Genomic DNA, 144,179 nt, shown 5'->3' on the forward strand with positions numbered 1-144,179 from the left:
CTTTTGCTTTTCAGGGCCACAGCTGTGGCATGTGGAAGTTCCCAGGCTTGGAGTCAAATCAACACCACAGCTCACAGCAACACTGGATCCTTACCCCACTGAATGAGGCCAGGTATTGAACTCCCATCCTTATGGATACTAGTTGGGTTCATTATCACTGAGCCACAAATATTTAGCTTTAATAAATAAATAATTAAAAAAAAAAAAACCTACTACTTGGTTTTTCTCTAATCATACTTCCACTCCTTGACCTTCTTAGTTTTGTGTCCAATTAGGTTGATCGTGATGTAATTTAAAATTTTTGGACACTCTACACTTTACTCTTGATTTGTCTCTGGTACTTAAGTCCCTCTTATTTGTGATGATAGATGCATGGAGGTGAAAAACTTATATGCTGAGAACTATAAAACATTAATCAAGGAAATTAAAGAGAATTCAAAGACATGGAAAGATTGTCCATGCTCCTGGATTGGAAGAATTAATATTATTAAAATGCCCGTAGTACCCAAAGAAATCTACAGATTGAATGTGACCCCAATCAAATTACTCATGACATTTTTCACAGAACTAGGACAAATAATCCAAAAATATGCATGGAACCATAAAAGATCCAGAATTACCAAAGCAATCCTGAGGAAAAAGAACAAAACTAGAGGCTTAACCCTCTCAGACTTCAGATAATACTACAAATCTATGGTAATCAAAACGGTGTGATATTAGCACAAAAATAGACATATGGATCAGTGGAACAGAATAGAGAGCCCAGAAAAAAACTCACACACCTACAGTCAGTTAATCTTCAAAAAAGGAGGCAATATACAATGGAGAAAAAAGTCTCTTTAGCAAGTGGTATTGGAAAAGCTGGACAGCCACATATAAATTGATGAAGTTAGAATACTCCCTTACTCCCTATATAAAAATAAACTCAAAATGGCTTAAAGACTTAAATATAAGACATGCCACCATAAAACTCCTGGAAGAGAACATAGGCAAAACATTCTCTGACATAAATTGTCAGAATATTTTCTTAGGTCAGTCTCCCAAGGCAATATAAATAAAATATGGGACCTAATCAAACTTACAATATTTTGCACAGCAAAGAAAACTGTAAACAAAAAACAATGCACAGACTAGGAGACAATATTTCCAAATGATGCAACTGACAAGAGCTTAATCTCCAAATATAAAGACAGCTCATACAACTCAATAACCAAACAAAAACAACAAAAACAAAAACATCAAAAAACCCAAACAAGCAAACAAACAAACAAAAAACCATCCATCAAAAAATGAGAAGACCTAAACAGATATTTCTTTTTTTTTTTTTGTCTTTTCTAGGGCCACTCTTACGGCACATGGAAATTCCCAGGCTAGGGGTCTAATTGGAGCTGTAGCCTCTGGCCTACACCAGAGCCACAGCAACGCCAGATCCGAGCCGCGTCTGCAACCTACACCACAGCTCACAGCAACGCAGGATCGCCGGCCCACTGAGCAAGGTCAGGGATCAAACCTGCAACCTCATAGTTCCTAGATGGATTCGTTAGCCACTGCACCACGCCAGGAACTCCTTTTTTTTTTTTTTTGGCTAAACAGATATTTCTCCAAAGAAGACATACAGATAGCAAATGGATACATGAAAAGATGCTCAACATCACTAATTATTAGACAAATGCAAATTAAAATTACAATGAGTTATACTTCACACTGGTCCGAATGGCCATAATTAAAAAGTCTACAAACAATAAATGCTGGAGAGGGTATGGAGAAAAGAGAACCCTCTTACATTATTGGTGGGAATGTAAATTGGTGCTATGGTTACTATGGAAAACAGTATAGAGATTCCTTAAAAAACTAAAAATAGAGTTGCCATATTATCCAGCAATCCCACTCCTGGGCATACATCTAGACAAAGCTCTAATTCAAAAAGATGCATGAACCTGTATGTTCATAGCAGCACTATTTACAATAGCCAAGACATGGAAGCAACCTAAATGTTCATTAACAGATGAGTGAATAGAGAAGATACGGTATATCTATTCACTGGAATACTACTCAATCATAAAAGAATGAAATAAGGCCATTTGCAGCAACATGGATAGACCTAGAAATTATTAAGTGAAGTAAGTCAGAAAGAGAAAAACAAATACCATTTAATATCACTTATATGTGGAATCTAATGTATGACACAAATGAATTTATCTATGAAACAGAAACAAACCCACAGACATAGAGAACAAACTTATGGTTACCAAAGGGGAAAAAGGGTGCAGGAGGGATAAACTAGGAGTTTTGGATTAGTAGATAAAAACTACCATATATAAAACTGTTAAACAACAAGGTCCTCCTGTATAGCACAGGGAACTATGTTCAATATTCTATAATAAACCACAAAGGAAAAGATATGAAAAAGGATATATATATATATATATATATATATATATATATATCTTCATATATATAACTGAATCACTTTGCTTTACACCAGAAACTAACATAGGATTATTCATCAAATATACTTCAATTAAAAAGAAAAAGAGGAGCTCCCATTGTGGCACAGGGGAAACAAATCCAACCAGTAACCACAAGGTTGTGGGTTTGATACCTGGTCTTGCTCAGTGGGTTAAAGATTCAGCATTGCCGTGAGCTCTGGTGTAGGTCACAGATGCTGTTCGGATCCTGCATTGCTCTGGCTGTGGCTGGCAGCTGTACCTCAGATTTGGCCCCTACTTTGGGAACCTCCATATGCTGGGAGTACAGCTTTAAAAAGGAAAAAAAAAAAAGAAAAAAAGAAAAGAGTTTTTGTTTTTTGTTGGGGTGGAAGTATTGTCACTTCTTATTTCACACTTATTCTGTTCCTAGCAAGATTTTCTTTGCTGACATCTCACACAAAGTATACCTACTTTAGTGATTTGATTTGGTCATATGGTAAACACTGCAGAGAACCTAAAGAATCACCATCAGGGAAGGCAGAGAAAAGCATTTCAAGGAAGCACTGAAAATGATTCAAATACTGTGGTCTGTCTCAATTTCTGGGGGACAAAAAAAAAATGGTGGGAAAACTACTTGGTACCTAGCTATGAAGAATGGAGTATCTCTTAAAGAGCAAATATTTTGACCATTTTAAGAGGAAGCTATAGGAGTTCCATGGTGGCTCAGTGGGTTAAGGATCCCCAGTGTGGTCACTGCAGCAGCTTGGGTCACTGCTGTGGTAAGGGTTTGATCCCTGGCCCAGGAACTTCCACATGTTGTTGGCATGGCCAAAAAAAAAAAAAAAAGGAAGCTATAAAATATGTTTTTGAAATCATGCCAGCAAAAAGTATAACCTTTTATTTATAGCAGGCATTAATCAGAATTGGACCTTATGAGCCTGGTCCCAGACTACAGTCACTTGGTTTAGGTTGTTGCTGACTCCTCCAGGAGAACACATCCATTTTTAGCAGGAATCAGGAGCAAAGAGAACCACTGGGGCAGCAGTCTATCACAGTGATTCCCAAAGGGAATTAACCCATGAAACTCCTTAAAAGAATGTGATCTGCTGTCTCTCATGCCACCAAGGGACACTTATAGATGGGACCAGTGATGCCATCTGGATCCATAAACAATATGGACACGACTTATATTAGTCATGATGGTGCTAGTGGGAGAAAGCACAGACAGATCTGCCCAAGGAACCCCTGAGCACACAGGCTCATTGCATCCTCTTTGATCCCCAGCACAGTCATTCCTATGTGATCTCTATTATTGTCTCAACTAAATTCGTTTCTTCCCTTTCTCTTGTGTTAATAAGAATGAAAACCTGGCCATCTCTTTTTCTTCATCATAACTATTTTTCCAAGTGTCTTGTCAACCCAGCCATATTAGCCTGATTCTACTTATTTAATAAAGCTTTTTTCTACCAACAAAATCTAACTATGCATGACTACATAGTTATACACTTTTACATATGAAACTTCTTAATTTCCCAATCATATTAATTTGTTAAGTAGAAATTATTTCTATTTTAATAAAATAAATTTTCCTAATCTCGACTACTATCCTATAAATATATATGACACATATATATATATATAAACATGTATGTCAGCAATATACACATGAGAGTTTTAATATAAATAGGAAAATAATAATGCCCATGAGTGCTATTTATTTACTTTCCCAATGCTACTGAATTTCTGAGTTTCATCAATTGTTATTAACAAATGTATGATTTGATTTCCCAAATATATTTGAATTTCATAATTTATCATTTTATACAAGAGAAATACTAGTGTTTTTTGCCTACTTTTCTTATGAATATTTCACTTATCTTAGAAACTATTAATATGGAGTGACTACAAATAGCCTGTTTAAATAATTCATACATTTTCTGTATGGTTATTCTTTTGCTGTGGGCTTTGACCTGTGAGAGTTTAAAGTGCTGTAAAAGCACTGTAAAAATACACTCAGGCTGGAAGTTTTTAAATAAAAATTTTCTTCGGAAGGAATAATTATTCAGAAGCTTTGTAGATTAGTCATTTCTTAAGAAGCAACATCGTTTGGTATGTGTCTTAGCCAACTGTCCAAAGTCAGCAAAATTCTATGGCATGTTATGTTTGATGGCCCCAGGCAGAAAGCCATAGCATTCTCACTATTAATATCTCTTGACCTTTAGACTTACAAATAGAAGCATCCCTGTAGCCATTTTTTTTTCTGTATATTCCTGAAAAATCTAGGCTCTAGAGCTTGAGGGAAGAAATATTTTAATTTAATAAGTTTTAGGCATAAACTTGGGCTTTTATGTAATGAATGGACTGTGTATCCATTTCATGAAATTTTCTTAAGCACCAATTATGTGCAAGTTGCCATGCTTAGTGTTAGGGAAACAAAGGTATATCAGATGTGCCCTCAAGGAGCCTATGGTCTAACTGGAGAGAATGAACTTAACAAAATGTTATAAAGTAGGTTCAAAAGTAGTAATTACCACAAGGGAAATATACACAAGATGAATTGGGGGTTTATAGATTCAGAGGTTATTGAATTTTGTGGGCTGACAGCAGAGGGGAGGATATTTATGATTAATCTGAGAAGATGGCATTTGAACTTGCCCTTGATGGATAGAATTTAAACGTGTGGAAAGGAGACTTAGATATTATAGAGTGAGGACATTATAGATTGAGGGAACAGAATGATTAAGAGCATGGAGTTCAGAAAATTTTAAAAAGTCTCAACTAATTAATTTGGCCAGAGAACAGTATATATGAATGAAAAAGCATTGAAAATAAAATTGGAAAATTAGTTTGAGAACAAATCTATAGGGCTTTTAATGCCAAATGATGGGGTATAGGCTCAATTTTACAAATACTGGGGCCTACTGAAGGAGAATGCCACATTCAACATGTGCTTAATGGGTGTGTTGGACTCAAATGGAAAAGGGAATGCCTGGAAGTGAGAATACCAACTTGTTGATATATTCTACAACAATCCAGAGGATATACAGATTGCTAAAAAACACATGAGAAGATGCTCAACATCACTAATTATTAGAGAAACGCAAATCAAAAGTACCATGAGGTACCACCTTACACCAGTAAGAATGACCATCGTTAAAAAAATCTGCAAATAATAAATGCTGGAAAGGGTGCAGAGAAAAGGGAACCCTCTTACACTGTTGGTGGGAATGTAAATTGGTTCAACCACTATGGAAATCAGTATGGAAGTTCCTTAAAAAACTAAAAATATAACTACCATATGATTCAATAATCCCCCTCCTGGGCATCTATCCACAGAAAACCATAATTTGAAAAGATACATGCACTCCAATGTTCATTGCAGCACTATTTACAATAATCAAGACATGGAAGCAACCTAAATGTCCCCATCAACAGAGAAATGGATAAAGAAGATGTGGTACATTACACAATAGACTATTACTCAGCCATAAGAAAGAATGAAATAATGCCATTTGCAGCAACATGGATGGACCTAGAAATTATCATACTAAGTGAAGTTGGTCAGACAATGAAAGACAAATATCATATGATATCACTTATACGTGAAATCTAAAAGAAGGATACAGGAGTTCCTGTTGTGGCGCAGTGGTTAACGAATCCGACTAGGAACCATGAGGTTGCGGGTTCGGTCCCTGCCCTTGCTCAGTGGGTTAACGATCCGGCGTTGCCGTGAGCTGTGGTGTAGGTTGCAGACGTGGCTCGGATCCCGCGTTGCTGTGGCTCTGGCGTAGGCCAGTGGCTACAGCTCCGATTGGACCCCTAGCCTGGGAAACTCCATATGCTGCGGGAACGGCCCAAAGAAATAGCAAAAAGACAAAAAAATAAAAAAATAAAAATAAATTAAAAAAAATAAAAGAAGGATACAAATGAACTTATTTGCAGAACAAAAACAGACTCAAAATATTTTGAAAAACTTCTCGTTAACAAAGGGACAGGTGGGGTAGGGAGGGATGGACTGAGGGTTTGAAATTGGCATATGCACAGTGAGGTAATGGAATGATCAGCTAAGAGGGACCTGCTGTATAGCACAGAGAACTCTACCCAATATTCTGTGATAATCTGTGGGAAAAGAATCTGAAAGAGAATGGATGTGTGGACATGTATAACTGAATCGCTTTGTTGTACAGCAGAAATTATCACAACCTTGTAAACCAACTGTATTTCGATAAAGCTTTAAGAAAAACCAATCCAATAAAAAACAGCCTAGATTCTCTGGAAAAATAGCCTGAAGCAAGGATTCAAGCGTTGATATATTATTTGGGGAGTATAAACCCAGACCAGTGAGGCTAAAGAAAACGGAAAGAAGGGAAGGATCTGAAGCAATGCAAAGTGATACCTGACAGAACAGTCCTCTGTTTTGTAAGCAGTCATTAAGAGGTACAGCCAGTCACTCAGCAGCTCTGACCTTTGACATGTGAGACCTCTTGAAATGGGGTACAAAGAGAAACCATGCCTCTAGTACTCTCCATGAAGGACAAAAGAGAGGGAATTTATTTATCCAGCCACCTCCCATTGCCTGGTTCTCTTTGGTCAAAATCTGCCCCTTTGAGAACCCTCCTACTCTGTTAGTGGGAATGTTAGTTGGTACAGCCACTATGGAAAACACTATGGAGGTTGCTCAGAAAATCAAGGATAGAATTACCATATGATGCAGTGATCTCACTCCTGGGGATATGTCCAGAAAAAAACTGTAATTCAAAAAAGACGCATGCACCCCTATGTTCACTGCAGCACTATTCACAATAGCCAAGACATGGAAACAATCTAAATGTCTGCCAACAGATGAGTAGATAAAGATGTGGTATATATATATATACACACACATACATACATATATATATATATATATATACACATACATACATATATATATACATATACATATATATATACACATATACATATACATATATATATATATATATATACACATACAGTGGAATACTACTCAGATAGAAAACAATGAAATAATGCCATTTGCAGCAACATGGATGCACTATAAATTATCATACTAAGTGTAGTCAGAAAGATGAAGACAAATTCCATATGATATTGCTTATATGTGGAATCTAAGATAGGACACAAATGAACCTATCTATCAAACAGAAACAGACTTACAGACATGGAACATACTTCTGATTGCTGAGAGGGTTGGGGGAGGGATGGTGTGGGAGGCTGGGGTTAGCAATTATAAGCTATAAATTACAATGGATAAACAACAAGGTCATACCATATAGCACAGAGAACTATATTCGATGCCCTATGACAACTATGATGGAAAGGAATATTTTTTTTTTAAGAGTGTGTCTATACGTATAACTGAATCACCTGCTATACAACAGAATTATCACAACATTGTAAATCAACTATATTTCAATTTTTAAAAAGATTAAGAAAGAAAAAACTTTGCCCCACTGGGAATTAACTTTTTCACATATCCAAGTAACATCAAATGACCTTCGTAAATACTAAGGATGCTAGACTCTACAACTTGATGTACGGTGTTTCATCCAAGTCTGGAAGTCTGCGTGTGTGTGTGAATGTCTGTAGTAGACAGGTGAGGAGTCAAAAGGGTTTCCAAGGCAGGTGACTGGTCAGCCTCAGCCAGTGAAACTGTGTTGGATCGGGGAGCAAGAGGCAGGTGGTAGTTGAGTAGTTGAAGGTCTTAGAACACTGGCCATGGTACTAAGAAGGTACATAGGCTTTATGTTGGAAATAACAATTCAAGAGAAAAGAAGAAGCATTTATAGCACAGTTAGGGAATAATTATTTTAGGGGGCAATTATACTCCTTGGGTTAAACGCTTTACTCTGCAACATTATTTAGAAAATCACCTCCCTCTTAACTGTGAAGGCTTGAGAACTAATAACCATTGACCTAAAAGATATTTCTATATATTATCTGAGTTAGTAGGAGTATTACATTTCTTTCATTCCAATTCTATGACTTGTCATAAAGTTTTGGCATGTTCAGCCCTTGGGAGGGGGAATCAGAACCATGCAATACTTGATAAAGTAACATTTATCATCTGAGGATGGGACTATAAACACCAGTCTGGATATAATGGAGCATATTTAGCCTTCTTGTTTGGAACTGTGAAGAAAATAAGGTCATAAGGAATCCTCTGCCCTTAAGAAAAAATTCTCAACTGCAAATCACTTTTGGGTACCACCACTAAAAAATGCAATAGTTTACCCTCAAGACTTAAAAAAAAAAAAAAAAAAAAAAAAAAAAAAGGAGACCTTCTTCCCACTTTTTCTTTTTTTTTTTTACTTACCCTACCTAAAGCTGATGCTAGCCAAATTTATCTCCCTCCCGCCAATCTAAAACAGGCTCGGTGCACTGAAAAAGGAATTAGAATTGCAGTCAAACACTCAGGCCTCAAGTTGTTCCTGCCTCTGTGAAAAAAAATAGCCAGTAACAACTTACTTTGAAACTCAGTCTCCTCAACTGTAAAATGAAGATAATGATACTTACCCTTAGCAATCTCAGGGACTGCTCTAAGAACTAAACGAGATATAGCTCTGAACTGCTAAAGTGCTTTTCAAAGTGAAGTTACTATGCTTTCTATAGAGTCAAAGGCAGTTCTCGCTAACTGGGCAAAGTCAAAGCACAGACAGAACCTGACAACCAAAATAGACTCAAGGGCTGCAAAAAGAAGAAAATGCTTTAAATCTCTGCTTCACTTACAGGATGAAAAATGCCCAAACCACACTGTGCCATATAGGGTTAAACTGATCCTATAGGTATCAGGTATTTTTTAATACATTTCTAAGAGACTTAGCCAATCCCTCATCTACCAAAAATCATGCTGCCACTATCTATAGGTTTCTTCAGTGCTTTGAAGATTTATCTAGCAGCATTTTACTTGCTTTGTCTTTGATTTCAAATTCCTGCTTAACCACTTACTATATGCATAATTTGGAGCATTTTTTAACTCATCTGAGCCTCAGTTTCCTCATCTACAAATTGTGAATAAGAAGACCTAATTTGTAGGATTGTCATAAAGTTTAGAAATAATACTTCTAGTACATCTACCACAGTGCCTGACAGCTGGTATTTGATAAATAGCTATTGTAATTCTTTATTATTATTATTTTTAGTATGGTATAGTAGGAAAAAAAAAAAACCTGCTTTGAAACCAGACAATTCTGCTTTTAAACCAGCTTTGTCACTTATAAAGAACATAATCCTGAGCAATTTAAAACTTTTTGAAGCTGAGTTTTTAAATAGTGATACATGCTTTCAGAGTGTAATTGTAAGAATTTCAGAAATGTTATAGCGGGTTGAGTGATGACCCCTAAAAGATATATTCATGTCCTAATCCCTAAAACCTGTGAATTTGACCTTATTTAGAAAAAATAAACCTTATTTAGAAAAAATACACCAAAGGTGTATTTAAACTAAGAATCTGAGTCTTCCTGGATTACCTATGATAAGGACCCACCCAGATAATCCAATGATGTGTCCTGATAAGAGACAGAAGAGAAGACACAGACAGAGAGAAAGCAATAGGACCACAAAAACAGAGATTAGAGTGTGTGGTCACAAGCCAAGATTCAGAAGAAACAAAGAAGGATTCAACCCTCGAGGTTTTAAACTCCTTTTGAGGGAGGACGACCCTGCAGACACCTTGATTTTGACCTTCTAGCCTCCAGAACTGCGTGAGAATAAATTTGTTTTAAGCCACCAAGTTTGTGGTAATTTTTTTCTAATAGCCCTAGGACATTAATACAGTATCTAATGTTGAGTGTCTGGTATGATGCTGGCACATACCAAGTGGTCACAGCAAATGGTAGTTTTGTAGTGGTTCCTTACCTGTCCTTACCAGCTCCTCAATAACTAAATACCTGTATAAATCCCTAAGTGGCCACGTGAGAGTGTCAGGGAGCAGGGGGCATGGTTAGCCTCAATCCATGCAAGACAGAAGGCTGACCTGAGTTTTGTTTACACCAGACTCTACCATAGGCAATTGACATCACGCTTCTCCCACTTCATAATAGCACAGATCCATCTCATTATGAACTGGAGAGTTTGCTCTCCTAAAACTCTTACTGCTCCAGAGGTTTAGAATTTAAAAATAACAACAAATCTCTTTCAAAAGAATGAACAATACACTTAAAGGTTCTTCTTGTAACAATAGTCTCCCTCATCCTGAAATGCTATAAAAATTCAGAGAGCAACTTCACCCAGTTGTGGAAGATAAAAGAATACCAACTACAACAGGCCGTCAGACCATAGCAGGGGAGCAGCCTGTTGTCTCTGGTTTGAAAATGGCCCGGAATGCTAAAAGGCAGAAATGGCTCTAAAGCGGCAGGTGTGGGCATATATGACAGACTCCTGCAGCCTGTGTTTCTGAGCTCAGCTTGTGGAATCAAGCAGGACTATTGACATACTACCCCCAGGGGCTGCTGTCTTAGGTGTGACTTTTTTAGAGCCAAGTATCTGTCTCTGGTGGGATCCAAAATTTGCACACCATGGATGAGATGGAGCAAATGTGGAACATTTTTCATAAGTTTCTCAAACAGATTTTTAACTTCCTCATGAATTATCATCGTGTAGGGCAATGATAACAGCAAACATTACTGGTTGCACTGTGTGCCAGGTCCTCTTGCAAGGACTTGAGATACATTAACCATTTAATCCTCACACATCATAGGAGGTAGTGCTATTAGGATTCCCAGTTAGCAGATGAGCAACCAGTGTAAGAGATTTAAGTTATTTGCCTAAGGCCACATAATACACAAATCTGGCTCCAGAGTTCATGTTCTTATTCACCATGCTAAACTGTGAGAAATAAAATTAAACTTGCCCTTAAAATGATCTTCTCTATTCATCTCAGATTTAAACAGCCTCTTCCAGTTACAGTCTTTCTCTTCTGGGTAGATGCTCAGTCATGACTACGTGAAAGGGGCCCCCCGTGGCCCTGTTGGTGCCTGGACATCTGGTTGACATGACTGCTGAGAGTATAGATGGGATGTCCTGTAGTCTGTTCTGTGTTGGTTTCTTCACTTGTTGGTCTCTGGTACTAACAGTGTCTAGCAGTTTGGCTCTCTCATGCCATAAGAGAGTGGTCATAAGTGGGGCCAGCAGGGATCCTCTTCTGCACCACTGAGGATGGTATGGAGGTGTGTCTGCTCCCCACCTCAAGCAACTCCCTCAGCTTTGGCAGTGAGTCCCTTTAACTAGCTGAGCATGCTCTTAGTCTCCTCTTGGTCCACCAGAAACATAGGAAGTCTTGTCACATCAGCTGCAATGAAAAGGGAAGGACTACCTTTGTCCTTTCTTGACTCTCACCAAGCCATGTCCAAATCACCACCAGATGCAGATGCTGCTCCAAAAGAGCTTAAGGTTTTCCCAGTTTGCACTCAGAGAGGCTGAAATGTAAACATTACAACTCAAGTGTGCAAAAAATGTAGCTCTCATTTTCTACTATGGATCTCAACTTGCTATGGGCCCCATTCCCACTCAGTATCAAGAACAGAGAGAGAGAATTTTTAAAAACTTAAACTTCAGTCTCTTCTGCTTTTAGAAAAATCCCCATCGTACTTACTCTCTTAAGTCAAAGTTAAATCCCCTATTAGTGCTGATTCTTACAAATCCCTCAAAAGGACTCTTCTCTCCCTCTTACTTCCCAAGATGGCCTCTATCGAGTGATAGAAGTTGTGAGTAGGAAGCCTCGCCTTCTAGCTAGCTGGTTTTTGTTGGTCTGGTCTAGTCTCTGAGTGCCCTCTGCTGGTGTCCACCATGGTGTGGCTAATCCTGGTTGGTCTTAAGTGGGTTGTGCTGGAACCCACTGCTGTACTCTGAGGTTTCTGCCTCTTAGCCTCCAGGTAGGAGTCTCCACCCCTTGTGACCTCCTTTTCTTCTTTTTTTTTTTTAATTACTCAATGAATTTATTACATTTATAGTTGTACAATGATAATCACAATCCAATTTTATAGGATTTCCATCCCACAACTCCAGCCCATCTCCCCACCCCCCAAACTGTCTCCTTTGGAAACCATACGTTTTTCAAAGTCTGTGAGTCAGTATCTGTTCTGCAAAGAAGTTCATTCTGTCCTTTTTTCAGATTCCACATGTCAGTGATAGCATTTGATGTTGGTGTCTCATTGTCTGACTGACTTCACTCAGCATGATAATTTCTAGGTCCATCTATGTTGCTAAAAATGCCATTATTTCATTCCTTTGAATGGCTGAGTAATATTCTATTGTGTATATGTACCACTTCTTCTTTATCCACTCCTCTGTCGATGGACATTTAGGTTGTTTCCATGTCTTGGCTATTGCAAATAGTGCTGCAATGGACATCGGAGTACATGTGTCTTTGCAAGTCATGGTTTTCTCTGGATAGATGCCCAGGAGTGACCTTCTTTTCTTGTTCCTAGGTCTCTTCAGAATCATTGTTTTACCACAACAGTGTTATCCAAACTCTTTTATCATGTACCCTTTTCAGGTTCACAAGGAACAACTGATTTGGAGGAGGAAGTAATTTGGGGCAGTGGCTGAATCCTCAATGAGACAGGCTCTTCCAATAAATATAATGGAAGAAGGCTTTGGTTTTTCCTAGAGTGATATTATTATATATGGAATATATATCATATATATGTACGTATGTATGTGTGTGTGTGTGTGTGTGTGTGTGTGTGTGTGTGTGTATCCCCAAGGAGGGAGGTCATAAGAACCTCCAATTTATAGCTATTAGGTCAGAAGCACAGGTAGCAACCCGGACATGGGACTGGCATCTGCAGTAGAGGGTGGTCTTGTGGGACTTAGCCCTTTGCCTGTGTAACCTGACTCTATCTCCAGGTAGATCATGTCAGAATTTAGTTATATTTTCAGATACCCTGCTAGTGTCTGATAATTGCTTGCTGGTGTGGCAAACCTCCATATATATGTTAGAATTTGGATTGGGAACCCTTTTCACCTGGAGAAGCTGTAGAAGCATTTCTGCTACCCAGACCCTAAAGTCACAGGTGCCTCTAAGAACAATTCTATGGTGTAACTGGGCAATTCTTCTGGATGTGTTGTACTTGGCTGATTTGCTCTTAGTCATGTAGCCTCCAAGCCTGGCTCTGTTTAGAGATTTCTGTTAAACTATCTACTACTCTTGTAATTTATCCTTTTCTGCTTAGGCCGACTCCACTAGAGTCTGTTTTTTGCAGCTGAGAACCCTGAACAATGCAGTAACCCTCTTTCTATTACCCCTTTCCCGTCCACCGTATAAACAAAAGTATAATCCTCTTTATAGAATTCACATTAATTACTGTAAGAAATACTATAAAACCAGAGGGCTCTCTGTCTTAGTCAAGGCTGTATGGGTTTTAAATAAAAGACATTAACTTGAGCTATCTTTGTCTAAAAGGAAAAATCATTAGAAGGATACTAAGAGCTATGTAATGCTCTGGGAAGTGGAAAACTCTCAAGAGACAAGGAAAAGTGTCTCTTTTTTTCCTGTCTCTTTTATGCTTCTCCATGTACAGTTCCTGAGTTTCTATTACTTAAGTTTCAGCCACAGGTACAGACTATTTCTTGGTGCCAATTTCAAATTTTTGAAAGAAAGATGAAGCTGAGAAGGGGTCAAGTTGTCCACTCCAATCCATTCAATTAAGGCCAAAGGACTGCACAGCATTAAAAACATGGCTGTGGAGTAGTAGAGGGGAGTATTAAAAAATTAGGATAAGATAATAGACACTCCAGACTATTACATTCTCAGAAATCTGTGGTTAGAAAACTTGCCAGAGCTCAAAATTCTAGGGCTCAATGCTTAAGTGGTAGTCAGGGGTCTATAATATAGCTCAATGTATTTTGAAGCTGTCAAAGCCTTGCTAAGCTTCCATACCTTTGGGAAAATTCTTGATGGGAATTTTGCTAAACCATTAGAAACCAGCAACTTTGCTCTTAATGACTGTGGTGGTCATTATCCTAACTTCCCATGATCTTTCCCCATTCACACCCACTTCTCCAATGCTGTTACTGTAAAGTCCCTGTGGTATGTAGCTTGTTTGAGCAAAGTCCAAGCTCAAGGTAAAAACAGCATAGGACAGACTGGTGATTTTCCTTTTCTAGAAATTACGTTAAAGATACCGAATATGCCATGGTGGCTATACTATAAATTTTTACACTTTGTAAGAGAGTACCAAAAACCTCAAGTCAAACATATAACGAGTTTGGGGAGTTCCCTTCGTGACTCAGCAGTTAATGAACCCGACGAGGATCCATGAGGACTTGGGTTTGATCCCTGGCCTCGCTCAGTGGGTTAAGGATCTGGCCTTGCCAGGAGCTGTGGTGTAGGTTGCAGATGCGTCTTGGATCCCTCATTGCTGGGGCAGTGGTGTAGGCTGGTGGCTACAGCACCGATTCGTCCCCTAGCATGGGAACCTCCATATGCCATGGATTCGGCCCTAAAAGAGCAAAAAACAAACAAACAAACAAAAACCCATATAACCAGTTTTGCCAACCAAAGTATTCACCAGACAACTAAATTAATGGTAGAGCTCAGGTCCTCAGGTGGGCTGGGATTAACTGGTATTTAGAATTCCAAATGAGACAAGAATTATGGTCTGAAAACACTAGGGCTCAACCATGCACTAAGTACCACAGAACAAGATGGAACATTTCCTATTGTCTCAGAATTTTAGCTAAAGCCGCAAAGCTGGAGACAGTGAGTACTAAGTACCCACACAAAATCTTTTTTTTTTTTGGTCTTTTTGCCATTTCTTGGGCCGCTCCTGCAGCATATGGAGGTTTCCGGGCTAGGGGTCAAATCGGAGCTGTAGCCACCGGCCTACGCCAGAACCACAACAATGCGGGATCTGAGCCGCGTATGCAACCTACACCACAGCTCACGGCAACGCCGGATCCTTAACCCACTGAGCAAGGGCAGGGACCGAACCCGCAACCTCATGGTTCCTAGTCGGATTCGTTAACCACTGCACCACGACTGGAACTCCATCACACAAAATCTTAAAAGAAGATTACTAAAACACAAAAATATCAGTCCAGAAATTCTACCTTGTCCAGACTAATAAAACCAATTTTTTGTTTGTTTGTTTATTGCTTTTTAGGGCCGCACCTGTACCAGATAGAAGTTCCCAGGCTAGGGGTCAAATCGGAGCTGCAGCTGCCAGGCTATGCCACAACCACAGCAACACAGGATCCGAGCCACATCTGCGACCTACACCACGGTTCATGGCAATGCCGGATCCCTAACCCACTGAACAAGGCCAGATATTGAACCAGCATCCTTATGGATACTAGCCAGGTTTGTAATCTACTGAGCCACAACAGGAACTCCCCAAAAATTTAAAATTAGATTCTTAGAAGGGACCAGGAAGGAACAGACACGTTCACAGGGACAGGCAAGTCTGCAATGAGGGCAAATGGTCATGTGTCTCCCTCCCTAGTTATCTGTAAAATTTCTCAAACTCAAAGGTCCAACTTCTGCTTTCCCTGTATAGCATAGTTGATTCAGTGGGAGACCCTACGATAACTAGATCTGGCATAAAACAAAATCCAAATTACATGGCTAGACTCAAATCAAAGCAGGGAAAACACCTAGGGTGGAAACAACAAAGCCAAACTAAAATAACAAACTGTTGATTTGAAACCAAAGTAGCAAGTTTGGTGCACATATGTGAGACACAGAATTTATCTGAAGGCAGGTGATGACAGTGGTTCAGGAGCTGACTGTGGATTGGAGAGTAGGTTCAATTTCAGGATTAAACAGAGTGCAAGGAGACCCCAGCTGTGAGTATACTGCTAAGTGTCACAGTAGGTCAGCCACAGAATAAAGGGCTTTGGAAGAATACCAAGGGTACAGAGATGAGATCATAACACTGACAGGTAAGAGACATTTCTACCAGGTCCCTAATCCCTCTTCTCTGACTCTCTTCAGAGAAAGAAGAGAGAACTAGAGGCAAGAAGTAAGGAGAGAGGAAAAAGAAAACAAGTGAAAGAAAAGACCACACTTTCCTTCCCTCCAGGGGATCCGGAAGCTGTGGGTGAGGCCTGATAAGAGAACAGGGAGACTTAGCTTGAGTAGACCTTAATATGGTGCCTGAAAATGGCTGGAAAGCTGTGTGTGGCGAAGGAAGATCCTAGGGCATGTTTTCAAGCAATGACGGGAAAAGAAAAAACTCCACTGAGTTTCAGCCATTCAATAAACACAAGTTACCCTCACCTGGACAGCAGGCAGCCTGACCCTGCTTCATAGTTGTCTCAAATAACTGTATAAACGTGGGTTAGATTCCATGAAGAAGCCCTGAAAATTAGCCTGGGACAAGAAAATGAGGAAATTTGGCTGCCAAACAAATTAAAAACAAATTTCATTGTTCATGTTTACATAGACTTATAGATACCAGAGTCCAAATCATACCCACAGGAAACATTCTTTAAAAGATGTCTGATATAACCCAGTTAGTGCAAAAGGCACTTCACCAGGATCTTCATCATAAAGAAGGGAGCTCTGCTATATTGGAAGATTTCTAATATTATTGAGAAAATAATGCAAATTTGAACTTCAATCATTTGGGTGCACTGGAAGAAAGGACCAAAGGTAAGTGAGGGTTTCATTGGGACAATGAAATATGAAAGCCAATCACAGAATCAGGAGAGTGGATCATTTACTTTGTTACTTTTGTGTAATCACAATATCAAACAATTCCAGCACAAATTTAAAGGAAGGATAAAAATTAATATGAATGAAAACCATCACAAATCAACAGGCTTCAGAATGCTGCATAGTAAAATGTCATAAACACTGCATTTTCTTTTCTTGGTCCAATAGGATGCTGAACCTGGAAGATAAAGTCATTTTAATGAAATCTGCCATTTTCTGAACTACTGATTGTAGACAAAATTCCTCTTATAAGTATTTATCATTGTGAAAATAAATGCTTATTTTGGAGTTATTATTCTGGAAGAATTATGTGTTCACATGTAGATTATCACAAACTTTAACTTTTGAAGGCTTTAAATAAATAAAAACGAATTGTATTTTCTTAGCCATTTCAGAAGTTAAACAGTGAAAGCTGGCTAAAGGAAAGGGGTCATCTTTACCCTGGACCTTTCATTAGAGGCAGACAAACTTTTGGTAAATTCTGCACCTCTGATGAAGGATTGAGGGCAACAACAATTTCATCAGCCTTCCATGGATACCTTATACTCACAGAACACCCAGCAGGGTTCAAAAAATTTCACCAAAGGTGCAGCAGTTACAACCTTAAATCAACTGAGGAGGCCTGGCTCCTAGTCTATTACTTAGTGGTTTGGCGCCTCTAGAAGCCAGTCAATCTCTCTGAGCTTCAATCTCCTCATTTATAAAATAAGGACATTTCAAAACCCATGTCGATGTCTTTTCCAAGGCTGAGATTCAGGGGTCTTGACCTCAACTAACTGATAAAGTGCAGCCACCCTGGCGAATAAGCAAAGAGGTTGGTGAAGCTGGGCAAGCTAAAAAATCATTTATGAATTCAGAGCATGATTAAAACTGATGTGTGCATAGTTCAGACAAAGCAACAAGAAAACCACTTTTTTGAATACTCTTTGTGATATGTATGCAATTTACTTCCTAAAAAAAAGACAGCATTTTCATGGTTGGTGTGAATCCAAACCTGACATAGATGTATGCACTGCATCTGGCTATTTTAAAGTGCTAAGAAGTTTAGTGACAAGTACTCTTCCGTTTCTTTACAAAAAAAAATTATTAGACTTTAGGGGTGAGGAAAAAATGTAGGGGGGAAGTTTGAGTAATCCTTTCAAGGGCTTCTTGTTATTTTGGCACATGGATAGTTCTCAAGAGGAAAGAAGAGATTTTTTCAACTGTGTAATCTTCCAGGAACAGGAAATTCACAGAAAAACATTTCCCTTTGTTTTGAGGTAGTCACAGCACCACAAAACCCAAGGGCCCATACTGAGAAAGTCATCTATAGATCTTTGTATGTTAGCCAGCATTCCTTGCCATATTGTTTATTTAAAACACACATATCCCTAAATTCACATACAGGCAGGAAATTTAAAAGCAAATATCTTTTCACATACCTATCATATGCATACTAAAAGTAAGCTTATATAATAAGATTAGTTAAAAATATGCAGTATAAAAATTCTGATCTTGTTCAAATTACCCTAATAATATATATAGTACATTATTGTCAACCGGGGTCCTATGGCACTTTGTTATGTCAAATACAGCTTCGTAAATGTATTAATAAATTTTAAACAATGTGCAAAATTTTTATTTTGGATCCATCCAAGTATGAAGGCTATTATTATGATGTCCATCAGATGGACCATAGAGTGGGATGGGCAGAAGTAACATAATGTAAAACAAATGGACTTGCCAGGAGTGGGACATAAGGCAGTAGTAACAGCAAACCAAAACAAACAAAAAAATTTACTGGAACAAGGAAGAACTCTGCCTTTAGAGGCCTGAAAAGAATAATTTAGATCAATACACTATTCAACAGAAGAAAGTGATAAAATGCAACCAGTAAGAGATGTTATATCATAGAAATTATTGTTTTATAATGACTATAGACTTGCTAATTGTCCATTTTTTAAAGTGTACTGAAAAAAGTCCTAATACTTGCAAGTATGTTGTAAACACAAAAAGGGTAAGAATCATTGTTGTAAGAAAGCATCTGGTGTCTGGTCCTGACTTTTCTGAATCATCTAAACATCAGTACCTCTCACCTTCCTATATGTCTCATGGGGCTACTGGGCTAATCTAGGTTCCTTCTGATCTTGTGGAGGCCAGAAAATAAGGCCCTGAAAGGGAGGATTTCCCAATATCTATCATCCAAGGAAAAAAGGCCCCTGAATGGAAAAAGAGATCCTGAGATAGGTGGGAAAGGAATAATCCTCTCTCTTTGGGACTTGGCCTGAGGCCACCTCCAGGTGATAGAGATTAAAGATTTCCTCCAAAGGAGGCAGAAACAAGCCAGAAAGAGGAATCTTGAAAACCAGATCATCTGTTTTTTTTTTGTTTTGTTTGTTTTGTTTTGGTTTGTTTTTTGTCTTTTTGCCATTTCTTGGGCCGCTCCCGCGGCATATGGAGGTTCCCAGGCTAGGGGTCTAATCCGAGCTGTAGCCGCCGGCCTAAGCCAGAGCCACAGCAATGCCGGATCCGAGCCGTGTCTGTGATACACCACAGCTCACGGCAACGCCGGATCCTTAACCCACTGAGCAAGGGCGGGGACCGAACCCCCAACCTCATGGTTCCTAGTCGGATTTGTTAACCACTGCGCCACGACAGGAACTCCAGATCATCTGTTTTTATGTAACTCTTAGTATTTATTTCCCTTCTGTTATATCCAGTTTTTGGTATCTAAAAATTTTGTTTAAAAGTGGCAGCTTGGACACAGCCACACTATGTGCTTTGGAGAATTAAGGAGACATTTGGGTCCACCCTTGGGCCTGTGTGCATCATTGGAGGAGTGTCCCACAGAAATTAATGTGATGACAACAGCATAAAAGTAAGAAATACCCAAGGGGATAGGGAGTCCTGGGAACAGATGTTTGCCTTAATACCTGGCTATTCCTCCCAAGGTGCAGATCCTGCCTTCACTTCTAAGGTTTGATGGATCATGCTTCAGTTTACCAAAGGGTCTTGCAGGTTCCTTTATGTACATGTAAAAGAGGATGGGAAAAGGTTGGCTGGTAAGTTTGGCAATATAGGAAAGTCAGGTTCAAACATAAAATGTTATCACAATAATTACTGATAAAACTTCAGCATGAGATACCTTCAGAGGTTAAACTGCTGAAAGAACATCAACCCATCATATTGTACTTTGACAATTATTTTTAGATTCTGACTTTAGTGCACACATCTGGAAGTGACAATTATCAATATTTTAGCTTTTAAATAAGGAGGGTGTTGAATAGACATAAAACCAAGGATTTCCTAATTCAAGGGTTTTAAATTTCTCAACTTCAATTATTTTATTGTCTACAGTGCTGCTTGAGAAAAAAAGCTGGCTGTAATTCTTAAAACCAAAGAGGAGTTCAAGTCTGGTAGGATTTTTGTTTATAGGAACAGAAAGGAAGCCGAAGTGAAATACAGAAATGAAATGAAAATCCAGATTAAAAACACACTTTCCTAAAAAACAAGAGAGGTGACCTCAAAGCCACAACACTTTTCTATCAACGTCATGGTACTGAAGCCCTTAGACATACAAGCTAGGCCAGAACTCGAAATTCAGAAAACCATAGGCTCACACATCGATCTATAAATTCTTCTGTCCTTAACAAGCATAAAACAACAATCTTCCCAATAGCAGATAACAGTAAATATCACAGTATTTTAGTCCTAGTCATCCTTGTTGATGACTGTAACATTATATGACTCCATGTAGGGAATACATTGATAATAAAAATTTACAAAATGAATTTTTGTACATTAGCTTTGAAGTTATGAATGATATTTATTCTAAAGTAAGAGATGGAACAGTTATCTCCTCTCCCCTATCCTAAAATACCCCCACGACACAAAAAGTTACAGGTTTGGAGTTCCTGTCATGGCTCAGCAGAAACGAATCTCACTAGCATTCATGAGGATGAAGGTTTGATTCCTGGCCTCGCTCAGTGGGTTAAGAATTCGGTGTTGCCATGAGCTCACAGATGCAGTTCAGACCTGGTGTTGCTGTGGCTGTAGTGTAGGTCAGTGGCCACAGATCCGATTTGACCCCTAGCCTGAGAACATCCATATGCCACAGGTGCAGCCCTAAAAAGACCAAAAAAAAAAAAAAAAAGTTACAGGTTAAAAGACCAAAAACTTATTTAAAATCAAAAAGAAAGAGCATATATATATGATTAGGGATATTTTCACTATAGAATATTTTATCCAATTATAAATATTTGCAATTTTGATGTTGTATCTCAATTTTGAGTATACTGCTTCTTTAGTATCCCTTAGTCCAAGAAACACTTCTAAGATTTAGTAAGATTTTTTTCGGAAAAATGCCTAAATGACATTGTACTAGGATCTTATTTCTATTTCTGTTACTATTTCTATCATTGACTTTGATTTTAAAGATCTTATTTCCATTTGTTATTTGTTGACTTGTTAATGATGGCCACTCTAACTGGTGTGAGGTGTACCTCATTGTAGTTTTGATTTGCATTTCTCTAATAATTAGTGACGTTGAGCATTTTTTTCATGTGCCTGCTGGCCATATGGATGTCTTCTTTGTTGAAATATCTATTTAGGTTGTCTGCCCATTTTTCAGTTGGGTTTTTTTTGTTGTTGTTGTTGAATTGTATGACTCGTTTGTATATTTTGGAGAGTAAACCTTTGTCAGTTGAAAATATCACTGAAAAAGATACATGCACCTGTATGTTCATCGCAGCACTATTCACAATAGCCACAACATGGAAACAACCTAAATGCCCATTGATGGATGAATGGATTAGGAAGATGTGGTACATATATACAATGGAATACTACTCAGCCATAAAAACATACAAAATAATGCCATCTGCAGCAACATGAAGTAGAGACTCTCATACTGAATGAAGTAAGTCAGGAAGAGAAAGACAGATACACATGATATCATTTATATGTGGAGTTTAAAATACAGCACAAATGATCTACCTACAAAACAGAAAAGATCATGGACATGTAGGACAGACATGTTTGCCAGGGGGAGGGGGAGGAAGTGGGATGGATTGGGAGTCTGGGGTTGGTAGATAAAAATTCTTGCATCTGGAGTGGATGGGCAATTAGATCTTGCTGTATAGCACAGGGAACTATAAATCTAATCCCTTGTGATGGAACATGATGGAGGATGTGAGCCATTTATATGTATAACCGGGTCACTTTGCTGTACAGTGGAAATTGACAAAACATTGTAAATCAATCATAATAAAATTAAAAAAAAAAATAAACTAGGGAGTTCCCATTGTGGCACAGCAGAAATGAATCTGACTAGGAACCATGAGGTTGCGGGTTCAATCCCTGGCCTAGCTCACTGGGTTCAGGATCTGGTGTTGTCGTGAGGTGTGTAGGTCACAGACACGGCTCAGATCTGGTGTTGCTGTGGCTCTGGCGTAGGCCAGTGGCTACAGCTCCGATTAGACCCCTAGCCTGGGAACCTCCATATGCTGCGGGTGGAGCCCTGAGAGGACAAAAGACAAAAAAATAATATTAATAAAAAATAAAAAATAAACTATAGACATGTTTAAAAGAAGATCTTATATCCACCCTTCTGTTTAAAGGATTGCTATAAAATTTACAGTTCTCTAAGAGTGTTCCTGATAATAAAATGAAGGAAATAAAAAAGCTTTAATTTTCTTTAAAAAAAAAGAAAGAGCATAATGTATAAATTCCATCTACCAATACTCACAATGAGTCCAAAAAAATGCTCTTTCATTAACACAATGCCCCTTTATGTCAAATATATGACATTATCACTTGTAAAGATTATTTTCCTTGTTAATAGTAATGACCCAACTACATACTTTTTAGGGGCCCCTGATGAGCCACAATACACATTTTAAAGGTGGTTACTAGGACCACAAAACAGATCACTTTAGCCAGGGGGAGTAGAAATTGGATCAGTGGGCGAGGCTCCACTAGCATGAAGCTCTATCAGCTGAGCCCAGCTGGGGTGCCCACTTGCGTTAACTGACATGGTGAGCAGGAGGGAGCAAGCCAGCCATATCCTGTGCCTGTCACCTCCCTCTTTCAGGCTGCATCAGAGCACTTGGCATCATTCTTACCTTACCTGGTATTCAAACATTACTTGTTAGCAGATGATATTATTTTTCTTTCTTTCCTGAAGTGTAAATGGCATACCCATTGATGGGGTGGGTGAATGGGCTAGTAAATAGAAATTTAAAGACTAAAAGTCATTTGTTGTTACAGCTGGAAGGAATTGAGTCCAACATCAATATTCTGCAGATGAGAAAACTGCATTGTGGAGAGGTTAAGTCCCTTGCCCAAGGTCATAGAGTTATTAAGTGTTGGAGCTGAGACTAGAATTACATCTTCCGTCCTTGAACTGGTCTCCACAGTGAAGGCTCTGGACTTCACACTGGTATATGGAGGAAAAGATTTGCAAGGGTAGGAAGAAAGAAGCTTTGATATCCCCAATAACTCAAAACTTTTAAAAAGTGAATTTTGTTGGCATGACTGGGAACACTGCCCTGACAAATCTCTTTTGTCTGACCTCCTCCACACAAACCCAAACTGGGGCCAAGGAAGCTCAGCACTCTGGCTGCCTAGAGGGTCTACGTAGGCACAGGAAAGCTTCTCTGAAGCTCAAGCTACTGGCAACTGCACATTCAACCTAGGGCCATGAGGCTCCAGTGTCCCTTCACAGTTGTGAGGGCTCCCTCTTCATGCTGGGTAGTGGCTTTCAGGCAGTTATTTACCAACTGGTAGAGCTATCAATATTTAACAATTTTTAATACCCAAACAACTATATAAGCACACATAGAAGTCCTGAAATCAGCCCTGCATATGCCCATGTCATATGAAATGCTCTTGATGAGATACATAGCTTAGAAGTTTCCCAAGAAGGAAACAATATAATACACTGCTACATGGAATGTCACCCAAAGTGTGGAATGTGTGCAAAGCACTTGAGACCAGGGTAAATCATGGTGAACTGGCCCCAAATCCACTCCAAACTCTCACATATAGGACACTTGCCACCACTCCCCAGTCCCTTACACACACAAAAAGCAAACATCACAAGCAAGGAAGGCACAAAAGGACATGAGCCCAGGGGTGTAAGTGTAGATGAGTGGCTTACATATAAGTCTCCTTGTCATCTTCCCCTCAGCTACCTCCCTCACCCCCCAAATGGGTCTGGGCCCTGGGAATGGCTGTGTCTATCAGATCATCTTTTCTTCTAGTCAGGACTAAGCAATGAAGTCAAAGGACATTGTCCGTAAAATGGACTTTGGCCCAGATTTGCTAGCAGAGCTCTTTGGACTCACTCAATTACTGAACCTTCTTTCATTCAGCTTTTGTGTTTCCTGGACGGAGCCCAAGAGGCAGACATTATCATAGTGGGGTTAAACAAGGCCTATCTGGTCTGAGTGACAGACAGTGACACCTAGCTCCAGAAAAGTACCTGTTTTCAGGGTGGCATGAAAGGTGGCATGATGGGCATCAGACAAGAATCTTGCAAGCCATCTTTTACAAGGAGGCCAGCAAGATCGCAGAAGGCAATACCCAGTATGCTCAGAGACAAGCTGTTTCCTAATCAAGTTTTCTTATACTTAGTACTATGGAAACATTTTCAAAGGTATTATTCTCGGCAGGTTTCCAGTAATTCAACATTTCCAGACTTATCCAAATGGCTTCTGAAATATTTGCTGTTTGTTGAGAGCAGCTTTCAGGATGAGGTAATTAAAAGAAACCTATCAATTTGAGATTTTTTTTTCCATGAGTAAATAATGTTGACATACTGTTCAAATAAACCCACAATTTACTGCAATCTGTTTTTAGACAAACCCTCCACTTTAACCTCCAAATGGGAAAAACGAAGAGACTTTCCTCTTCTCATTTAATCAAGAACATATGTTCAAAGATAATACCGGAGGCTTATTCTGGGAAGCGTTCTGCTCTTCCTCTGACAGCGATGCAGTGAGCTCACAAGGCAGCCTCGACACATAATGAAAGCTAACGCCATCATAAATCTCCTGCCCTGCGGAGGTCACTTCAGAAAAATCGCCTGCTGCTCAAATAAGCACCGGCTACACTGAGGCGCACTGGAGGGAGAGAAATGCCAACTGTGATAAACACCAGCAGGTATGCACCAAACTGAGGCAACCCAGGCAACTGGGAGAGCAAGAAGCCAAAAACGAAGCAGGTGTAGGGGGTGTGTGGGGTGTGTGTGTGGGTGTGGGTGTGTGTTTGTGTTTACAAACGACCTCACCAGCCCCGTGTGTTCTTCCTGAGCAAGAACCAGCAAGTTCACCAGAGAGTAGCCACTTTCCCCCTTGAGAGTAGAGCTTGGGAGGCACCAATTTTCATTAAACCTAAAAGTACACACAGTGGCAGGGGGCCAAAACAGCCCTCAAAAGTGAGGCTTTTAAAAACATCTGTTAGGGGTTTTGAGATCCTAAGGGTGGGGGGGAGGGAGAGAGAGAGGGAGGGAAGGGGGGATGTAGGGAGGGGGAGAAAGGGGGAGAGAGAGAGGAAGAGAGGGGGAGAGAGAGAGAGAAAGGGATTGGATTCAGAGTCCAGCACTTTTCATTTCCAGACCGTGAGTCATAAAAGAGAGTGCGTATGTGTAAATCTGGATGGCCGGAATATGCTGACCGGAGTCGGGGTTTACTAACACCTGAAGTACATTTCATGCGAATTAGGTTTAAATATCAATCTGATCACGAAGCTTGAAAGGCTTTTCTCCCATCCCAGGATGCCAGAAGTCCCCTGGAACCTGGAATGGAGTTTCCTGACAGCAAAGGTTTACTGTAGCATAAAAGAAATTATAGAGATTTCCCTTCTAGGCATAAAGATGTGATCACTAAAGGCACCTGTGGGCCCAAGGAGGTTACTCACCAATATCCCTTTAAACACCAAATTATGGAGTATTAGGCCACAAATGTGAAACCTTGACAAATTCCCAAATAAAAGCCATAAAACCAATCACTTTTTAAACCTGCATGAGTGACACCAGAAAAATTAGAGCTGTGTGGCAGGTCACTTTGAAATAAAGCTGCCATAAAGAAGCTTATGATGCTGTCATGGAAAAGGCAATTAGAAGGTTACTTTCTCTCAGTTCTAAGATTGGTTCTTGTTCTTCCTCCAGCCCCCTGCCTGCCACCTCCCTGCTGCAAAATGGATCAGTCTATAATAAGTAGTAGTTATATATCATAAGGAAGCAATTCCTTTTAGTTGTTCCACTATAAAAAAGCATCCAGATTTAGAACTTGACAGGAACCAGTATCGCCTGCCCCCGAGAGCCAGCAGAAAGTCTGTGTGTGTCATTCAGCCAGCATGGAGTCTCAGTGTTTTAAAAGCTTTAATTTGAAAGGGAAAAAAAACCTGGGCGTTAAGCAATTTGGCTGTGGATATTTAATGCATCAGCCATGCTACAGAATTGGAGCCCCTTATTTGAAATGAGAAATTGAAAACTTACACACTCTGCAGGCAAAGTGTAAGTAAATGTAGGATGGTAAGCTGAATTCAGCGGAGAACCTGCAGAAACACCATTAGAAGGACTAATGACATGTTCAGAAATGGCCTTAAATAAATGCTATAGTGTCATTTGCAGGTGTGTAAAACAGGCTTGGCTTTTAATTAGCTGGAGTCATGCCTCCCAGTGTTTAGGTAAAGGCACCTAGGAGGCAATAACCCAGAGAAGTTGAGACTTTGCCCCAAGGCACATAACTCCTCAATGATAGTACCAAGATTGGAACTGAGTCTCCTGATCCCTAACTTCCACTGTATCCACACTTGCAGTAGACAGACTACTGCACCCCGAAGATGTCTACAGCCAAATCCCCAGAACATGGAACCCTACATATGGCAAAAGAGACTTTGCAGATATGATTAAGTTACGGACTTTGAAATTGGGAGATAACCCTGTTTATCCAAGTGGCCCAGTGTAATCACACTGGTCCTTATAAATGAAAGGAGGAGCAAGAGAGTAAGGGCCAGAGTTAGAGCCAGAGAGATTGGAAGTTATGCTGCTGGCTTTGGGGATGGAAGAAGAGACCACAAGCTAAGGCATGCAGGTTCCAGCCTCTAAAAGCTGGAAAAGGCAAGGAAATGGTTCTTCCCTAGAGCCTCAAGAAAGAATACAATTCTGCTGACACCTTGAATTTAGCCCAGTGAGAGCCTTTCAGACTTCTGATCTCCAGAATTATAGGTAGATAAATATGTGTTGTTTTAAGCCACTAAGTCTGTGGCAAGTTACCACAAATTATTATTATTACAGCAGCAACAGGAAACCCAAACAATGCTCTGGATGGGCAATGCATTTGCCCTTCACTTTGATCTACCTGAAGTAACACCGTTACCTCAGGGGCACTCAGAGCCCTTATAAAGACCAAAAGGACCCTCCCTCCCTTTCTTTAGTTTTTAGCACCTTCTACTCTCCTTTCAGATATTCTCTTCCTCTCTGCCCCTTTCTGGCTCCTCTTTCCCATGTAAACTATTGCTAAAGGGAAAGCTTTTTTATAATTGTCAACTGACCCATATTGAGAAATTAGTTGGCAGGAACTTAAAATATTACAGTTCACCAACTATTTCCAATATACTAGAACACTCTCTTTGGGTATGTTTCACCCTCTTATCCCTACTGCCCCTATAAAGCCTATAAGACTCAAAAAAAAAATCACTTAAGGGTGGAATTTTGAGTTTCTGGTTTAGATGAGCCTTTCCCAGAGTATCTCAGATCACACTGTAGACATGGGCTTTGGACTGAAGAAAAAGATGTTGATTTAACTCCCTGACTCACCACTTATTAGTGATTTGACCTTGAGAAAAGTATTAGGTCTCATTTTCTTTATCTCTAAAACGGAGACCATAATAGTGATCTTCCTCCATAGTGAGAAATCAGTGAGATTTTGCTTTTAAAGTGCTTAGCACAGAGTAACCCATGCAAGCACTCCATCGGTAATGGTAGTAATGAGAGTAATGAAGGTACTTGGTACAGAGATACCTGTGACTCCCAAATTTGACAGTATAAATCCCATCTAAATCCTGTGGGACCCAAGTTTCAGATTCTGATATTGTAAAGAGACACCTACCCAATGTGTAACAACAGCAGGTATTTATACTTTGCCAGCTGTGTACTTTGTTTTTGGGTACTGGGGATTATCAGAGGCAAATAAATCACAAAAGATAGTATACAACCCTGTCCAAAAGAATCTCAGGGTTTAGTAGAGAGCAGATATAAAACATAATTACTGGCATTTATCCCTCTGTACTGAGGACTTACATACAACAAAGGGTGGTAAGAGGACCCAGGAGAACAAAATGTTTCCAAGGGAATCAAGAACAAGGTCACAGATATGACTTTTGAATGGGGTCCTGAAGGATGAGTAGAAGTTTGCTTTGTAGAAACTAGGAGGAACATACCAGAGAGAGAAAAACGTGCATGAAAAATGAAGTCCAAGACTACCAACAGGGAACAATTCCTAAGCATAACTATAACACTGAAACCACTGGAACAAATTAAACTCAGTTCAACCAATTAAATCTGTGGCCACGTGCTCTGAGTCATCAACAACCTGACTTTCTCTGAATCTGCTACAAAGTGATTTCAGGGTCACACGAAACAATTCATTCTTTCTTGACTGAAAATGATGCCTTGAGAATTCACTGATGGCCACAGTGCAATCAATATTAATCAGGGTATATGCACTGGCCCTGAGATAACAAAGCATGAATCCCAATGTACGAATTCAATTCATACTTAATCAATACTACCTTCTATGAGTAGAGAATTTTTTTTCACATTCCAAAGCATTTTAGTAAGATGCTGAGAAAAATCAATAACTTATTAAATACCAGTTGCCTCATTAAAACAAACTATTAATCACTTTTGTTGCTATCATATTGGGGCCACAGATCTGACATTATATATTTTGTAGTGAGGTGTATGCTCAAAGCTTTACTACATTCACTGGAGGAAGCTATGCACAGAACGACTACGCATTGCAGCCAAGATGGGACAACTATAGGAAATGGACTCCCAATGCTTTATTGACAAAAAAAAAAAAAAAAAATCTCAGAGAGGGGAAAAAAAGGGAACACTATTGACTTCAAATGAAACTGGTGAAAATTAATTGCTAGGAGTGGGAGTCAGAAAGACTACTAACAATAACAATTTATTGAAATATTTTCTGCATCTGAAACACTTTGACTATCATCCTCATAATACTGAGAAATAAAGTTATATTCACTTCCAGTTTTAAGATGGCCCCTTTTTAGCCACCTGAGAATATACATGAATATACATATGTATTCTGTGAAATGGAAGTGAGATCCATTCAACCATGGTGTTAAGTACATTCCTCAGCAAACAAGGACTTCTGGTCCTATTTCATCAAATTGTTAAGGAGCTAATTTCTCTAGGTATGGTAACTTTTTAATCTTGTTGAGCATAAATTTAAAGTTGCCTCCTCCATTTTCATTCTGTTATCATTTTCTTAGGAATATAGAGAAAAATTTGAACTACATGCTTATGAATTTATGAATAAGTTACCCCTGTTACTAATGGAAATGTCCACTTACTTAAAAAGTAAAGTCATCTTTATGTGAGTTAAACTTGAGAAACACTGAGTTAAACAAAATTGTCTCACAAAATTACATTAAGATACAGGTAACTTCCAGTAATTTTTTGAGTAGCATTTCTTAAGAAATTATGATCATTAAACCCAAATAACAGAGAATAACAATTTTATTTAGAGGTGGTTAGTTTTCATGTATTTTTTCAAAGAGCATTCATGTGATAGTTTTCCTTACATGCTGCATAGTGTAGTAGAAAGACACAGATACTACACTTAATAGTCCTGAATTTGAATCCTGTCTAACCACTCTCAAACTGTCTTCAGACACTTCACATCACTAAGTCAGTATTCTCAGAGATTAAATGAGGCAAAGTGATGTTTTACCTACCTACCTCACTGAATTATTGTTATGATCAAATAAAATCATGTGAGTAAGAGAATCTTCTGATATCTGAGACTCCAATTAGTCTTACTTTGGCATTGCAATAAAAGGAATACAACAAAAAGAAATCCAGCAACTGAGAATTAAGTTTTTCTGATATTTACTTGTATCTCTTCAAGGGCACTAAAAAAGAACTAATTTATTACTCACAGCACCATTTTGTATAGTCCCCTTATTACACTGCTCAAATTCTCTCATACTCCATGGTTGTTTTGAGCTTCTTGATCCATAAATGCCTCACTCTCAACTCTGCCCCCAGTGTCTCTCCAACAGCCAGGAATCAAGGCTGGTCTATGTCCGTCTCATCCCTAACCCCTGAGAACCACCCCTCCTCCTCAAGCTCTTCATCACATTCATCACTTTAGCCTCTTTGCCTTCCTGCCACCCAGTTTCTCCACTGCAAAGCCTGGCGGGTGGGGAAGGATTCAGCAGGCAGGAACCTTCTACACAACACTCTTGTCCCTAGTGAGAGACATGGGATGAAGAGAGGAGACGGAGAATTTTGAAAATGTTCATACAGTAGTGGATTTTTATCCTTTTTAACACATTAATATTTTCACTCTAGCTAGTGTTTATGACACATATGAATTAGTCTGTTGTCTTTTACATTTTAGCTGAAGTAATAAAGTCTTAATATTTTCTTTTTTTTTTTTTTTGTCTTTTTGCCATTTCTTGGGCCGCTCCTGCGGCATATGGAGGTTCCCAGACTAGGGGTCTAATCGGAGCTGTGGCCACCAGCCTACGCCAGAGCCACAGCAACGTGGGATCCGAGCCGCGTCTGCAACCTACACCACAGCTCACGGCAACGCCAGATCCTTTAACCCACTGAGCAAGGGCAGGGACCTAACCCGCAACCTCATGGTTCTTAGTCGGATTCGTTAACCACTGCCCCACGATGGGAACTCCCTTAATATTTTCAAAATAAGAAAACAAATCATAAGGATGTGGCCCAGTAATTGATCCTGGGTCCCAGAATTGGTCAAGATGTAGGTAGAAAAAAAAAAAAAAAAGAATGTAAGTAGAGAGTGGGCTTCATTTTTTTCTGCACTACAGAGGAATGATTCTCAAAGTATGTTCCAAGGCCTCCTTGGAGATGCCTCTGAAAAAGAAATTCAAGGCCAGATCACAAGGCAATGCTGCATATTATCTCCCTTTAGGGAGGTCCACAATGCATATTAATGACTGAGAGTGAAGAAATCCATTCACAAAAAGCTGAAATTAGAAATTTAGATGTGAAAAGCAAAATTTTAGAATATTTAGGACAACATATTTATAACTTCTGGGTAGAGAAATAGTTCTTAAATTAGACCCCAAATGCACAACTATAACAAATGAAATATCCATCTACAAAACGTGAAACTTCTCTTCATGAAAGGACACCAGTAGGAAAGTGAAAACTTGAATCACAAATTGGGAAAAGAAATTTACAAATGTGTAACTTAAGCATTCCAATGAAGAATGCAAAAAGAACTATAAATCAAGGAGGAAAACATAGCATAATTAGAAACTGAGCAAGAACATGGACAGCATTTACAGATGAAAATGACATGACTAATAAATACATGAAAATATAATTAAACTCACAAATAATAAAAGAAATGAGACTAGTAACCACAATGAGATAAGCAAAAAAAATTTAAGTCTGACATTACCAAGTGTTGATGAGGATATGGAGCAATGAACTCTTAAAGCTCATCAAAGTGAAAGGGAAACCTTCTTACATTGTTGGTGGGAATGTAAATTGGTACAAAAACTATAGAAAACAGGACAGAGTTACCTCAGAAAACTAAATATAGAACTACCATATGATCTAACAGTCCTACTCCTAGGCATATATCCAGACAAAGCATTCATTGAAAAAGATATATGCACCCCTACACTCATTGCAGCACTTTTCACAATAACCAAGACATGGAAACAACCTAAATGTCCATTGACAGATGAATGGATTAAGAAGATGTGGTATATATACACAATGGAATACTACTCAGCCATAAAAAAGAACAAAATAATGTAATTTACAGCAACATCAATGGAACTAGAGGCTCTCATACTAAGTGAAGTTAAGTCAGAAGGAGAAAGACAAATACCATATGATATCACATCTGGAATCTAATGTATGGCACATATGAACCTACTGACAGAAAATAAACAAACTCATGGATATGGAGAACAGACTTGTGGTTGCCAAGAGGGAGGAGGAGGGAGTGGGAGGGACTGGGACTTTGGGGTTAGTAGGTGCAAACTTTTGCATTTGGAATGGACAATCAATGAGATTCTATGGTATAGCCCAAGGAACTATATCTAGTTATTTATGATGGAACATGATGGAGGATAATGTGAAAAAAAAGAATATTTTATATATATATATATTTTATATATATATAAAAAACTGGATTAATTTGCTGTAAATAAATAAAACAAAAAAACCTCGAAAATTTCAACCATCCCTTTGGAACATCACTTGGTTTATCCTACAAAGATGAAGATGTGCCAATGCTCACATCCAGTAATTCCACTCTTAGTTCTGTACCCAAGAGAAATTTTTGCACATATGCCCCAGGAACCATGTTCAAGAAAGTTCCTAACTCCATTGTTCGTACTAGCAAAACACTGTAAGCAATATGATATCTATTTAAAAAAAAAAACACTGTAAGCAATATCTGTAAGCATAGTAGTTTTGATTTGAATTTCTCTATGATATCTCTGAAAATAAATTGTGGCATTTTCATGAAATGGATCATAACAATGAAAATGGACTACAGTTGTGCATATCAAGACATATAAAGACCGGGAACGTAGAGGTGAATGAAAAGCCAATCTTAGAAGAATATCTACAGAATGCTATTGATATAAAGATAATATAAAAGCAAATAAAAATTTAAAATAATATATATTATATATACACATACACACACACCATTATAAAAAGCAAAACTCGGAGTTCCCATCGTGGCGCAGTGGTTAACGAATCCGACTAGGAACCATGAGGTTGCAGGTTCGATCCCTGGCCTTGCTCAGTGTGTTAAGGATCCAGCATTGCCGTGAGCTGTGGTGTGGGTTGCAGACGCAGCTCGGATCCTGCGTTGCTGTGGCTCTGGCGAAGGCCGGTGGCTGCAGCTCTGATTAGACCCCTAGCCTGGGAACCTCCAATTGACGCAGGAGCAGCTCAAGAAAAGACAAGAAAAGCAAAAAACCAAAAAAACAAAACAAAACAAACAAACAAAAAAACCCACAAAATTCAGAAAACTGCTTACCTGGGGGAAGAGGGGGGCACATCAGAAAGGGGCACCCATAGTAGTTTTGATTTGAATTTCTCTAATAATCAGTGATGTTGAGCATTTTTTCATGTTCCTAATTGGCCATCTGTATATCTTTGGAGAAATATCTATTCAGGTCTTTTGCCCATTTTTCAATTGGGTTGTTGGCTTTTTTGCTGTTGAATTGTACAAGTTGTTTGTATATTTTAGAGATTAAGCCCTTGTCAGTTACCTCATTTGAAACTATTTTCTCCCATTCTGAGGGTTGTCTTTTTTTTTTTTTTTTTTTTAATGGTTTCCTTTGCTGTGCAAAATCTTGTCAATTTGATTAGGTCCCACTGGTTTATTTTTGCTTTTATTTCTGTTGTCTTGGGAGACTGACTTAAGAAAATATGTGTAAGGTTGATGTCAGAATATTTTGCCTATGTTCTCTTCTAGGAGTTTGAGGGTGTCTTATCTTACATTTAAGTCCTCAAGTCATTTTGAGTTTATTTTTGTGCATGGTGTGAGGGTATGTTCCAGTTTCAATGACTTACATACATCTGTCCAGTTTTCCCAGCACCACTTGCTGAAAACACTTTTTCACATTTTATATTCTTGCCTCCTTTGTCGAAGATTAATTGACCATAGGCATCTGGGTTTTTTTTTCTGGGTTCTCTATTTTGTTCCATTGATCTGTATGTCTATTTTGGTACCAGTACCACACTGTCTTGATTACTGTGGTACCACCTCACCCCTGTCAGAACGGCCATCATTAATATGAGAAAATCTTTGTAGATGAATCAACTGACATGGGATTAATCTCCAAAATTTATAAACACCTTCTGCAGCTCAATACCAAAACAAACAAACAAACAAACAAACAACCCCATCAAAAAATGGGCAGAAGATCTAAACAGACAATTCTCCAAAGAAGACAAATGGATGGTCAAAAAATACATGAAAAGATGTTTAACATCACTCATTATTAGAGAAATGCAAATCAAAACCACTATGAGGTATCAGCTTACACCAGCCAGAATGGCCATTATCAAAAAGTCTACAAACAATAAGTGCTGGAGAGGGTGTGGAGAAAAAGGAACCCTATTACACTGTTAGTGGGATTGTAAATTGGTACAACTACTGTGGAAAACAGTATGGAGATTCCTCAGAAAACTAAAAATAGAACTACCATTTGATCCAGAAATCCCACTCCTGGGCATCTATCCAGAGAAAACCATGACTCACAAAGACACATGTACTCTGATGTTCATTGCAGCACTATTTGCAATAGCCAAGACATGGAAACCACCTAAATGTTCATCAACAGAGGAGTGGATCAGGAAGATGTGGTACATATACACAATGGAATATTACTCAGCCATTATAAGGAAAGAAATACTGGCATTTTTAGCAACATGGATGGACCTAGAAATTATCATGCTAAGTGAAGTCAGTTCAGACAGTGAGACACCAACATCGAATGCTTTCACTGACATGTGGAATCTGAAAAAAGGACAGAATGGACTTCTTTGTAGAACAGATACTGACTCACAGACTTTGAAAAACGTATGGTTTCCAAAGGTGACAGTATAGGGGGTGGGGTGATACGCTGGGGTTGTGGGATGGAAATCCTATAAAATTGGATTGTGATTATCATTGTACAACTATAAATGTAATAAATTCATTGAGTAATAAAAAAATTTTTAAAAAAGTCAACAAATAACAAATGCTGGAGACAGTGTGGAGAAAGGAGAACCCCCACACACACTATTGGTGGGAATGTAAATTGGGTACAACCACTATGGAAAACAGGGTGGAGGTACCTTAGAAAACTAAATATAGAACTACCATATGACCCAGCAATCCCACTCTTGGGCATATATCTGGACAAAATTTTCATTGAAAGAGACACATGTACCCATATGTTCACTGCAGCACTATTCACAACAGCCAAGACATGGAAACAACCTAAATGTCCAATGATGGATGAATGGATTAAGAAGATTTGATATATATACACAATGGAATACTACTCAGCCATAAAAATGAACAAAATAATGCAATTTGCAGCAACATGGACAGAACTAGAGACTCTCATACTCTCTTACTAAGTAAGTCAGAAAGAGAAAGACAAATACTATATGATATTACTTATATATGGAATCTAATATATGGCACAAATGAACATTTCCACAGAAAAGAAACTCATGGAGTTGAAGAACGGGCTTGTGGTTGCTGAGAGGGAGTGGGATGGACTAGATGTCTGGGGTTAATAGATGCAACCTATTGCATTTGGAATAGATAAGCAATGAGATGCTGGTGTATAGCACAGGGAACTATATCAGTCACTTGTGATGGAATATAATGGAGGATAATGTGAGAAAAAGAATATATATACATATATATATGTATATATATATGATTGGGTCACTTTGCTGTACAGTAGCAATTGACAGAACACTGTAAATCAACTATAATGGAAAAAATAGGAGTTCCCATCATGGCTCAGCGGAGATGAATCTGACTAGGGACCATGGGGTTGAGGGTTCGATCCCTGGCCTCGCTTGGTGGGTTAAAGTTAAGGATCTGGCATTGCCGTGAGCTGTGGTGTGGGTCACAGACGTGGCTTGGATCTGGCATTGCTGTGGCTCTGGCGTAGGCTGGCAGCTACAGTTCCAATTTGACCCCTAGCCTGGGAACCTCCATATGCCGCGGGTGTGGCCCTAAAAAGCAAAAAAAAAAAAAAAAAGAAAAAAGAAAAAGAAAAAAGAAAAGAAAAGAAAAATCATAAAATAAAAAAAGGGGGGCACCCAGGTGAACTGGTGGGATTGGTAATGTATTTATTAAGATGGATTTTTATTGTTCTCTATACCTGATATTTGTTTTTATATAGATATTTTCATTATGCATAAATGTTATATGAATATATTCTAAACCTTAATTTAACTTAATTCAGTATCTCACAAACATTGCCCATATAATCCTTTCATCTCTTCATACATACTAACACCCTATTGAGTTCGGTTTGGAAAACACTGCTCCAGGTCTTATAACCTCTCTTTTTTGGCAAAGAGACTTCCTCCAGCTAAGTCTCATGTCCACAGATGCAGAACTTTCTCTGGGTTGAAGAATCCCAGGATATTTTTGCAAATGTCTTTATAAGCCAACATGAACTGTGTATATGAGTCTCATCTTGGGTTTAGAAAGTGCTAGTCACAGAAGTAGTAGGTGGTCTGTCGATCTGTACAAAAGTAACTGACATTCAACTCCCCCAGGTCCTTGGAGTCCATTTTCCCTTACCATCCTATCCAAATAAACACAGCAGGAGAAATGACACTCCAAGTCGAGATGCAGACTCTCATAAGAATGAAAATTACTCTGGAGGGCTCCGTCTTCTGAGGTTTACCACACAAGTACCTAGTTAGGGGTGCCATTTTCAGAGGCGATTCGTCTGTGCAGCTAATGCCTAATAATGTCCAGTTATAAATAACTCCTGCTGGGCTTTTGAAGTTCACACCTTGGTGAACTCATTGAGAGATACTTTACAGCTGGTTACATTGCTGAGAACCCAATGTATTTCTCCCCCATGCCTCTGCTGATAAAGGGCTTTTGAATTGGTGTGATTGTAGCAATATTAACTTTCCCATCCATGACCGTTGGACTTTAGTCCCTCATTAGCTTCAATGTAGTAAGGTCAGGCTACGAGGGGATTGTGTGGTGTTAAACTAAGTTGATATTGATTGTTGCCAACAGTGGAGCAGCCTACTATACTTTAAACCCCTGGTTCTGAGGGAATATTTCATTTTTGCTGACTTTGTCTTCCATTGTGAAGATTGATTTCAGCATATGATCCATCACCTGAAGAGATTCATTCTGCTTCTTCTAAACTCATATCTTGCAACCAGACTTTATATATTCCACAGATCCCCCAGTTCTAAGCAGCCCTGCTCACTGTGATCGGGACCACAGAGCTCCCTACTATTTGCTTCAGCACTTGCTTTTTCATCACTCATACCTCTCCCTTTCAGATGCTGCCTTACTCTCTCCTTAGATGTTGAGTTGAACTCATCTCCAAAGATGTTGAGTTCTCACTGATTTTTCTCCATGTGCTTCATTTAGAAACCTCCTCACTTACACATAGTTTCTAGCTGAAAAGCAAGGCATCTATCATCTTATGAGGTGAAAATGGCACAAGGCAGCACGTGCTAAAACAAAACCAACATGGTAATGGCAAATTTGTTTTCACAAAGTGTTAAATTGACTGAAGTAGCCTCACCATACTGACTTTACCCACGAGATGGCATGTGATAGGTAGGCAGCCAATATTTCCCTGAATCCAAGGGCAGGAGGTCAGCTGGACAGCAAGATGATACTGGAATTAGGACCTGGAAAATCATCTAGACTCTCTCTCTGTGTCTCATGTCAGAGTTTATCTTTGCATACCTACTCAGTCTCCTCTCCTTCTTTGCTCACCAGGCTTCTCTGATCCCCAGAGATTTCATGACTGCTCAGTTCTCTTAAGGATACAGAGTGCAATCCAATCATATTACCCCAAGTCCCAATTCCAAATTGCAAAGGTTTTGATTTTGATTGGCCCACCTTGGGTCAGTTGTCCAATCCAATGTGGCTGGAAATCAGAGGCATGTTCAACCAAATGGTCCTGAGGACCATTTTCTCTGAATTGTGGAACACAGTTAAGAGGGTTTTGAGCTGAGCAGACACTCAAAATGTGTCCCCTGTATGCACCTAAGTCTAAGACCATAATAATACCTTAAAAAATATTTTAAGATTCATTCTTTCATTTCTTTATCAGATAGTTAATGAACCTCTAATTTGTCAGACACTGTGTGAGGCTCTGAGGACTTAGACAAATGAGGTCTAACCCCCAGTGGAAGAGATAAAGGAACAACTAGTTTTCAAATAAAATAATAATAGATTGGAATAATTGCTACATAAAAATTGAAAGGGTGATGTGATAGAGTATTTGAGAGGTGCATATGGAGGTGTACTTACTTGAGGCCTCTTTGAAGAGATGATGTTAATTACCCAAGGAAGGAGATAATCCCAGCAGAGGGAACTCAAGTGCAAAGTTGGCCTTGAGATGGGAAAGGACTTAAGGGATCAAAGGGAGTTTAGAAAGGTGGACAAGACCCGGATCACATGGGGCCTTGGGTGCCCTTTTAAGGGATTGGGATTTTATTCTAAATGCAGTAGGATAAAGTCAGTGAAGATTAAGGAGGAGAGAGAAAGACATAATCGGATTTATGTTTCTAAAAGCTGACTTTAGGGTGGGATTTTAGGAAATTGGGAGTGAAAGCAGGGTGGGCAGTTAGGAAGCTGTTATACTGGTTCAGGAGAGATGAACCTTTGGACCAAGAAAGGTGGTGGTTATTGGAATGGACAGAAGAGGCCAGATTCTAGATGTATTTTAAAGTTGGACAACCAGAACTAGCTACTGAGGAAGATTTGAGGAGACGGGGCGGGGGGAGGGGGACGGGGAGGAAGTGCAGATGCGTCCTAGCTTAGGTTTGACTGGCTGGGAGAATGGTGGGCTATCTTTTGGAATGGGGCAGCTTGCAGTGACTGAGCAGGTTTCATCACAGAAGATGACAAGCAAGAACTCTGACTCCAGACACAGAGGTCCCTGGATCCTGATCCAGTGAGAAACTCATCAGTTCTCTTTGCAGGCCAGGTCCTGTCCTTTAGGAATACCATTATAATCCTACCTCAGCTGTGCTCACCTTCCTATCTCAGTCACCTCATCCACCTCCCCTCTTAAAACACACCTAAATCCAAAGCCATTCCTCCTCCCTGAGGGGCTTAGAGAAAGAAAGGTTTGGAGTTCAAACAGTATTAGGAGGCACTATATTAATCCAAATATCATTTCTCCCCTTTCTGCTTTATATATTAGGACACATTGTTCTAAATGCCTAATTTAGGAGCAGGTAATTCTTTTTTTTTTTTCTTTTTCAACCACACCTGTGGCATATGGAAGTTTCCAGGCCAAGGACTGACTCTAGCAACACTGGATCTTTAGCCCACTGCTCTGGGCCGGGATCAAATCTGCACCTCGGCAGCGACCTGAGCTGCCACAGAGATGCCAGATCCTTAATGCACTGTGTCACTGCAGGAACTCCAGAAGATACTTCATTTTCTGAAACAAAACTAAATGTGTAAAGCTCTCAGTGTCTAAATTATGTCAGGTGGGTAATATACATTAAGTATCATTATTCCTTTTTTTAATTTTAATTTTATTGGAGTATGGTTGACTTACAGTATTGTATTATTTTCAGGTGTACAGCAAAGTCAATATATAAATATATCCATTCTTTTTTCCATATAGGTTATTACAAACTATTGAGTAGATTTTCCTGTGCTATACAGAACGTTCTTGTTAATCATCTATTTCATTCAGTAGTGTGTAGAAAGACAAATTTCATATGATATCACTTATATATGGAATCTAATGAAAGTGATACAAACTCACAGATTTCAAAACCAATCTTAAAATTGTTGTGGGGAGGGAAGAATTGGGAGGGTAGGATTTCATTATTCTTAACATTTCTTTTAATTTTTTTCAAAGTAAATGTATCACCAGACATCAATTTGCTGCTTATATACCAAGAGCTTAGAAATAAGTTTTGTTTGTCTTGAGCTATACTGGCAAGGAATGTTTTGTAGCAATATAATTATTTAGGCAAAAAATTTTACTACTAGGAAGATAGATATTTGACTACAGTTTCTCAAACTGAAATTAAGATGGATTAAGACAGAGGATCTTATTCTGATTTGTGAAGTTATTGGAATGAAAATTCTTACCCAGATATAAAGTTAAATTGCATTTAGTTATACATTTAATTAATTCTTTATTGAGGAGAATAAAGTTCTATGAAATGACATCTATTCCATAAATTCAGGACACAATGTCATTGTCCAATGTAGATCAATATAATGGGAGTTTACTTGGATTTACTGCCAAAGAGTAATTTCTTTAGCATATAGATGTAATTTAGAGGTTGAAGGCAACAAAAGAATGCGTCACTGAGGAACATTCTGGTATCTCTTCACCTGTAAATTTCCAAGTATGGGAAAGACAGATGTGTCCACTAAATAAAGCTTAATAATAACTCTTCTGAGAGTTTAGAACTTGTGCTATCTAATACAATTCCCTCTATTTCCATAACCCCCTGCATTGCATTCTCACTTGGGTGTCATATCATCAAAGAGATCATAAACTCTCAGGGTTAAGAGGTACCTTAAAGGTCAATGATCTTTATTAATAGCAATTGCTGCTATTCCCATCATCCCACATTCAGCTGCCCCATCAGGAAAAAGTAGCAATCCTGCTCCAGTGATGGGCATAGCTGCACCATATTTACAGAACCAAAGCAATCAGAGTTTCATGACAGGTCTTCTACAAATAGGTTTCTCCAGAGTCCACACACTAGTAGCAGGGGAATGAAGGCCACAGAGGTGACGGTTTCCCATTTGTAGGAAGTCTCCATGAGCCACAGATATCAAACAAATCCTAATGCGCCAAAGAAGTTTGGTGTGGTAGGCAAATAATAATGCCTAAAGATGTCCACATTCTAATGCCTGATACCTGTGAATACATTATGTGACACCATAAGGGAGAAATAAGGTTAATCAATAAGCTAAACTTGAAGTAGGAAGATTGTCTTATCCTGTATAATCCAGGTAGGCCCAATGTAATCACAAGGTCTTTATAAGTTGAAGTAGGAAGAAAGAGAGTGAAGACTGGAGTCAGAGAGGGATTGGAAGAAGCTACCCTGCTGGCTTTGAAGATGTAGGAAGAGGCCACAGCTAAGGAATGTAGGAGGTCCTTAGAAGCTGAAAAAAGACAAACAGATTCTCCCCAGAACTTTCAGAATGGAACACAGCCCTTCCAGCATGTTTACCCCAGTAAGATCCATTTTGGACTTCTGACCACCAGAACTTTAAGAAGATAAATTTGTATTGCTTTAAGCCACTAGGTTTGCGGTATTCATTAAATCAGCAATAGAAAACTAATACACAAGTGGATAATCATTAGAGGGTAATAAAAGACCCTATTTCCTCCCCAATGCCTCTTGGAAATTTCACAGGGAGCAAACACCCCAGGTGCAGAGTTGCCTCCTTTTTGGCCCCCGAAGGTATGCCTGATTCTCTTCAACTACTGAAGTCTTTACCACAGTGGAATGATGTGAAAAACTTCAGGCTAATCAGATACTCATGTGTAAAATATTTTGGAGGAGAGACTGAAAGTGAGGCGAAATTAAAGAGCATGATATAATGGGCCACAGAGGTGACAGAGCACAGGAACCAAGCAGCAGAGATTAAAAAGAAATCATGATTACTAGGATTACCCCCCACCACCACACTAGCCTTCCTCTGTTCCCAGATCTCACTGAGCTCATCCAGGACTTGGGCCCATCTGCCTGGGAAGTTCATTCCCCTACTACTAGTGTGTGGACTTTCAGACCTTACCCTAAATGGAACGTCCTGGATAGCTTTTCTACAGTAGCCACCCAACCAGTATTACATCACTTGCTTTAATTCTCTTCTTAGCACTTAACAATAATTTTCTGATTTATATACTTATATACATTTATTATCTGTTTTGACAAACAGGATGTAAGCTCCATGAGAGAAAAGACCTTGTCTGTTTTCTTCACACATATCCTCTGGGCCTACATCAGTACCTGGCACTAAGGAGGTGCTCAGGAAGTATATGCAGCATGAACAAATGACAGAGGGAAGGTCTGAGTTACATATAACATTAGTTGGATATAGGTGAAAATGAAAGGATGAGTCAAATACGGCTCCAAAGTTTTTTTTGTTTTTTGTTTGTTTTTTTTTGTCTTTTTGCCATTTCTTGGGCCGTTCCCGCGGCATATGGAGTTTCCCAGGCTAGGGGTCTAATCAGAGCTGTAGCTGCCAGCCTACACCAGAGCCACAGCAACGCGGGATCTGAGCCGCGTCTGCAACCCACACCACAGCTCACGGCAACGCTGGATCCTTAACCCACTGAGCAAGGCCAGGGATCGAACCCGCAACCTCATGGTTCCTAGTCGGATTCATTAACCACTGCGCCATGACGGGAACTCCAGGCTCCAAAGTTTTTAGTTTTAAGTGACTGGGAAATAGTGATGCCACAGACATACATAGAAGAACAGAGGAAAAGGAAGTTGGGGCATAGAACCAAAAATGAGTGTGGTTTTTTTAACGTGTTGGGGATGAATAAGAGCAGGAAGTCCCGTAGGCATGTGAACTCAGCAAGCCCAAAGTTCCACTTGGTGTTTCATTATCTTTCTAAACTGGTTTCCATCCTCTCCTTTGTCTACCTCATTTGGTGACACCACCATTCAGGCAGTTGTCCAAACTGGAAAGCTCAGAATTCATTCTGAACTCCTTTCTTTCACGCATTCCACATCCAATCAGGCCAGTTTTCAAAATGCCACACTTAAACATGGACCACATTTTTTCTTTTACAAAAAGACAAATAACCTACCTCTTCTGCCCTTCTCTTTGATGGTGTCAGGGCCCTATTTCCCAGTTGTTTTTGATGAGAAAAAAACGAAAGCAAAAAACCCAAAACCCCACATATTCAGTCCCTTCAAAGTAAAGTAACGTTTTGACAATGAGTGAGAAAATAACTACTTTTCAAAAGAAACACCTATTGAAGAGAAATTTGAAAATAGATGGAAATCTTTCCATCAATTTGTGGTTTTATTGCCAATAATAATATAAAGGCATAATTGTATAAATATTTGTATTTTAAAAGCCTCAGGATACAGAATTTACTAACCTATTTTTTAAAATTTTAAACAGAGGTTTAAAAATTGAAATTATTTGTTAACGCTATGAAAAATATGAACCCCTGTCGATCAGCTTACAAGAACAACAGATTAATATCAGGGATAAAGGAAACTTACTGACCTGAATTTCAATGAAAAGACTGCATAATTACTAGGTAGAACCAGAATTGAGCCTCACAACTTAGGAATCGTACTTCCATTGAGAGTGACATCGCTTTATGAGGCCTTTTCCACTATATTAGTCGTTATAACCAGAAACTGAAATAAGCTTAGAACAACACCTATAAATCGAAGTATCACAAGAATAAACCAAGACTTAAAAAAAAATAATTAGATATATTTAATCATGAGGTTTTTTTATAAGTAAATAAAATAAAAATTACTCTAAATGTTTTAATCTTACTTTTACCTTATCCATTTACAATTTCCATTTTGAAGGATGTTTTTGAACAGGCACAATATGTTAGTATAGCAATTAAACATATGTATTTTAAATGAAAAATAACTATGTTGGGAGTGTGTGGCTGAGATTTCCTTGTCCAAAGGATGCCCAAACATTGCTCTGCAAAGCCGGAGGAATCACCATAATATGCATGTGAGCCCAAAGCATGGAAACCCTTCCATGGCTTTGCATTCTCCATGACCACTATCCTCTCATGACCACCAGGATGGGTAATACATGCACATGGAGGTCTACTGTCCTTTGAGTGTACCCATATTTGATAAAACCCAAAAATCTTGGTAACGAAATGCAGAGGCCATTTGTTAATGCCACACCACTAGCCTGCTGCTTGGATAAGGTGAGCAGAGGGTTATTCTCAAGCCCTGGCTCCTAGCCCTAGCTCAATCCCTTTCTTTCTCTGTCTCAAGAAAGCATATGGCATACCAGTGGGGGAGAATCACCATGTTATAGGGATAACCTTGAATTTGCTCTAATTTAAGTTTTTTAAGCAGTAAAGCTATCACAAACCTAACACTTTATTATTAGTAACACATTATTTGGTTACACCTGGTGAGTCAAAAGTCCTCTAACTTACAAATCAAATCTCAGCTCCTAAGCAGTGTTCTTGACTCCACCTTGCTCTCAGGTCTCATTTCCTACCAACTTCAGTCTCACACATTACACTCTGCTGCCTGCACATACCATCTATTTCTCACCTTGTTCATACAGTTCTCTTTGCCCAAAATGTTCTCCACTCTGTATCCCCATCTAGCAAACTTCTATTTTTCCACTAAGACTAGACTCAAACCAGGAGTTGTCTGGTGGTCCAGTGGTTAGGACTGGGAACTTTCACTTCTGCAGCCCAAAATCAATCCTTGATCTGGGAACTGAGATCCCACAGCAAACTGCTGCACTCCAAGGCCAAAAAGAAAAGAGACTAGGTCAAACCACCTCTTCCTACCTACCTCAGGCTACCTTGCCAGCCAGGCTACCATCATACTCTTCTCTTTATGTTCCCACCATACTTTTGCATAGCTTTGTCACTGCACCAAAATTATCTGTTTGTGGGTTGGTCATCTCCACCAGACTGTGGGCTTTATTTTAGGCTGAAGATGGAATCTTACTGGTAAGCACAATGCCTGGCATGCAGCAGACATTCCATAGAGGTTTGCTGAATGAGTGAGTGAGTCAGTCATTCAGTGAGTGAATCAGAGAGCAGCAGTAAACCATTAGATATTCAGGACTGACAGAATCAAAAGTTAATCTAATGAGAAAACATCTACATTTAATTACTGACCTTTCATGACCTAAGAATATGACTTCAGTGAGAAATTGCCAAAGAATGAGAAATTCCAAGGGAAGTAGCATTGGGGGAGGGGAGGGTCAGTGAAAAGACATAGAAGAGATGGAGGAAGAGAGGGCCACAGATAGGGTCCCTCAGCTACTCTCCCAAACAAGGCTACTTTTCTCCCTTCACAGGTATTACCACAGAGCAAAGACTCCTGAGGTAGATTATGGTTGGAGGGGGTTGGAAGGCCCAGGACTGTCTGACATTAACTCTTCAGTTGCTGTATTATCCAGAGGTTTAGAGGAGCCAGGAAGTGTGGGGAGTTGAGAGGGGCTCTCAGGGAACCATGGATTTTCCAACACATACAAAGCTGTTTCAATTTTTACTAACAACTAGTATAGATAGCCACATTAGTGACTATCAGCTTAATATCAGCCTGCTTATAGGTAAATTGTCTATACCCTTGTGCCTCCAGGGAGAATAATAGCCCCTTTAAAAGCTGAGGATTTTTTTATTAGCTAAGAACCACTTTTAACATTTGGGAACACTATCTCTCTCAGGACGTGATGGGTAGAACAAGCTCTAAATAAGCACTGAGTGATATTATTTTTCCCACTCTTTTTGTCATCCTTAAAATCTTGCCTATAATTGTGTCTGGTAGCTCTGTTCTTTCCCTTAGTGATGAAATGAAAGCTGATTCAGGCTTTACCATGTGGGAGACTTTTAGTCACAACAAGCAATAGCTTTATAGTTATTTGCATTCTAAGCTTCCTCCTTCGTGTAATTGGAAGAGATTTTGATTCAGTCCTTAACCTAGTTTTTACAGAGCCTCCACCAAATGTCTCAGACACAGACATACTTTATCGCTCTTGGCTAAATAAATGAAATGGGTTTTCATCAGACTGATCAGTCCTCCTCCCAGAGAGAGTTTCTATGATTCCAGCACGTGATGGGTTTTTTTTCCTTCCAACCTAATGGATTTATGTCTCATTTGATTGTCCTTTCCACATCAAATATAAGCTGCAGTTCTTTCCAACACGAAGCTCACCTCATGTTTTGGTTTTCCAGGATTGATTCATTTTCAGAAGGTGAAAGGTGTGGGGCTCTGAAATGACCAAAAATAACTGCAGTATACAAAACAGCTGATTAAATTTTGAAGGGCTGATGAATGCTTTAAAAATTTCTGCACTGGGACTTCCCACTGTGGCTCAGCGGTAATGAACTCACTAGCATCCATGAGGATATGGATTCAATCCCGGGCCTTGCACAGTAGGTTAAAGATCCAGCATTGCTGTGAGCTATGGTGTAGGTTGCAGAGGCGGCTTTGATCCTGAGTTGCTGACGCTGTGATGTAGGCCTCAGCTACAACTCAGATTCAACCCCTAGCCTGGGGATTTCCATACACTGCACCTGCTGCCCTTAAAAAAAAAACCCAACAAACTCTGCAATAAATGTAATTACCAGTGTAGAAGAATGAAAATTCTTTCTCTTCCCTTTCTGGTTCTTTGGTCTAATAATCAAGTTAACATATGACAGATTAACAGGAGAAAAACACATTATTATTTACATACAGGGTCTCTATAAGAATATGAAAACTACAGGCAGTTAGACAATTGAGGCTCATGTGCCATTCTTAGCTAAAAAGAAAAGAGCAGGCATCTGGAATTTCAAAGGGGAAAAAGAAAATTCACAGGAAGATGGGAAGAGCAAATGTTTGGCAACAAATGTTTGCACCCTATGCCATTCAAAAACAATGAAACACAGGGAGGAATGTGATCTACAGGCTCAGCCATGCTCTCCCCGGGGGAACCACACTAGCCCATATGCTTTGTAGTCATCTGTGGTGATAGTTCTCTAGTTCTCTTCCTAGACCAAGTCCTTTACCTAAATTCTTTTAGGCAGTGAAGGGAAAGGTAAAAGCTTTTTTTTTTTCTTTTTTAATCTGCTGGGTCTGGATTGCCTTCTGCTCAAAACATACCACACTATATGGCACATCTGAGAGAGACTTGTTCTAAACCTCTTCACCAGTGTTTCTCAGAGCACACTTAGAGGCCACCTGCATCCCAACCACCCACTTGCCTGTTAAGATGCAAAGTCCCAAGACTCATCAAAGGATCAATCTTCTCATGGTAAGGGCCTGAAAATCTGTCCTTAAGTGTTTTTTAAATAAAAAGTGTAATATACATACAGAAAAGTACACATACCATAAATGGACACCTTGCTAAAGTTTCACAACTAAACCCATCTGAAAGACCAGCACTCAGATCAAGAATCAGAATATCACCCATACCCCAGGGGCCTCCTTCTGTTTTCCTGCCCCAGGATTAACCATTATCTTAACTTCAAAGGCCATAGATTAGTTTCATCTGAGGTTTTGATTTTGGTGGAGTTTTTTTTGTTTTTTGGGTTTTTTTTTTTTTTTTTGGAAGTGTATCATACAGTATGCATTTTGTGCCTGACTTCTTTTATCAATTATATTTGTGAGAATCATCCATTTTGTGGCATGCAGTTATAGATGGTTTATTCTCTTTGGCTGAATGGTATTCCATTACGTGATTGCACCAAAATTTATTTACTTGTTCATTTCAAATTTAAATGATAATGAAATACCTCTATATAACCACTAGAATGGCTAAAGTTAAAACAGAAAATACAAAGTGTCAGTCAGGATGTGGAACAACAGAAAATCTTACAATTTGAAAAAGGGGCTATAAGTTGATACAGCCACTTGAAACACTTTTTGATAGTTTTCTACTAACACTATGACTATGTGACTAGCTGATGATGCAGAAATTCCACTCCCAGCTATACGCCCTACAGAAATACATACATATGTTCACCACAATGACACAACCTAAAATGCTCATAGCAGTTCATAACAGTCAAGAACATGGTACAACCTAAAAGTCCATCAACAATTGCGCCAATCTGCATTTTTAGCAAATTCACCAGCTAATTCTTGTGCACACAAAATTTGCATGCAATATTCTGAAGATTTGAGACTAAGCTTAGGAATTTCAGTAACTATCAAAATCCATAAGGTTGACATGTTGGAATTTGTCAAAGAAAAAAGATATTTTCTCATCATTAAAAGGGCTTTAATCAGGAGTTTACACTTAAGCATCATATACATTTCCTCATTACTTTGAAAGCTGAGTGCTATGGAAAAGTGTTTCACAAAATGTGTTAAAATTTTGTGTTCTCACAGCCATGGACTTAGGGCAGCTGCTGCTATTCCTCAATCACACTATCACTTTCACAAGAGTGAATGAATATTTCACATACTGCTGTTTTCCCATGAAGTTCCTTTTATTAAATAAAAACTTGGGTTTGTAAGCTCAAGAAATAACTGGGGAAAAAACTCATTTTGTAGAAATTTGACAAGAAGTAATTGAGCAGACCCCTGCTAACTCAAGTGCGAGAATTTACTGTATGGTGGTGACAGCCAACAGATATTAGGACTATACTTAAGATGAGTGATTTTAAATAACATACAGATAACTCATTATCACTCCTAAGGAGGTAGAAAAACACCCACAAGCAAACCACCTTAAGGATGAACAAAGAAACAGTCATTCTTAGGTCTCAGGGTTTCTACAGACTAAAAATGATCCAAACAAGTCCAAATGCAAATGCAAACTACTTGGAATCAAAATATCCAGAAGTGAAAAAGACCCTAAAGAACACCTACAAAGAGGAAAGGAGACTCTTATGTGGATGTAATAAAGTAACCAAAATTATACATGGCTGTAATTTTTAAATAATGCCCTATAACCAAATTCTTAGGCACTCAGTAAACTGAATTTAGACTATGGGAGACATCTCAGCAGTTACTTAAAAAGACAACAAACTTAAGGAAAATTTAGAATCTCCAGCTATAGGCCATGAACGTGTCCTTCTTCTAAAACTAGTACCATTACATATATTGTTCCTTTTATTATATTTATAATGGACTATTCCAAGGTAACTGACCAAATTACAAGGGGAAAGAGCTTACGAATACCCATCGATATCTTATATCTAAGGTTCAGAAGGGCACAGGGGTACTTAGGACAACTCTGCACTTGAGGGGAAGTGTATATCAGCTCTAGCAGGTGAAATGAAAGTGTGTTGTTCCTGGGCCTTGGAAAACAAATGCCTCTATATGCAAGTGACTGTGATGTGAAAAATATGGAGGAAGAACTTACTGTTGCAGCAGGAAGTTCAAAGGCTGAAGAGAGAGGGGGAAAAAAATCACCCTCCTTTTATCATGAATCTGCTCAGTCTCAAGGGACAGGGCAAATACTTAAAATATCAAGAGGCTTGGTCACTTACAAGAAGCAGCTCATCTGGGAATACACATCTAATCCGCCCTAAATTCCAGAACATTACTTCACTCAGTCTTTAAGATCAAGTTTAACTTGCCAGGCAGTGGAGTTACAAGGAGTGGGAGGGAGTGGGATGGGGAAAGTGATAATAGTTAGCCTGTGCATGAGAAAAGGAAGGGCTGGCAAGTCTGGGCTTTGGAATGTCCTGTCTTTGTGACCTCTGGGGACTCTACCACCTTGTCATTCTTGCTCCCTAGAATGATGGCCTCAAAGTGTACTGTCAAGTGAAGGACTCTTTGTTTCTGTATTTTTTGTAGAGAAAAGAAGTTGACACTTTAGGGCAATGAATTGATTTTAAATATGGTGATTTCTTTTCTTTTCTTTTTATTTTTTTTTTATTTTAGAAGCTAAACTGGCAGTTAGTTGTTTTTTAAGACAAAAGCTTTACCCTCAAATTTTAGTTTACTTGAACTGCACAGGAGTTTTCTAATTAAAAATGGTTTCTAACAGTGTTACTAGCAAACTCAGGTTTAAAATACAGCTTGGCCCACAGACAGCAAAGACAAACCAAGGACAACAGCTTTGGTCCATGGAGGCTCTCTTTCTCTGAGGGGTTAAGTAGATGCTGGCACATTTGGGTTGTTCTGTGTGCCTGAGCTCTAATTAAGTTCACCTGTACTTCTTAAACAGGGCCGGTGCAGCCGCCAGCAGGGTGAGGTCATACATTGGTGCCAAGCAGACCTGTTGTCCTACTGCTTGCACCCCATCCTTAAGGCCATCCTGGTATTACCCTGGCCCAGGCTAACTTACCTTCTCCTTTATGGGTCAACCAAGCAATCCAGTTGGGCAACCCCTTACATTTCTGACAAAAAGGGGAAACGTGTACCCTGTCTGGACTAATTCCCACTGAAGCTACCCTGGTACAGAGCTGATTCTCTCTACCACATTTGTGTGGTATAGGAGAGTAGAAAAAGGTGCACACAGGCAAGATACATAGATATAAGCTCCATGAAAGCAGGTGTTTGTGTGTGCTTTATTCAGGTCTACCTCCCTAGGGCCTAGAACTATGCCTAGCATATAACAGGAGCTAGATAAATGTTTTGTAGGTGTAATGCTGATGCAGAGAATATGAGAGCATGAATCAGAAGGAACCAGATATATATACAATGGAATACTGCTAAGCCATAAAAAAGGAATGAAATAATGCCATTTACAGCAACATGGATAGACCTAGAGATTACCATATTAAGTGAAATAAGTCAAACAGAGAAAGACAAATATCATATGATACAAAGGAACTTACAAAACAGAAACAGACTCAAAGATTTCAAAACCAACCTTATGGTTACCAAAGGGGAGATGCGTGGGGGAGAAGGGATAAATTAGGGGGTTGGGATGGATATATACATACTTGTTATCTATATAAAATAGATAGGTAACAAGGATCTACTGTATAGCACAGGGAAATATACTCAATACTGGGTAATAACTTATATGGGAAAAGAATCTGAAAAGGAATGGATATATGTATATGTATAATTGATTTACTTTGCTGCACTAAAGCAACTTTGTAAATCAGATATACTCCAATAAAATTGAAGAAAGAAGAAAAAAGGAGGAGGAGGAGGAACCAGTGCTCAGCAACTTGGCCTGGGCTCTTAAGATCTAAAAGTAAGAGGAAGGTATCTGCACCTGGTTGAATTCAACATCAGCTGAACACTTAAAAAACAAACAAACAAAAAAAACTAGGTCATCAAGATAAACCCTCCCTTATTAGTGTTTTTTCATTAACTTGGCAAATATTTACTGAGCATCAACATTGTACTAAGCACTGTCTAGGTGTCAGGCATACCAAAATGAACACACAAAATCCATGTTCTCACTAAGTTTACATTCTAGTAGGGCAAACAGACAATAAACACACATATATCTTGGAGAGTTTTAAGTGCTAAGAATAAAATACAATAATCACTAAAGTGGGACAGAGTGATGGGGGAAGAGCAGTACTATTGCTTCTGCCAGGAGAATTCAAGAAGGCCTCTCTGAGGACTACATATTTGATCTGAGACCTGCACATTGAGAAGAAAGCAGCCAGGGGGCCTTCTGGGGGAAGAATATTCCAGCTTGGAAGAGCAAAGGCCCAGGGACATGTGTGCATTGGAAAGGTCAAGAGACAGAATGTGTAGGCAGAGACGGAGGTTGAGAGGGGCAACGGGAGGAGGAAGGTTGGGGTATGGGCCCTTGTAGCCCTTGGTGAGGAGCTTACATTCTATTTCAAAGTCAAAAGAAATCATAAAATAAATTTAAATGTGAGAATAGATTGATCTTAACTCATTAAAAAGATCTCTCTAGTTGCTGGATACAGAATGGTTATGGGAAGAAGAAGAGAGACTATTTAAGAGGTTTTTGCAGTGGCTTGGTTTGACTGTAGCAGTGGAGGTGTTGAGAGTAGTCTGGATACAGCATGCACCTGCAGGCCTGATGATGGATGACAGGTGAGGTATAAAATAAAGGATGACTAAGCCAATTGAGTAGATGGTGGTACTATTAACTGATATGGGGAGGTTGAGAGAGGGGCAAGTGAATGGGATGGATGTAGAATCAAGAATATCTTTTAGCCTGTTGAGTTTGAAGTTGACAGACATCCAAGGGTCTCATGATATCAAGCAACAGTTGGATATACAAATTAAAGGTATGAGAAACATTAGGGTTGGAGATAGTGACTCAGAATCATCAACATATTCATGGTATATAAAGTTCTGGGCCTGGATGAGACTTCCTTGGCAGAGTAGCTTCCTATCAGTAGTGTTTTCTGCAGCCACGACCAGCTCTGGGATTAATGGAGAGCTCCCCAAGCATCCTACTAGCTAATAACCAGATTTATTTCAGGCCTGTTTGTTTCCTTCATTAATGCAATGTGAAAAAATTAGGGGAAATTATAGGAACAAAATACCTGATCATGAAGCTTCAAGAGTGGTGAAAGTTCGTTTTTAAACTAGATAATCTAGAGGGAAACACAGCAAAATATAAAAGCAAAACACGATCATTCTTCTAAAATTTGGTTTAAAGACTGTTTTCCTAGCTAAGCTAATGCCATGTGAAATACTGAGGGTAGAGGTAGGAAAGAGCCTCCAAACATTCCTTTTTAATGATATCACTGATTCTAACCAAAGAATGAAGGGATCTTAACAGCAGGACTTAGCAGATAAGGAAAAGGGCAAACAATTAACATTCAAGTAACAAACACAAAATCTTTTGGTTTTTTACACTTTTAAAATATGCTGTTCTGAAACCCATGACGCTTCATTCCAAATATGTTTGATTTTCATTTTAAGTTGTACAGTCTCATGTTTACTGCAATAAGCTTCAAATGCACATCTGTAATTATAAGAAAACTAAAGCTTAAAGTTCTATAACAAATAGATCCAGTTTTCTACTTTGCCACTGGGAACATAGGGAGACTGCACATTATATTTTATAACTAACCCTCCCCCCCCAGAGTCCTTACACAAAACCTAAGCCATATACATGACTCTATTTTGAAACAGTGGAATCTTGAGAGTACAGTCAATTGTCACAAAACAAGTCAAGAATTTCCCATGATGCCAAGGATTCTAGTCAGTTTGTGGTACATAGGGCACAATTTTCCCCTCTTATTCAGTTCAAATGTATTTTTTTGTAAGGGAAGGAAGAAAAAAAGAAAGAAGAAAGGAAGGAAGGCAGGAAGGGAGGGAGGAAGGAAATAATTTACCCCTAAAGATCAAAGACAAAAGTTTAGCTTTTCCCTGGAATAGTTCAATCTTGATCTAAGGGCAAAGGAAGCATGGTTCCTCTCACTTTATACCAGAAAATAACATTTCCTGATCTATCGCTCTAAAATCAACACAACATGAAACTGAAGTTAAAATCCTAAGTTTCACCTTGAGAATCAGTCTGAATACTACAAATGTTCTTCCTCATGCCTCCCTTTTATCGAAAATAAAAGGGGTGGATTTCCCGTTGTGGCTCAGCAGTTAACGAACCTGACTAGGATCCATGAGGATGTGGGTTCAATTCCTGGCCTTGCTCAGTGGGTTAAAGTTCTAGCATTGCCCTGAGCTGTGGTGTAGGTTGCAGACACAGCTCGGATCCCATATTGCTGTGGCTGTGGTGTAGGCCAGCAGCTGTAGCTCCAATTTGACCCCTAGCCTGGGAACCTCCAAATGCCGTGGGTAGGGCCCTAAAAAGACAAAAGACAAAAAAAAAAAAGCAATAGAAAGAGAGGGAGGGAGGGAGATCCTTATAATCTTAGATAGATAGATAGATAGATAGATAGATAGATAGACAGACAGACAGATAGCTCTTTCATGTTTCTACACCTTTGCACACCCTTTACTCTCTCTTATCATACTTATTTGTTTCACATGCCTATGTCCCCCATTTATATACTTCACATTCTTACCCTGGTCTAGCATCACACCTAAAGGAAGAGGTCATAAGTAGAATATTTTAAAAATCCCTCCCAATTTAGGTTCTTTGTTAGGTTGACTGTATTGATGTTCCCATACCTCATTTGTGCCATGTACCTTGACAGTGCCCTCGTGTTTGGAATTGAGTGATCTGCCCCACTCTTGACTCTAGGTCCAGACAGAGGACTTGTTTTGGCCAATGGGGCGTTAGCAAACATAATTCAAGCAGAGGCTTTGAAAGTGCTTGCATATTTCCACTTATATTCACATGCCTTTGCAATTTCTGTGAGACTATGTTCAGACCAACCTGCTGGCTAGTCACATAGCAAAGCCAAGTTGCCACAGTTGCCACACAACCAAGCCTATCCTAGAGCCCCACCAATCCTCAGACGAGTGAATGAATCCAACCTAAAACAGCAGAGCTGCTGAGCCAACTCACAGCTGATTGCAGATTCATGAACAAGTGGAACCAAGCCAAATTCAGAGCAGAGTCATGAGCTAAATCAGGGGTCAGCCAACTATGGCCCATGGGCCCAATCTGACCCACCACTTGTTTTTCTATCTATGAAAAAAAAAAATCATAGGCCACTTAATGTGATGGTTTAAAAAAAATAACATTTCATAACACATGAAGTAATATTTCATGACATTAAAATTATATGATTTATTTATCAGTTCCATAAATAAAGTTTTATTGGAACACAGGCACACTCATTTGTTTCTATCTATGGCTGCTAGTGCACTACAAGGGCAGAATACTTGGCATGATAGAGACTGCATGGCCTGAGAAGCCTAAAATATTTATTGCCTGGTCCCTTAAGGAGAAGAATTGCTAACCCCTGAGTAAATGAATGCTTACTGCTGTATGTCCCTGGGGCTCAATGGTATTTTGTTACAAAGCATCACTGAAGCAAAAGTTCACTGACACATCTTCTCATCTGAAAGCTAATTCCTTTCTCTACTGCCCCAGTAGAGAGTACTGGTGAAGCAGCAGGGGCTCAGGGTCAGAACAAAACCAGTCCCTCCTCCTCACTACCTCAGGCATATAGACTTAATGACCAAGGCTCCAAGGATGAATGGCAGTACATCAAAGATGTCACATTCTTCAGTGGTTCCCAGTTCAGAGAGCAGATCACAACAACCTCTCTGCCACAGTGACCAGTGAGGACTCAAAAGGCCCTTTATCCTGCTGACAATGCCACAAAACCGATGAGCCAGGGATTCTACCCACTGCCTGATCCATACCCAGAAATCAACCTACACAGGAGCAGAGGTAGAGAAGGACTATGGAAGATGAAAGGAAACTGTGTGTTTACCTAGATCATTATATTGGATTAAGTTTGCCAAAGTGGGCTAAAATTTAATTCCCACCATGGGGTCCAGCGGTGGGAACTTGGGAAGAACTTTATTTTAATAATGATGAATTAAGAAGTTACATGTTCTTTTCCTCTCTCAATAAAATAGGAATTTTGCAAGCCTGATAAGAATTTTTGTGGAATAAATAAATAGATGAATGAACGAATGAATGGTAAACTCCCTGCCATATTGCTGAAGTACTCTTGACACAACCTCCTGGCATTTCTATCCAGTCAAGGTATTAGTCCAGAAATATTCCATTCTTCTTCTCCCAACTTTCAGAAGCAAGCAGCAACTTCTAAGTCCAGGTTCCCTCATTCAGAAATGCCTAAACACCCTCCCCTTCCTTCGTCTGGTCCCTTGGTTCAGGAATCTAATAGGTGGTCTCAATGACTTAGATAAATTTACATGAAACAGACAAGCATCTTCTAGGTTAAAGGAAAGTGGAATCTTTTCAGAACGTGGCCTTAAACCTGTACTGAATATCTTCTGAGATTGTAACAAGGCAATGTTTTCCCCAAAAGGAGAAAAAGTCAGATTCCCACATCTGGAGTTTGACCTTTGTGCATGTTGTCATTTCACCCACCACAGGAAACCTTTCTAGGCTGGGCCAAAATGTGGAACTTCTCAACAGTGAGGCTGGTAGCAATCCCACCCAGCTGTGTGGAATGGGAAGTGACAGGGCAATTAATATTCTGTTAAAACTTCAGGGGGCTACACAAAGCTGGCCAGATTTCAGGGCTGACTCATCATGTTAAAACCAAACATGGTATTGTCTGTTCACTTGTGCTGACTCACTTGTCAGCCCTAAGAAATATGTACTGGGCAGAGCCAAAAGATCTCCGATCTGCCTTTCTAGGGTGTTACCCTTCAACACCAGCCATGTCAATTCACTCTGTAAGAAGCTTCTATAATGAGCCGAGGATGGTTTTCAAATGTGTGAAGGACTGTTTTGTGAAAAGAGACAACCAGCCTCTTTCCTGCATTGTTTTATATGAAAACAGCATGAATAGCAACACAACTGACATTTGATAAGAACCATAGCATTTCCAAGCTGGAAGGAAGGCTTAGAGCTCAAGCTAAAAGTACTTTCCTAAGAGGGTGGAGGGTATAGAGCATAGCGGATAAGAGCTTTGAGTCAGGCATCCTGAATTCATGTCCCATCTCTACCACTCATAATGGAATTATAAGTAGGAGGCTAATGTAGCTATTAAGTAACTTTAAGCAAACTTCTCAGACTCCCTGAGCTTCGATTTCCTTATCTGTAAAATGAGGAATAATTGTAGTACCCATCTCCTTGGGCTATTGTGAGGATTAAAGAAGATAAAGTATAAAAAGAGTACAGTGCTTGGCACAAAGTGCTCAATAAATAGCAGCTATTACTAAAGCTGATGGGGCAATCCATGGAAGAATCTTTCCTGGAAACAGGATACATCCCTCATGTGTTTGGCATTAGATGGGTAAAGGCTAGAAGAATATGGTTGCAAGTTGGGTACTGATGGTGGTGGGGAGGGCAAAGGAGGAAAAGTTGCCCAGAGGAAGAATGGGTCCTCAGTGTCATCAGAGGCTGTGCCTTGGGACCCCAGGTAGAGAAGAACCCACCTTTCTGTCCAAGTCTTAGGTCTGATGAAGATAGTCATTCATTTTCCAAAAGAGACCTCTCTAAGTCTTTGAAGGCTCTGCTCAGATTTCTCTTTAAGGGAATTAAATGCACACACAAGGCAGCACAGACTGGTTTTTTTGTTTTTGTTTTTGTTTTTGTTTTTTTCCCCAAAAAGCCTGGCCAGTAATGACATATAGAAACTGATACATGATACTATTAAGTGCACTCTTTTTAAACCACTAATTCTTATTCCACAGAAAGTGGTCTTTATGTCAAAGTCCTTAAGAGGTCCAACAGCTTGTATAACCAGCAAACCTCATGGCTGGTTAGCAGCTTTCAGGACTTGGATTCCCAGTGATAAACAAAAGAATTCCAAAGGCCACAATACATAAACTCTCCATAGAAACATATGGAACTACTTAAGTAGGTTGGCTAAGAGCTGTTGTTTTGAAAACAAGTATCCTTAGCCAGAATCTCCACTGAGTGCTATTTATTGAATGGTTAGAGAAGGACAAGGCCCCATGGGTCCTGTAGGGCAGCTCTTCAGTAGATCTCTCTCTAGGCCCACTAATACCCAGGAAAGAATATAAGAAGTCTGTATGTTTGTATCCATTCTACCAAAAGTATTGAGGACACTCACTGAGGGAGCTTGCAGTCCTTAAATATCCTACTACAAATCAGTGATTGAAAGATTGTATACCTCCAATTGTCTCATTTCTTACTCTCAGAACTTTTTTGATTATTCCCCCTACTGTCAAGATTCAATGGGCCACCCCATCCTCTGTACCTTGACAACAGTCCATGCAAATTTATACCACAACTAATTCCAAGCCAGTCTCCTGCTAGTGAACTCTAAATTCCTTGAGAATGGCAACTTTTATCTGCTTCTCTTCCAAATCTCCAGGATTTGGTTTAATAGGTGCTTGATAATTCTCTTCTTGCTGTATCGATAAAATCTAACTAAGATGATAAATTATTGAACAAATAATTGGTCCTGGCCAACTTGACTTTTTTAGTCAGTGGTAGAGCCATGCATGACTAAAACTCAAAATTCTGATACACGCTATGACAAGTTACTTCACAAAGACATACAGGAAACCCATCATGTAATAGCTCTCCGATGGCAGATTATGTGGCCACCAAGATGCAGATACAGGATGGCTTTTGGGTTTTTTGGTCATCATACTTCAAAACACAGGCATAGCCAATCTTTGTCCTGGTCCCAGATCAACACAGGTTGCCATTCTCTTTTCAAAACAAATAACAAGAGGTTTTTTTCCTCATTATTAAAGTATTACTCAAGACTTTCTGTTTTAGCAAAATGCGGACTAAGATAAATCTCACTATAAAAACCTAGAAATGCTGGATAAAATAAAATTTTTAAATGCTTTAAATTCATATCTAAGTTCTCAAGAGAGAGAAATCCTCAGGTACCAGAAACAAAGAGGTAAGAGAAAACGGAACAAAGTTTCAAAGTGTCTGCTCATGATGTAGCTGCATTATAGTGATGGAGAGTTTATTGTTGATCTATTACCTAAGTGCTTGGAATTTCATGCTTATATGGAGACATAGGTGGGCATCAGGCTGTATGATCAGAGACAGAACTGGGAACACTGCATAAAAGTTAGAACCTTCAAAGGACCATAACTATGTGAAAGGGCAGTCCAAGTAAAAATCTATCCATTAGTATAGGGAGATATCAGGGAAATTCAAAATGTAAATGGATGCATTAAACAGAAATTTGATATAGCAAGAGAATTCACAAACTGAAAAACAAATTTGAGGAATTAATCCAGAAGGCACAAAGACATAAAGTCTGGAAAATAGAAAAGATTAAAAGACACAGAAGATAGGATGAGGAGATCTAGTATATATTTAATTCAAAAAATGGAGAACAGAGAAAATAAGACACTTTAAAAATGTTTAAGATAATGGCTAAATTAAATGACTAAAAGACTTGAATCCTAAAGTTCAATAGTAAGTTTTGAGAAGAATAAATTTAACTAAACCCAAAGCTAGCCACAACATAATAAAACTTCAGCAAATCAAAGAAGAGCTCTCAAGTGCTATGCAAAAATAATCATGAATTTAGAATTCAATGCCCAGCTAAACTCATTCAAAAGTAAAGATAATGGCTGTCATTAATAAGTCTACATATAACAAATGCTGGAGAGGGTGTAGAGAAAAGGAAACCCTCTTTCACTGTTGGCAGGAAATGTAAATTGATACAACCACTATGGAAAACAGCATGGAGGTAACTCAGAAAACTAAATATAGAACTACCATATGATCCAGCAATCCCACTCCTGGGCATATATCCAGACAAAACTTTCATTAAAAAAGATACATGCACTAAAATAAATAAAATATTACTAACTAGATTTCAATAATGTATCTAAATATATATGAATGTATATTGATATTTTATTAGTTTTAACTCCTCATGATTACATATTAAATAAGAAAAATATACATACATTTCAATACATATGGAAAAATGTTTTCTACAACTCAATATTATTTTAATAATTAAACTGATAACTGACTTTCTTAATCTGATAAAAAAGTACTTACCATAAATATACAGTAAATATTATACATAATGATGAAATTCAGGAATACTTTTGTTTAAATTTGAAACAAAAGAAGGATACCCATTAAAAACACTTCTAGTTAATTTTGTTCTAGAGGATATAAACAGAACAGTAAGACAAGAAATAAAAGGAGTAAAGGATTCAGAAGGAAGAAACAGAACTGTAATTATTTGTAGATGATGTAAGGGAGTTCACTAAAGCTAATGGATTAAAATATCAACAAGTATATATAAATAGCATTCTTATACATCAGTGACAAATAACTAAAAAATGTAGTTTTAAAAGAGATTCCATTTATAATAGCAACAACAAAAAGAAAAACAAATGAAGACCTAGGACTAAATATAACAATAAATGTGCAAGATTTTATGAAGAAAAAATTATAAAAATGTATTGACAGACTAAAAGAAAAACTAAAAAAATGGAGATACATATTTATTTATTCACAGATTGGAAAATTCAAAATCATAAAAAATCTCAGCCTCATATAAAGTTATAAGTTGAATTCAATCCCAATCAACAGGGTTTTAAATAGAACCAATAAGTTAATTCTAATGCATATGGAAGAATAAATGTAAAGAATACACAAGAAACATTTCTAAAAGACATCTTCGAGTAGACTTAAATAAATGGAAAGATATCCTCTATTCTTGGATATGACAACTCTACATTGTGCACGTATCAGTTCCTCCTAAGGTAATTTATATATTTAGGTCCATCTTAATGAAAATGTCTAAGAAATGTCTTCATAAAGTTAGACAAGTTGATATTAAAGTTCACATAAAAAAACATGAAATGAGGAGTTCCCATTCTCAGTGGTGATGAACCCAACTAGTATCCATAAGGACGCAGGTTTGATCCCTGGTCCCACTCAGTGGGTTAAGGATCCAGCGTCACCATGAGCTGTGGCATAGGTTGAAGACATCGCTTAGATTCTCATTGCTGTGGCTGTGGTGTAGGCCAGTAGCTGCAGCTCTGATTCGACCCCTAGTCTGGGAATTTCCATATGCTGTGGGTGTAGCCCTAAAAAAAAAAAAAATAGTCATGAAAACACCAAAAAGAAAACCTATGGAGAGGAGAAGAGAGAAGTCTTGCCACATTAAACATGTTACAAAGGTAGATTATATAATAAATGGAGCTTAAACAACTGGACATTCACTGGTAAAAAGATAAAACAGATCTACAAATCTGTAACTTACACCATACACACAAAAAAATCTAAATGGACCAGAAATCTAAATGGAAAAAAGTGAAACCATTCAAGTTTTCAAACTATGATTCAAAATCCAGAAGTAATGAAAGAAAAGTTAAGAAATTTGACTACATAAAAAACATTTTAAATTGCATGACAAACTAACTCCGTAAATAAAATCAAGAGGCAACTGACAAACTGGGAGAAAATATTTGCAACATATACAACCAAATGCTAATAATTCTCATACATGACAAGCTCTTAAAAATTGAGGCACAAAAGACAAAAACCCCAGAAAAAAAGACATACAAAGACAAGTCATAAAAAAATAGATGTAAAAATCTTCAAATTTACTCATAGAGAAATAATATTAAGATAATACTGTGATGCCATGTTGTATCTCTTAGGTTAGAAAATTTTTTTTAAAGTATGAGGACATAATCCATTGCCAAACTATGGGGAAAAGGCACTTTTAGGCAATGAAGGTGGTAATGCAAACTGTATAGCTTTCTGGAGGATCATTTGACAATACCTAACAAAGCCATATAGGCACTTACCTTTTAACTCAGTAAACTCACTTCTAGAAATCAACTCTGTGGACACATTTCCAACATCACTCAGAAAAAATTTTTGCCCAAGGTTAGTCACTGTGTCATTGTTTGTAATTGCACAAAGTAGGAAACACAGAAAGAGAAATTAAGGAAACAATCCTACTTACCATCACATAAAAAAGAATAAAATATCTAGGAATAAACCTTCCTAAGGAAGCAAATGACCTATACTCTGGTGTAAGAAACTGAAGAATACACAAACAGATGGAAAGATATACCATGTTCTTGGATTAGAAGAATTAATATTGTTAAAATGAACATACTATCCAAGGTAATCTACAGAGTCAATGTAATCCCTATCAAATTACTGATAGGCATTTTTCACAAAACAAGAACAAATTTTTTTCTAATTTTATAGAAACACAAAAGACCCTAAATAGCCAAAAATATTCTTGAGAAAGAAGAATAGGAATCAGGCTCCCTGACCTCAGACTATACTACAAAGCTACAGCCCTCAAAACAGTATGATATTGGCACAAAAACAGAATATAGACCAATGAAACAGGAAAAAAAGGCCAGAAATAAACCCATGTACATATGGTCAATTAATCTAGAACAAAGGGGGCAAGAATATACAATGTAGAAAAGACAGTCTCTTCAATAAGTGGTGCTGGGAAAATTAGCTACTTGTAAAAGAATGAAATTAGAACATTTAAAATGCATTAAAGACCTAAATGTAAGATCTATAGTATAATATAAAACCATAGTTACTATAAGACTCCTAAAGAAAAACATAGGCAGAACACTTCTTGACATAAATCGCAGGAATATTTTTTTGAATCCCTCTCCTAGAGTAATAGAAACAAAAGAAAAAATAAATGGGACCTTATTAAACTTAAAAACTTTTGCACAGCAAAGAAAACCATAAACACAAAGAAAAGACAATCTATAGAAAGAGAGAAAATATTTGCAAATGATGCAAATGATAAGGGCTTTATTTCCAAAATATATAAAAAGCTCGTATAACTTAATAACAACAACAACAACAAAAATACAACGCAATGAAAAAATGGGCAGAAGATCTAAACAGACATTTTGCCAAAGAAGACACAGGTAGCCAAGAGGCACTTGAAAAGAAGCTCAACATCACTAATTAGTAGAGAAATGCAAATCAAAACTATAATGATATACCACTTCACACTGGTGAGAATGGGCATCATCAAAAAGTCTACAAATACTAAATGCAAAGTTCCCATTGTGGCCCAGCAGGTTAAGAACCTGACACAGAGTCCATGAGGATATAGGTTTGATCCCTGGCCCTGGTCAGTGGGTTAAGGGTCTGGAATCACTGCAAGTTGTAGCACAGGTCACAGATACAGCTCGGATCTAGTGCTGCTGTGGCTGTGGCATAGGCTTGCAGCTACAGCTCCAATTCAGGAACTTCCATTTGCCACAGGTATGGCAATGAAAAGGATAAAAATTTCTGGAGAGAATGTGGAGAAAAGGGAATCCTCCTACCTTCTTGATGGAAATGTAAAATGGTGAAGCCACCATGGAAAACAGTATGTAGGTTCCTTAAAAAACTAAAAATAGAGTTACCACATGATCCAGCAATCCTACACCTAGGCATATATCCAAAAAAGATGAAAATTCTCATTTGAAAAGATATATGCATCCCAATATTCATAGCAGCACTATTTACAATAGCAAAGACATGGAAGCAACCTAAATGTCTATCAACGGATGAAGGGATAAAGAAGATGTGGTGTATATATATACAATGGACTACGACTGATCCATAAAAAAGAATAAAAGCTAGAAGAAATGGATAATTCTTAGAAAAGTACAATCCTCCAAGACTAAGCCAAGAAGAAACAGAAAAGATGAACAGGCCAATCACAAGTACTGAAATTGAAACTATGATTTAAAAACTTCTAACAAACCAAAGTCCAGGACCAGATGGCTTCACAGACAAATTCTATCAAAAATTTAGAGAAGAGGAGTTCCTGTTGTGGCACAGCAGAAATGAATCCAACTAGGAACCATGAAGTTCCAGGTTCAATACCTGGCCTCACTCAATTTGTTAAGGATCCAGTGTTGCTGTGAGCTGTGGTGTGGGCTGCAGACATGGCTCAGGTCTGGTGCTGCTGTGACTGTGGTGTAGGTCAACGGCTACAGCTCCAATTCAACCCCTAGCCTGGGAAACTCCATAGGCTGCAGATGCAGCTCTGAAAAGACAAATAAATAAATAAATAAATTCAGAGAAAAGTTAATACCTATCCTTATGAAACTTTTCCAAAAAATAGCAGACAAAGGAACACTCCCAAACTCATTTGAGTGAGGCCTCCTTCACCCTAATACCAAAAACAGACTAAGATACCACAAAAAAAGAAAATTACAGGCCAATATCAATGATGAACATAGATGCAAAAATCCTCAACAAAATATTAGCAAACCAAATCCAACAAAGGATCGTACACCATGATCAAGTGGAATTTATCCCAGGGATGCAAGGATTTTTCGATATCTGCAAATCAATCAGTGTGATACACCACATTAAAAGACTGAAGAAGAAAAACCATATGAAGAGGAGTTCCCATCGTGGCACAGTGGAAACAAGTCTGACTAGGAACCAGGAGGTTGCAGGTTCGATCCCTGGCCTCGCTCAGTGGGTTAAGGATCCGGCATTGCGATGAGCTGTGGTGTAGGTTGCAGACACAGCTCAGATCTGGCGTTGCTGTGGCTGTGGTGTAGGTTGGTGGCTGTGGTGTAGGCTGGCAGTTGTAGCTCCAATTAGACTCCTAGCCTGGGAAACTCCACATGCTGTGGGTGCAGCCCTAAAAAGACAAAAGACCAAAAAACAAAAACAAAAACAAAAAACAAACATATGATCCTCTCAAATAGATGCAGAAAAAGCTCTTGACAAAATCCAGTACCAATTTCTGATAAAAAACCCTCCAGAAAGTGAGCATAGAGGGAAGCTATCTCAACATAATAAAGGCCATATATGACAAACCCAGAGCTAACATCATTAGCAATGGTGAAAAGCTGAAAGAATTCCTGCTAAGATCAGGAACAAGACAAGGATGTGTGCTCTCACCAAAACTATTCAACATAGTTTTGGAAGTCCTAGCCACAGCATCAGAAGAAAAAAAAAGGAAATAAAAGGAATCCAAATTGGAAAGGAAGAAGTAAAACTATCACTGTTTGCAGAAGACATGATACTATGCCTAGAAAATCCCAAAGACACCACCAGAAAACTGTTAGTGCTCATCAATGAATTTGGCAAAGTCACAGGATACAAAATTAATACGTAGAAATCAATGGCATTTCTATATACTAACAATGAAAGATCAGAAAGAGAAATTAGGGAAACCATCTTAATTACAATTGCATCAAAAAGAATAAAATACCTAGGAATAAACCTACCTAAAGAGACAAACACTTGTACCCTGAAAATTATAAAATGCTGATGAAAGAAATCAAAGATGATACAACCAGAAGGAAAGATATACTGTGCTCTTGGAATGAAGGATCAATATTGTCAAAATGACTACACTACCCAAGGCAATCTACAGATTCAATGCACTCCCTATCAAATTACCAATGGTATTTTTCACAGAACTAGAACAAAATATTTTCAAGTTTGTTTGGAAGCACAGAAGATCCAGAATAGCCAAAGCCAACCTAAGAAAGAAAAATGAGATGGAGGAATCAGGCTTCCTGACTTCAGACTATATTACAAAGCTACAGTCATAAAAAGAGTATGGTACTGGCACAAAAACAGAAATATAGATCAGTGGAACAGGATAGAAAGCCCAGAATTAAAACCACACACCTACTGTCAACTAATCTAGGATGACGTAGGTAAGAGTATACAATGTAGAAAAGACAGTCCCTTCAATAAGTGGTGCTGGGAAAACTGAACAGCTACATGTAAAATAATGAAATTAGAACACCTCCTAACACTGTACACAAAATAAACTCAAAATTGATTAAAGACCTAAATGTAAGACTGTTTTCTTAGGGGAAAACATAGGCCAAAAACTCTCTGACATAAACCATAGCAACATCTTATCAGATCCACCTCCTAGAGTAATAAAAATACAAACTAAAATGAACAAATGGGACCTAATTTAACTTAAAAGTTTTTGCACAGCAAAGGAAACCCTAAACAAAACAAAAAGACAATCCACAGGATGGGAGAAAATAATTGCAAATGAAGCAACTGAAAAGGATTAATCTCCAAAATATGCAAACACCTTCTGTAGCTCAATCAAACCAATTGAAAAATGGGCAGACAATCTAAATAGACATTTCTCCAAAGAAGACATACAGATGGCCAAAAATTCATGAAAAGATGCTCAACATCACTAATTATTAGAGAAATACAAATCAAAACTACTATGAGGTAACACCTTATACCAGTCAGAAAGGCCATCATCAAAAAGTCTACAAATAATAAATGCTGGAGAGGGTGAGGAGAAAAGGGGACTCTCTTACACTGTTTGTGGGTGTGCAAATCCATGAGACCACTATGGAAAACAGTATGGAAGTTCCTCAAAAAAAAATTCTAGAAATATAACTACCATACAACCCAGCAATCCCAATCCTGGGCATCCATTCAGAGAAAAACCATAATTTGAAAAGATGCATGCACCCCAATGTTCACTGAAGCACTAATTACAATAGCCAAGACAGGGAAGCAACCTAAATGTCCATCAATAGAGGAATAGATGAAGAATATGGCATAGCAGAAATGAATCTGACTAGTATTCATGAGGATGTGGATTCAACCCCTGGCCTCACCCAGTGGGTTAAGGATCTGGCATTGCCATGAGCTGTGGTATAGGTCACAGACACAGCTTGGATACAACATTGCTGTGGCTGTGGTATAGACCAGCAGCTGTAGCTCCACTTCAGGCCATAGCATGGGAACCTTCATATGCTGCAGACGTGCCCCTCCCAAAAAAAGATGTGGTACATATATACAATGGAATACTACTCAGCCATAAAAAAGAATGAAATACTGCCATTTGCAGCAACATGGTTGGATGTAGAAACTACTATACTAAATGAAGTTAGACAGTGAAAGACAAATATCATATGGTATTACGCATATGTGGAATCTTTTTTAAAAAGGATACAAATGAACTTATTTTCAGATAGAAACAGACTCATAGACTTTGAAAAACTTTTGTTTACCAAAGGGGACAGGTGGAGGGGGTGGGAGGGGTAGACTAGGGGTTTGGGACTGGCGTATGCACACTGAGGTATATGGAATGATTGATAAAAGGGGACCTGCTGTATAGCACAAAGAACCCTACCCAGTATTCTGTGATAATCTATACAGGAAAAGAATCAGAGAGAATGGATATGTATATATGTATGACTGGGTCAATTTGTTGTACAGCGGGAATTATCACAGCCTTGTAAATTACCTATACTTAAATAAAACTTTAAAAATTCATTTTAAAAAAAGAACAGACATGAGTAATGGTGAATCAGAAGATAAAAACAAGCTGCAGTATTTCCTAGTGCCTATACCATAAAATGTGAATCACCTGAGATCCAATTATTGAGAATATGCTGGAAGTAGGGGTATTTTGGAATAAAAAGGAACAAAGCCTAAAAGGTAACAGTAAAATATTAAGGTTATATGTCAATTATATCTTAATAAGGTTGGGAAAAATTACGGAATGCAGAAACAAAGCAAAAACAAATACCTTTTTTAATGGATATAATAAACAAAGCTGTCATATTTACTCTCTGTTCTTACTCTTCCTACCACTTATGCTAAATGGACATAACCAAGAGGAGGACATCTAAGGCAAAGGCAGCCAATGCATGGGCTTGTCTGTAATCAGCGACCTTGGATATGAGTAAAATAGATGAGTTTGGCCAATCGGATTCCTCCCTTAGGAATCTGAACCAAAAGATTCTAGGAAAGTTTTCAGTTAGCAGTAGGGACAATATCAGGAGATGCCATGATGTAGGGAAGTCTGGACTCCCTAATATGGGCCACGTTCAAGCTTCAGTTATAAGGCAATAAAAAAAAAAGGTAGAGGCAACATTCAAAAGGAATGTTTTGATTGTACGGCCCACAGAGGAGGAAGATGGAGGCAAGAGTGGCCTTGATTCATGACAACTTTCCTTTAGATCCAACTATAATTTGATTTTTGTCTTTGGATTTCTCTGAAGTCTCTCTGAAACCTAAGGTTTCTTATAACTGAAAGAGCCCTAAGCAAAACAATACTCCCTAAGGTTAGTATACTTCTGGCCAATTTTCTAGACCTAATTTATTTGCAAGAACTGGTACTCTAAATAAAGGCCTTTGGTTAATCAAGAAAACAATTTGCTGTAAAGGAAATTGGTTCCACTGCTATTTATGAATCTTGGGTAATTCACTTATCTCCCAAGCCTTACTTTTCTCATCTATAAACAAACAAATATACTCTGTTTTTGCAGAATAACAATAATATGTATACAGCACCTGGCCCCTGGCACTCAAAACTTGGTAGTTGCCATCTTCTTCAAAATAAAATCTAAGACTTGTTCAAAGCTTTTCCACTCTCTTTATTTAATGTGATTCACTCTATAGCCCTGAAGAGATAAGCAGGGCAAGGGTTACTGTGCCCATTTTACAGATGGCTTTATGAAGATCCATACTCCCCAAAACCAGAGAGCTGGCAAGTGAAAAAACATAGATTTGAATATAAGGCTTATGACTGACAGAAAATTTGTATTTTTCACCAGATAGTCTCTCCTTTCAACAAAGTCCAGAGAGTACATTCATGGATTAGGGAAAAAACTGCAAACAAGACATTGAAAAATTATGGAGAGAAGGGTCCTGATTAACCCTCAGTTCAAGAGAAAAATTGTTCCATTAAAATTCACTTTTCCTGGGCATTCCTGACTTGAGATTTTATAGTTCTTTGAAATATCACAAAATAAATAAAATGTACACATATATGACTTCATGAGATAATGAAACAGTGGTACTTTTTAGGGTAGAGAAATAGAAATTCACCACATTAAACAATCCCAGAAGAATGACATTAGAGACCAAGACCAGTGCAAGTAAATGCAGAAGAGGAGGGAGAAGGGGAGGGAAGAAATTATTTCTGGCACACCTAATTATTACAGAAACTCACCTCCTAATCCCCAGAGTAATTCACACTTTCATAGATCAGTATGACAAATTACTTTTTTAGATTTTAGTAAAATAATCCTGAAAGTTTCTGATTTAGATTGTAACAAACTTTATATTCGTTACAATGGCAAGTCTAAATAAAAGTTAGTTGCTAAATCTAAGTTTTTGAAGTTTCCCTTTTATGTAAAATAAGAAAGGTTTTCACTATTGTATATATTTACCTTTTAATGATTTGAATAGCTAAAATATTAAGGCCATAGACATGTCCTAGTATAGACCATCCCAGAGGGGCAAAATTTCCACTTCATGAGGCTTCTGTTTGGTACCTGGAACATTGTTAATACACAATACAAACTAAGCATTGCTCCCTATTCATTCTTTCTGGCAGTCTTGACAGCAAGAGCCAGGTCAGATGAGATAAAGCACATAGGACTCTCATCTAACTGCTCTAGGGCCTCAGGTTGATGACACAACCTCTAGCTAGAGCTAAATTTCTAAGATCTATAAACTCTCTCTCTGAGCTACTTCTTCAAATTAAAACTAATGAGAATATCAGATGGCTGAATTGCCTCATGAGTCCAATCAATGTTCATTAAGCTCTGAATATCTTGTATGACCCCGAAGCCTAGAGTGAGTATAGTCTTGGTGTTAGGAGCTTGAGCTTTGGCATTCATGAGCTGTGTAGCCCTAGAAAAGTAATCTAGGAGTTCCCGATGTGGCACAGCAGAAACAAACCCAACTAGTATCAGTGAGGATGTGGGTTCAATTCCTGGCCTCATTCAGTGGGTTAAGGATTCAGCACTGCTGTGAGCTGTGATGTATAGGTCACAGACACGGCTTGGATCTGGCATTGCTGTAGCTGTGGTGTAGGCTGCCAGCTATAGCTCCAGTTTGACCCCTAGTCTGGGAACTTCCATATGCTGAGGGTTTGGCCTTAGAAAGCAAAAATAAAAAAAAAAAGTAACCCAATCTCTCTGTACTTTAATTTACCTAACTATAAAATGGAATAATACTCACCTCATAGTATAGTTGGGAGGATTAAATGAGTTAATGGGTTCAATAAACATTAAATGAACACTTAACGCCTACAACACTAAGTTCTCAATAATTGTTAGCTGCTCTTACTATCATCTTCCAACCATCCAACATTCCCTAATATGGGCAAACAAAGTCTGTGGAAACACCTGCAACCTGGGAAAAAAGATAAAGGTCAAATGTGCTTAAAGATCAAGGACAGGAAAGTACGGCACAATACATTTCTTGCTGCAGCTGAGCTGAGGTGAGCCTCACACTCTTCCATGGTTGGCCTGCATCAGCAGCCTCTGCTGGCAGAATGACTGGCAGAGTGTGGGTGGACCAGGAGAAATTCATCTCTACCACTGATCAAAGAGCCTGGCCCTGCATTCTCTGCTGTCCTGCATCAGAGCACAATGGACATGATACACTGCTAACAGGTTTTAAGAGTTGAGAGGTTGGGAGAAAGAACTTAGGGCATAATGGAAGAGCTGGCATTCAGGGTATCTCTGTAAAGTGTTCTTAAGCCACTTTTTGAGGGCAGGTAGGAATAAAGCTTGGGGAGAAGTGAGCAGAGCCTTCCAGATGGAAGGATAGATGTGTGTGCTCCTGGGCATGAAGTTTGCAAAAGCCAACATGGAAGAAGACCTCTAGTGTGCCAGGAAGAGAAAGCATAAAATAAAGTGTAGCCACAGGTACAGCCAATAATAATCAGGGAAGATTTTTGCCTATATTGCCAATTTCCAGAAAAATATTCTCTGTAACTGGGTGTGCTTTATTGTCAAGTTAACTACCTTTTAGGATTATATTTAGACTTTTTCTTTTCTTAGAAAACCTCAAATGACTGCGACTTCCACAGAATCTTTAAGCAGGTCACAATAACCAGGAAGTCCTTTTTCCTTTCAAATAGACCCCCGAAACTCTAGATTTCAGAAAACTACATGCCTCATTCTCCTGGGAGGACAGAATGGCATATTCGACCTGCCCCACTCCCATCTCCCTCCACTTTACTTAAGGGCTCTCAGCTCACTGTTCAGTAAAAGGAAGGCGCATTTTCTTAGAATGAAACCAATTCTCCAGTAAAAGAAAGCTGAGTGAGGATTTCTAAATGTTAGAGACTTCTCATAGACATCAGGGCATTTTATATCACTTGAGAGAGATAATCAAGGGGATTGCAGGGATATTACTATAGAAAAAAACAATGACATTTAAGACTACAAACCCCACTAGCTTCCTTATATAGCAACCAACAAGTGATGCTCAACACCTCAATACCTGCCGTCATGGCCCAGTAGTTAGATATGAACCTCAACTTTCAATCACAGAACTCTTTCATCCATGCTGCTCATATAGAAAAGAGAAAAATAATGGAAAATTCTCTAGGGAGAATTTCTTTCTTTCTTTCTTTCTTTTTTTTTTTTTTTGTCTTTTTGTTTTTTAGGGCCGCACCCATGGCATATGGAGTTTCCCAGGCCAGGGGTCAAATCGGAGCTGTAGCTGCTGGCCACAGCCACAGCCGTGCCAGATCCTTAACCCACTGAGCAAGGCCAGGGATTGAACCTGAAACCTCATGTTACTAGTTGGGTTTGTTAACCACTGAGCCATGATGAGAACTCCTCTTTTTCTTCTTTAAAGTTCATCATGGAGTTCAGGGAGAACCAGGAAATAATATTCTAATTAGGAAGCAGTTATCATCACTGGGACAGGCACTTCTAACCATCTCTTTTCACAAGCTATCAACACATGCTTTACATATTGTGAAATCATGGTTTCCCAGAATCTTCATCTGATTCTTGACCCCTTTTCCAATCAAGGGAAATGTTGCCAGACATTTTCACTGAATGTCACTTTCATCAAAAAGACCCTGATTAAGAATTTTAGAATCTTGAACTGGAAAACTTTCCAGGATAGTGATTGTACTCCAGGGTTTCAAAGGTGTAAAACTGAGGGTGAGAGAAAGAATCACAGTGGATAATCTGTAAGATAGCTCCTATTAGTTACCCATTCTCCTGAAATTCTGGCTTTACTGCTTCCCCATGAACTTACTGCTGAGACCCTATTAGCATTCCAGCAAGGGTCAAGGGATTTAGGACAGTATAATACAGAGAAAAGAAGATGATTCCAAGTCTCCAAGCCCAAGAGAAAAAGAGAATGGGGTAGATGATATAGGCAAAAGGTTCATTTTTGGAGGGAAGAGGATGGAGTTGGGCTGAGAGGCAGTTAGAAATATGAGACTAGAGTTCCCGTGGTGGTGCAGTGGTTAACGAATCCGACTAGGAACCATGAGGTTGCGGGTTCGGTCCCTGCCCTTGCTCAGTGGGTTAACGATCCGGCGTTGCCGTGAGCTGTGGTGTAGGTTGCAGACGCGGCTCGGATCCCGCGTTGCTGTGGCTCCGGCGTAGGCCAACGGCTACAGCTCCGATTGGACCCCTAGCCTGGGAACCTCCATATGCCGCGGGAGCGGCCCAAGAAATAGCAAAAAGACAAAAAAAAAAACAAAAGAAAAAAATATGAGACTGGAAAGAAGACGTGAAATCTAGTTTCAAAGATAGAGTTACAGCAAAGGCCACGAGATAAACTCCCCTAGGACAAAAATAAGTAGCAACAATACAAGTTAGCATGTGCATCCATGAACAAAAATACACATACTTATGGGTTCAAGGCCTGACTTTTCGGTGTAATCAGGAGTAGGAGGGGCAGAAAAAGAAAAAAGAAAACGATATAATGAAGATAGCCTTAAGAGGCAGGAGGAAAAACTCCAAGATGTCCCAAAAAAAAAGAGAATATTTCACTCTGGGACAAACACAGAGAGAGGGAGAAGGAGAGAGAGGGAAGGAAGGGAGGGAGGGAACGAACTGGTGTTACAGTATTAATATCATACAAAAGAAAATTCATCCTTCGAGGTAAGAGATTGCTATATAAAGATCAAATTCAACTTACAAGTAAGATACAGCAGTTCTTAAGTTGTACTGCAATTAATAACACAGCCTCAAAATAAATAAAGCAATAATTGAGAGAACTTCAAGGAAAATAAACACTTTAACATCATGGTGAGAGCTTTTTACACCCTTTATTTAGTAAATGATTATCTAAAAGATCAGTAATTATAAATATTAAATATAAATAAATATATAAATATATATAATATTATATATAATATGTTAAATATAAATATTATAAAAATATCTCTAATGATTGTTAACTATCAACTTCTAAATTCTTTAATAATGGTCTTTAATATTCTTACCTCACTTATCTTCCTCCTATGAAACTCTCCAACATGAAATGTGAACTCTGGTCAAGCTAGTTCACTAAACATACCTTCATAGTTTCACTCCTATTCTATCTTTAGACTATGTCCCCTAGCTGAGATGTTCATTCCTCTTCCTAGATTTTTTTTTTCCTGCAATTTTGAGGGAGGCTGAAGCAAGGCTGGTAGAAACAGTTTCTAGATCACAAGGATGGAGGAGGCAAAAAGGTAGGTGGGCCCCAAACATAACACCATTCCTTAAGTTCCACTGAAAAGTTGTATTTATTTCTAAATCTTCCTTCTGGTTAGAGGCCAATCATCCCCAGCAGGGTCCAAAGACTCAGCTTGGAACAGACTTGGGAGTGATAATCTTTATGAAGTATGGAAAACAAGAAGGATCAGAGGTCAACTGTGTCTCCCTTTCAGGAGGAAGCTGGTGGTCCATCAAACCACCTGAAGCTGGGTAGATGAAACAGAGGAGGACTAGAGTGTCTGGGATGTCAAGCTAAAATGTAACAAACAAGGGGGAAGCCAGAAAATAACCTGGGGGTACCAGTGACTGAATGAGGAACAGGAGATTAATGAGAAGCCAAGATAGAAGTTGAGTCTGATGTGGACTGAGTAGAATCAGTTACATCATGAAGTTTTAGGACTGGACTCTTGATCCCATCAAACAGCCATGGAATGACTCAATATTTTGGAATAGACACATGATACTCTGCCTCTTCTGACAGGTAAGCCTTTATCATGATTTAAGTACACTTTGAACCCAAGGCATAAGGAAAGAGGAGTATTGTTTCCCTTTCTCCCTCCTATAGTTGTAATGCACCTGAAGTAGTCAGTATTTATAAAGCAACAAGTCATGATAAAGATAATGCTGTCTGCAACTTCCCCTAAGGGCAAGAAAAGCAGAAGAGTCAATCACCTTCCTGTACCAGCTTGTGGTACTAGTCCTATTATCACTGTCAACAGTTTATGAAAAAATATAAATAATTCAAAGCCAGTGTCAGATGATAGCTTTAATAAACTAATAATTTTACAGCATGAAAGCCATGTTGTTTGCTCATATTACTAGCTGTCTCAAATGAAAACAACAACAATAATACACCCAGATGTAAGATATATCATTAAATAGAAATTATGAAACCCACATAATGTCAAAAAACACCCTTTTCCAAATAATCATAAAGCCCTGAAAATCAAGGAGCCCCAGGGTATCTCCACCTGGGGATACTGCCTAAGAAGAAGATATTTAATAAATCATGCTGCTTTCTCTATGCTAATCATAGAGAGTCCTGCCTTCTCATAGCCTCAGAAGAGACCATGAAGACAAATTCATTCAGGCATAGGTTGAAACTGCTATCAGCATAGGCAACTGAAAGAAGGCTATTGAAAGGGGTTTTAACTCCTTGATATGGGTCTTAGCAATGATTCTGTGGATTTGACACCAAAGGAAAGGCAACAAAAGCAAAAATAAACAAGTGGGGCTAGAGTAAATAAAAAGCTTTGGCACACCAAAAGAAATCAACACAACAAAAAGACTGAAAGGGAGAAAATATGTGAAAATCACTTATCTAATAAGGGGTTAACATAAAAAATATATAAAGAACTCATACAACCCAACAGCAAAAAAAAAAAAAAAAAAAAAAAATTTTAAATGAGCAGAAGATCTGAATAAACATTTTTCCATAAGACATAAAAACGGCAAACATGTACACAAAAAGTGCTCAACATCACTAATCATCAGGGCAATGCAAATCAAAACTACAATGAGGTAGCACTTCAGACCTGTCAGAAATAACAAGTGTTGGCAACATGTGGAGAAAGACAAGAAATAACAAGTGTTGGCAACATGTGGAGAAATGGAACCCTTGTGCACTGCTGGTGGGAATGTAAATGGGTTCAGCTGCTATGGAAAACAGTATAGAGCGTTTTCTAAAAATTAAAAACAGAACTACCATATGATCTAATAATCCTACTTCTGGGTATATAGCTGAAGAAAACAAAACAAAAAACTAATTCAAAAAGATAACATGCACCTCTATGCTTATTGCACCATTATTCACAATAGCCAAGACATGGAAACAATCTGTGTCCATCAATGGATAAATGCATAAAGAAAATGTCATATATATACAATGGAATGTTATTCAGCCATGAGAAAGAAGAAAAACTGACATTTGTGACAAGGTGGATGAACTTTAAGAGCATTATACTAGGTGAAATAAGTCAGACAGAGAAAGACAAATATTGCCCTGTATCATTTATGTACGATACCTTAAGGAAAAAAAGCCAAACTCATAGAAATGGAGAGTATAAAAATGGTTGCCAGAAAAGTGGTTAGAGTGTGGAATTGTTTGAAATAGGGAGAAATTGGTAAAAGGGTATAAACTTTCAGCTATAAGATGCATAAGGTCTGAGGATCTAATGTAAAACATGGTGATTATAGTTGATAATATACTGTATTATATAACTGCTCAGAAAGTTGAATGTAAATGTTCTTACAAAAAAAAAAAAGGTTAAATATGTGAGGTGCTGGATGTGCTAATTAACTCAATGTGAGAGTTTCTTCACAACGTATATGTGAAGAGCACAATGTACACTTTTTTTTTTTTTTTTTGGCTGCTCCCTTGGCATATGGAAGTTTCCAAGCCAGGGATCAAATCTGAGCCACAGCTGCAACCCATGCCACAGTTGCAGCAATGCCAGATCCTAAACCTACTATTCCGGCCTAGGGATTGAACCCATGCTGCCACAGAGACAAGGCTAGAGTGTTAACCCACTGAACTATAGCAGGAACTTCCAACATGATGTACAATTTAAATATCTTATAATTTTATTTAAAAATTGTATAACAATCGAGAAAGAAAAAGACACGAAGTTTAAGCTCTCTAGAGAACATTCTAACGCTGTCTCTACTTTTTTTGGATTACTACGAAAGCTCAATTGAAAAAAAACAAAAACAGCAACATCAAGTAGTAGTGATACCAGCAACACTGGGAATAACAGCAGCTGCTAAAGGAGGGGTTTTCCCACACTGGGACTGATGAAGAGGGGGATGGTTCACATGCCATTGAGGAAACAGAGGATAAGGCCCAACAGTGAGGACAACGATTTTCACTTGGGTTCCATCTGAGAATAAGACTTAGCACCAAACTCCACATTATAATGGACTTTCTGTTCTGTCAGGGTTCCCAAGCTACTCAAAGAAATGATTCTACGGCAACACTTGAAGGGCTCCCAAGGTCTAAGACGGAGGTCCAGGTTGTTTCTTGGTTTAATGCAAGCGTTCCACTTTCTTTACGCCAGGCTCTATGTTGTTTTGTAATTTACACAATGAAATGCTGTCTGCTCAAAGGGGAAGATCATTAGAGGGTTTGCAGGAGCCCCTCAAATGCTCCATTCATTTTTAATGGGGCACTTGACATCCTGCAAAGTTCACACATATGAGGAAGAGAGTGCACAGCATGAATTGGAAAAAAATCCACTGACTATTCCTCCAGGAGGATACTGATAACATGAGGTGACTAGTACACGACATGTTTTATAGGACAGCTTTGTAAATGGTCATGCCCTTCAGCACAAAAGAAAATTAAAACATAATCATAATCCCAGTACCAGTGTTACCACTGGGTAGCATTCTTTGTGATTAAATATATATCACATTGTTTCCAGGCCTGTTAGGGTAAAAACTGTTGAATTCAAAATGGCAATTTATGGACTTCTCGTGTGGCTCACAACATAACTACTTGGGCGTGGCTTCTACAGTGGCTGTGGCTTGACCCCAAAGTGGCAATTTACTTTGAGTTTTGAAAATAAAAGATGTTCCAAAAAACTGTTTTTTAATTAACACCTTATTTTCAGTTACAAGTCTTTACAATAAACATTGAGGAAGTGTCCAAGATGTTGAGTATTGTTCAAGATAAATAGGACACTTGGTAAATATTTTGAAATCTATTTTTTACAGTTTCAATTTACTGTCAAAAAATCTAAGATACAAAAAGTCAGGTTTACAGGAAAGATAAATTGGAGAAGAGAATGTTATTTACATTTTCTTCACGATTCACCACAAGATTCCTTTATAGTATACCCCTGTGATAAAATGACAACTCTCAAGTCGGTTCCTGCTACTATGTGCTTTGGGTAATTTTCTTCTGTCAACATCTGAGGGGTCAAAGAGAAGGGTTTTATTTCTCTTTCAAAGAGTAAATCATTCCCAGCCTCCTCTCTCTGCCAGGCTACACATTTGAGATCACATCCAAAAGTCTGATGCCAGTAGGCCACCAATCTTTGCACCCTATTTAAGGAAGGGTGTCCATTGTTATTTCTCCACAACTTTAATTCTCCCTTTCTCAGCTTTATCTAAAAACCATTCACCAGCATTTCGGAGGCCCTATGGCAAGACTTTCATGGTCCTGGCCTCTCACTCTCTTCCCAATGGAGTCTATACCTCATGGAAAGAAAATGGGTACTTGAGTCTGAATTCCAATTCTGACTCCAACATTTAGTAACTAAATGACTACAATATTCTGCAGCTTCAGTTTTCCCATCGATAATGGGAGCAGTAATGCCCAATTCATTGGAGAGTAGGAAGATTAATTAAATGTTGATAAAGCATCTAGGCCTGGGCCTGTCATATGACAGATGCTTAATGAAATAGCTTTCATAATGACAGCTATTATCCTGGGTGTTTCCTTTTTTCTTTCTTTTGTGTGTTTGTTTGTTTGTTTGTTTTTCTTTTTTCCTTTTGCTTTTAATGTTCTTCCCATAGGTTCTCAGTTGATCCAGAGTTCCTCCCCCTTAACCTGAATTTTTCCCCTGTAAACACCTTATCTCTTACTTTTCCTCCTTACCAGCAAGCTCAGTAGATCAGCGTTCCCAGGCAACTTTCAGGATCAAGTCTATGGTTCTTCAGAAGCAAGGTTTGCAGGTTTAAAAAGAAGTTCTATGCAATATTCTATGCAATATTTGTCCCTATACTGAGCTTAGAAAGAAAGGAGACAGGAATAAAGGTACCTAAAATGTATGGAGTGTCTATTTGTGCAAGGCACTGTGCTAAGTATTTCACAACCATTATGTTATTTAATCTTCATAACTACCCTCATAAAATGAGTATTGTTAACCTCACTTTGTGGTTAAAAAAAAAGAAAAACAACTGAGATTCCAAGAGGTCAAGTGACTTCCCAAAGGCATAAAGCTAGTAAGTAGCAGAGCCAATATAAATCTAAGACTGCCTCACTGTTAATGGTACAGAAAGCTTTATAAAAGTATAAAACATAATAAAATGTGTTCTTCTGGTTGGCTTAAATACTTTACCTGGTACTTGAATCACTGGAGGTGAAAGACCCACATGTAAATGAGAATAAGATAACCCTGACACCTTCAGCACCTGGGTGGTTGCAACTGCTCTCAAGTTGCAGGAAGTCTTAGGGACTAGTCTGATGCATTTTTCATTTCAAGGTTTCCAGAAAGCCCCTAATCATCTAGTGGAAAGTTTTTTGATTCAGCTCTCACAGTCATACAGAAAGTATAATGCTGATTATAAGTTAATCCTCTCTTCCTGGAACTGTGTATAGACAAAGGTATGGAAAGATTTTGGCCTCTTCCATTCTGAGATGTACCAGAAATGGGCCAGCCAGGTAAGGCTTAGGACTATAGCCTTTAGGAACTATAATGACTGGAAGCTAAAATTCCACTGAAAATATAACCTAAGAGTATCAAGAATTACATTTATCAAGCTTCTTTTCAGGGAATATACTGAATGTTGTTGAAAGCAATGCCTTAAAAAGCTGCTTGAGGTGAGAGAGAGAGAGAGGTATGACAAAGTCATGGCTGGTAAGCACGCAATTGTGTTCCAACAAGGTGAAACTGGGGTGACTACTAGACTCCTGTTTTGCAGAGTGGGGTTTACATATTTGGATCCAGAGCCAGAATGTCCAGGAGAAGTTGAAGCCTATCACCCAGCATTCACTCATAAATTTAATACAGGTATATTGAGAGATCCCTCTGTACTGTGCTCTTCTTGTGGTGCTAGGGATAAACCAGTGAGCAAAAGGACAAATAAAAAGACCTCAGCTTTTCTGCTAATAAATAGTAAGAAGTACTTAAAGGCATCTTATGCCAGCATATAGCCAACTAAGCTAACACAGAACCCCTTCATCTTATAGACTAAAAATGACCAACATAATATAACAAATAATATTTTTAACGTAGTTGAAGTTAAAAGAAAGGATACCCCAGGTATCAGAAATAATAATAAAAAAAAGAAACATAAAAATTGAAGTAGTAAGAGTGGCCCAGGGAAGGGACTGAACTAAAAACTAGAGACCTTAGTCTACTAAATGCTAGGATATTAGCTGTAATGGGTGTCAGGAAATATGACCTTGGGTTCATATGAGAGAGGAAGCTATAACTGAAATCCTTAATTAAAGCTGGTACCCAGAAAGTTAAATGCCCAGAGTGAAAGGGACTAAAAGTATCTATCAGCTCCAGGGAAGTAACAAAGACACAAGGGAGGGTGGGTGCCTCTTCCCAGAGAATTTGGGTGAAAAACAAGAAACACACGTCTGTGCCATGTCCACTTTAGGAGTTCACATTTACATCGTAAGGTGTTAGAAATGAACATAACAACTGGTCCCAGATTGGTACATGACAGAAGCAAATCTAAACCATTCTCTAGGGCACATAAACTTGATAGAAGAAAAAAAAATTCCAACTGAAGACATGCTCACAAAGCATATGTATAAATAATCTGCCTTGAGAGAGAGTGAGCAGACACAAAAATCATGAAGGATAAGCATCCCTAAATAATTGAGATAGTAAAATAATCTGGAGTAGGCTATTTTAAAAGAACATCTAAAAAGATTAAAAAGAAAACTGAACTGAAACTACAAGAAAATAACTGGATATTTTGGGAAAAATTAAGAATATCTGTTGATGTGCTAAATTACTAACCCACTGTGAATGCCATGGTATTCACCAAAATTTTAAGCTACTCTGAGTGGCCTGATTCTTAACCCTGCTTCCATTTTACGATTCTATCATTCTTTATCACATTCAGAGAACAAGTATTCACTAATACAAGGAGCAAAATTAGGAGAATTATTTTATTAGTGTTTCAAGAACTTCTCAATTGAGTCTATCCATCTTTCCTTTGAATAATGGGGGATACTAAGGAACAAAAACATCAACTGAGTTTACCTATTGTATTAGTTGGGATAAAGGTTAAGTTTCTATAACAAAGAGCTCCTAAATACAGGAGTTTAAAGAAGGCAGACATTTATTTCTCTCCCGTATAACTGGCAGGGCAGCTCTGTAGTCACCAGGTCATTTAAGGACTTGAGTTCCTTCTATGTTATTTCTCCATCATAGAGAAAGAGATTTTGTCACCCCAAAACATGCCTCTCTGGTATATTGATTATTTTTAAGTTGGTTATTTTTAAAAAAACAGCAGATATGACAGAAGCTCTGAAAATTGAGTAGAAGTTAATCTTTCATGAAAAACATTTACATTTATAAGGGAAATCTCCATTTTTAAGGGTGTCTCCCTTTCCGTACCAGGAAGAGAAGGATAACTCTAACTCATAAGAAACTCTTATTAATGGAGAAGGCAACAATTATTATTATTATCATTATTTTGTCTTTTTATGGCTGCACTCATGGCATATGGAGGTTTCCAGGCTAGGGATTGAATCGGAGCTATAACCTCTGGCCTACACCACAACGGGAACTCCAAGAAGGCACTGATTTAAATCTTCTTAACAACCTTACCCTTGTTTACTGTGCTTTTCCTGGTGACCTCCCATCACTGATTCCCCACTCCCAAAATCTTCTTTTATCTTTAGCTGAAGATAGTATCTAAGGTGATGACTTCAGCCACTTCAGAGTTACCCAGTATTCCTGGGCATCTTCCATGTATGTAACTGAGCAGGACTCTATGGGACCTTCCCAGGGCAGACCCTTCCCCATATCCTCTGCTTTAGCCCCTCTGAAGTACCTAGGTAATAGTATCCGATGCACATTTCTCAAGTTGTTTCACAGGTGTGAAAACCCCCCAGTGGAACATGTTCACTACTTGATGACTGTGAGTACATAGCACCCAGGCCTCCTGGAACCTAAGGACTGATAATGTAACCCCTGTGACACAGATCATTACCTCACCATCAGCCAATCAGAGAATTGTGCATGAGCTTATCACACACCATGTGAACCCCTTTCCCTCACCTGGCTTTTAAAACAGTTTTACTAAAACCCTTTGAGGAGTTTGGGGGTTTAGAGCACTAGCCACACATTCTCCTTGTTTTGGTACTTTTACAATAAATGCTGTGCTTTCCTTCACCACAACCCAGTGTCAATAGATTGGTTTTATTGCGCACAGGAGAACAGACCCAAGTTCGGTTCAGTAACATGTATATGGGAGGTATACATGTTATTAAATTTTGTTTGCCTATCCCTTATTAATCTGTCATATCAATTTAATTATTAGACTAGAACCTAGAATTAAAGAACCTAGAAGGGAAAATGTTTCCACCTCTATAGTGCATTTTACTTAATCTTCATGGTCAAAGTGGAGTTGTGGAAGAGTCTTATTTCATTGCAGGGGCAAAGGGCCAGACCAAATGGGAGCATTTGGCCTACTATTTTAAGGCCAAGTTCTGGAAATGGCACACATCGCTTTCACTCTCATCACCTGGCCTGCCTTCAGTTTTCCTGGGTATCTACCATGTAAAAGTGAGGTATACATGTTATTAAACTTCTGTTTAGTTTTCTCTTGTTAATCTGCCTTTTATTATAGGGAAGTCTCAGTCGAGAACAATGAAGGGTAAATGGAAAAGTTACCACTCACCATTCTTTCTCTCTACCTTTCCTCACAACAGACTCCCATCTATTTCTATTGGATGTACCAACAAATACCTATTCATCTCCCGTCTTGCCTCATTTCTAGCTCAGTTTCTCAACATAGATTTCTTACAAGGATGATTGCACAAATCTTCCTTTCTTTCTCCCCTCCAAACTATCCTCTATAATGCTTCCTGAGTGATCTTTTCTAAAACACATATCTATCTATCTATCTATCTATCTATCTATCTATCTATCTATCTAGTGTCTACTTTGTGGCATGCACTGTCCTAGGTGTTTGGGATTCAACAGCAAACAAAACAGATACAGATAATCTCATGATGTTTACACTTTCATAGAGCGAGACAAAGCAAAAATAATATACAAAATAATGAGCACATTATAAAGTACGTTAGATGGTGATAAATACCAAGCAAAAAGGAAAAAGTAGAGCAGAGTAAGAGGAACTAAGACTGTTAAAGGTGGGTGTGGGATGGTTGGCCTGGACTCAACCTGATTGAGAAGGATGTTCATTAAATGAGAAGGCAACATTTAAACCAATACTGAAGAAGGTGAGGGAGTTAGCTGTGGAGATCTAAGCAAAGACCATTTCAAGAAGAGGGATAGCTGAATTATAAAGACCTATGGTGGGAGGCCTCCTGGCATGTTCAAGGAACAGAAAGGAGGCCAGTGAGGCTGGAGAAAAATTAGTGAGTGTAGACAGAGATGAGATCAGAAAGGACTATAAGGACTTTGGTGTTCACTCTGAATCATAGGAGAAGCCACTGGAGAGCTTTGAACAGAAGAGTGTCATGATCTGACTTAAGTTTGTCAAAGGACCACTCTGATTGTTGTATTGAGAGTAGACTATTGGGGGAGGGGTTTGGGGAAGGAAAAGTGGAAGCAGGAAGACCAATTAGAAAGCTACTGCAGTATGGAAGGTGAGAGATGATAGAGGAGTAATAATGGTAAAAGGCTATGGATATATTTTGAAAGCAGAGCCAACAGGATATGATGTAAGATATGAAAGCAAGAGAGCAGTTAAGGATGAGATCATGGTATTTGAGGCTAAGTAAATGGAAAGAGACATGCCATTAACTGAGATAAGGAAAACTGAGGGAGGGGTTGTATGACATTTGTGGGGGGTAGATTATGAATCTGGTTTTAGGAAAATTAACTTGAGATGTCTATTTGACATCTAAATGAGGAAACCAAGAAACCAACTGGATATGTAAGCCTGGAGTTCAGACAAGAGGTCTGGCCTGGAGATACAATAATAAAGCTAGCAGGTATATATGTGTATACACTGTTATAAGCATTTCACATATGCTAACTCATTTAATCCTCACAATAATCCCAAGAGGTAGTAGGAAATATTATCATCACTTATGTTACAGATTGGGCAAATGAGGTACATAGAGATTAAGAAACTGAGGTCACAAAGGTAGTCTGTGGAAAAGCCATGATTTTAATCTAGGCATGTAAGTATCACAATCTATGCTTTGAGCCACAGTGATACAGTGCAGGTAATAAATTTGAGAATCTTCAGCATATGACAGAAATTTAAAGTGATGAATCTAGATGAGATTACCAAGAGAATATGATAGCAAAAAGATGGTCTGAGACTGGTTAAAAATAAAACAGGGTAGGATGGAGGGAAGTACGTAGGAGCATCGATGAAATGAAATTGGACTGGACTGGAGTTGATAAATTATATGAAGCTAGTACATGGGGGTTCACTATACTCTGCTATTTTGTATATGACTAAAATTTTTAATAAAATTTAAAATAAAAATTTATTTTTTACTTAAAGTAAAAAGCGAAAACAATGACAGAGAGATGAGGCAGAATTATCAAAGGAGACCAGAAAACACTACAATGAGGCAGGAAGAAAACTAGGAATGTGGTATCTGGAAAATCAAATGTTCCAATCGTCTACTGTTACATAACAAAACACCCCAAAACTTCATGGCTTAACCAAACAACAATCATTTAATTCACCCAGAAATCTGCAATCTGAGCAGGGCTCAGTGGGGACCTGTCATCTTCACTCCAGCAGGGTCAGATGCCAGCTGGGGTGACTCTTCTGGGCCTAAGGACCCATCTCTGAAATGGCTCACTCACACTGCTGGCAAGTTGCTGTGTCAGCTGGGAGCTCAGCCAGCACAGTCCTATCTTTATCTAGGGTCAATCCCCAGATTTACTAAAGATAAGTAGTGCAAAGGAGAATTACTTCTTCAAGCATGTGCTGTACACTCAACTGACAAATGACCCTTCAGAGGTCACTGAAAAAGATTCCACTGATGCTGGAATTGTTTTCTTTATAACAATTACAGGAAATGAGGAGAACACATTTGTTATCTAGGTCTTTGTAAATGCCAGGAGAGCCCTTGGACTTTACAGTTAAGAGACAAATGAATTTTGCATATACCCTTTGGTCACAGCTCCTTGGAACTTCTCCTTGGTAAAATACTTTAAATATCTGCAAGAAGGAAGGGAAAGAGTGAAAAGATGTAGACAAATCCTGTGTCTCTGACAAATAATAGGCAACCAGCAAAAACTAGTTTTTCCCTAATCATCTTATTCATGATTCAAAATAGTTCTGCTCATGGGTTTTTAGAAGGTATTTTACCATGAATGGGCCAGGTGGTTGTTCCTCATCAGCATTGTAAGGTACTAACTCTATTAAAGCCCATCACGGTTCACTAGCAAGTTTTTAATACCAAGACTGATGTCCAAAACACTTTGACACTTCAAAAAAAAGGATGGAATGCCACTTCAAAAAAGAGGATGCAATGCCAGTGCTGTGTCCCCTCCCCCCACCCCAAGTACACCTGGGAAGTATAGAAGGGTAGGGGATGACTGATCCTAAGACAAATGGGTCACCCCATATGCCTCTGAACATATACTACTGGGACAGCTGGGCTGTTGCAAAAGAACCAAGGAGGAAACAATTTTTAAAATGTATGGGGAGAACTGAAAGACAAGTTTTGCTTTTACTTCCTCATTCCTGCTAACTTGAAAATACAAAGGGTATCTGAAACTATCAGATGTGACTTAGCACATGCTGTGATCATGATGCTATATTTCTGCAAGTTATGTCTTTGCCTGGGTTTATTATCTGAGAACAGATTTAAACAAGCCAGTTTTTCTCTGTGGTGAAGTCTCTAATGGCATTGTTCTCAACAATAGGGACCCGTCATTGACCCATGTCATTGGCCAAGAGTTGAAGTATTTCTCAAACATTCAAAGAATGGAAATAAGTCTTGGGAGCAGGTATTAACCCTCTCACCTTCTGTCTTCCACTGGTGTAACTTAGTCAATCACAGTAAGTTAATGAGGCATTTAGAGAGCAAACTCTACTTCATTATCAACATAAAAACACCTCTCCCCATCACTTATTAGTGCCCACCATCCTCTCTTTCGTTTCCATCTCCTGACTTTTCTCTACCTCTCAGATTTCCTTTATCTTTTTTTTTTTTTTTGTCTTTTTGCCATTTCTTGGGCCGCTCCCGTGGCATATGGAGGTTCCCAGGCTAGCGGTCGAATCCGAGCTGTAGCCACCGGTCTACGCCAGAGCCACAGCAACGTGGGATCCGAGCTGCATCTGCGACCTACACCACAGCTCACGGCAACGCCAAATTCTTAACCCACTGAGCAAGGCCAGGGATCAAACCTGAAACCTCATGGTTCCTAGTCAGATTCGTTAACCACTGAGCCATGACGGGAACTCCTTCCTTTACCTTCTTTACTCTAATTCTATATCCATCCCCAATGTGTAGGGTTTTTCCCCACACCATGCAATTTTGTGACACCAGCTCGGTGTCCTATAATTCATTCTGACACCATCTACCTGGATATAGCATCAGATCCCGTAGGTTAAGGACTCAGTCCTACAGGACTGCTCCCCCCAAATTTCAGATGCTAATGGCAAGACCAAGTTGTCACCTGTGCTTCTTACTCACCAGCTATAGATCAGAGGTTCCAATGACCCCCTCCTTGGGTGCAAAAGAATACAATTAATTCTCTAGAAATGCTCACACAACTCAGAGAAACATTTTACTTACTAGATTACCAGTTTATTATAAAGGATATGACTCAGGAATGGCAGTCAAAGAGATCCATAGGACAAGATACAGGGAAAGGGCTTTCTGCCTCTCTGAGAGCACCACTCTCCCTGAACTTCCAGGTGTTCATGAACTTGAAGCTCTCCAAACCCAGTCCTTTTTGGGGTTTCATGGAGGTTTCATCACAGAGGTATGATTGACCAAATCATTGGTCATTGGCAATTGAACTCAATCTGCAGCCCCTCTCCCCTCCTTGGAGGCTGGGAGGTCAGGAGTGGGACTGAAAGCTCCAACATTCTAATCACATGATTTGTTCTCCCAGCAAGCATCCCCCCTCCTTAGGTTACCCAGGAACTTTCCAAAAGTCACTCATTAACATAACAAGACATCCTTATTGCTCTCATCACTTAGGAAATTCCAAGGGTTTTAGGAGCTCTGTGCCAAAAACAGGACAAAGACCAAATACATATTTCTTATAAATCACAATATCACACTTAACACTTCTCAGACTCCAGCTTCTTACACCTTCTCATCATCACTTCTGTCTTCATTCTGCATTCTCTTAGAGGCCTCATCTTCTAAGACCTCCTGGTCTTAGATGACTCTGCTGTTGCCTTACCACTGTTGTGAGAGTAGCGGCAGTGGTAATAGCTGTGGTAGGTGGAAAAAGAGCACCAATGGCAGTGGCAGTAGTACGAGCAGTCAGTAATGGCACAGCAGTATAGTTAACTTCAATTATTATGGTAGCCTCCTAAAATTTTTCCCGAGCCTTGATCTTGCCCTTTTTACACCCTTCACATTACTACTAATGTAATTCTTCCAAAATAGAAATTCAATCATATCATGCCTTTTCAGTCTTCTAGTGGTCCCAGTGACCTTGAAGATAAAGTTTAAATATTAGTATGGTATAAAAAGCCTGTCATCACCCAGCCCTGTCTATTTCAGCCCCTACATGTGTCCTTTGCCACAGCCATCCCAAACAACTTTCATTCTGCCACATTGGCAGGTAATTTCTCACCTCTATTCCTGGAATTCCCTTCCCCTTATCTTCTGCTGGACCACCAAACCAACTGATTCCCATTATCCTTCCAAAAACAGCTGCAATGAAGTTTTCTCTCCAGGAAAATAATCCCAAGTCTCTAGGCTACATCAAACAGCACATTAAAATAATAATAATTATTATTTTGCTCTTTGTTAATTTCTTTGGATCCCTCTTTCCTGTGTGCCCAATTGTTAATTGCAAGCATGTTAGGGATACTCAAGAAAAGGTTGAATGAATAAATCAATGAATGAGTGAATTATAGCTCAATTATAGATTAATAATACACTGCCTTTTTTTTTTGGCTATGCCTGTGGCACATGGAAGTTCCCGGGCTAGGGATCGAACCTGTGCCACAGTGGCAATCCCAGCCATTGTAGTGGCAATGCTGGATCCTTAACCCACAGGGGAACTCCTACACCAGTTTTCCCCCTTGTGCCACAGGGGAATTCCTACACCGGTTTTCTTTTTTCCAGTTCCAATTTGCTTCACCTACTCAGGTTGCTCATAGTCTAGCAGGGGAGACAGAAATGTAAGTAGATCATCCTATTATAATAATTTTAGAGGATTCATGGACTCTCTTAGGCTCATCCAGGAATCCCACATTAATAACAAATAATGACGAAATGGACACACCAGATAAATGAAATCACACATTATTTGGTGACATATAGTGTCAGAGCCTTGTCAGAGAATTTGCTTTATAATGTAAAGGTTTGCTTTATAAAATAAAGAGCAGAGCCACACCTGCCCTCTAGGCTGACAGTAATCCACCAGGCAGCACCACCACTCAACCAGTTTTGAATCTACCTACTTGAAGGCACAGTGAAATACCTGATAAAATGCTTTGTCATAATCCTTTTCTTTTCTCAGCTCTACTAACCTCATAAATGTTATTTTTAAAAATTACATGCTAGCTTTTCATTCCTCTGGACTTTATCCATATACAGCCTTGAGAGTCTTTTCCTGGGTTCTTTGTGCTCTAGCTGTTTTCCATGGAAAATTTCCACTCTGGTTCTCTGATCTTGCCTTACTCAAATGGTTTCTTTTCTACTTTCTCCAACTCTGTTTTCGGCAATCTAATTCACAGGGTGTGATTGCTCTTTTCAGTACCTGCCCTAAGCTCTGTTCCCTGCTTTCCCTAATCACAAGCCTTTTATGCCACATCAAGCTTTCTTTTCTCACCACTCCTTCCTCTACCCTACATCAGGATGGCATTTTCCACCTTCCTCTTTATCAGCTTTCTGTCTAGTCTTGCCCAGGCAGCAATCGCGAGTTCACCCTGAAATGTCATCTCCAAAGTCCACACATATGTTGCATTTATGTCCTTTGTCTATATAGTGGTCCCTTGGTATCCACCAGGGTCAGTTTTCACAGATACCAAAATCCTGGATGCTCAAGTCCCTCATATAAAAGAGCACAGTATTTGCATATACCTATGCACATACTCCCATATATTTTAAATCATCTCTAGGTTACTTATAATATCTAATACAAAGTTAATACTGTATAAATAGTTATAAATACAATGTAAAAGCTATGTAAATAGTTGCTGATATATAGAAAATTAAAGTTTTGCTTTTCGGAAGTTTCTGGTTTTGTTTTTTTTTTCTCAAATATGTTCAATTCATGGCTAGTGAATCCATGGATGCGGAACTTGTAGATATGGAGGGCCGCCTATAGTCAGAGAAAGTATTACACAGCATCATACAACTTTGGGATCTGCGTTCCTACATTCCATTTTTTTTTTTTTTTTTTTGAAATTGGTATGACCCCTGTGTGAGGTAATTGGCTCAACTATTTAGAGCTGTCATTTCAAGCTTTTGGGAGCTATAGAACCCCTTATCCAAATAAAATCTTAGTACTAGCAAGTAGCATTTAAAATACTGACTTGGGGGAATATTTAAAACATTCCCACATGGCGCAGCAGGTTAAGGATCCCGCATTGCTCCAGTTGTGGCACAGTTTAGAACCACAGCATCAGTTCCATCCCAGACCTGGGAAATTCCTCATGCTGCAGGTATGGCCAAAAAAAAAAAAAATTGTTTTAGGAAAAAACCAACCAACCAACTACTGACTTGCTCTGGCTGACATGGATGGGAATTCCCAAGCCCTCTTTGCCTCTCATTCCCATCACCTGTAGGGATTATGCAGAGCCTCAAAATTGGAAAACCACTGGGTTAGAGCATATTCTAATGAAGCTCAAGTAGAAAACTCCACACCATTGTTCCAGTTTTTGCCACAGGCCCTGAAGTATCCTGGAAAGCAGCATAACAATGGTCAAACGGGCCAACTCTGGAGAAAGACTGCCATGGTTGAGAGCCACAGACCCCCCTCTCATTAGCTGAGGCTCATTGGGAAATTTACTTAACCTCTCTGGACCTGAACTTTCTAATCTCAGGACAGAGATCATAATGGTTCCTGCCCATCTGCTTGTTAAAAAGGATTAAATGAATGCATAGGTGGAGAGAGCTCAGAAGAGTGTCTGGCTGACCTAGAAAAGTGGTAAATAAATATTTGGAATTGATATGATCCAAAACCATACCCTATCTGTAAAGAAGACCTGGGTGCAAAATGTAAGTGGCTCAGCTCAGCACAGCCCTATTATCATAGAACACAGCCTGTGTCAGCAGTCAGCACGGTCCTCCTCCTATATAAGATACCACAAACTGTTCCTTTGTAAACTATATCTTTCAGTGCATAAAATGGTAACTCAGGGCCTTAAAAGGGGACACTGGCATCATCCAATGGGGTGACTAGCTCTGCAAAGGTGTTTATTTCCCAAGGTTAAGTAGAGATTTAGGACAGGTGAAAGACTATGCACAGTGCACAGCTTTTTAACAGAAAGGGACTAGGCTATTTGATTAGACTTATAAATCTAAGGTTAATTAGGAGTTGAGCATTGCAGCTCTAGGAAATAGGGTACTTGACATGTTTGTATATTTCTGAATCTGTCCCCTGTTTATAACTACAAACATATGCCATTAATTTATGATTTTCCTTCTACAGGCTTCACTAGGGTAACACAAATAGAGATTAGTCATTAAACCTAGGAGGAATTTGAGAAGAGGACATAAAATTTAAAGAAGGTTATACATTGAGAGGAAAAAGATGATGTAAGAAGTAAAGGCAACAGAAAATTAGCTGCTAAATCTTTGGGATAATGCACTTTTACAAGTTGTTTTTAATAAGCCTCACTATATTGTACTTCTTAGTCTGTGGTCCTCCAAGCTAAGCTAAGTGATTCCCAAGAGAAGGGGAGAGGCTTTTCTAAGTAGTGTAAACAGGTCTCTCAAATGAGTAAAAAAAAAAAAAAAAAAAAAAAAAGCAAAATCTTATCTTCTCTGAGTTTGTATTTCTTTATTAGTTTTTGTCCATCAAACCTGCAGGGAATGTACAGTGTATAGATATCAACTCTATTTCCTGAGAGCCTGCTTTCCCAACTAAAACCTGGAATGAGAAGATGTGACCTAAGGTTCTTCAGGCTCAGCCTGAGTCAGACCCCTTCTTGGCCAGTGCAGGAAATGTGGAAATGGCTTTGTCAGCATCTTCATGTGTGTCCCTGACTACAGTAGAAAGAACTGATGATGATATAGTCTACATTCCCCATCCCCAATTCCAAAATCCAAAATGCCCTGCAACCAAAAGTTTATTTCCATAAATTTGGTACAAAAATGCATTTGGTGGCAAAATCTGACTTTTTTTTTTTTTTTTTTGCTTTTTAGGGCCACACCTGCAACACATGGAAATTCCCAAATGCTAGGGGTCGAATGGGAGCTACAGCTGCTGGCCTACACCACGGCTCACAGCAATGCCAGATCCTTAATCCACTGAGCGAGGCAAGGGATCGAACACACATCCTCATGGATCCTAGTCAGGTTCATTACTGCTAAGCCACAATGGGAACTCCCCTGACCTTCTTGACATATAGCTGAGTATACTCATTCCTTTTTTCACTTAGGTGATAACCTGTACATTTGTTGGTGGAAATGTGATTGTATTTGTTTTGGGATGCTGACCCAGACACCACTGCAAATATTATACAATATATGGGAATGTACCATTTTACCTTTCTAATATCTAGAAAATTAAATTTCTGAATATATCTAGCCCACTGTGTTTAGATAAAGGATGGTGGGCTTGTCCTCAGTGTTCTGAGGTGGGAAGAGGTCTGAAAAGAAAGGACACATTCTGGCTCTGCAGAAAGAAACCTGAACTGCAAATCTAGAAATGCTTCAGATAGATGGGAACTCAAAGCGATCTATGGGTATTATCTATCTCAGCATGAGGAGCAGGAAACTAGAGCAGTGAGTGACAAAAATCAGTCAGCAGCCATACTCCTTGACCCACTATACATCACTGCCCACCAGTCCAAGCTGAGGCCCAGCTGAGCACACAACAGAGGGTACTGCCACGCCTACCTCCTAGAATCCTTATCTCAGAATCCACTACTGGTGCTTTTGCTAGCATTTTCATTTTTTTTCACTCTCTCTCACTCTCTCTCTACTTTAAACAATTCCTCTTCTATTCTTACAAGTTTCATACTAATCTTCACTCAGAATTCACAGTGGTGATGGTAAGTTTAGGAAATCTAAAAAGAACAATATTACTTTCATTCTGGTTATGCTTGTTTTATTTCTTTATTCTGGATTCAGACTAGCTGGATTCGAATTATGATTCCATTTCCTAGATATGTGACTGTAGGTGAATAATTTAATATCCTTGTGCCTTAGTTTTCTCATTTATAAAATGGAGATAATAGGTACCAATCTTATACAGTTTTTGAGAGGATTAAATGAGCTAATACTACATGAAGCACTTAGAACAGTGCTTGGCAAGTTGTGAGTGCTCCATAAATGTAAGCGACTATTATTTCTGCAGGTGTCTGCCACTGTCATCTAAATGAGCTCCATACACTGATAATATTTTTTTTCTTATAGGATTCCTTATATCAAATTTCCTAAGATAGTACCATAAGAACTTTTGCTTGTCAATAATTATTTGTTAGTGAAGATAAAAGTAGAAGAAAACAACAAAAAATAGATCCACAATCAAAACCTCAGCATGAAATTACAATTAGTTTTCATGACATTGCTGACTGTAACATTCTGGTGATATGCATAGTTTTCTCCCCCTCCTCTTTCTAATTTGTTTTAAAAGCTAAGAAATAAAATAAAAACAGGATAATAAGACACTTGATATACAAATTTCAAAATAAAATCATCAGGCAGGGACAAATCTTTGAGGAAGTCATTCATATTATATTCATATTTTTGTTTTCAGGATACCCATTTCTTAAATTAATGTAAATCATATTAATCACTTTGGGTAGACCATGATGGAGGATAATATAAGAAAAGGAATGTATAGATATGTATGACTGGGTCACTTTGCTGTATAGCAGAAAATGACACAACACTGTAAATCAACTATACTTTAATTTAAAAAGAAAATAAATAAATAATAATAAATAGAAATAAAGTAAAATGTATCCTTAAAATATTAATTACATTGTCCAGCTAGGAATGCACTAAGAAAAATTAATTCCACATTCACTTGAACCACAATTACTTAAACATTGTAACTAGGGAAGAAATATTTTCAGTGACACATCCTTTCCTGTCTCACAAAGCTCTTCCATTCAAAGTGAGATCTTGGAGAAGAGACTCCTTGATCTTTTCCAAGATATCAAAAGAACATCTGTTCAAACTAGCATTTGGGTCATCTCCACAAATGAATTCATAATTTTCAGGTGCATTTTCAGTGCTCTCCACCCTGTGTCCCTGATGTTGTGGAAAGACTGGGAAACCTACACACTCACCACTCCTCTCTCATCTCCTGCTCCGACTGTGGAATTAATGTTGGGGCAGCTGTGACTTTTTTCTAGAGTCAGCCCTAATTGGACCAACTCATATTTGTCTCAGTCAAATTCACTTCCACCCCATTTTATTTATCATAAAAGTACACATCAAAAAGAATGCCCAACTCAAGGTAAAAAAAAAAAAAAATCACAGTTAAATGTAGGTTTAAAGCTGAAGAGACTTGAGATTGAAAAACTGCCAGTTCCTACTGCTCACTTACTCACATGAGGGTTTACAGCTCCTGAAATCATGCCAGGACTTTGAAAATGAAAGCTTGCAGTTAGAAAACGATGGCTCATGACAGCAAAGATCAGTCATGTGATAGGCCAAGCATTTTCCGTCATTGCCTTCTTCAATCAGACAGGGCTCAGAAACAGAGGTTAATCGGTCAGATAGCATCCACAGAGGCTGAGGGCAGCAGAATTCGGCTGCAGCAATTAATCATTTAATTGCTTTCTGATTCACTTTAAATGTCTTTTAAAAAGATATTAAAGAAAAACATTATTGAAAGAACATTTTACACTATTTAATAAAGATCAAATATACCCTTTGTGAACCAGAAAATAAATGGATCTCTAGCCCAACTCTGTTGCTCACTGTTTTCTTGGGCAACATTTACTTATACAAAGGAAGGAATGATAGTGTCTCTGCAGCAGGCAGAGCAAAAGCATGTACGAAAGCACTTAGGAAAGAAAGCAAGGGTGTAAATAAAAATGGGGTTTTGTTTGTTTAGCTGTTTGGGTTTCCAGCCTAAAGAGTGGGGCGTATGACAGGGCTTGACAGGAGAGCCTAGAAACATAGTAAACTGGATTTCAGAGGGCTTTGAATGCTGAGATGAAAAAGCCTGGACTTGGAGTTCCCATTGTGGCTCAGCAGTTAACGAACAAGACTAGCATCCATAAGGACATGGGTTCAATCCCTGGCCTTGCTCAGTGGGTTAAAGATCCAGCACTGCTGTGAGCTGTGGTGTAGGTTGCAGATGCAGCTCCAATTAGCCACTAGCATGTGAACCTCCATATGCTGCAGGTGCAGCCCTAAGGAGACAAAAAAAAAAAAAAAAAAAGCCTGGACTTGATCTATAAATTAGGCAATGGGAGCCACTGAAGACTTCTGAGCAGAGTAAGCAACATGAATAGGGAATCGCATGAACTGTGGTGTCCACCAGCTTTAGGTTATCATTCTAGCTGGTATGAGCATGTTATGATCTTTCTGGAGCCTCCCAAGATGTACAATGGAAGTAATACCACTGTTTCAGGGTTAGTGAAATACTAGAAATATCATGTAACATACACCCCAGGGTTTGGCACAGAAAAAGCACCTAGTAAATGGTGTTAGCTGCCCTCCTGCCGTGCTCTGGGTAGGCAGGTCAAAGAGAAATAGATGGGAGGAGGGAAACCAGAAAGGTCCAGGTAAGAGCTAAAGAGCCTAGACAAGGCAGAGTACAGGCAAGGAGAGGGGCAAAGAGAAAACAGGACAAACTGTGAAGGACACAACAAAGGTAGAACCCAAGGAAATAGAGGCTAAGAAAGATGAATTTGCCTAGAGCCATTTGATAATGACTGGACATGACTGAGGGAAGAGTGGAAGCCAGCGAGACTCCAAGAAGCAGGCTGAGATAAGCATTATACAGGTCAGAGAGATGCAAAATTCTACTAGGTCCAAAATAAATAATAAATGTAAATAAGTGCCCAATATTGACTTTGCATTTCTAGAATGACTACAGAAATAATCAAAACCATATTCCTTTCTGCAATGATCCTATCTGAATTCCCAATAATAAGAGCTGCCCTGAGAACAATTTTCAAATCCACAGAGCCAGATGCTTTGGGCTATGACATTACTTCCCCTGCACACCTTCACCATGCTCCCCTTCGCCTCCCAGTCCTCCTCCACCCCAGACATCCCACCATTTCCGCAGGCACTTCCAGCTTCATCGTCGTCACTCACTTTATGATCCTCTCAGCACAAATAACTGCTGATGCTTTCTTCAGGCTGGAACTGCCTTCCCCCACAAGACTTGGCTGCTTGGATAACAGGTAGAGAAATACCTGGCACTTCAAAACAGCAGGGCAGCACCTAATAACTCATCGTACCTGGCACTTTCATTACACACTGCATTAGAAGTTTCTTTAGGATGCAGCCTTAATAATTTTGCACCACTCTGCTCAGTGGGGATGAATATTACTTACTTACACATAGGGACACAGCCACTCTTCCAGCACAAGCTTCTGTCCTCATCTGGGTCATAGTGGGTTTCAGCTGTGTCAGCTCCATGTAATTCACAAAGGAATCAACCCATAGGCACTCTCCAGTCACACATGTGCCTGTAGGACACACAGGGGAAACTTTACAGCGTATATAAATGAACTTTAATATTGCAGTATACCTTTTGGGATGTATGTCTAATTGTTAGAACATGCAGAAAAGCTGACAAGCCACTTTGAGCCTTTTTGGAGGCCTCTGCTTTGCACCAGTTGCCCTAGAGAAGCACAGGATTGTGCTGACTTCCCACTCACCACCCTCCTGCTCTCCCTATGGGAGTGTTCCTACCCGAGCTTCTCTGGAGCACTGAGAGGTTTTAGTGAGACTGTTGGAGCGATGGGGTTTGGGTCCCTGCATACATCCCTTTTTCCTTTAAAGTTGTTTTTCTTGAGCATCTCTGAGAAAACACTGAATATAGTTTAACTTTGTTTTATCCTTAACTTCAGGACAAATGTCATGCTGACTTATCTCCAGTTAATGATGTACTTCCTATGCAACCTGACTGGCAGAATAAAATAACAAAACTCGGTACGCATAGTGATTTATAAGTAAAATGTTTTATGCTTTACAAAAGGAAGTGGGACATGGGAACGGGTTGATAACAAAGTGAGGCCAAATATTGTTTAAAAATCAACTCATCATAGATTGGAAAGTGTTACTTCTGATTTCTTTGAAATATTCTTAATTCAGAAGTACTTGGCATCAAGCAATAAATGGGCTATTTGCATGGATGATCCTCTGATGGTGTGCAAGCGTTTTTTCTTTTCAAGTTATTCCTGGTTCAGAGTGGAGACTGGAATCTACGGTTAATGTTTCTACTTTTTTTTTTAAATCTCTCTGGGCCAGAGTAATATTAATGATGAACATCTACTACTTCCTTAGTGCTATTTCTATTTTACTCCTTGTCATCACTCTGTGAAATAAGGTACAATTATTACTCCTATTTTACAGATGAAGAAACTGAGTCTTAGAGAATTCAGACAACTTACTCAAGGCAAGACAGTGGTAACTGCAAAATCAGAACTCAAATCCAGGTCTTTTTTATACCAGAGTGAAAGTGGAAAGTCATAAGAACTCACTGGGACAATGGCATCTACAAATGACATTCCAGGAGCATTTACCAAAATTCTAGCTTGATATCCACCATAAAGGGGGAAAAAACCTCAGTAATTACTGCTATGAGTTTGATTTCACATAATGTCTGAGCATATAATGGCCTTAACAATTTTAGAAAAAAGTACATCAACTCTGTGATATTTATTGACTTCTTACTCTATAAAAGGCATACAGCTAACTAATCACTAAATGGAGGAGGCTGGGTGTCAAGAAGAGTAAGATGCATATTTCTCAAGATATCTACAATCCAGCTGGGTAAATAAGTCATAAATACACACAATGTATACACTGAGATGATATCAGGAAAGGTATTGCAAAGCTTGATGAGATTCATTACTAACTTAACAATACAGAGCAAGAGGGTGAGGCTGAGTCAGGTGCGGAAGTCTTCTCTCCAAGCAGGAGTCAGGAGTCATCAAAGAAGACTAGATTGGAGAGATGGGACTTAAGCTAGGAACTGACAGAGGGGTAGAACTTGCTGAGCCTGGAGATTGCTGGAAAGTGGAAGGGGCATCCAGGAGAAGTGAGAAGGCATCCTTGTCCTCGGTATAAGGTCACCACAGTCCTGTGTCATTATACAATGCTTGAATGAAATGCAGCATGAGCCCAGAGAGTCAACACTGACACACTGTTATAGACTGAATTGTGTCCCCTGAAATTCATGAGATGAAGCCCTAATCCCCACAGGGACACAATATTTAGAGATAGAGCCTCAAAAGAGGTAATTCAGGTTAAACAAAGTCATGAGGGTGAGCCCTTCCCAATGTCCTTACAAGAAAAAGAAGAGACACCAGAGAGACTCAAGCGCAAAGACCATGTGGGCACATGGCAAGAAGACAGTGATCTGCAAGCCAAGGAGAGAGTCCTCAGGAGAAACCAAACCTGCCAACACGTTGGTCTTGGACTTATAGCCTCCAGAATTGTGAGAGAATACATTTCTGTTGTTTAAGCCATCCAGTCGATGGTATTATGTTATAGCAGTCTTGGTAAACTAATACACAAACTTTTATCCATTTCACACAGAACTTCCCTGTCCTGGCTGGATCTGCCATTCCCACACTACCCTGTGTTAGAGGCTGGAAACTTGGAGTAGCAAGTTTCTAAGCCTGTGGACTATTCCATTTGGTTATCATGAAGACCTCTGCTGGAATGCTCAAACAAGGCAAAGATGACATAAGGCAGTGCATTTCAAACTTCCTATGGTGAAGAACCAGTTTTCCCTCATTCCTTTGCTGACAGATACATGCATGATCTTACTGTGAACATGGAGTAGAAAGCAGCAGCCACACCATGCAAATTTAGCAACAGGTGTATGGATATGGCAGCCAGGCAGTGGTGCACTGGTAAATGTTTGGCACTCAGAGTGGTGGGGTGGGAGGAGTCCTGTTTTATAGCATTTGCCTATCTGCAAGATAAAAATACCTTCATCCATGACTGATTTCAAGCTACCAAGCTGAAGTCACTGAGGCACAGAGAAGGAAAGAAATGTCCACAGTCAGGCTCTCTCTAGCTGGTACCAACCACCTCTAGCCCATAACAGTGGCAATGTACAATTCTTAAAAAGTTTTTAAATACTTACTGTCATGTTTGTACTTAACTCCTTACAGAAGGCAAGTCACACTTTACATAATACTGATACAATATTTTTATTTTTTATTTTTATTTTTAATTTTGGCCTTATCCTTGGCATGTGGAAGTTCCCAGGCCAGGGATCAAACCTGTACCACAGCAGTGACCCAAGCCACTGCAGTGACAACACCAGATCCTTAACTTGCTATGCCATAAGAGAACTCCTGACCTAAATTTTTTAAATGTAGAACTCCCCAGATAGGAGCTATAAAGTCATTAACTCCCTGTTTTGATAGGATAAATTCTGGACCTACAAAGTTCTAAGAAAGCATTTTAAGAAAGGGCCTGTTTACCCAAAATTAGCTATGAAGAAATGGCAGAAGCTCAGCTCTTGTCTTCTCTCCCTCTTTTTTTTTCCTTCTCTTTATCTAGAAATATTATCTCAAAGACCTTCTCCCTATCCTTGACTTTTTCCCTTCTCTTGCTCTCCCTTTCCTAAAGGATTGTTCTTCCTAATACATTGCATGTATTTAGGGCTTGTCTACCCAGCTGGATTGTGGGTGCTTTCTTTGTTCTCCTCAACATCATAGTCAAGCACAACTTTTCCAATGGTCCACTCTCTTTCTCCTACAACTTGGCTTTATTGTGGGAATGGGATCCTAGTCTTTGTTATAAGAAGTAATTAGGGGATAAACCCACTCAGGCAAATCAAGCAGATTTAAAGAGCCTACAGGGTTACAGGCAGAAAATGGAGAAGTTGTATTAGCTCTCTTTATCCTTGCTTTCCCAGAACCAATTCAGCTTTGTTCTTTTTTCTTTTTTTCAAACACAGAGCCAGCCATTAGTAGAACAGCCAAAGCCTGTGGCATACAGAACAATGATTGGAGTGGGAGTGACCAGCACTGAAGTCCAGGCAAGAGGCAATCAGGACTAACCTTGGGAGGTGGCCATGAGAAGAGAAACAAAAACACAGATACAAACCATAGCCATATCTGAAGTAAAATCAACAGGACTGAACAACTGATTAGAGACAGAATAGCAAGGGCAAGGGAGGAAGATGGTGCAAGGTTTCAACACTGACTGCAGCCAGATGAGTCATCCTGGAGCTAAGCTACAATTGAGTTACTTAAATGACAAAAACCTTGTTTGGCTCCAAGCCCACTGCACATAGCAAAAAGTCTAAATTCCTATATAAAGACTGCCACAATTCTGCACCAAGTTATCAGCAAGCTTGAACACATTCATTCATTTAACAAACATTTATTGAACAGCTATTATGTATTATGCTGGATCAGGAAATCAAAAATGGGGGAAAGGCACAGTTCCTGACTTTGATGAGTTCAAATAAATCAATATGCATATGCTCAAGCTCTGTCCACAACGTTCTCTTCACTGAAATCCGTTGTTTATTGAGTGCTACTCTATGCCAGAGACTGCTTTTGACCCTAGAGGCCCAGTTAAGTTATTTCCATATTCATTTTCCAATCAGACCTGTGGATTATTGATTTGGGATTGTCTGCATAGTGAGCTGAGGTCAAAGGGAATCTCAAAGGGGAAAGACCAGAAGAGGAAGGGAACCAATACCAGACTCTTGGAGTAATGCCTACAGTTCAAGGATTAGAATAAGGAAGAAGAGCCAGAAGCAGCCAGGGGAATAACCAGAGAGGGAAGAGAAAAACAAACGAGTCATGGATTCTGGGAGTGGAGAGTTTCAAGCATAAAGAAGAATCTGAACTGTGTTCAATGTGGCTGAAAGCTAAGGAAGAGAAGACTGAGGAAGGCACCACACAGACACTCATTTCAGGCTGGAGACGGAAAGAAGTTTGTGGCAAGGAACAGATTAAAGATGCCCAACAGAGCGAGGGGGTGCTTTATAAAGACTCTGGAGCAGGAATTTGGAGGATACAGACTTAGTGAACACAAGTGAAAAGGTTGGCCTTAGCGAGAGGAGAGACAATTCTTTCCCATGACCATGAAGAAGGAAAGGACTGAAGAATATGTAGAGAAAAAGGTTGTAAAGGGAGGTCACAGAGGCCCCATGGGTGTTTGAAATCAGACGAGACCAAGTTTGAATCTCATCTCTTCCACTTACTTTCTGCATAATATCAGGCAAGTTGTTGAAGCTTTCTGATTCTTAGTTTCTTCATCTATAAGATGGATATCATGGAGTTCCCATCGTGGCTCAATGGTTAACGAATCCAACTAGGAACCGTGAGGTTGCAGGTTCGATCCCTGGCCTTGCTCAGTAGGTTGAGGATCTGGTGTTGCCGTGAGCTGTGGTGTAGGTTGCAGATGCAGCTCAGATCCTGCATGGCTGTGGCTCTGGCGTAGGCCAGCAGCTACAGCTCCAATTAGACCCCTAGCCTGGGAACCTCCATATGCCATGGGAGTGGCCCTAGAAAAGGCAAAAAGCCAAAAAAAAAAAAAGATGGATATCGTATATTTATGATGTAAATACTTATGATGTATGTATATATCATGCCTTTCTCATATGGTTGTAGTGAGAACACATTGAGAAAATATATGTGCCGCTGGTTTCCCCCTTGCCTTTTCAGCTAAGGTATATATGGGGTGACAAAAATGAATTCTACAGGCCCTTCTCCCTCTCTACTCATACAGCACTATGGCCCTCTGCAAAGTACTCTTGAAAAAGTGCTCACAAGTGAGTCCACCTCTCTGAGCTCCATGGGGTCAGCTACATCTTTGCTGCCCCACACTGTTCCAGCTGAGGTCCTAGATGCCGAATCCAAACATGCTGCCTTGCTGAAGCACCCTTTTCAGTTTTACTTAATGCCTTTCCCAAACCCAGTCTCCACCAGTATCAGCCTGGGCCTGGATAACAATCTGAGGGAAAAACATAATGCAATACCTCATACTGTTCCTCATCTCTCATGACCAGGTTTGAGTCAGGCTCTGGGAGTCTCTCAAGCCTTCATATGAACACATTTTTTTGTAGACCCACCACATTAATCCCAATCTAGATTACAGCAAACCCTGCCATGCAAAACAATCTCAATAAAAGTTAGATCCTTTTCTCCATTAATTCAGCACCATCGTTTCACTTATACTTCTGATATGCAATGACCTTTCTCCCATCCTCGTCACATCTGGGTTTGACCCAAGTGCACAAAAACTTGGTTATCCTGTATATAGTGAGCTGGTAAATGTTTAGCAACCAGCTCTCTGGCAGAAAAAGTCTGATTTTGTAGCGTTTGCCAGTTATCATGGTGTAAACATTCCCACCATGGCTAATTTCAATCTACCAACATAACATTGACCACCTTGCAAAATTCCTCAAAATTTAGCAATCAGTTCTCCCAAGATGGTAGAAGCTGCCTCTGGCACATTATTCAACTGGTCACCTGGAAATCCTGGCTAGTAGTGTACTGACACAGCTCTGAAGTTTCTGTCCATTTAATAAAGTCCCAAGCATATCCAGCTACCGCTTTGCAAAGACAACATTCCACCCCAACTGTATTGCAATGGGGATGAACTGCAATGGCACCAAGTCTCATTTAGGGACCGTCACTATTTTCATGTGGTTTGGGAAATGATTGTGTTTAAATGGCGTTTGGACATTTTAAAGGAAACAGACACACCCTGATGGGTGAAATCTCAGGGATAATCAGTGAACAAAAACACTGTCACCAAGTAAGTAAACAGTGACAAGTTTATAAGATGCTGTTGGCAGTAGCTGGATTTCTCAGTGCTGAACACTTGAGTTGGGCATGGTGGGAGCGGCTGGTTAGCCATTTGTCAGGCAAAGTCAAAACAGCCCTCCAGCTACAGCACAGACGGCAGACTGCAGCTCGTCAGCATTTTATTTATGACTCTTAATTAGCAAGCAAAAAAGGAGGGAAGAAGTCTCCAGCTTGGGATATACATACTTATACATATATATTTCCCAGAAATTGTCTTTGTCAAAATAATTTAAATCCCCACAACCCTGAGAGGTAGACATAACTTACATTTTATATACAGGAAACTCCATTCTAGAAGGTAAATAAAACTATCTTAATCTCGCCAATGAAGGTTCAGATAGGTAAAGTGACTTTTCCAAGGTAACACGACTAGAACATGACAGAACCAGGACCAACATCTTCAGAGTCTAATGGAAAGGCTCTTTCTGACCACACCATGGCTGGATCTTATCTGGCACATCAGAGGAGTAACTCCATTGACTTGGACTAAAAGAGAGTTGACTACCAAACTCACTAAATTCATGAATAAACTTCTCGATCTTATGATTAGAATTAATTCTTTGGAGGGAGGGTAGTTATTGAGTGAGTGAGGAATGTAGGATAACTGAGTGAGTAGGTGAGTTCCCTGCCTGCTTTTGAAGAACCTGGGGTTTTTCTTTGCAACCAACAGAGTCTAATCAGGCACAGAGCAGGAATGAAGAGTTGGATCCTCACAGAACATGAGTTCAAAGTGACTCTGCTCTGTGGAGAAGTCTTTGAGCTGTTCGGCCTTCAAGTGATTGTGAGGTATAAGAAGCATCAGAAATATGAACAGACATGGTAACTATAAACATGAAGGACTGTTTCCATCAACCATCTCTATACAGATGGCATTCAGAAAGGATGGCAGTGATTACTTCTGATCACTGATATGACCCCCAAAAAACCCTTGATACTTATATATTAAAAATTTTATTGGTATGTCACTTTATTATGGGTTTATTTTGATTTTTAATTCTAATGAAACCTAAAAAACAAAGTGTTTCTATTATTCTCAAGGGTCCCATGTTTCCCTAAATAATGAACTCGAAGGCAGCAACTTCCAAGGTCTCTGAAGAAGTGTAGAGGTCACCAGTAGTTCTGGTTCTTTTCTCTCGCAGGGACAAGGAATTAACTTCTCCATCTCCTTGAAGATAAGCATGGCCATGTGACATACTTTGGCCAATGAGATATGATCAGATGTAAAGTGTGTCACTTTTGGATGAGAGACTTAGTTAAAAGTCAGTGCAGGATTGTGCAGGCTTACTTCCCCAGTTGCAGTGAGCCCAGCAGCACACGCTGAGATGACAGACTGTCTGCCAATTAAATCCTAGAGTCACTCTGACAAGGAGAATCTTTCCTGAATTTTGGAAGCTAACATTACCAAAGCCTAACTTCCCCTGTCCTGGTAGGAGAGAATTGTTCAGTGAAAGAGGAGGTTAACTAAAGAAGAAAAGTAAAAAGTCAAAGGCTGAAGACTCCTGGACATTTTGAATCTCATTGAGGCCTAGCACTCTGAGTGAGGGAACACTCAGTATCTAAGGTACTAGTTTTCCCAAAGTGATCAAGAGAAGGTGGAAGCTGGAAAAATGAATCCAAACTTTCAGATTTCTAAAGAGATAACTGAAAAGAATCTGGACTCCTTGGAGCCTAATAAGAAATCTGAGGAGTTCCCATCATGGATCAGTGGTTAACAAATCTGACTAGGAACTATGAGGTTTCAGGTTCGATCCCTGGCCTTGCTCAGTGGGTTAAGGATCCGGCATTGCTGTGAGCTGTGGTGTAGGTTTCGGACATGGCTTGCATTCTGCATTGCTGTGGCTGTGGCATAAGCCAGTGGCTACAGCTCTGATTAGACCCCTAGCCTGGGAACCTCCATAAGCCATGGGAGTGGCCCTAGAAAAGGCAAAAATACAAAAAAAAAAGAAAGAAAAGAAAAGAAAAAAGGAAATCTGAGCTGAACACGAAATTGAGATTGAGTCAAAACAACTCAACAAGTATGTGTTGAATGCCCACTCCTTATATAAAACTCTGACATGGCAGGAGATGCTTAGTAAGAGTATAGAAGCCCCTTCTCTTTTAAGGAAGTTACAATCTAATTAGTGAGCTCAAACAACATCAGGGAAAATCAAATAATTTTTCTCAAACTTCAAATAATGACATATGTGATGCCATGAAGCAGTGCAGTTAGTGACCAAATTCACCATGTACTGAAATCTCTATAGATGTGCTGAAGACTCAAATCACCACTAAAAATCAACCATAATTCACACCCTGCTTTATCCTCACATCCACAGTTAGTATACGCTGGCAACACCTTATGGCTAAGACTGGCTAATATTGGAAGAGATGGAGGGGACATTCAGGCCCTCAAGGAAAAAAAAAGAAAAAGAAAAAGCTCCACAAGCTCTTGGTGGCTCAAATGGAAGTAATCAAAAGCAAATAAGCCCCCTCGTGGGGCCTGCCTCATTTTGCTACATGCCCTCAATGTAACAGTAAAACAACTAGAGGAAGGCAAAGGCCAAAGCCAAGAAACTGCAGCAGTTATCTTTCCTTCATACCCTGTGTGCTTCCCTCACCCCTGCTCCAGATAGCTTGACCGTCACACCCAGTTTTGCTGCCAACTCAGTGGGCAACAGGTAAATTACTCATTGCTGAATGTGTTATGGCATTTAGACGTAGCCCTGTCTTTGGATTAAAATATAAAGTCAGATCTCATTATGGAAAACTTGATTACAGCTAGGAGATTTGCATCTAATCCAACCAAAACCCTCCCCCAGCATGGCCCTAACAAATCTGCACTATTCAAAATTGCATGACATCATGGTTCAAATGAAGGTTCTATTCCCCTTTCTCCAAGTCTGTGGAATTATGAGTGTAAAATACCCCCTTAAGATCATTCCCCAAGTTGCATGATTGAATTCCTGCAAAGAAGAAAAGAGATGAAAAATTCATCTTTTACTAGAGTTTGAGCAACCCACAAGGGCAGCAGTACCCTGACCCTAGGACACTCAGCATTATGGAGCCTGAGAACACTGCTGCTCCTTCTTTTGTATGGAGAAAGGGGCAAAATGTCAGTGCTTTTCACATCCACAGCCCTCCTGAAAGGAACTCTCATGCCAACTCTCTACTAGGCTGGGGAGCACCTGAGCAGGTCTTTAATAAAGGAGATTCAAGGACTGCCAATCACGGTCCAGCTCATCCTCTGGGAGGCAGTCAGGCCTCCAAAGCTCAATCCAGACAGGGATCATGTGATTATGTAATGAAGCCAATGAGACTCTTTCTCCCTGTCCCCCTCCCCCTTCTCTCTCTATCCCCTCTCTCCCCTTCTCTTTATGAAAACTGAATGGGAAATATGGGGAAGATGGTCATTAAGTGGGAACAGAAGCTGAAAAGATGTATACAGAGAGCACAGACCATGTAGGAAAGCTATGGGAAAGGGTTTCAGAGTGCCAATGTTGAGACTAAGCTAGAGAAATGAGCTACTGGAGTTCTGTCGTGGCACAGTGGTTAACAAATCCAACTAGGAACCATGAGGTTGTGGGTTCAATCCCTTGCCTTGCTCAGTGGGTTAAAGATTCAGCATTGCTGTGAGCTGTGGTGTAGGTCGCAAACGTGGCTCGGATCCTGCGTTGCTGTGTGTGGCTCTGGCGTAGGCCGGTAGCTATAGCTCCGATTAGACCTCTAACCTGGGAACCTTCATATGTCGCGGGAGTGACCCTAGAAAAGGCAAAAAGAATAAATAAATAAATAAATAAATAAATAAATAAATAAATAAGCGAGCTACTGACAAGCCGCACACAGCTGAAAGTTAGGCCAAGTTGGTAGCTGCAATTGTGAAGACACAGAAGTCAAGAACTTACAATGGAGAGAGTGGGGATAGGAACACCCGTGGTTGAGCTATGCTGGACCAGCTTCAGCTTCCTCATGGCCTCTTGGAGACTAGTTTCCCATGAGAGTTCTATCTCTTGTATCCTGCCGATAACCCCACCAGCAAAGTTCCCTTACTGTGTCCCAGCTCTTGCCCTCAAACTAACACACATGCGGAGGGCCGGGTTTTACAGATACCTGGTCATTGGCTAGTCTAGACCAGCCCTGATGCTCCCTTATCCATATCACCTGATGCTTTTCATCCCAGGCATTTGACACTTAGCATGTCAGGCTATGTTGGTACTTAACTTATGCAGACCTTCATGCTATCTCAACAGCTATTTGTTCTGTGGAGTATTTTTAGCATGAGATGAGGGAGGGGCTGGGAGAATGATTGTGGAATAAAAGAAGTGTTCTAGGTTAGGATAGTGTCACATTCTCAATGCTGTGTTAAGTGCCTTGCACTAACACATGCTCTAAAAAATGATTGTCAGTGATGCTGTCTTAATCCCACCTTCCTGTGTTTATAAAGACAAGTATAGGCAATTGACAATGAGGTCCCAGGGGATCCCTGACAATTGAAACTCTTCCTTCTTCAGAGAGCAAACCAGGAAATCCATAAGTGTACCCATGTGGTCTTCATAGAAAGATATCACACAGGGCTGAAGATTTCAGGGGAAAAAGAAAGAAAAAAACAAAAACCCTTTTCAAATCCATTTAAAACGATCCATGCAGCTGTTTCCTGAACTCTCCCAAAGAACTGAGATGCAAAAGGCTATATCGCTCTTTCATCACTCCCCCCACCCCCACGCTGCAAACTGGCTTTCAGGTGACGCAATGATGAGACCTCTGCGGTGAGCTCTGCCTGGAGGGATACAGCCAACAACAAAGTGTGGGGTGCTGCCACCTCTTGGATGTTCATAGCCAAAGCAAGTCTCTGTACCAGAAAGGATGTATTTCGGTGATATTATGAAATGTTAACGGGCAATCTGTTCTGAAATAATTGCTCAGCATGTTGGCCTCCTTTTCCATTTTAGAATTTCAAAGGCAATGAAGGCCAAAAGTAGTGCCAGCCTGTTAGTGGTACCTACACTGATTAAATCTAACCCATCACAACCACAGCTACACAAAAGCTCTTTTTTCTCAATTAATAAAATGCAATTAATGATATCATTGAAAAACTCCTGCCAATTCAATTTAGAGCCAGTCAGAGATTCCATTTAGAGCCGTGTGTAAATTTTAGGATATGCATTTGTTTTAGCTGACAGGATTAACAACACCTAATTTCTGGGATACACCCAAATTTCTGCAGGGATAAAAGAATGTTTACCAGAAACATACAATAATGACAGCTTCTTTCCTCTTCCTTCCCTACACACACACAGAGGCTCCCACACATGAATCCAGTTCAATTCCAGTTATTCAGCAACCAGATTGTCTCCCTCGCCTGTGAGAAACCTAGTATGTCCACACTGGAAATATCTAGGGTGGGTTCTCTGAGGTGGGATACAAATTTTAAAGCTTTTATTACAAGAAATATTTATACTGATCAGCCTAGTTCCTGAGGGGAAATACGTTGTTTCTCTTATTCTCCCTGGTATAGGTCATTTGAGCAGCTGGGTTGTCATTTTTTTAATCTCCACATTTCCCTAAGGATAGTGAGAGTATGATTTAAACTGCAACATTAGCTGCTCTAGGCTAGATTTTCAAAGCTACACCAGGGGAGTTAAAAGCGCAAATCCTGTTATTGTTACAAGATTAATGCACAGAAATCCCAGAATACCACTTTGGAAATGTAGCCAAGGAATATTATTTTAATGTACTGTATGTTATTTTTAGACTCAGCTATAGCCCAATTATCAGCTGGCATATCAAAAATGAGAGACAGATAGCTGTCTTTAATCCAAAATTCTAATGAGTTTTTTGGTGTTTGTGTTTTTTTAACACTTAGAAATCTGGATATTTGGAGGAAAAAAGTGAAAGAAACTATAGCAGCTACCTCCTACCTGCTCTGTTGCTATCAAGGCTGCTACTTAGAGTACTGGTTCTACAGAATATTTTAGCAATGTCTTTTTTTTTTTTCCTAAGAGAGTCAGGTGGTAGGAAAAGAAGGTACTGAATCATGGGGACCTCTTGACCATACCATAAAAAGTGTGCAGTCAACCACAATGAACTAATGATTTCAAGGCAGCAAGTCAGGATTTCTGCCACCAGTCATTTCTATTTTTGCTTTAACACATCTTAGATTGTTCAAAAATAACTATCTGCAAAAGGTCTTCCAGTTGGAGTAGATTGGCTTCCATGTTGCGTTATGGGCATCAACCAACACTTATTGATTCTCTAGATGTCTGCTGTTGGGTTTTATTAAATTGAGCTTGTCTCTTTTTTTGCCCCAGAGTAACTGCATAGATTGGATATGACCACATCACTGTCTCTAGGCTACATCTTGTTTGCAAGATAACGGGCCCCAGAAGAACTCCTGCCTTTCTGCTAGTCAAGAAATACTTTCACCTGTAGTTCCTCTCACTGACTCAAATCCCGGAGTATCTTCTGTTATCTCTAAAGGTATTCTATCTTTCTAAAAAGGAAAAACATGATTGCAGAGATCTGTTTCTGTGTAGGGTATAACCTCACTACCATAAACCCTAGGATTTTCTATGTCAGTTAGAAAGTTTACTAGTAATTTACTGGTAATAAAATCAGGTACAACTCCAACAGAAGACACTGGAGATGACCTAAGCTGGGTGTATAAGGATTCCTGCACATGAGGTGGCACACATATTTATGCTGTGTCAGGTCACTTGCGTCTTACCATATCACTCTGAAAACATCAGTAGTATCTGAACAGCTAGATGTGTTTTTACTGGGAAAATGATTTTTCTCTTTGTGGCAGTGTTTCTGCAATAGTATGTTGGCTCAGTAATAAATATGTGAGACTTAAAAAAGTTTCACTTAGAGGTGAGTTCCCATTATGGCTCAGTGGGTTAAGAACCTGATGTGGCATCCTTGGAGATGCGAGTTTGATCCCTGGCCTCACTCAGTGGGTTAAAAATCTGGCCTTGTTGCAAGATGCAGTGTAGGTCACAGATGCAGCTCAGATCCAGTGTTGCTGTGGCTGAGGTGTAGGCCAGCATCTGCAGCTCTGATTCAACCTCTAGCCCCAGGAACTTCCATATACTACAGGTGTGGCAGTGAAGAAAAAAAAAAAAAAAAAGCCCAGAACCATCCTCAGCAAACAGCACTAAACCCCTTTGGTACCACCAGTGACTGCCACATTGGACCTTGCTTTTCAGAGAAATTGTGAGGAGAATTAAATGAGTAACATTCTAAGAAGCAATTTGGACAGGGCTTGGCACATTGTAGGCTACCTAAGTCAGGGAAGCAGCGGTACCAACAATTTTAAAGATTCTTCTCTTATGTTTACAGGCATTTTTCAATTTATAAAATTACTTTTTTACATTCTCTCACCAGCAATACAGCAATGAGCCTTAGAGTGGGTACTCACACATTTATGTGGAGCTAACTCAAGTTACATGTCAGCTTTTCCCATATAGTTTGTACACAGAGGTTGGGCTATAAATAATGGGCTATAATGGTATGAAATTCTCCATTTCAGTTTCTGGGGCACTGTTAGTATCATAACCACTATTCATCTGTGTTTCATCTCTGAAATGGAAGTGAGTGGGTCCTAGACACTCAAAAAACCAGAAGAGTGCTCTCATTTATTTGGAAAAATTTTTTAATAGATTAATAACTCTTATGAATGAATACCTACTACTGATATAGCCCAATATATGAGGCACTATGATATGAACTGTTCCTCTCCTTAAGTAACACTTAAGAACTATTAGAATGCTTGTATACACCTATATTCTACCAAGAAAACAAACTTACCAGAACCCAGCACAGTAGCACACTAATATCTGTAATTGTACAAATTCATGAAATAAACACATAAGTGAGTAAACACTAAGAATCACTAAAGATGAATTTAACCTCACTAGGGGCCAGTAGAAGAGTCTGAAAACTCATTGCCTCTTCTATAAAATGGGGGAGTGACCAATAATGCATTGGAGAATAATTACGAGAATAAAGTGAGAAGAGGTATGTGAAGGACATAGGCAGCCTTCTAAAATGTCTCACAACGATCCTTGCACCCAAGGTTTTAATAACCTGTGTAATCTTCCACCCCAAGCATGAATTGGTGGCTTAATAGAACTAATAGCATAAGACAGAGGTGACGGGATATCACCTCTGTGATTAGGCTACAAAAAACTGACTTCCCTCCTGTTGGCACCCTCCCTCTCTCTCTCGCTGGCATCCCCCCTCACCCTCTCACCTGTGAGATGCTCAAGTGTCAAGGGACCAAGATAGACCTTCGACCAAGAGCTTGTGAGGAACACTGCCTTAGTCCAACAGCCCATGAAGTATTGAATTCTGCCAAAAATCTTATAAATGAAAGTAATTCTCCTCTCATCAAGGCTTGAGATAACCACAGCCCTGGGTAACACCTTGACTGCAGTTTTGTGAGAGACTCTGAAGCTGAAGGCCCAGTCAAGCCACACCAGGACTCCTGATCCACGGAAACTGGAAGATAAATATTTTTAAAGGCATTCCATTTTGGGTAAATTGTCATGCTGCAACAATAGGTAACTGATACAAAGACCTATTGCACCATGGCCATTTTGAAGGATGCAAATATGGAAGCATTTTATTTTATAGTAGCATTGTAAATTACAGCGGCCTTGATTACAAGCCTGGTTTTTAAAACTAGCAAAGAAAATCATACAGTTGCCCTTACTAAGGAGAACTAACTAGTCTGTAGAAAGGAATGACGGGAATCCATTCTGCTAGTAATCTCCTCTGCAAATATGACGAGCTAGTCCTGTGCGGCAACCAGCACTAAATAAACAGCAGTGACGAAGGAATGTCTTCAGTTACACAACTGGTGGGGAAGGATGCAGTTAAATTCATCACTGCTGAGCAGGGGTTGAAATGACAGTGGTCTCCTGGAACCACTTCCGTAAAACATCGGGAAACATGGTTGTTTAGCATGAACCCTGGCCTTGCAAAAATTAAATGATTCCCTCAGCAATCCTATTTTGAACTGTTCTCACCGTCTGCTGAAGACAGTTGGCTCTTAATCCATTTTATAGAAGCACTTTCTGTTCCTTGGATAAAAGGAAGTACATAAATTTCAAGTGCCATATTACCATACATGCATGGTTCTGTTTGGGCACAAGCACGTTGTTCTTGTCATAAATTCTGACTCAGAATGGGAACTCAGGATTTACCATCTCACTCTTTATAGTTACAAGATCGACGAAACTGATTACAAGAAAAAATATGTAAGCTTTGAAGCTGTTCACACCAGTGATGTGGTTCAGTAGCTTGTAAAAGTGGCAAATAACAGCAAGCCAAAAGAAGGGAATTTCAGGAAAGATAAAGCTTTTAAAAACTCAGGGTTGCTTGTGTTTGGAACCCAGGAGCTTTTAGTTCTCTCTGGAATCAGGAATATTCTCTCCACTGTCTATCGTTGGAATGTGATCTTTGGAAACTGTGCCCTGTAGACCTCCCTCCATCACATCAAGAGTTCTAGGCCCCTCTGTGAAGGGTGGCACCTCCAGGAAGTGAAGGCCAGTCATTCTGGGGAATGGCATTTTTGCAAATTACAGTTTTCTCAAATTCTCAAATTTTCTCAAACTGTGTATGTGAATATGCTGGTTTAGTTTGGTTGTTTTAGCCTGTCAAAGGGGATCTAGAGGCCCATTTTAGGCTTTATGCCCTTGTCAAGGACTTTAGGGAGGACAGTGCAGCCACTAAAATGAAAAGTGGTGCAGGTAGAGCACAAGGGTATGAACCTCAGCCTCATTGTTGACTAGCTGTGAAGTCTTGAACAAATTCTCTAAATACTTTAAGATCCAGTTTCTTCATATGAAAAATAGAAATAAGGAGTTTCCTTGTGGCTCAGCAGGTTAAGGATCTGGTGTTGTCACTGCCAGGGCTCTGGTTATAGGAATGGTGCAGGTTCATTCCCTGGCCCAGGAACATCCACATGCCATAGGAGCAGCAAAAAAAATTAAAAATAAAAAAAAATTATCTCTCTTACAAGGTTAAGGTGAAGATTAAATGTGATAATCCAAAAAAAGTATTTCGCATTGTGCCTGACACAGAGTAAATTCATTGTAAATGTTAATGTTTACAGTATTATTTTTATCATAATATTATTGTTGGTTTTTTAAAATTTCTTTTTACAGCTGCACCTGTGGCATATGGAAGTTCCCAGGCTAGGGAGTCAAATCAGAGCTGCAGCTGCCAGCCTATGCCACAGCCACAGCAACATGGGATCTGAGCCACCTCTGTGACCTATGCAGCAGCTTTGCAGCAATGCCAGATCCTTAACCCAGTGGTCGAGTCCAGGGATCAAATCCACATCCTCAGAGATACTATGTCAGCTTCTTAACCTGCTAAGCCACAAGGGGAACTCCAATATTAGTGGGGTTTTTTAATGCTATTAATCCTATTTTCATGAGTCAAGCTTTTAGCTCTTTGAGGAAAAAGAATGTTGGAAATTGGGATTTGGGGCATGGACTTTTACCTACAGCTGTCCCCTGGTATAGCAGTCCCTCATGGATACCAAAATCCACAAATGCTTAAGTCCCTTATATAAAATGGCATAGTTTCTGGAGTTCCCGTTGTGGCTCAGTGGTTAACAAATCTGACTAGGAACCATGAGGTTGCAGTTTCGATCACTGGCCTTGCTCAGCAGGTTAAGGATCTGGCATTGCCATGAGCTGTGATGTAGGTTACAGACGTGGCTAGAATCCCACGTTGCTGTGGGTCTGGTGTAGGACAGTGGCTACAGCTCTGATTGGATCCCTAGCCTGGAAACCTCCATATGCCATGGGAGCAGCCCAAGAAATGTCAAAAAAGACAAAAAATATATATATATATAGTTTCTTCTTATAACCTATGCATATCCTCCTGTAAGCTTTCTCTAGAATATGTATAATACTTAATACAATATAAATGCTACATAAATAGTTCTAAAATAATGTAAATGGTATGTAAATAGTCACCAGTGTGCAGTAAATTCAAGTTTTGCTTTTTGGAACCCTCTAGAACATTTTTTCAAATATTTTCAAGTCACAGTAGATTGAGTCTATGAATGTGGAACTCTCAAACACTGAGGACCAACTATAGCTGGATATTTTTGAGCCATTTTCCAGTTAGTTTACCTAGGTTGAAAAATCCTGGCTAACCAGTCTTGAGAATGTCCTCTTTTCTACTCAGTCTACATTCCCTCCCCTGGTGATTTCATCCCCTACTGACTTTAAATACTATCTGCTTGCTGCCAACACCCAAATTTACATCTCTTCTTAAACATCAGGTTCTGTATCTAATATTAGGAATGGTATTACATCCTAATGTAAGGATATCTTCATTAGGAAGTCTTGTGAATATCTCAAACTCAACGTATCCAAAGTGGACCTCTGAATCGTCCCCCTCAAAACCCTGCCCAACCCATAGTTTGTGGTAACTCATTAATTCAGACACTCAAGCCAAAAGTCTCAGAGTCATTCTTGTACTGTTTTTCGTTCATAACCTATGAAATCAGGAAGGCCTACTAGTTCTACCTAATAGGCTCAAATTATAAAATCTACAATCCGACCATCTCCCACAATGCCACTGTCACCCCCTGGTCCATTATCATCATCTCTCACCTCCAATAGCCTTCTTTTAGAAATAACACTATTTTGAAATAATTTAAATCATATATTCTGAAATTTTTTAGAGTAAATCCTATCACCTTAAAGTGTTCTCTAACAAGTATTTGCAAAAAACAAGAACACTCTCCTATCTAACCAGCATACACCTCTTTAAATAAGGAAACCAACATTGATATAACACTACTATCCAGTCTCATTCAAATTTCGTTAATTATCTCAAGATTGCTCTTTCTCCTCTGTAGTCCAGGATCCTCTCAAGAACACATTTGCTTAGCTATTATGCCTCTTTATATCCTTTGATCTAGAACAATTCCTCAGTCTTTCCCCATTTTTCGTGTACTAGACATTCCACAGTATCTGTTACATTTTGGAAGATGACCTCTGTCTTAGTCCATTCAGGCTGCTATAGCAAAATACCTACTGACAAGGTAGCTTAAAAACAACAAACATTTATTTCTCATAGTTCTGGAGGCTGGGAAATCCAAGGTCCAGGCACTAACACAGTCATGTTTTGGTAAAGGCTCTCTCATGGTTCAGAGTGCGCACCTTCTCTCTGTGTCTTCATATGGTAGAAGTGGGCTAGGGAATCTCTCTGGAGCCTCTCTTAGAAGGCTCTAATCCCATCCAGGAGGATTCCACCATTATGACATAAGCATCTCCCAAAGGTCCCACATCCTAACACTGTGACATTGGGTATTGGTATTCCAACATGTGAATTTTGGAGGAACACAAACATTTCAGACCATAGCAACCTCCAACATGGAATGTATGATGTTTCCTTATGATCATGCTCAGGAAATTCATTCTTGGCAAGAATTCCACAGAAATAATGCCATGATCTTCTCAGTGCATCACATTAAAAGATATAGAACATCAATCCATACAACATGGGTGATGGTTAGCTTTGGTAACTTGGTCATATTGATGTCTGCTAGGTTTCTCCACTTAAATTCACCATTTTTTCCAATGCAATGCATTAATATTTTACCAAGAGCTATTCTTAGATTATATAAAAATATTCTGCTCCTCATGGAATCTTTACCCTTCAGCCTTGGCTGATTGCCCATTTCAGCCAAAGTCGACCACATCTATGCAGGCTGCCAAATGGCAATTCTCCATCTGCATTATTCATGCTACATTTATTAGCTGGCATTCTACAAGAAAGACAAGCTTTCCCCTTGCATATATATATATGGATTCCTGGATTCCCAATTTATTCAATGAGTTGTAATCCATTATTAACCATTTTTAATGCTAGAACTGCCCCTGACTTGGCCAGTGAGAGCCCCTGTGTCCTTCTGAAATGTCCCCATCATTTACTGAGTATTTTCTTATTTTCCAATATAAGTTATTTCAGGCCGTGCCCCCATTTTGGAAGCAGCCATTGGCCATTTTTCTGAGGACCCTTAGTTTTCTTTTAGTGCAGGATGGTATTTAAAATCCAATATCTGGGTGCTCATTATACTCTATGTTTCTAGAATGCCACTGCTTCTAAGCCCTCTCAGTTGACAGAGCTAGGAGATATGTATTTATGTGTTCACAGACAAACAGATATATATATCTAAACTGAGAGAGAGATTGAGAGAAACCAACACTTTAGAGTGCCTTCTAGCCTTTCCCCTTTCTGTGTTCATTGATTCCTTTTCCAGCACTGAGAACCTTGGCTTCCATTATCCTCACTATATATTCATTTATGTGCACAAATAATTTATCAATTTGCTCAATGTAATTAACTCACCTCCACTATGCTGGCCATCTCTTTTGCCTACCACCCCCACACTACCCTCTCTCTGCAATATTCTTAGCTGCTGGCCCACCAGCCTGTACCTCCCCAACCCCATCTCTTGCCTCTGCTCTCCAGGCCTCCTCACTACCCCCACATTTTCAGCTGTCATGCTGTCTCATAATGTGGAAGGGGAAAGAATGGAGATAGATCTTCAGAGTTGTTCTCACTCAAATTTCAGAATGATTCTGGTAAAATTTAAGTCTAATCATGTCCATTCTCTGCAATACCCTCCGTGACTCTCCATTTCACTCAGAGCAAAAACCAAAGTTCTGGAGTTCCTGTCATGGCTCATCAGAAATGAATCTTACTAGCATCCATAAGGACATAGGTTCGATTCCTGGCCTTGCTCAGTGGGTTAAGGATCAGGCATTGTCATGAGCTGTAGTGTAGGTTGCAGACGAGGCTCAGATCTGGCATTGCTGTGGCTGTGGTGTAGGCCCGTAGCTACAGCTCCAATTCGACCCTAGCCTAGGAACCTCCATATGCCATGGGTGCAGCCCTAAAAAGACCAAAAAGCAAAAAACAAAAAAACCCAAACCAAACCAAAACAAACAAAAGCTCTGACTGTGGTCTAGAAGGTGCAACATGATCTGGAACTTGTTACTTCTTTGACTTCACCTCCTACCGTTTTTCCCTCTCACTCACTCTTCTTCAGCAACAGTATCTTTGCTGTTCCTCAAACATGTCTGACATGCTCTCATCTTATAACCTTTGTACTTGCTCTCCTCTCTACCTAGAATGATTCTCCCCATATAGCTGCATGGTTATCTGCCTTATCTCATTCAAGTCTTTGCTCAAATATTACCTCAGTGAGGCCCACATTAACTATCCTTTAAAAAAGCCATTTCTTCTAAGCACATTTGAGCCTCCTTTTCATTTCATTTCCAACTCTATATTTTCAATTACATTTACCATCTTTTAATGCACTTTAATTTACTTAAAAATTATGTTTATCATTTATTATTTGTCCCCCTCCTTCCCACTATCCCCACTGTATTGTAAGGTCCTTTAGGGAAGGGGATTTTATTTTATTATTTTTTTCCTTTTTAAGGCCACACCTGCAGCAAATGTAAGTTCCCAGGCTAGGGACTGAATCAGAGCTGCAGCTGCCGGCCTACACCACAGTCACAGCAATGCCAGATCTAAGCCACACCTGTGACCTACAACTGCAGCTCATGGAAACACCAGATCCTTAACCCACTGAGTGAGGCCAGGAATCATACCCACATCTTCATGGATACTAGATGGGTTCTTAACCTGCTAAGGCACAATAGGAACTCCAGAGGATTTTATTTTTTACCATTGCACCCCAGGCACCGAGAAGAGTATCTGGCACATAGAAGAAATTCAATAGATAATTGCTGAATAAATGAAATAATTAATGGAGTAATATGAGCATTATCCCCATCTTACTTGTGAAGAAACCGCACCTCAGAAAAGCCAAAAAAAAATTGTTCTAAGACTTACAAAGGTTAAAATAAATTGCCCAAGGTCATACAATATTAAGTCATTCCTGAAATTCTATGCCCAAATTTTTAAATTTCTAAACCATTGTAGTTTTAATAAATATTGCTTAATTAGATTGACTGAGAACAGGCACCTCCGAGATGCCTAAGTAAGAACCAAAAAACATTTTAAGAACTGTGACAAGATGAGTTACAGTGTATTAGGTATTGGTATTTCATCAAGAAGCAAATCTTAGTTCTTCTCCATGCTAAGGAACACAGTCAGAAAGAGGTTCTTGAGAAGTTGGTGATAACTCAAAAATCACTGAGATCCTCAACATGATCTATTCTATACTTTCTAATTCTACTTCCCTTACGGGCCAGACTAGAACTCCTATTAATGAAACACTTCCCTAAGGATAAATGACAGTCTGTCTCCCCTCATAAAGAAGGAACACTGTGGGAGCTCCCATTGTGGCTCAGTGGAAACAAATCTGACTGGTATCCATGAGGACACAGGTTCTATCCCTGGTCTCGATCAGTGGGTTAAGGATCCAGCACTGCAGTGAGCTGTGGTGTAGGTTACAGGCACAGCTCAGATCTGGCATTGTTGTGGCTGTGGTGTAAGCCAGCAGCTACAGCTCTGATTTGACCCCTAGCCTGGGAACCCCTATATGCCACAGGTATAGCCCTTAAAAAAAGACCGAAAAGAAAGGAAAGAAAGAAAGCAACAAAGAAAGAAACAAAGAAAACCCAAGAGTAAATGGGTTTTATACACAAAGAAGTTCATGATAGCATTATTATAGCAAAATGGTAAAAACAACTAAATGTCTATCACATGGGAATGGTTAAGTAAACTGTGGTATATGCTTTGTTAAGAATTGAGTTTGGGAGTTCCCATTGCAGTGCAGTGGAAACGAATCCGACTAGGAACTATGAGGTTGCAGGTTTGATCCCTGGCCTCTCTCAGTGGGTTAAGGATCCCATGTTGCCATGAGCTGTGGTATAGGTCACAGATGTTGTTTGGATCTGGTGTTGCTGTGGCTGTGGTGTAGGCCGGCACCTGTGGCCCTAATTTGACCCGTAGCCTGGGAACCTCCATATGCTGCAGGCGCAGCCATAAAAAGCAAAAAACAAACAAACAAACAAAAAAACTGAGTTTGTACTTGCAGTCCTCCAATCAAACTCAGTGACAGATTTACCTAGATTAAACTATAGTGACAAATAACATACATTAAATACTTACTATACGCCAGGCAATGTTTCAAGTAATTTGTATATATTAATCTCTTTTAACCCTCAAAAAGACCCTATGAGACAGGTATTATTATAAACACTATTTTACAGATGAGGACTCTGGGGCTCAGGAAGGCTAAGAGTCAAGAAGTAGACTAATGCAGGAAATGGCCTTTCCATCATGCGAGAAAGGTAAAGACAGAGACACCTGGGCTCTTACTCTGCTTCCTCCCCTTTATCAGTCTGGGTTTAATCAGGAGAAAAAAGACACATAGTGATTTGAACAGGAATATTTAATATAAATCACTATTAATTACATCAGGAGATCGGCATAAAAAGGAATAGGCTACTCAGGAGTAAAAGGAACTCTAAAGGATATGGAAATGGGGAGCAGCTCCTGCCCCGAGGGCTGAGATTCAGTACCCAAGGTATGACCCCATCCTCTCCACAGACAGGGCTAAAAAAAATCCAGACTTGACTGGCAAGAGCACAGACTAGACTAATGAATGGCAGAGAGATAGCTACAGTGTATGCTCACCAAATATGCTGGAAATCTGCTCTCTGGAATTTGCTGGAAATCCATTCTTTAGGGTGCTGGGAAAGCTGTTCACAGGGAGATGTCTCACTAGAGGCATTCTACTACAAAGTCACCCAAGAAGAGATGAAAGAGTAAAGTGCTGCCCACTGGTTATTGCTGGCTACTATGACAGTAGGTGATGGTCAGAGTCAGGTGCTGGAGAAGCCCCATGTACTCCAGGAGCCTGTCTAGGGAGCGGGCCAGACTAGGAAGCAAAATACTTCCCTCCTGCAGTGTTTCTCAAGCACTATCTATTGGCAAAGTTTAACATGGCACCATCTGGCAAAGAAAAAATATTTAAAGGGCCCATATCCACTTTCTCAGAGTAGGCAATGAAGAGCAAATTTATAACTGTGAAGTAATAAGCAGATAACTGACACATCCTCCAAGGCAGGTACATCACTTATTCTTGCTGAGTTTGGTTCCAGCAAAGTTTAGTGCTGTAATAATTATTTTCAACAAAAGTGTATAGTCTTCCAAGGATGCAAACGGATGATGAAAGTGTTGTGGAGACCGAATATGGAGAGTACCAGCTGAAGCCATGTGCCTCACATGGATCAGTGCAGAGCAAGAGAAGCTCTGCTCTGCGGAGATATGGCACATCTGCTCGCACCCTCTGAGGACACCGTGGTATCCATAAGGTTTTATACCCCTGCCTTACTCATTTGGGAACATAATCAAAGCTGATTCTATGAGCATGTTGTAGTCTCCTCCACCAAGTTATGTTCTTTCTGAAATGCACTGCACTATGTGGAATGCTAGGCAATCATCCAAAATGTTATTAAAAAGAGTGTGTGGTAAAATGGAAAAATACTTATAATTCACATTTTTAAAAGTAGGGTGCAAAAATGTACTATGTGAAGAAAGGAAAACTGCATAAGAAATAAAGAATAGAAGGAAATATCCCTCAAATCAGTCATTGTCTCTAGGTGGAATTGGGGTAATTTTTCTCTTTTCCTATTATTTTTCTATAATTTGCAAATTTTACTATAGTGAGCATGTACTGGTTACAGCTTTAGGACAAAATTCATATAACAATAAGAACAACCAAAATCCATGTGTGTGTGTGTGTGTGTGTGTGTGTGTGTGTGTATTGAAGTCTTAAACTGAGCCAAGGTTTGGGACCTAGAATGACAAATAGAGTTCTCTATAGAGTATCTGAACCAGTTCTCAATCATTTACCCAAGCTAAGATGACCAGAACTTGATAGCAGTTAGACCAACTGAGATTAAACAGACTGTCTACCCTAGATGAGACCTAAAAAAAAAAAAAAAAAAAGTCAGTGTATTTACAGAACAAAATGAACTCCACTTCTTGAAACTTGAGCTACTGAGACTTATACATACATCTGAGTAAGACATAAGAGGAAACTCTATCTAGAGAATTAACCAGCCAAATATTGAAATCCAACCAAATCTAAGCAAAACCAGCAGTATTTGAAATATTAGCAACTTTCTTATTTAAAAATTCAAGTCAATCTCTTTAAAGTTCTAACAGCAATCCAGAGGAATCCCCTAAACACTGAACTCTCAGTTTAGGCCTCTGTTCCCAGAAATTTTTAATTAAATGTCCCAATGCGAAGCAGTAACTTCACTCAAATCATGGTGGCTGCTAAATACTAAGCCCTCTGCAATCTAAATTCTAGGACATCCTCACATTCCCCTGCAAAAACCGGGGCAGCCACACCTCTCTTCCAATCCCATAATAACTTTTGAGAGGAAAAAAGAAATTGGATAAGCCGTAAGAAATTCAAATAGTAAACAGCAAGGATTATGATAGAAGTAGCATTATCTGTGTTCATTATCTGTGGACATCCCTGCCCAGCCTGCCACTGGGAAAAGGCAACCTGAAAACAATCTGAGTGAAACCTGCTGGGAGGCAGAGGCTGACTTCATGACACCTGAAGATACCTTCCAGTTCTGAAACTCCATTATTTGGCAGAGATCTGGTATACAAGGAACATGTTAGAAAGCTGCATTCAGCCTACAACAGAATGAAAAGAGGAAGAAAAGTTGAGGCTATGAAGGAAGAGGAACACTAACTAGCTTGTCAAGGAACGTCCTGATTTTAGCACTGGAAGTTCCACATCCCCAGAAACCCCACAGTCAGAGGCAAACCAAAATGGCCAGTCACCTACTGCTTGGATCTGACAAAGATTAACTTCATTGGATTCCCATGAAAATTAAAAGCTCTAATTAACTAAGCCTCATGAATCCCGGGCTAGGGAGATTACTGCCTGCCTTACCTTCTGCTAATGACGATGATTTCTGCTCCTTCCACCAAACTCCGTTTAAGCATATTCTCACTCTCACCTAAACAAAAGCTAGCCTCTCTGAATCCTTCTGACTGGAGATCAGCGGCAGCTGTGTGTGGTTAAATCCTGGGTCCTGCTGGAAATGATTAAGGAAAAAACTTATTCTTTCCTTTACTAACTATAATATGACAGGCCCTCCAGGAGAATGAGGGCTCCTCTTTGGTGGGTTCTCTGACTATATAAGAAATGTATTACTGAAATCCTAATAAACTCAGAGGCCCACATGATTCAGTTTTTGATTCGCACTCCCTTCAAGAAGCACAACTCAACAACCCAAATTATGTAATAATCAATCCTATCATTTACTTATTTTTTAAAGTCAACAAAGAGTATGCACATACATGATCTATACAGTACTTTCCTTTTTTCCATACTTTCTCTCATCTACTTCCTTCTGATGTTTAATTTTCTTCGCCACCCTCTGTGATCCCCAGAAAACCTCTTCCTCCATCCCCAGTCTGTGTAGTTTTCTTTCCTTTTTCTCTTCCCTCTACTCATAGCATATTAGCCTATTTCCCATAAAAAGAAAGTTTTCCATAAAAAGGTGGGAGTGGGGAGAAATTGGGTTGGTAATTACAGGATTCTCCTTGGCAGCCTAGGAAAGATAAGATGTTTGAAAACATTCCCATGTTAATTATTTTTGTTTCATTGCACTCCCAATGTTGGTATGTACCTGACATAAATACCATAGCATGCTAGTGCTGCAAAGGACCACAAAATTCATGAACCCAATCCCCTATTTTAACAAATGAGAAAATTAACAGAGACATTAAATGATTTTTCCAAGGTCCCCAAATGTCCTTTCCATTGCTTTATGCTATATGTGCTTAAATCTTGTAACCTGCGGTTATCAAAGAGAATAAAGTCAATGCCCTCCAGCCAGAGACCACCAGAAAAACACCTAAAGTTAAATATTTGGGATTAAGGCATGCTGCAGCAATGACAAACATACACAGTGAGGAATCACAAGGTGTCTCAGAAGAAAGTGTTAAAAAGGGACTTTTTATAGAATCTGGGCTCTGTTAGATGATTTAGGGGAGGGTTGAAGGAAGCAGGTTTTGTTCTGGACTGGATGATATCAGGAAGTCGAAGCACTTCTATGACTGAGTATCTTAAAAAATTTTATCTAGGAAAAGGGAAGACTAGAGCCAGGCTAAAGCCATAATTGCTAAAGAATCCACAGTCACTCATATCAGACAGAATAAAGAAAAGTTTGGTGATATTTGTGAATTGGACAATGTCCATATTTTGTCTGTGTTCAAACATGGTTGCACAGCGGTCTTGTTTTTTGTTGGTTTTTCTTAATCCTCCATGGTCACAGAGTGGCCTTGTCTGATGTTGCTATTTTGTGAAATGGTTTATGTTCAGCAGGAGAGCACCAAGACCCCTTGGTGTCTGTCCAGCTTCTGGATGTTGGGGAAGCTTTTCTTTTTCTCATAATAATAAAACTACCTTCCAATGAGTGCTTTTAATGTGTCAAGAAAGTTTTCATCTTCATCACCAACCCAGAGATAGGTACTATTATAACTCTAATTTTCAGATGAAGAATGAAGGCTTGGTGAGGTTGTTCATTTGCCAGTTTCAACGAGCTAGTGAATTGTAAGGCTGGGCCTCAAAACTAGGCAGTCTTTTCTCCAGGGCCTGTACTCTGATCTGTTCTATGATGCTGCCAAGTGTACGCAAGAATATTGGCCAGGGATGGGGTTGGGGCGAGGCAGCAATTAATCTGCGGAGATTTGGGAAACTGTTGCAGTAAATACAATGGGGGCATGAAGTGTCAGGAATTGCAGGTTACACTGAATGACTGCATCAAGATGGAAGAGTAAAAGTGGAAAAAACCAGCTGAGACATTTTTGCCATAAAACCTTCTTTGGAAATAGTCTAATATAAGGAAAGCTGACTTATTGTTCCATAACTAAAGGATGACTTTTATGATTAGAATATTATTTTAAACTTTACTCTGTGTTATCAGTATGAATTTAAATAGACTGACAGAAGAAGGAAAAAAATCAGTAGCAACTCATAAGGCACGGTCAGTCAGAGCATCTCAGTGTAGTCAAATGGTAAAGCAGAATTATTCTGGCCTTCATGATGGAAGCTGCAGGCCCCTGGCAGTACCAATGACTTAATCATAATGATTAGGGGAGAATATGGTTATTAATAGCCTTATAAATACATTCATTATTCAAAATCACCTTACAGAATGAAATGACAGAATGAAACCCAAATTAATAGACAAAAGCTCCGATTCCACTGTTCCTACACATACCCCCAGCTCCAGATTTTAGTGCGTGTTCTGGGCATAGAGAAAGAGCTGGAGCAGAATACTGATAAATTTCTTGTATTAAAAAAATTCTTCTCTCTGTGGAGTTCCCTATATGGTGCAGTGGAAATGAATCCAACTAGTATCCATGAGGATGCGGGTTCAATCCCTGGCTTCTCTCAATGGGTCTGGGATCTGGCTTTGCCATGAGCTGGTGTATAGGTCACAGATGCGGCTCAGCTCCCATGTTGCTATGGCTGTGGTGTAGGCTGACAGCTGTACCTCTGATTCGACCCCTAGCCTGGGAACTTTCATATGCCACAGGTACAGCCCTAAAAAGCAAAAAAAATAAAAATAAAAATAAAGAAATTCTTCTCTCTGGAAATTTCAAGGCAGCCAAGATCCTAACATTACAGCCTTACTGCATTCTGTGCTCACCTTAATAGATACTAGTCAGAGCACGTACAATATGCACTCCTTTCCCAAACAAACAAAAAAGAGTTCTTCAGGTGTGGGGTGGAAGGCGCTAGAGAGGCGGTTTGATAAAAAGAAAGAAAAATAAGGGAGTTCTCATTGTTGCGCAGCGGAAATGAATCTGACTAGGAACCATGAGGTTGTGGGTTCAATCCCTGGCCTTGCTCAGTAGGTTAAGGATTTAGCATTGCAATGAGCTGTGGTGTAGGTTGCAGACGTGGTGTAGGTTGCAGACGTGGCTATGGCTGCGGCCAGCAGCTGTAGCTCTGATTGGACCCCTAGCCTGGAAACCTCCATATGCTGTGGGTGTGGCCCTAAAAAAAAGGTAAAAAAAGAAAAAGAGGAATGGAAAAGCTTACTCTTCAGCTATCGCAGTCTTTTTACCAATTTATTCTTATTACACATTCACTCTTCTAGGTAGCATTCAGAAACCTGCTGTGCCTCTACTGTGTGACAGGCACTCTACTAGGCTCTAGGAATGAAAAGTTAGTTAAGACTTGGCCTCTACCCCTCAAAAATTCCACTTAGATTGTGTCTCAGGTTTTCCTTTGCACCAAACTTTGTATAGTGTTTGGCAGATGTTCCTTATTGATTAAATTACAGTGATAATATTGGCAATGATGACAATGAAAACCACAGCTGACAAGTGGCAAATATGAAAAGAGCCTGTCTCAAAGAACTTATTCATCCAAAAATTATTTATTGAGGAGTTCCCACCATGGCTCAGTGGTTAACGAATCTGACTAGCATTTATGAGGATGCAGGTTCAATCCCCGGCCTTGCTCAGTAGATTAAGGATCCAGCTTTGCCGTGAGCTGTGGTATAGGTCGCAGATGTAGTTCAGATCTGGTGTTGTGAGGCTGAGGTGTAGGTTATCTGCCAGCCTACACCAGAGCCACAGCAACGCAGGATCCAAGCCACGTCTGCAACCTACACCACAGCTCATGGCAGTGCCGATCCTTAATCCACTGAGCGAGGCCAGGGATCAAACCCACAACCTCATGGTTCCTAGTCGGATTCGTTAACCACTGAACCACGATGGGGACTCCCATTGAGTATTTACCTTTTACCTGGCCCTCAGATAGGTGCCTAATAGTCTCTATTTATTTTCATATTAGTCTGGCAAATTTGGTATTATTATATTCAATAATTATTACAAAACATTCCAGAGACTGCAAGAAGATAAAGAACTTGCCCAAGTTCACCCAAATATAAGTAAAAGAACTCATTTTGGAGCCCAAGTCTGCCTGATGCTACAGCTTTTGCTACATTCCTTAGGTGTTCATTCTGAAAATGTACAACAGGGGGTCATGGGAATGGGAGACCTTCCTTCAGGATCATAGTTCATAAAGTCAACAAATCATACTTACCTCTCCTATAAACCTGGCACAGGAGCAAATGGATTCTAACCCCTTGGATTACCTAAGTACACTTGTGATTTTTGTTAAAGCAAAATAGCAATTACGCACTTGAAATATTTATAAAATAAGTCAAATACATTTGAGGGAAATGTAAAAGCATTGCAATTAAACAGATCTGCACACACTGCAGGGTGATTTTCTCACAAAAGGAGTAAGGAACAATGCTGCTAATAAAAACAATGATGATCTTGTTTAAATGTTCTAATAACTCATTTAGTACTGTTCTGAGTGGAACTGTATATTAGTAATTTCAAATAAAGTCTTTGATGAAAGATTAAATATATCTTCTGCTCATTCTCCTCTGCAAAGCTAATTCAAGTAGGCTAATTAGTTCCCTTTCTTCTAGTAAAATGTTTTAAGTGATCTATAAATGTTTTTCTCCTTCTATTCATATTGTAAGAGGAACCACGTGAATAATAATGAATAAGAATAAGGAGTTACACTGATACATTGCAAAATAATAGGTGCGTCCACCACCACCCCCACCAACACACATATACTTTGAATTAACTCTCTTTGGGCTTCTAATACAAAATAGGTAGGAGTTCCCTTTGTGGCTCAGTGGTAATGAACCCACCTAGTATCCATGAGGAGGTGGGTTCAATCCTGGCCCCGTTCAATAGGTTAAGGATAGATTGTTGCCACAAGCTGTGGTTAGGTCGGAGACCCAACATGGATCCCACATTGTTGTGGCTGTGGGGTAGGCTGGCAGCAGTAGCTTTGATTTGACCTCTAGCCTGCTAATGTCCATATGCCATGGGTACAGCCCTTAAAAAAGAAAAGAAACAGGCAGATCTCATATCACAAAATAAATATTCATTCAGGAAACTACATTAAATAGGAACTAAGCTAAAACAATTTCCTGGCCACCTTTGGAAAGATCATCACACTAATTAACAAAGGGCAGGGCTTGGTTTTGTTTTGTTTTCAGGAAGTGGGGAATATAAGATATATTTAGGTCTTCCAGAAGAAATAAAGATTGGTCGATTGAATTCTAAACTGAAAAATTTCTCCTTGACATTTCAAACTTAAAAATGTACAGTATTTGTAGTACTGCTAAGCTACCAGTGTGGAAACATAGGCCAATCCATTTTAGTCGCTTTTGGAATGTAGGACACATAATGATAGATGAAAATAATCACATGCTGTGAAATGGTCCACCTAAATGAACAAACCTACTCTTAGGAAACATATCCAATTGGTCATTTTTTAAAAACACCTATTCAGAGGACAATACTGGATATAAAGACCTTTGGCTGCAGAGCTATGTTGAAAGTCTCTAATGCAAAGCAAAATGGCTATAGTACTAATCATATTTTCTATAAGTAATTCACTGCCTCTACAGCTGCTATGGGCCTCCTCTTGGAGAAAGACAATACCTTATTCCTTCTTATTATCTCAGTTGCTAGTATTAGGCATTCAATAAATATCAGTTGAGTGCAATAAATGAATCCATCAATTAACACTTGTTCTGAAGTAATTTCTACATGGGTATGCATATTTTGAATGTTTTTTTCATCAGATATTATCTGGAAAACATTCTAATTTTGAATAAAACAGATCAAGTCTTTCTGCAACCCACAAAGCCAGTTATGACCTAAAACATATATCAGCCCCCCACCCACAAAATGAGCATTAAGGTAGATCCTATTTTCCTCCATGGAGAAGATTCAAGCTTGGACAAAAACAAGCCCCAGGGCTCTGCGCAATCTCATTCTAGCCCAGGGATGCAAAATCCCTGAGGAGAAAAACTACAATGAATAGAAGCACAAGGATACTAGGCAATCTACTTGCTCCAAATTATGGTAAAATGAAAACCTGCAAACCCATTTGGAGGTACAAAAGAAGAGACATCAAGGAAGTCTGCATAAAAGAGCCTCTCTCTTACTGCATAAACAAACCAATTAAAGAGCTCATCCTTTCAAGAACAAAAAAGGGGCATTCCCACTGTGGCTCATATTGGGTTAAGAATATCACTGTAGCAGCTCCGGTCACAATCCCCAACTTGGCACAGAAGGTTAAAGGATCTGGGTTGCCATAGTTGCAGCTCCCCTGACCCAGAAATTTCCAGATGCCATGAGTGCAACCACAAAAATTAAAAAAAAAAAAGAGAGAGAGAGAGAGAGAACAAAAAGGGCCTTCTTTAAGGGTGATATTAGAGGTATAAATTTAAGCTGACTCCTGATAAAAGGGACTGGTTTATTCCAGTCAGTTTTTGAAACTATTAGATCAGGACTTTTCTTCTACCTTCCTGGTTGAGGGCCTCACTGATTCCTAAGCCTACCTGTTCCAGGACTTGCCTTAGCCTCTTTCTACCCACCAGTCTTTCCCCTCTAGGCACTCAGCCTGAGTCCTGACCACAACTCCAAATACTGACTCCTGTACCTTCATCTAAATCAGACCAGAGTCCCAGTCCCTTCAGAGCCATATACCTGGTCCTCATTGCTCAGCCCAAGAAAGACATATTCCTGAAAACAGGGTTGAGAGAAAATGCCATGTGAGTCATACATAAGCAGAACAGAATAGATTCTTTTGATACATCCTCCATGAGATTATGATACCTGTGGACATGTAGATTTGCAATTTTTCATCCTTCACTATAGTTTTATATTTTAGGTTGAAAATGTTTCAGCATGTTAAATAGAAATGGAAGAAGAAACAATCAAGGGGCTATCCTGTAAGCCAAACTCTCACACACACACACACACACACACACACACACACACACACACACACTCACTGCTTTAAAATGAAATGTATGATCACATGATTTAAGCCTCATCTGAAACCTGTCAGTCTCTTTCAGTGTTCCTCAAGTCCCTGTGACTTTAATACTACATGAGACTGCCATGCAATATAATAATCATCTATCATGGAAAATCTTTTAATTTAGGCCTGATTGACGATCCCTTTTTATAAGTTCACTGAGGGTAGAATGAAAAGAAATCATTTCATCAGAGAAACAGAGAATAGAGAGGTGATTACCTGGAGCTGGATTTTGGGGGAAATGGGGAAATAATGGATAAAGTTACAAACTTTCAGTTATAAGAGTGACAAGATCTGGGGATCTAATGTACAGAATGGTGATTATAATAATATTGTATTATATATTCAGAAGTTGCTAATACAATAGATCTTAAATATGATTACTATGTGAAATAAACAGTAATTATGTGATGGGATGGAGATATTAGCTAATAGCTAACACTATGGTGGTAATCAGTTTACAATATATAAGTGTATCAAACCAACATGTTATACACTTTAAACTTAATATTCTATGTCAATTATATCTCAATAAATCTGAGACATGGAGGAAATAAATTAGTTTATATTGTAGCAAGAGGGATTTATGTTTACTTATATAAATTTCCCAACAGTAAGAACTTGCACCAGCAGCATGGTACATGTGGAAGGGAAGACGGTCCTGGATCTAAGGAGCTGGACTGGCTTTATCACATATTAGCTATGACTTTAATTAAATTATTGGACCTCTCTGAATTCAAATTCATATGAGATTTAAATGAGATAATAGAGGAAAAGTACTCTGTATATCAAGTATTTATTCTTTTAATAGTGTTACTATTATCATGGTGTGAATCCAGTGAGAAAAATTTCTCACCCTTAGCAAACGATTGGCCCGAGCCTTCACTTTCACCAAGAAAGAACTGCAGCATGGGATGAGGGATATCTATAGTTTCATTTAGACAAGAAGAATAAGGAAGGGAAGGCCAAGCCTCAGGAATGTGCCATAGTGTCAACAGATGGTAGAAGATGGTAACAAAAGGTGACTGTAGTCTCCTCCGCATCAAAGATGTCTTTAAGTATGGAAGGCCAGATTAGTGGGATATTGAAACATCATAGAGTTAACCTTAACTCAAAACTCTAAGCTAGACATACTGTAATAAAAGGTAGTAAAAGGACTTCTGGTTTTGAGCTCAGAACTTTTAAGGAACCATAGTCTGTAGCAAGAAGGCCAGAATACTGCCCCAGTTTTCAAAGAGGGGGCTTTTCCAGAAATGCTGATCAACTGAACTTTACATAAATCCTCAGAAAACACTAATGGCTTATTTTAAATGACTTTTGAGAATAATTATGCTACATAACACAGTGTAAATTTCTGTTCGTTTTGCTTTTTAGGGACGCATGCATGGCATATGAAGTTCCCAGGCTAGGGGTCCAATCAGAGCTACAGTTGCTGGCCTACGTCACAGCCACAGCAATGTGGGATCTGAGCCTTGTCTGCAACCTACACCACAACTCATGGCACCACTGGATCCTTAGCACACTGATCAAGGCCAGGGATCAAATTCACGTCGTCACGATACTTGTCAGATTTGCTTCTGCTGTGCCACAATGGGGAATCCCAGAGTGTAAATATTATGAACCTTGACATTGTGAAAGCAAAATTATAGCTGAGAGGAGCCAGAGGGTAAAGGAGGCTCTTGGTTTATTAAGGCACGAAGGTACGGATATAAATATCCTCATCTTAGAAAGTAAATGGTCAAGAAATTAAGTCAATAGTTGAATGACCAAGAAAAAGATTTAAGTACATTATTTTTAATTACAAAAGTAGTCTTTAGAAGAACTAAAAATAGTGATATAATTACATTACAAAAAGGAAGAAAGGGATGATATCCTATCATAGCAGGATATCATTATAAAATGTCTACAGATGAATCAAGAAATACATATTGTTTGTAGAGATATGGAGATAACATCAAAGCAATTAAAAGTAGAAAGAGTTAAAGGTGGGGCCTTCTGAGAAATGGGGAGTGCGATGGCATAATGACACCTCAATATTAACTCTTCTACACTATTTAAGTTTTTTAGTTTAAATCATGTTCATGGATTATTTACACTTTATTTTTTTTAATTGTTGGGAATTCCCTTAGTGGCTCAGCAGTTAAAGAACCCAACTAGGATCCATGAGGACGAAGGTTCAATCCCTGGCCTTGCTCAGTGGGTTAAGGATCCAGCATTGGGGTGAGCTATGGTGTAGGTGGCAAATGTGGCTCGGATCCCAAGTTGGCTGTGGCTGTGGTATAGGCCAGCAGCTACAGCTCCAATTCAACCCCTAGCCTGGGAACCTCCATATGCCACGAGTGTGGCCCTAAAATAGCAAAAAAAAAAAAAATTGTTTTTAAAATGACACATGAGCAATCTAGAAAAAACTGCTAATCTCTAGGACTCCCTGTTAGCTCACCAAGAACAACTCATCACACACTAGCCTAGATAGGATAGGAGGTTGGTGGGAAAAGATCCTATTTATTTCTTTCCACTTCACACAGTACCTAGAATATAATAGGCATTCAACAACTACCTCTTGAATAAATGAATGATATCTCAGGTTTCAGCCACTAAGTTTCAAAAGAAGTCTTTGTGTGCACAGTGAAGGAATTCAGGTGGAGTAAAGTACAATGGATGCTTTGTTTGAATGGACGTGGCTGAATCTTTCCAATCCAAAAGCCCTAATGCTGGGCACTAGCCATAATTTCAGATCTCTCCCAGTGATCACCAGAAGCTACTGAATCACTAAAATCTGCCAGCAATAATGCTCAGCACTGGCTGCAGGGACCTCTGCCACATTTGACTCTAGCTCCACAAAAGAGTATCTCAACACCAAGGTGGAATTCCCTCTGTACCTCTTAGTGTATTTACCACCACCCAACCTTCAAAAGGAGGCTTGGACTGAGTCTTTTAAACAAAATGAAAACATAATTTTGTGTTGAACTTGATTTTAAATACTGTGGCTCACTGTTTCTAATTTAATCATTAATCTGGCTTTGAGTTCCTTTGCTGTCCAAACATTTTGAAGGTAAGTATCCATAGCTGAAATAGACCCATCAGATAGTTAAATCAAGAAATAAAACCCTGCATCCAAATTCAGAGCAGAGTGAATTAATTTTCCAGGTCTAGCTGACTATTGAATACATAACTTTGCTTAAGAAAATTCGCCAACATCTGGTTCTTTTTTTTCTGTGTAAGGACAAGCACAGGGAGAGGAAAGTATGCCATCTGTCCTGAATGTAACTAATTCATTCCTCTTAATGCTAGGTGGGAACCACAATTTTACAAGTCACAGAAGAAAGCTTTAGAAATAATCAATGAAATAACCTTCAATATACCTTTGTTTGAGACCAGACAAAGCATTCACTTTTAACTTGAAGTTTTTCTTACTCCCAAATATAATACCTTCAGTTTGAGTTTAATATGCTAGTATACGCTTGAAAGGAAATGTAAGGAAGACCTGCGTTTCCATAAAGGAAATCACTTCTGAAATGGATTTTGAGAAAGGATAAGATTTCACCAGGTAGAGTCTGGAATGGAAATTGTCCCAGGAAAATAATAATCTGGAGGCTTAAAATAAATAAATAAAAAGTCATTTCTGGAGTTCCCATTGTGGCTCAGAGCAGAAACGAATCTGAGGATGCAGGTTTGATCCCTGGCCTCACTCATTGGGTTGAGGATCCAGCAGTGCTGTGAGCTGTGATGTAAGTCACAGATGCAGCTCAGATGTGGTGTTGCTGTGGCTGTGGCGTAGGCCAGCAGCTACAGCTCTGACTGACCCCTAGCCTGGGAACCTCCATATGCCATGGGTGCAGCCCTAAAGAGACAAAAAAAAAAAAAAAAGTAATTTCTGACAACTATATCAGAATGTCACTTCTGAAGCAAAATTAAGTTACCACAAATGACTGTGCTGAAATAGCTACTTATTCCTTCCCCTGTAGCCTCCCTTACCATCTTTCCCCGACTATCCTTTCCCTGCTGCCTACCCCTACTCCACGAAACAAGCATACCACATCAAACTAGCAAACTGTGACTCCAAAATGGGGAGTCCAGCTTAATAGGAGCAAAGCTAACTAGCTCGCTAAAGCCAGACTCAAAAACTCTGCCACTGGGTCTTAATGTCATTTAATGATAAATGATCCTTTCCCCACAATTTGCCACTGTTGTTAAACAGGGGTCTTAAAAGGGCCCCCCAACCAGCACTCTACCTTTGTAATTAGTCCATCTGGTCTCTGTGCATATATTTCATGGGTAACTCACATATAAGTGATAGGTAACCAAATTACAAGGCTATAAATACATCAAGTGTTGCCTGGAAAAAAAAAGCCCAAGTGGTTTATGAAGTCAGCAATATTCTGACAACTGATCCTTACAACAGAGCTTAGTTTTCTTTCCCTCCCTCCTCCTCCCCACTTAGATAATTTGATATTATATATGTCTCCAAGCATAAATCACAAGTGAATTATTGGGAAAAGGTAACTTGGGTCTGAAAGATTTTAATTATAGTCACATTTTTTACTCATAGAAGTCTTAGTTGGACAATCTCCAAGTCTACATCTACCCAGAATATTGGAAACAGGCAAGAACTCCTGGTATATAAAGCAAATCTGGCCATGCACCAATTGACTTCTTCACTTGGTATCATCATTTTGTTTTTCTGTCCAAGTAAACATTAGCACATAAGTCTTAGAAATAAATCCATTGGGTAGGATTTCCCAAACTGTGGAATACCAGATTTCACATGGCAAAAGGACCAAAATTGGCGAGAGACTTCATAACAATGAAGAAAACCAACACTGACTAGAAATTTACAGTTAATATTTGTCGGTTTCTACTCTCTCCATACCAATATTAGAGCTACTTTTATTTAAATTTTTAAAATTGTCCTTCTCTAGCCTAAAAACTTCTCTTAGCATGAATATTAAGCACTTAATGTGAACTCCTACATGGTTACATGTCATGATATAGTTCTAGCTCCTCATTGAAAGCAAAAAGCACGTTTTACCCATCTTTATTCCCCCAAGCACCTATTGCAGAGCCTAACACAAAATTGGCGCTTATCAAATGTTTGCACTGAACTATAAACTAAACCTAATTAAACAAGTTTTGAATCTGGGTGGAGAATGTGTGTGTGTGTGTGTGTGTGTGTGTGTGTGTGTGTATGATTTGTTTAAAGCCTCTGTGCTATTCCTGCTATTTATAGCTTAAAATCTAACTTCCTCATTGTGACATAGGGGATTTATCTCAATCTGATTCCAAACTTCTCTTCCGGCATAATCCCCTACCCCTCCACTTCAGCACACTATCTGTGCTCAGCTTCTCTGGTGTCAGGGCAAAGATGTGCTCTCCTCCTAGGCACACTGCCTAGACATTTATGGAATGATGATCTCACCTAATGGAGGCTGAGTCTTGAGACATTCTCATAAAGGTCAGAAGCAGAGACAAGAGTAGTCATGGCATGCATGGAACAGAAGACAGAAAACAAAGACACTGTAAAAGAATGAGAAAAGAAATTTAGGCTTGAATATTTTTTTTTCTAAAAACTAGACCCATGGGGAGTTCCCATTATGGCTAAGTGGAAACAAATCTGACTAGCATCCATGAGGACAGAGGTTCGATCCCTGGCCTTGTTCAGTGGGTTAAGGAGCTGGTGTTGCCATGGGCTGTGGTGTAGGTCTCAGACGTGGCTCAGATGTGGTGTTGCTATGGCTGTGGCGCAGGCCGGCAGCTACAGCTCTGATTGGATCCCTAGCCTGGGAACTTCTATCTGCCTCAGGTGTGGCCCTAAAATGCAAAAATACATACATACATACATACTAGACCCATGACTGTAGGTAATATCTACCTATCCATGGGAAAGGGGGAATGGAGATGGATTTTGTTCTGGGAGATAAAGAATTAGAAAGTCAGTACCAAGTTTATTGTAGCAGCTGGAACAGAACTGGTTTTAAAAACATACACATAGTCCCTCACATAGTAAGCTATTTAATTGATTATGATGTCATCACAAAATCAACGCCTTTTTCCCATTCACCATGTTTGCTATTGCCAGCGTCACAAAGAACTCAATCTTAGTTGAGCCCATCACTAGACAGGACAAGAACAATGGGAGAGCTATGTTGCTCAAGTCATCAGCAGCCGTCCTGCCTGGAGCAGACTTTCCACACACCCAGATCCCCACATTGCTGGCACTGGCTAAGACAACCACATGGGTCACAAGGCACTGCTCAGCCAGTAGGGGCCAGGGTTTCAGGACCCCTGGCAGACTTACAGACGGATGAGATGCTAAGAATTCTCACTTCCTGAGGTTGAATGAGACCATGAGGAGTCAATATTTGCAGAGAGTTTTACAAGTGATTCTTCAGGCCTTAGCACAGCAACCTCACCAAAACCAGAAGACTAAGGTGGCCAAATGACTTATGGGAAACAGGTGCTAAATAAGCAGGAAAAAAGGCATTTCCCTCAGCCAATTACCGTTTTATCCTTAAAATGATATTGTCTCCTTTTATGTTTTTATTTTTATTTTTTAATTTTTTTGGTCTTTTTAGGGCCATGCCCATGGCACATGGAGGTTCCCAGGCTAGGGGTCAAATCGGAGCTGTAGCTGCGGGCCTACACCACAGCCACAGTAAACACCAGATCCAAGCCTTGCCTGCAACCTACATTACAGCTCACAGCAACACAGGATCCCTAACCCACTGAGTAAGGCCAGGGATTGAGCCTGCATCCTCATGGATGCTAGTCAGATTATTTTCTGCTGACCCACAATGGGAACTCCTATTGTCTCTACTTTTAAACAAGTCCCAGGTCTGTGAATTAAAAAAATTTCTTGAAAACATGGAATAGTGTATATCCTAATTAATGAATGTCTCCATTTCTCTGAACTGTCCTCTCTCAAATCTTTCTTGTGAAAGTTATAACAAACACTTATTTATAACTATGATTGGCCCAATGAGATTAGCTGCCCCAAGGGAATTGCCTCTGTTTATAACAGAGACCCTCTCTGTAGAAGAGCAATTCTCTCCTGAAGAGGAAGTGGCATCAAGACCAAAAGAAGAGCTAGATGCAAAAACAAGTCTGGATTTCTTCTGAGGAAAATTGCATTTCTCTCCCTAGCTGCAACCAAGAACTGCAGGGGTAAGGAGGAGCATGGCATAAGTGTATCTATAAGATCACAGGATTTTTAGCCAAGTGAAAAAACTGAGGTCCAGAGAAGTGATTGACTTGCCTGAGATAACATAGCAAGGCTCTGACTGGAGCTCAGAGACCTAGCACCTGATTTATTGCAAGAAGAGGCAGAGCACAGTATAGTCTCTGAAGCCAGACTCCTGGCCTGAATGCTGATTCTGTGGTAGATTTCTGTGACCTTGGGTAGGTTTCTTAAAGTCTATACTCTTGCCATGTCTATAAAATAGGGGTGATTGATCCTCCCATGGGTTTTTTTTAAATGAGTGACTATATGCTCAGTGTTTAGAATGGCAATTACTGGAACTTAGCAATTACTGCTGGCCTCATTTTAGCTTAAGATCCTTTCCAACTTTACCAATAGAACCCCCCCCCTCAAAAAAAAAAAAAAAAAAACAGACTATGGGAGGGAGAAAACACCATGGAGCTAGAAAACAAGTTCTTCAAGTAAAGCCCTTGCCATTCCAGTCTCCTTCATCATACCTCGTGATTTTTTAAGGCAAACTACAGTGTCTTTCCCTGTGTCTAGTTCCTTTGCCAACTAGAGCTAAACACTTCTTTTTTTAACTTTTTAAAATTATGATCCTAGGATGCATCCTTTCAGTGACAGCACTTGCTGGTCATGACAGTCTGCACAAAATTAACTTTTACCTGGTATGGTGAGGAATTATCAAACAAAGTTGTACAGTTCCTCTCCCACATCTGAAGTCTTTCCACCTCAGGGTATGACGAAAATTTAAGTTCAGTTGAGTGCCCTGATATTACTTTTGGCGAGGGAAGGAATCAGAGAGCCACTCCATGAGTGAGTGCAAACAAATGAAGGTAGGTCTCCCTCCCCACATGACATTAGGAGTCCTGCAAAGGCATAACATACACAAACAAAGTCCTAGAAAAAGATGGCAAATTCCTGCAGTGACCTCAGGAAGGACGCATCTGGGTATTTCTAACATTGTGCATTAGGGAGATGAAGTGGTACTGATATAAATTTGAGAAATGCTAAAGAGTAACTGAAAGAAATAGGAGGAGATGAGGAGGCAAAATGAACAAAATGCCAGATATGTCCACGTGCCAACGAGGAAGACGTGAGGAGGTGAGGTGTGAGGAGAAGTCTGTCACAGTGGCCAATAAACCATGAGGGCCAAATGTTTGGCTTGAATAACTTAGAATCTGTTCCCTGCCTGTAGCAGGGCTTGGCAGTGAGTCAGCAAATCCAGCAACAGAATTCTTTTTCAGTAGCCACAGACATTCCATTTACACACGCACACACACACACACACAAACTGTCTCTTATAGATATACCCTTTATCAGCAAGGAGAAAAATGTATGGAATTTTTTATTAGATTTCCAAAACCATGCATATTGTCAAAAATTATCAGGATCCATTTGGCAAGAAGTCAAAAGATTTATTTAGGCATCATTTTGAATATTCTACTAAGAATTTGCCACATGTCCTATGGCAATTTCTTCTATCTCCTCCCTTTGTAAAAAGCAAAACAAAAACATGAGGATACAACCTAAATGTTAACAGTGGCTATATCTGAGTTGTAAGATTATAAGGTCATTTTCATTTTCTTTGTTGTTTACTTGTATTTTCTATTTTGTCTTCAATAAACATGTATTATTTTTCTAACATTTAAAAGATATGGGGTTTTTTTGTTTTTTTTTTTGTTTTTTGTTTTTTTTTTTTGTCTTTTTGCCATTTCTTGGGCTGCTCCCATGGCATATGGAGGTTCCCACGCTAGGGGTTGAATCAGAGCTGTAGCCGCTGGCTTACGCCAGAGCCACAGCAACGCAGGATCCGAGCCGCATCTGCGACCTACACCACAGCTCACGGCAATGCCGGATCCTTAACCCACTGAGCAAGGCCAGGGATCGAACCCGCGACCTCATGGTTCCTAGTCGGATTTGTTAGCCACTGCGCCACAGTGGGAAATCCTAAAAGATATGTTAAGGGTAAGTGAGCAAAAGCAAAAATTTCAGGTGAGTACTCTGGTGTTTTATGATGATCCCCCAAATGACACCTCATTGAACCAGCAAGAATCAACTACAGTATACTCTAGAAAGGGCAAGACCACCAGGGAAAGACAAAGGGAATTCAGAACACGGGGAAATTGCAGAGATGACTTGGGAATCTTACAGGAATGCTGATGCCTGTTAACACACTACAGAGTCTCAGTAGGACATTAGTGCCTACCAGGCACATGAGCAGCAAAAGTTCTCAAACTATTGCTGGTACCAAGTAAGCCCACAGCAACTCAGTTGGAATTTTGCCTCTGCAAAGGTACTCACAGTTTTCACATGACAAATGAGTGTACATGCTAATTAATTGGGTGTGGATAGAGGAAAATTCATGTAATTTAAGCATGTGCTGTCTGATAATGTTTTCAAACCAAAGGTCATTTTGGTTCTAGGTATCAAGCAGACTGTACAACGACCATGCCCTTCAAAATCTCTTCTGCTCCATTAGGGAGAAAATATTTTTAAAAGGCCCACTGGATGGAGAAATAAGATGGCAAAGTAGAAGGACTCAAGATCACTTCCTCTCATGAAAACACCAATATTACAACTAACTGCTGAACAACCATAAACAAAATAGGCTGATGGCTATCAAAAAAGATATCCTACACCCAAAGACAAAGAAGCCACATCAAGATAGTAGGAGGAGGGAATTCCCATCATGGCACAGAGGAAACAAATCCAATTAGGAACCATGAGATTTCAGGTTTGATCCCTGGCCTTGCTCAGTGGGTTAAGGATCCAGTGTTGCCGTGAGCTGTGGTGTAGGTCGCAGACATGGCTCGGATCTGGTGTTGCTGTGGCTTGGTGTAGGCTGGTGGCTACAACTCCAATTCAACCCCTAGCCTGGGAACCTCCATAGGCCATAGGTACGGCCCTAAAAAGACAAAAAGATGAAAAAAAAAAGTGGGAGGAGTGCTTTCACCATATAAGCAATCCCAAAAATCCCATACCCATTGGATGGGCAATCCACAGACTGGAAAATAACAATATCACAGAGGCTCTTCCACAGAAGTGAAAGTTCTGAACCCCATGACAGCTTCCCCAACCTGGGGTTCTAGCATTGGGAGGAGGAGCCCCTAGAACATTCAGCACTGAAGACCAATGGGGCTTGAGTGCAGCAGCTCCACAGGGCAGGGGGAAACAGAGACTCTATTCTTGGAGTGTGCACACAGGGTTTCATATGCACTGAGTACCTGGGCAAAGTAGAGACTCCATAAGAGTCTGGGTCAAACTACCCATAGATCTTAGAGGGTCTCCTGGGAAAGCAAGGGGTGGCTCTGGCTCCCTGTGGGGACAGAACATTGAAGGTGGAAGTCCCAGGGAATAATCATTGGTGTATGTTCCACTGGAGGCTGCTATTGTGGAAAAATCTAGCCCTACACATCAGGGCTGAGAAGCCCCAGGCCAAACAATAAACAGGATGGGAACACAGCCCCACCCATCAGCAAACAGGTTACCTAAAGTCCTCCCAGGCACACAACCACCTCTAATAACACATGGAGACAAAGCCCCACCAACCAGAGGGACAAGATTCAGCTCTACCTACCAGTGGGCAGGCACCAGTCCCTCCCATCAGGAAGCCTGCCACAGCTTCCTGTATCAACTTCACCCACAAGGGGACAGACACCAGAAGCAAGAAAGGTTACAACTCAGCAGCCTATGAAAAGGAGACCACACAAAAACCTATACAAAATGAAAAGGCAGAGAAATATGACCCAGATGAAGGAAAGACAAAATCCCAGAAAAACAGCCAAGTGAAGTGGAGATAAGCAACCTACATGAAAAATACTTTAGACCGATGACAGTAAAAATGATCCAAGACTTCAGGGAAAAAAAAAAACTAGAGGCAAATATCAATAAATAAATATCAAGAAATATTTAACAAAGAAATAAAATATTTAAAGATTAAACAAGCAGAGATGAAAAACACAATAACCAAACTAAAAAATTCACTAGAAGGAATCAATAGCAGAATATAGAAGGCAGAAGAATGAATAAGCAAGGTGGAAGAAAGACTGGTGGAATCATTGACATAAAACAGAACAAAGCAAAAAAGAATGAAAAGAAACGAGGACAGTCTAAGGGAGCTCTGGGACAACTTTAAACACACCAACATTCGCATTATTGGGGTGCCAAAAGGAAAAGAGAGAGTGAGAAAGGGCCAGAGAAAATATTTGAAAAAATAATAGCTGAAAACTTCCCAACATGGGAAAGGAATCACCCAGTCAAATCCAGGAAGCACAACAAATACCATATATAATAAACCTAAGGAGGAACATGCTACAACATATATTAATCAAACTGACCAAAATTAAAGACAAGGACAAAATATTGAAACCAGTTAGGGAAAAGCAATAAATAACATACAAGGGAACTTTAATAAGGTTATCACCTGATTTTTCAGCAGAGACTCCGAAGGCCAGAAAGGAGTGGCACAATATACTTAAAGTGATGAAAGGAAAAAACCTATAACCAAGAATGCTGTACCCAGCAAGGCTCTCATTCAGATTTGAAGGAGAAATCAAAAGCTTTACACACAAGAGCTAAGAGAATTTAGCATCATCAAACAAGCTTTACAACAAATACTAAAGGAACTTCTCTATGAGGTAAAGAAAAGGCCATAACTAGAAAGAAGAAAACTACAAATGAAAAGGCTCATTGGTAAAGGCAAACATATAGTAAAGGTAGGAAAACATCCACACACAAATATGATATTGAAACCAGCAATTGTGAGAAAAGAGGGGGTACAAATGCAAGATACTGAAGATGCATTTGCAATTAATAGACTAGCAACTTAAAATAATCTTGTATATATATATAGACTCCTATATCAAAGCTTCATGGTAAGTGTAAACCAAAAATCCACAATAGATAAACACAAATAAGAAAAAGCAGTCCAAATACAAACTAAAGATAGTCTTCAAACCACAAGAGAAGAGAACAAAAGAAAAAGGGAGGAGGAGTTCCCGTCTTGGCTCAGTGGTTAAAGAATCCGGCTAGGAACCATGAGGTTGAGGTTTTGATCCCTGGCCTTGCTCAGTGGGTTGGGGATCCAGCGTTGCTGTGAGCTGTGGTGTGGGTCGCAGATGCGGCTTGGATCCTGCGTTGCTGTGGCTCTGGTGTAGGCTGGCAGCAACAGCTCCGATTAGACCCCTAGCCTGGGAACCTCCATATGCTGCAGGAATGGCCCTGGAAAAGACAAAAAGACAAAAAAAAAAAAAGAAAAGAAAAGAACAAGAAAAGGAAAGAAAGAAAAAAGAAAAAGGGAAGAAAAAAGACCAGCAAAAATGAATCCAAAACAATTAACACAATGGCAATAAGAAGATACATACCAATAACTATCTTAAATGTAAATAGACTAAATGTTCCAACCAAAAAAACATAGAATGGCTGAATGGATATGAAAACAAGACCCATATGATGTCTACAAGATCCATACGATGTCTACAAGAGACCCACTTCAGTTCTAGGGACACATTCAAACTGAAATTGAGAAAATGGAAGAAGATATTCCATACAAATGGAAATCAGAAGAAAGCTGGAATGGCAATATCCATGGCAAACAAAATGCACTTTAAAATAAATAAATGACTTTAAAATAAAATGATTATAAGAGACAAAGAAGGACATTATATAATGATCAAAGGATCCATCCAAGAAGATGATATAACTCTTGTAAATACATATGCAACCAATATAGGAGCACCTCAATATATAAGGCAACTGCTAACAGCCATAAAAGGAGAAATCAACAATAACACAATAATAGTAGGGGACTTTAACACCTCACTTACAGAAATAGACAGGTCATCCAGACAGAAAATCATCAAGGAATCACAGGCCTTAGATGATGCATTAAACCAGATGGACTTAATAGATACTTATAGAACATTCCATCCTAAAGCAGCAGAATACATATTCTTCTCAATCACATACAGAACATTCTCTAGGATAGATCACATTCTAGGTCACAAATCAATCCTTGGTAAACTTAAGGAAAGTGAAATCACATCAAGCATCTTTTATGACCACAATGCTATAAGACTAGAAATCAACATCAAGAAAAAAAACTGCAAAAAACACTACACATGGACACTAAACAATATGCTACTAAAAAACAAATGCATCACTGAAGAAATAAAAGAAGAGATAAAAAAAAATACCTAGAGAAAAATGACAATGAAGACATAGCAAAAGCAAATCTAAGAAGGAAGTTTATAGCAATGTAAGCCTACCTCAGGAAACAAAATCTCAAATAAACAACCTAACCTTACAGCTAAAGCAACTAGAGAAAGAAGAACAAACAAAACCAAAGTGAGTAGAAGGAAAGAAATAATAAAGATCAAAACAGAAATAAATGAAATAGAAATGAAGAAAACAATAGAAAAGATCAATGAAACAAAAAGCTGATTCTTTGAAAAGATTAACAAAATTGATAAACCTTTAGCCAGACTCATCAAGAAAAAAAAGGAAGAGGGCTCAAATCAATAAAATTAGAAATGAAAAAGAAGTTACAGCAGACATCACAGAAACACAAAGGATCATAAGAGCCTACAACAAGCAACTATATGCCAATAAAATGGGGAACTTCAAAGAAATGGAAAAATTCTTACAAGGGTACAATCTTCCAGTACTGAACCAGGAAGAAAAAGAAAAGATGAATGGACCAATCACAAGTACTAAAATTGAAAGTGAGGTCAAAAAACTTCCAACTAACAAAAGTCCAGGACCAGATGGCTTCACAGGCAAATTCTATAAAAAATTTAGAGAAGAGTTAACACCCATTCTTCTGAAACTTTTCTTAAAAACTGCAGAGGAAGGGACACTCCCAAACTCATTCTATGAGGCATCACCCTGATACCAAAACCATACAAAGACACCACACACAGAAAAAGAAAATTACAGGCCAATATCAATGATGAACATACATGCAAAATCCTCAACAAAATACTAGCAAACCAAATCCAACAAAACATTAAAAGGATGATACACCATGATCAAGTGGTATTTATTCCATGGATGCAAGGATTTTTCAATATCCGCAAGTCAATCAGTGTAGTACACCACATTAACAATCTGAAGAATAAAATCCATACAATCTTCTCAATAGATGCAGAAAAAGCTCTTGACAAAATCCAACACCCATTCTTTGGTAAAAACCCTCCAAAAAGTGGGCATAGAAGGAACATACCCAAATATAATAAAGGGCATATATGACAAACCCACAGTTAACATTCTCAACAGTGTAAAGCTTAAAGAATTGCTGCTAAGATTAGGAAAAAGACAAGGATGTCCACTCTCACCACTTTTATTCCACATAGTTCTGGAAATCCTAGCCATGGTCATCAGAGAAGAAAAAGAAATAAAAGGAATCCAAATTGGGAAGAAGTAAAACTATCATTGTATCAGATGACAATCACACTATACCTAAAAAATCCTAAAGACACTATCAGAAAACTGTTAGAGCTCATCAATGAATTTGATAAAATTGAAGGATATAAAATCAACACACAGAAATCTATCGCATTTCTATATACTAACATGAAAGAGAAATTAGGGAAATAATCCAATTTATCATCACATAAAAAAGAATAGAATACCTAGGAATAAACCTATGTAAAGAGACAAAAATCTGAACTCTGAAAACTAAAAGATGCTGGTAAATCTGAACTCTGAAAACTAAAAGATGCTGGTGAAAAAAATCAAAGATGACACAACCAGATGGAAAGATATACTGTGCTCTTGAATTGGGAGAATCAATATTGTCAAAATGACTATACTAACCAAGGTAATCTACAGATTCAATGCAATCCCTATCGATTATTAATGGCATTTTTCACAGAACTGAAACACAAAGTTTTAAAATCTATATGGAAACATAAGAGATCCCAAACAACCAAAGTAATCCTGAGAAAGAAAAATGGAGCTGGGATGATTCAGGCTCCCTGACTTCAGACTATGTTACAAAGCTACAGTCAAACAGTATGATACTGGCACAAAAAATAGAAATATAGATCAATAGAACAAGATAGCCCAGAATTAAACCCATGCAGCTACTGTCAACTAATCTATGACAAAGGAGGCAAGAATATACAATGGAGAAAAAGTCTCCTCAATAAGTAGTGCTGGGCAAACTAGACAGGTACATGCAAAAGAATGAAATTAGAACACTCTCTAGGAGCTCCCACTGTGGTTCAGTGGAGACAAATCTGACTAGTATCCATGAGGATGCAGGTTTGATCTCTGGCCTTACCCAGTGAGTTAGGGATCCAGTGTTGTTCTGAGCTGTGATGTAGGTCACAGACACACTCAGATCCCACATTGCTGTGGCTGTGGCATAGGCTGGCAGCTGCAGCTCCAATTTGACCCTTAGCCTGGAAACTTCCATATGCCACAGGTTTGGCCCTAAAAAGCAACAAACAAACAAACAAACAAAAAACACTCCCTAACATTATACATAAAAATAAACACAAAATGGACTAAATACCTAAATATAAGACCAGATACTATAAAACTCTTAGAGGAAAACATAGGCAGAACACCCTCTGACATAAATTGCAGTGATATCTTTTTGGATCCACCTCCTGGAATAATAAAAATAAAAGCAAAAATAAACAAATGGGACCCAATTAAACTTAACAGCTTTTGACCAGCAAAGGAAACCATAAACAAAAAGACAGCTCACAGAACTGGAGGAAATACTTGCAAATGAAATGACTGACAAGTGCTTAATCTCTAAAATGTACAAACAACTTACACAACTTACTATAAAAAACACCAAATAACCCAATCAAAAAATGGGCAGAATATCTTCTTTTTTAAAATTTTTTACCACATTTAATTTACAATGTTCTGTCATTTTCTGCTGTACAGCAAAATAACCCAGTTATACATATACATACATTCTTTTTTTCACATTATCTTCCATCATGTTCCATCGCAAGTGACCGGATATAGTTTCTTGGGCTATACAATAGAATCTCATTGCTTGTCCAAATGCAAAATTTTGCACCTACTAACCCCAAAGTCCCAGTCCCTCCCACTCCCTCCTCCTCCCTCTTGGCAACCAAAAGTCTATTCTCCATATCTATGAGTTTGTTTATTTTCTGTCAATAGGTTCATATGTGCCATACATTAGATTCCAGATATAAGTGATATCATATGGTATTTGTCTTTCTCTTTGTCACTTACTTCACTTAGTATGAGAGTCTCTAGTTCCATCCATGTTGCTGTAAATGGCATTATTTTGTTCTTTTTTATGGCTGAGTAGTATTCCATTGTGTATATGTACCACATCTTCTTAATCCATTCATCTGTCAATGGACATTTAGGTTGTTTTCATGTCTTGGCTATTGTGAAAAGGGCTGCAATGAACATACGGGTGAATGTATCTTTTTCAATGAATGCTTTGTCTATATATATGCCTAGGAGTGAGATTGCTGGGTTATATGGTAGCTCTATATTTATAGAATATCTTCTTTGGAGAAGACATTTCTCCAAAGAAGAGAGACAGATAGCAAAAAAAAAAAAAAAAAAAACCTCTGAAATGCCCAACATTGCTAATTATTAGAAAAATGCAAATCAAAACTACTATGAGGTACTACCTACACAAGCCAAAATGGCCATCATCAAAATGTATACAAATAATAAATGCTGGAGAGGATGTAGAGGAAAGAAATTCCTCTTACACTGTTGGTGGGGCAACCATTATGGAAAACAATATAGTTTCCTAAAAAAATCTAAAAACAGAACTACCATATGATCTAGCAATCCCACTCCTGGGCATCTATCCAGAAAAAAAAACATAATTCTAAAAGACACATGCACCCCAATGTTCACTGTCTTGGCTATTTACAATAGCCAAGACATGGAAGCAATCCAAACATCTATTGACAGAGGAATGGATAAAGAAGATGTGGTAAATATATACTATGGAATATTACTTGGCCATAAAAAAGAATGAAATAATGGAGATCCTGTTGTGGCGCAATGGAAGTGAATCCAACTAGGAACCATGAGGTTGTGGGTTCGATCCCTGGCCACACTCAGTGGGTTAAGGATCTGGTGTTGCTATGAGCTGTGGTGTGTGTCGCAGATGCAGCTCAGATCCTGCACTGCTGTGGCTGTGGCTGTAGCCAGCAGCTATAGCTCTGATTGGACCCCTAGCCTGTGAATCTCCATGTGCTGTGGGTGCAGCCCTAAAAAAGCAC

The sequence above is a fragment of the Phacochoerus africanus genome, chromosome 10, assembly GCF_016906955.1.
Source record: "Phacochoerus africanus isolate WHEZ1 chromosome 10, ROS_Pafr_v1, whole genome shotgun sequence".
In the NCBI taxonomy this organism is placed as follows: domain Eukaryota; kingdom Metazoa; phylum Chordata; class Mammalia; order Artiodactyla; family Suidae; genus Phacochoerus; species Phacochoerus africanus.